The sequence below is a fragment of the Squalius cephalus genome (assembly GCF_949319135.1).
Source record: "Squalius cephalus genome assembly, chromosome: 12".
NCBI lineage: Eukaryota > Metazoa > Chordata > Actinopteri > Cypriniformes > Leuciscidae > Squalius > Squalius cephalus.
Window position 1 is genome coordinate 14,779,468 of NC_137133.1, and position 144,179 is coordinate 14,923,646.

General features: G+C 37.9%; 6 protein-coding genes across 8 annotated transcripts; 1 reads left to right on the forward strand and 5 right to left on the reverse strand.

The window, feature by feature from the left end:
* Positions 1–3,177: 3,177 nt before the first annotated feature.
* LOC307168188 (flavin-containing monooxygenase 5) lies at positions 3,178–26,445 on the reverse strand. 2 transcript variants are annotated; one of them, XM_079887865.1, is made up of 9 exons: positions 26,427–26,445; positions 13,035–13,178; positions 12,675–12,863; positions 12,389–12,554; positions 9,040–9,182; positions 7,668–7,867; positions 7,183–7,538; positions 4,098–4,170; positions 3,178–3,981 (listed from the first exon to the last, which is right to left on the reverse strand). In XM_079887865.1, exons 2-9 carry the CDS (start codon positions 13,164–13,166, stop codon positions 3,552–3,554), a joined length of 1,689 nt encoding a protein of 562 aa, XP_079743991.1. In that variant the 5' UTR covers positions 13,167–13,178; positions 26,427–26,445; the 3' UTR covers positions 3,178–3,551. The 2 variants fall into 2 exon arrangements, with proteins under 2 accessions (XP_079743991.1, XP_079743990.1); XM_079887864.1 differs by lacking the exon at positions 26,427–26,445 and adding an exon at positions 14,952–15,010 and having other exon boundaries at positions 13,035–13,186.
* Positions 18,793–28,040, reverse strand: LOC307168187 (flavin-containing monooxygenase 5-like). Its single transcript, XM_079887863.1, has 11 exons — positions 27,997–28,040; positions 27,479–27,650; positions 25,685–25,837; positions 25,334–25,522; positions 25,092–25,257; positions 24,592–24,734; positions 24,281–24,480; positions 23,822–24,177; positions 23,367–23,439; positions 20,865–23,265; positions 18,793–19,304 (listed from the first exon to the last, which is right to left on the reverse strand). Exons 3-10 carry the CDS (start codon positions 25,814–25,816, stop codon positions 22,836–22,838), a joined length of 1,689 nt encoding a protein of 562 aa, XP_079743989.1. The 5' UTR covers positions 25,817–25,837; positions 27,479–27,650; positions 27,997–28,040; the 3' UTR covers positions 18,793–19,304; positions 20,865–22,835.
* Positions 27,299–42,594, reverse strand: LOC307168622 (flavin-containing monooxygenase 5-like; the record flags this gene model as incomplete). Its single annotated transcript, XM_079888750.1, has 10 exons — positions 27,299–27,650; positions 29,386–29,587; positions 30,741–31,228; positions 31,320–31,392; positions 32,521–32,876; positions 32,961–33,160; positions 40,473–40,615; positions 41,877–42,042; positions 42,156–42,344; positions 42,463–42,594. The coding sequence occupies 10 exons, from the start codon at positions 42,592–42,594 to the stop codon at positions 27,299–27,301; spliced, it is 2,301 nt and encodes a 766-aa protein (XP_079744876.1).
* A 4,437-nt stretch (positions 42,595–47,031) lies between these two features.
* Positions 47,032–66,205, reverse strand: LOC307168189 (flavin-containing monooxygenase 5). Of its 2 annotated transcripts, none has more exons than XM_079887867.1 (9): positions 66,127–66,205; positions 63,657–63,797; positions 62,331–62,519; positions 61,950–62,115; positions 61,331–61,473; positions 59,381–59,580; positions 58,914–59,269; positions 47,679–47,751; positions 47,032–47,584 (listed from the first exon to the last, which is right to left on the reverse strand). In XM_079887867.1, exons 2-9 carry the CDS (start codon positions 63,786–63,788, stop codon positions 47,203–47,205), a joined length of 1,641 nt encoding a protein of 546 aa, XP_079743993.1. In that variant the 5' UTR covers positions 63,789–63,797; positions 66,127–66,205; the 3' UTR covers positions 47,032–47,202. The 2 variants fall into 2 exon arrangements, with proteins under 2 accessions (XP_079743993.1, XP_079743992.1); XM_079887866.1 differs by lacking the exon at positions 66,127–66,205 and adding an exon at positions 64,057–64,187.
* Positions 66,206–69,568: 3,363 nt separating this feature from the next.
* On the reverse strand, positions 69,569–77,762 carry plpp6 (phospholipid phosphatase 6). Its single transcript, XM_079889274.1, has 2 exons — positions 77,077–77,762; positions 69,569–73,348 (listed from the first exon to the last, which is right to left on the reverse strand). Exons 1-2 carry the CDS (start codon positions 77,561–77,563, stop codon positions 72,981–72,983), a joined length of 855 nt encoding a protein of 284 aa, XP_079745400.1. The 5' UTR covers positions 77,564–77,762; the 3' UTR covers positions 69,569–72,980.
* Positions 77,763–79,070: 1,308 nt separating this feature from the next.
* prdx6 (peroxiredoxin 6) lies at positions 79,071–86,548 on the forward strand. The gene is made up of 5 exons (XM_079888143.1): positions 79,071–79,558; positions 81,674–81,830; positions 83,353–83,499; positions 85,687–85,833; positions 86,018–86,548. Exons 1-5 carry the CDS (start codon positions 79,467–79,469, stop codon positions 86,141–86,143), a joined length of 669 nt encoding a protein of 222 aa, XP_079744269.1. The 5' UTR covers positions 79,071–79,466; the 3' UTR covers positions 86,144–86,548.
* Positions 86,549–144,179: the final 57,631 nt, after the last annotated feature.

A 144,179-nucleotide genomic window follows, 5' to 3' on the forward strand; every position in this document is an offset into this window, starting at 1 on the left:
CAAGAATGAAGTTTCCATTAAGATAGCTGCTGATGGCAAGTTTAAAGTTTAACCCTTAAAGCCTGACATATGAAACAGTCAGAACATTTAGATAAAATATAAAAAATAGTGGAAAGGTGTCGGGACTTCCCTATTCTCAGAATTAGAATAACTTAAAACTTTATAGTTATTGTCACTGGTGTGAACAGGCCTTTAGTAAGATCATATCAAAATGATTAGTCTTATGATAAAAGCCTGTAGTTTTATTGTGGAGGCAAGGCATGTAATGCAATGAAATACAAATGATGATAGAGAAATGTAGAAATAAATGTTCCTATAAAAAAAACACTCATATTTTATACTACATTACAACAACATGGTTTTTCTATAAATATGGATAATAAAGCAACCCTAAGCTGCTTCAGTCCAGTAAATGCTCATCTTTGAAATATTACTAACATAGGTTGTTTACTTCATTCAATATTTCACAGCAAAAAGACATGCACATGACCTGAAGGTAGATTTTTTTTTTACAATTATACTAAAAGGCCTTTTTACTTGCTAAAAACGTATGAATTATCAATCAGAAGGAGAAAGCATCTAGAATGTTTTTGAGCAAAGTATTGCTGATAATTTTGCAGCTTTCATGCATCAAATATAACAGATTGTAAAGGGTTAAATCACAAGCATATGCTTGAGAAGTCAATATGGTGGGGAATAAGCATGCAGTACTACTGTGTGCATCTCGCATTTGGTAAAGTGGAAGTTGTGGCCGCTCGTTTGCATGCACAGATTTTAATGTTTTGTTTGATGTATCTGTAATAGTCATGTGAGCCATCACCTTTGGCTAACCTACCTCTGCACAACCAAGAATAGGACACTGGATAACTAGTGTCTTCCTCATGACTGCGAACTTGCCTTTCAGCTTTAAAATGCAACAATATAACTACCAAGTTGAGGTCGTGTGGATGCAACAAACATTATTTAACAAATCAACCCATTTCCCAAATTCAACCAATTTTGCCGACAAAATTAGTCATTTATTGAAATGGGCTGGTCAAGTGGGCCCTGTGAGGTGGCCTCCAAACCCCCATTCTTCCCCCAAATTCTGCCTCCGGCAATCATCTTTCCGCAACGTCTACACTAAACCTGCCCATATTAATGCTGACCTGTGTGAGAGAACAAGAAAACGGGTTTTGTTTGCGTGATTTGTCGTTGCTCATGGCAGTGCTAACATTAGCTAGACTATTCTTTTCTCTTCATACACTAACGTACAGCAGGAGCACATTGATTAACCGTTAACATACCTGTCTCCGCCGGTCCCGTCACTCTCTTCAGGAATATCGTTTATTCCGTCCAGAGGGTCTGAGTCCTGGTCCTTTGTATTGTGTTGGAGCGTGTGTGTGTGTATGTGTGTGAGAGAGGCCGGCTGTGGATTACAAAAGCTCGTGCTATGCTAGTCCCAGCTAGCCGAGCGGTTAGCGACCCACAAAACCTCCTCCACAAAAGAGAGAGAAGCCCTTTTCTCCCTCTCTCTGTCGTTTTCGTTCCGTTTATCTCTGTCTGGTCGCGCGGCCGGTGTGAGGTGAGCAGTAACGGGCGGTTGGCGGTGTCTCGTGCGCTCGAGAGAGGGCCCCGCTCGCGCCGCGGCCTGTCGCACAATCAAAGATGGCAGAGCGCCAATCCACGAGAGCCTGACGTCACCGCGTACAGGCGCTGCGCAGCGTCAGCGACCACACACGCGCCTTTAACATGTAAGACACAGCAGATGGCGCCCTTTATACTGTTCTTTCCTATTTTTTAGTCTATGGTTCTATCTATTAAAAAAACGATCAAACTATTTTATCTTTCCTGTAATAATACAAATACCAGATTAATTTTTCAATCCAATCATAAAATCTCTCCTAGAGTGAATTCTTTTTGGAATACACTGATATTAATTGGAAAGAAAGAGGCATGGTTAAATCCACATGCATTTTGTATGCTGAATAAAGTTAAGGTACACTTTTAAAATACTTCACAATATCTACCCATGTAAAGCGTCCTTATCAAAATTCATGGAAATTGACAACAAAGGCTCTTTTTGTACTGTACACGATAAGACTTTTTATTTACAACTGTGATTATTTTAACATTGTGGTCTGATGTTTGTTCTTTTCTTTTTGCCCCAAGAAATGTTAATCATGAATTATCTCTAAAAGATGTTATATGTTCTTTCACACACAGAAGCAAAATGCTTGAATATGTGGTGAACATCTAGCCTACATTTTGCGTGGTAAATATTACATCCATAAACAAAAATGTGTGTAAACAAAAAATGCTTACCTACATGTAATTTATTCTTAATAGAGATGGAGTCGTTGGAGAAGTCTTTAAAGTTGATTAATAACAAAAATAATGATTCCCCCCCCCCCCCCCCCACTTTATAGAGAAATTCTTTATAATGTAATGTCCACACTATGCTTCACCAAATTCAGTGAATCCTGAATGCGTCCCTAGGGAAAAGGAAGAAATGTTGCTTTTATTTTTTTAGCATTCAGATTGTTTACTATGTGATATCTGTCCCTTGAAGCATTCTTTCTGTATGTTGAAACCAGCTATATGACTCATTTTGTTGAAATATAATACTAAAATACTATTCTATCTGTTCAAAATTTCTACACAAAAATGTCAGTGTACATAACCACTCATTAATCAAAAACTCATGTTGTTGTTTTTTTTGGACAATGTTCTCCAAATAGGTGCTGTAGTCCTGGGTCTCCTGGAAGAAATTAATGAAATTTGGCTTGGATCCTGACCATTTCTTTAGTGTATGTGGATTTTATAAATATCAAACATTTTATAAATATAATAAATAAAATTAACTGTTGAGAAATAAAAATATTATTATTATATTCATTGGAACTTTACATAGCCTACTATATCACAATTATTAAACTTGAATATGTCTTTTTTCCTGTTAATATGATTTTTAACATCCACCTCCCAAAAAATGCATTTGGAGACAATAAGCTTTTATGAGTAGCTGTTTCACCTATTATAATCTATCTCTGGTTATTTGAATAGTATGTCGTTCAAGGAATAGCTCTCCCAAATAATTCTGTCAAGTCCATGTGATTTCTTTTTTACTGTGGAACACAAAATATGTTTGGCAGAATGATGGCACTGCTCTTTTCCATATAACCAGGACATTTCACAAAGATTCACTGTTAATTGTATTGTTTTATTTTTCTTATCAATACAACAAATGATAGGGAAATTTGTTCATAATAATACAGTAACATTTTGATATTAATTTGCTAAAACTGAGTATGCTCAAAGGTTAAAATAGCTTGTGTAGTGCTGAAAAATTATATTCATACCTTTCTTTTAATGATCAAAAAGTTTTGATTTATTACATTTATGTTTGTTACATTTTTAATTCGCAAATGCAATGATAGCTGGAAGTTATTCAGCTATAATTTACAGAATGTAAGAATCTCACATACTTTTTCTTACACTTTACCCTAATTGAAGTACACTTGTTATAATGTTAGATTTCATAGAAAGCATTACGTTTCTCATTTATATTATCACTTTGTGGTCACTGGCAATGGTACAAAAGCCCTGATCTTGTTGAGGAGCGATGAAGGGTCTGCTATGAGTGAGTGCAGACTGGCCCTGCTGTAATACAGAGCAGAGAGCAGCGCTGCAACAGACACTGAGAATAAGAGTGAATACGAGGAGCGTTGTGACTGCGGCTCCGGTGCACAGCGTGTTTTCAGGGGCTCTGTGACTCGATCCCACTGAGTCAGGATGGCCTGCCGTGCTCCTTCCCATCGGCCCGGTCCATGCAAGCGAAACTGGTATGGGGTGCAGGGCCCAAAGATGATGTTCAGAGCCAGTCTAGGGTCTGTCAGGAGCAGCTTCAGGATAGATGGACGGACACCCACTTGTTTAGCCAATTCATCCATGTAGGGGATGTAGTCCACCTGGATGGTGTGTCTCTGGGCGGCCACATACCTGCATGACAGTATGATTAAGAGTCATCAAGATACACTTAAATGACATTTCTACATAACTGTAGAAATTGTGTAAATGCTGTGTTATATAGTCATGTGAGGTGAAGTGTGGAGAACCTTTGAGTTATTTCGTTCTCTTTTGCTTTAATGTCCTTCATCATTGCACTCATTGGAGGCAGTTTGCACAATCCTATCGAGCATATCACAGTTTGTTACGTACAAAAACTTTTTATGGGTGATTTCATACTGTAATTTCAGAACTCAAAACTGTCAATCCAAAAAGAAAATTAATTGAAAATACAATACATCTTAAGATCTAGTAGCAAAATTAGTTAGTTTAATTCTACAGGTAAAAACAGAGAAAGGGGGAAAAATGGTCATTAAAATTAGATTACAATGTTTTAAGGTGCAAGAAACCTTTAGTAATATTGTAAGAAGATTTATTATTATCATCATCTTTAAAGCAACTGTATGTAGTTTTGCTTAAATATAGCTAATGTTTTCATTTAATTTCACACATACACATTCAATCCCTTAGCACACAATGTATTTGTGAAATTAAATGTTGGCGACACGATATAGGCCACACAGCACACAATATACAATGGAGAGCATAGACTATTATAGATAGGTTTGCAAGGTTGCAAACTTTCAAAAGCTTACCTGCTATGAGATGCATTTATTTGCATGGAAACATTGCTGTCTTTCATAATTAACACTTGCAGGGAGGTCCACTCTGCTGTTGGATGTACTTTTTTTTACGTTAGCCGTAAGACTACAACTAACATCAAGCCAGTATAAAAATATCATGAAATTTAGTGATATGATAGTAGCATACTAACGTAACCTGAGCCAAAAACAATCGCAACTTATATCAAAATTTAATTGGGAATTGGGAACTTATGATCGAAAAACGTCCTTGGTTACTAACGTAACCTCAGTTCCCTGAGATACTGGGAACGAGTATTGATTTGCTAGACGAGATGGGAAAAACTTTTTCTCGGAATACTGAAGCCTTATAAAATCACGCAGTGAAACTGCACAAGCCTATGGCTGTAAAATCTGGTGAAGGTGGACAGCGAGGACCAGCCGGCCGCCGCACAGATGTCACCAATGGATACTCCACTGGACCACGCCCAGGAAGAGGCCATGCCTCTGATGGAGTGAGCTCTTACACCGATGGGGCACTGAAGGCCCATAGATGTGTAAGCTAGCGCAATGGCATCCACTGTCCAGCGGGATAATCTTTGCTTCGTGACCGGATGCCCTTTGGTGCAGCCTCCAAAGCACACAAAGAGCTGCTCTGAATGTCTGAACTGGTCAGAGCGCTCGATATACTGTATACTCTTAAGGCCCAGAAAGGGCAGAGTAAGTGTAAATTTCGCTCATCTTCCGAAACGGGAAGAACAGCCAGAGTAATGACCTGTGCTCTGAACGAAGTAGAGAGCATTTTAGGCACATAGCCGTGTTTTGGTTTGAGGACGACTTAACAATCGTAAAGGCTCAAACTCAAGGCATGAGCATGCCCCTTATCCAACAGCTCCTAAAGGGAAGACAGTACCTGTGAAATCTCACAGGACGTCAGGTCTTCACTCCAGACTGCGCACCAGTCGGAGAAGACGGATCATTTAAGGGCATAGAGGCGTCTAGTGGACAGGGCTCTAGCCTCAGAAATAGTGTTTAGGACTCTCGAGGGGAGGTTCATAGGCTCCCGTCGAGGGGCCAGAGATGAAGAACCCACAACTCTAGATTGCCAGCGCGTCCCTGTCCTTTGAGAAATATATTGGGCGGTGAGAATTGTCTTCTGAGTCGAAGAAGTCAACCTCTGCCATTCCAAAGACCCTCCAGATCATGTGAACCGTCTGGGGATGGAGTGTCCACTCTTCTGAGGACACCCCTCGGTTCAGTCTGCCCAGCATGTGCGATGCTCTCAGTGAGTGCAGATTGTGTTGTGGCGTCTAACTCACCTCGATCTGAGTCCACCTTGATGGTTTATGTAGGACGCCACTGCAATGTTGTCCGAGCGGACTAAGATGTGATGTCCTTTCAGGTCTGGTGGGAAGGTTCTGAGGGCTCGACCAGGAGCCGGAAGTCGGCCTGCCCTCGCCCAGAGCTCCCCATTCGTCTCATGCTTGAGAGAAAGAGAACGGTGGAGAATGAGGGGAGGAGCCGCAGTGAGAGCGTCAGTCTTTGATGAACGTGGCTTGGCGTGGGCATGGCCCCGGCAAGTGACGTGCTCAGAGGAGCGGCGTTTTAAAACAAACACTGCAAAAAGACGCTCTTTTAGATAGAAATATGCTCTATGAGTCTCACCTGATAGTCACAGTGGAGAAACGTCATTCTCAGTTGTCGAGCTGTCAGCACTGTACTCAGCTGCAGTGCTCTCAGCGCTGCAGGGAGAGTGAGATACGCAGGATAGGACCAGCGTGAGCTCACTTAGTCCCGTTCACTTAGCCATGCGACTCCATTGTTTCTGCTTCTCATGTTTTGAGAGAAAGAGAACGGTGGAGAATGAGGGGAGGACCGTGGAGGAGGGGACCGTGAGCACAGCAAGTTGAGACTCATGCTCTCGCAGTGAGAGCGTCCGTCTTTGATGAACACGGCTTTTGGGGGCAGGCCCGGCAAGCGGCATGCTCAGAGAAGTGCTGCATTTTGAAACAGACGCTAGAGAAAATATGCTCTTTTAGAGAATATGCTCTCTAAGACTCACCTGATAGTTGCAGGAGAGGAGAGTCATTCTCAACCGCTTTTATGAGTAGCTTTATCAAGCCGCTGAGTCAGCTTGATCCACTGCAAGCTCGGCGTCTCGCAGCATATAATTTTACGAAGCTCTCGCCACAAGTATATGGCAAAAATGTCTCTTTGGTCTCTAAAGGCCAATTCACAGCGGACCAACATGGACAATTGCCAAAGGTCCTTTGTCAGACATTCCACAACCCAAAAAACACAGATTGAACATGTTCAATCGGCAAAAACAAGCAAGACCCTTCCACCCTTTTCATGGAAATTAGTGACGTTTTTTGGGGAGCTTTGCAAAGAAAATGCCATTCGCCTTATAAGAAGTCAGTGAACCATCAATGATTTTGAAACTGATATTTCAAGGTTAAAAACTTACATACAGTTGCTTTAATGTATGAATAATGCACATGATTGAGTAAGATCACCCTGTATATGTAGGAGGTCAGGAGGTCATGTTTGATACCTTTAAAAACACGTGTGGCCCAACGCGCTTGCAACTCAGAGATGGGCATAATGGCTCCCAGAGGCTGGATCAGACCAATCACGGCTAAAGTTGGGCGCTCTAATGCTGGGGGATACACATATTTGTACAGGGATACCTTGTTCTTTGAGACAGGAATTATATGTGAAGACAGAAAGGGGAATGAAAAAGTGTATCCTGTAGCAAACACCACCAGATCAATGTCATCCTCAACTGTGCCATTCTCAAAAACCACACTTGATCCACGAAACTCTTGCACATTCGGCTTGACCGAGACGGTACCGGAGAGGATCCGGTTTGGTAAATCATCGTTGACCATGGGATGTTGGCTGAAAACTCTGTCAGGTGAAAAAAATACACATACACAAAACAAAACTATAGAACAAAATATAATATTGAAAAGAGTATGCCGTATTTAACACTGACCAACATCATCAGAGTCTTGTTTCCTCAAGTGTTCACAGTACCTGTGCACAGGCTGCAGCCCATAGAGCTTGTGGTTGAACCGTTTATTGAGTTGATTCTCTCCCAATTTGTTAGAATATCCAACAGGCAACAATCCAAGAAACCACATTAGTGCTCTGTTATTAAACATCATATCGAAAGGAACACCTTTGTCTCCTACACGATTCAATATCCAAGATCCCTTTCGGGTGCTCAGATAAACCTGAAATTAAAGAGACAGTTTACCTAAAACTCTAAAATTCTGTCATGATTCACTACTTACAACTAAGAAGAACAATAGAAGCAATCAAACCAACAATAGGTCAACAATGTGTAAGCGCTGTGACTAGTCCCAGTTAGTCTAGCACAGTAAATGTAGCAAGGTTTTTTTATTGTTTATTTTGCTAACACTTTATTTTAGGGTCCAATTCTCACTATTACTAGTTGCTTATTAGCTTGCATATTACTAGTATATTGGCTGTGTATTAGTACTTATAAAGCACATATTAATACCTTATTCTGCATGATCATATTCTACATCCCTTAATCCTCAATACCTAAACTTAAACACTACAAAAACTACCTTACTAACTATTAATAAGCAGTAAATTAGGAATTTGAGGCAAAAGTCATAGTTAATAGTGAGTATGTGTTCCCGATACTAAAGTTTTACCTTTATTTTATTATAATAGATATATAGTAAGAGTTAGTGTTAATGGGTCAAGTGACGAAAAGATGCATCTTCAGCAGTTTCTTGAAAATGGCTAAAGACTCGGCAGCTCGGGTTGAGATCGGTGGGTGATTCCACCAGCTTGGAACAGTCAGGGTAAAGGTCTAAAAGTGATTTTGTGCCTCTTTGAGATGGCACTACAAACTGCTGTTCACTTACAGAATGCAAGCTTCTGGAGGGCACATAAGTCTAGTGTGTTTAAGTATAGGGGTGCAGAGCCAGTGGTTGTTCAGAAGGCAAACATCAGTGCCTTAAATTTGATGTGAGCAGCAATTGGCAACCAGTGCAAATTGATGAAGAGAGATGTGATGTATGCTCTCTTCGGCTCGGCAAAGACCACTGTTGCTGCAGCATTCTGGATCAGTTGCAGAGTTTTTACAGAGCGCTTTATTGCAGTGCATGTAAAACCACCTTCAAAATTTGCTTTTTGTGTTTTGTCGAAAAGAATTGTTAGGAACATCATAAAGGTGTCAAGGATTTTCATTTTTGGACAAGGTATTCTTTTAAAGTAAAATAAATGTATTGTTTATTATAAATTATAATTTATCAAACAATGTGATTGGTGGGTATTTTACAAAGAAAAATGGAAAAATATATGAAGGCTTTAATAAGAGTATAATAATTCATACACTATAATTATTTATACTGTATTTGTGGCATATCACCTGTTTGGCCATTCTGCTCAGCTCTACAGCAATATCTCCTCCAGAGTTCCCAATGCCAATCACAACTACCCTCTTCCCTCGCCAATCTTCAGGGTTTTTGTAGTCACGACTGTGGAAGAATTTCCCCTTAAACGTGTCTATCCCTAAAGAGAAGATTTGAATAAGCAGCCACTATAATATGGAAAAGATATATGGGTCATTGACGAATAAGGTTTTTAAAAGTGTAAAAAAATTGAATGGAGATATAACTATATTTGAAACCATTTTTTTAGTTTACCTAGGTGTTAACAATAAGATTTTGTGGTTTGTACAATCAACTAACACTGTTTTTTGTCATTTTTTACAAGATGGAAAAAATGTCACCAAAAAAGTCATTTGGTTTAACCACTGATTTGAAAATTAAAAACTGATTTGACATTGATGTTGAGATAGTATATAGTGTGTACCACAGAAGAAATATAAAAAAAAATGATCACTGATCTCATAAATGTAATCATTTACTGGACTACTCTAAACACTCCAACATATTCAAGTAAAACATTGCACAGGGAAAGGAGAAAAGGGGAAATGTAAAAAAAAAAAAAGAGCCTTATCTGCTTTATATTTGTATTATTGTAGTTCCTTTAGTTATTAAAAACAATATTATTCCATTTAAATATTTACTATATCGGTTTTACCGAATGACCTTTTGACACTTCAAAATCTTTAAAATACCTTTATATGTAGTAAAATATAATTAAAACCTTTTGGATTCAGTAAAAGAGATCAAGTTGTACTACCTTACATACTTTTGATGTTATATATTTGTTTTTTTATTATTATTAAGGCCTTTGGACAAAAAAAAATGACCCGTCATGTCATTGACCCATATACATATATGACTAGTTCATCATCCATGAGACTGTGGAAGGCACAGGCTGATACAGGTACATGCAATCTGCTAGCAATCACAACATTTATGACAAAAGCTGCGTATCTGTGTATGCATTAGCAGTAGCACGTCTCTGTCTGTCTGTCTGTCTGTCTGTCTGTCTGTCTGTCTATCTATCTATCTATCTATCTATCTATCTATCTATCTATCTATCTATCTATCTATCTATCTGTCTGTCTGTCTGTCTGTCTGTTGAATTATGGCAGTTCTGAAGGCAAAAATGGGTCCAACCTACTAGCAAGGTGTACCAAATAAACTGGCTGTGTATATATATATGTATTATTATTATTTTTTCATTTCATTTTTCAGTTAATTTATGTAAGTGAGGATAGCAAAATAAAGTAAACTGTGACATATTAGACACTTTGACCGGACCATGTTTTGCTTAAATTTTTTTTCTTTAATTGCTAATGCGACCTTTTAACACCACAGACTGAACAAAATTAAGCATTGCTTGGTAATTGGTTGACCTAAATTGGTATTATCTAATTGTATACTTACATTTCACAGCTGACAACTGACAGCTATTCAACCTAATTCATTTATGAGACAGTCTAAAACTGATTTGATAACTCTGAGTTCTTGTCATATTTTATTACCATTTTCGAAACTATAGCGAATAAACTGTGATAATGTGAGAAATGTTGAAGGTGTCTGAATAAATTTTGGTTTGACTGTATATACTGTATATATATATATATATACAGTATATACAGTCAAACCAAAATTTATTCAGACACCTTCAACATTTCTCACATTATCACAGTTTATTCGCTATAGTTTCGAAAATGGTAATAAAATATGACAAGAACTCAGAGTTATCAAATCAGTTTTAGACTGTCTCATAAATGAATTAGGTTGAATAGCTGTCAGTTGTCAGCTATATATATATATATACTCACCTAAAGGATTATTAGGAACACCTGTTCAATTTCTCATTAATGCAATTATCTAATCAACCAATCACATGGCAGTTGCTTCAATGCATTTAGGGGTGTGGTCCTGGTCAAGACAATCTTCTGAACTCCAAACTGAATGTCAGAATGGGAAAGAAAGGTGATTTAAGCAATTTTGAGCGTGGCATGGTTGTTGGTGCCAGACGGGCCGGTCTGAGTATTTCACAATCTGCTCAGTTACTGGGATTTTCACGCACAACCATTTCTAGGATTTACAAAGAATGGTGTGAAAAGGGAAAAACATCCAGTATGCGGCAGTACTGTGGGCGAAAATGCCTTGTTGATGCTAGAGGTCAGAGGAGAATGGGCCGACTGATTCAAGCTGATAGAAGAGCAACTTTGACTGAAATAACCACTTGTTACAACCGAGGTATGCAGCAAAGCATTTGTGAAGCCACAACACACACAACCTTGAGGTGGATGGGCTACAACAGCAGAAGGCCCCACCGGGTACCACTCATCTCCACTACAAATAGGAAAAAGAGGCTACAATTTGCACGAGCTCACCAAAATTGGACAGTTGAAGACTGGAAAAAATGTTGCCTGGTCTGATGAGTCTCGATTTCTGTTGAGACATTCAGATGGTAGAGTCAGAATTTGGCGTAAACAGAATGAGAACATGGATACATCATGCCTTGTTACCACTGTGCAGGCTGGTGGTGGTGGTGTAATGGTGTGGGGGATGTTTTCTTGGCACACTTTAGGCCCCTTAGTGCCAATTGGGCATCGTTTAAATGCCACGCCCTACCTGAGCATTGTTTCTGACCATGTCCATCCCTTTATGACCACCATGTACCCATCCTCTGATGGCTACTTCCAGCAGGATAATGCACCATGTCACAAAGCTCGAATCATTTCAAATTGGTTTCTTGAACATGACAATGAGTTCACTGTACTAAAATGGCCCCCAGTCACCAGATCTCAACCCAATAGAGCATCTTTGGGATGTGGTGGAACAGGAGCTTCGTGCCCTGGATGTGCATCCCACAAATCTCCATCAACTGCAAGATGCTATCCTATCAATATGGGCCAACATTTCTAAAGAATGCTTTCAGCACCTTGTTGAATCAATGCCACGTAGAATTAAGGCAGTTCTGAAGGCGAAAGGGGGTCAAACACAGTATTAGTATGCTGTTCCTAATAATCCTTTAGGTGAGTGTATATATACATACATATATATATATATATATATATATATATATATATATATATATATATATAAACACAAATTGCATATTCTATATTTTGATGCTGAATCATTCTTTGCAAGCTCTGTAAACTTATTATTATTATTTTTTAAAGTGTGTGAGAGATGTTCCTCTTAATTTTACAACAGAGTTGTGAGGCCTAATAACTCTTGTACAACTAAAGTTCACTATGAGTGTCCCAGTTTGGCTTTTATTGACTTGTTGTTGCACTTTGCACATAGACTGTGTTTGCTTAGTCATCACATGTACTGCACCTGGAAAGTCCTTTAGAGGAAGGTGAGGGTGACAGTGGTGACCGGTGCAGACCATCACAGCATCAAACACCTGCTTCTCTCTCCGACCATCCTTGGACTCCGTCTCTACATCCCACTGACCAGAGTGAGGGAAGTCTGGCCTTGGGGTAACATGAAGGACTTTTGTCTAAGAAACAAACAAAAAAAGAAATTAATTTGTTAACATTTGAAACCCCAAAAACCTAAGATATATATGAGATACAGTATATTTCTAACTTCACATTTCACATAAGCTTTCAGGCCAGACCTGGAAACGGATGTGCCGTTTGAGCTGGAAGTGCTCAGCATACAATCGAAAGTAGTCCATGATGAGGGAGTTGTGCATGTAGTTTGGGAAGTGGGCAGGGATAGGGAAATCACTGTAGCACATCATCTCCTTTGAAGTGTTGATAATCAAGGAGTAGTAAATACTAGCACGATCTGGATCTGGATTTTCCTAAGATGGAAAGACATGAAGCAAATTACATCAGTTTCTCACAACATATTGTTTGTTGATGGTCTGCAATGAACTGTGCCTCAGGGTTTCGGTGCTAGGCCCACTTATTTTCTTGAACTTCAAGGAATTCACAACTCCACTGGGTCATATAGACATATAGACATTTCTCACCTTAAACCTCCAAAGACCTCCAATATCATCACTGGTCTCAAAACACACTGGCTCCAGGCCTTCATCCAGACAGCATTTGATGCAGGTCAGCCCAGAGGTTCCTCCTCCAATCACAGCAACACGTTTAGCCATGATGATCCACAACTGTCAGACTTCATGCAGATGGTAGAAAAAAAGAATGAGATTTGAGATTTAAACTGGTTTCTATATGTCAGACTTAGACATCTCAATTGTGTTGAGAAGACGCTGCAATGATTTTAGCTCCTAGAGTTCATTACTATATAAACTATTAAACTATTCAACCAGGTCTCTGAAAACGTAAATATGGACTTCAAACATTGATAACAGCGTCATTTCACGTGAATTTGGAACGTGACATTATTGGAACCCTTATTGGAACGCCCACCTGGAGGGCAAAACAAGGCTTTCCTCCATTGCTCGCCAGTAAAGTCAAGTCACCCTTATTTAGTGCTTTATACAATACAGATTGTTTCAAAGCAGCTTTACAGTGATAACAATGGTTCAATGATGCAGTTCGGCTGTACAGAAGATCTATATTTTTAAAGCAAAGCTCAGCCAGTAATTTTTGGATTGTACTAAGTGTACTAATGAAGACAGTGTATTAAAAGACCAAATTCAATATACACCTTATTTATGATGCATACTATGTACAGGCACGCAGAATGCAAAGAATAAAAACCCAGACTATAAATGCAACATGCAATTTCTCATTAAGCGGTTTTCCACAGAAATCCATTAGAAAGAAAACGCTTATAACCATTTAATACATTCATTTTAGCACATTTAGTTCATATTCTGGGCTCATCTGCTTGCCTAAATATGCATCATCAATAAGGTGTAATTCACTGTAATATCACTGTTTTAGAACATTAATGCGCTTTAAGTATGTTTCACGTTAAGCGTTTTAAAATCCTGCTGTTTTAGAGATTGAAATACAGAAAGTGCTGTATAGGTAGGCTACAATGGATCACAAGTGGCCAAAACTTGTATTTTTGTTTTTCTTCTTTTGAGAGGTGAACTAAATATTCGTGGCTTGAGACAGATGGAAAATTGGCAGGCCTGTGTTCTATGGGTGTTTTGCCCTCCAGGTCTCTACATCAGTCACGTGACTGAAAACTATGAATTGCTGTGATCTCATGTGAGTGACAGGTTGTCCTGTCCTCGCGCCAGGGCGTCATCAGAGAAGAGAAGAGATTTCGCTGCAAGTGTCGCTCTAATGATCAGTTATTTTGATTAAATGATACGATAACCGATATATATATATATTCAATACTTTCCGTGTTTACTTTGTCAACACATCAAAATAAGTGTCCTTCTTTAAAGCGTGACAAACGATTATTAAACATTAATAAAATAGTAAAATAATAAAATAAAATAATTTAAATGCACTTTTAAGTAAAACGTTTCATTTGAAATTATTAAAAAGTGTCTCTCTTTAAGTACTCATCATTTTATTTCAGGTACCAGCACCACATACTTTTAAGATTTGAAGTAGGCCTACACTACAAGTGCACATTCAATAGCTATACTTCTTTTTGGCAAGGGAACCTATACGTATGCAACGTGGTGGTCCATTATTGTTCTTATGTAATAATTTTTCTAGCGTACAAATGTGGCACTGGTATGGCTCTGTTATCACACACAGTCCATATATAATAACTTGTTGCGTCATCACACGTGTAATATATGTGGGAATGTGTTGTGAAATCGACTTGCAAAAGCACTGACAGCAACTTCCGCATCTAACGCGTCTACAATAGGCTACAGCATCTGCAATCCATTCAGATAAATTAAGGTATTATTTTAAGCAAACAACACTGAAGTCACGTAACATAAACTGGTCCGTAACAGCCGAAAATATAGTTACATTAGTGTCAATATAAAATTGTATCTTACCAAGTGTCAAGAAGAGAGTGAAGAAATTAATGAATGATGGTTGGTCACTTCAGAGAAATATGAACACTTCACCACTCCCCCTAGGGTTGCAAAAGGGGCAGGGATTCATTTTCTGGTCAATGATCATTTAGATAATGCTGACATTTAGGCTGCATCCAGGGTTTATGACTGAGACATATCAGTAATAATATTAAATTACTTTTAGATATGATTGATTATAATTGTCACACACCGAATTATTTTTTTATTCTATTCATAGATAAGTCTTGAGTTTATGTTTAAATATTTAACATTTCGGTTTTGGTGATTACTTCCAAAAAGCTTTTAGAACTATTTACAATGGATGTAATAGTTCAGTCAAATTACTAATGGGTACAAGTGGTAGATTTGAGATTAATCGTGGTATAGCAGGGTAGCTCTTTGTCTCCATTTTTTATTTATTTACACAAATTATGGCCCTACATAAAAAAATAAAAATAAAAAAAGTTCAAAGGTATGAGTATTTGAAAGAGTATTTAAATTGTGTCAATTGATATTTTTCTTAAAAATTAATCTGAAATAATGAAAGCGGTTAATTGTAATAAAGAGTTTTACTCAGTATCAGGTCTTAAAATGATTATAAATAAATTGGTGTTGTTTCCGCTTAATGTATTTTAACAGAATTACATGATATTCCAATTACAGTTTTTTACAATCGCTATGACAATTTTTTCAATACATTTAACAAGTTTCCTAAACTCTTAACGCACCAACACACCTAAAACACACAATTGGCAAAACGGTTAATTTCATGCTCAAAATCACACATTGTAAATTAAACTCCAAAACTAATTTTCAAAATACAATAATACACTAACACAATACACTATGTCTACCAAAACACTGCAAACATGTTTCAAAATCAAATAATTATTCAAAACACATGTTGTCTTTCAACAGGAACATTTAGTCAATCATAACACAATGACAAAAAAAACACTAACATCAGATGGAATTACAGAAACTGCATTATTTTATATGTGTCAGGTCTGCCCTTATACAATATACAGTATATTGTATTGATCATAGATTGTGTTTTGCATTTTTTTTAAGTCTCTCTACATTTTTGTTTTGTTTGTAATGTAAATGCATGCATTTTTTTTTTTTTTTTTTTGCAGCAGCAGCAGAAATTCAATACAACAAAATAAATGACCCCCCTTAGAGTAGCTTTATAGAATGTATGGTTTATGAAAAAAAGAAGACAGAGACAGAATTGCTGCAGTAACGGCTTTATTTGCAACAGGACATTTCTGCAAGATAACAAAAATATGCAATATAGCTGCCATTTACAGTATTACTGTATGTGAAAATACAAAATATACAAACAGAAAAGGCCATCTTCTAATCTGCCCGGTCTTCTGCATTTGTCCACGTTCTCATCCACATCACACCTGATATCTTCCCTGGCAAGGCATCTTGGGAAGAATCTTTTGGCTTGCCTTACTGTATCCTGGTAGTGTTCAGCTGTGATGTCTTGGTATGCAGCATCTTTTGCATACAGGAGGGACATTTGGTCCTGTGGACTATGGTCAAAAATCTTTCATCTCCAGGCTGAGAAAACTCCTCAATGGGGTTGAGGAAAGGGAAGTAAGGGGCAAGGAAAATGGACATCATCCTCTGATGGGCGTCAAACCTGGCTGTGACTAGACGGGAATGGTGGAATGCCACATTGTCCCATATTTGCATAACTTCAATCAGCTGTTTCTTACTAGCAATGAAATGATGTGAAAATACAAAATATATGAACAGAAAAAGCATCAGAAGAATAAAAAATAAAAAATAAAAAAAGATCTTCTAATTATTTGCATAATTCAATCAGCTGTTTCTCAGTAAGAATAGAATAAAATACAGGGGATATATTTGTGTTTCAATTCACAATATAAGCAGCTGTTTACCTTGACTTTATCCTGTAAGGTTAGGTTTAGAACATGGTGTTATCTGTTCTGACATACAGTGTTAAAGCATTGGTAAATTTGGCAGTAAAAATCCATTGTTTTGTTCTTGTTTGAGCTTGTGTGTAAAAGAAGTTCAAGCATTTTAAATTTGTGTTAATTGTATGCATTTTGTGTTAAAGCAACAAGAAATGTGTTAATAGTATAGCTTACACAGACGGATGTAGTGCTAACTGTGTTAAGAGTTTTGGAAAATTGTTAAATGTATTGAAAAATCTGTCATAGCAATCGTAAAAAACTGTAAACATACATATTTAGGAGTTAATATACATAAATATGAGAATGAACACAGTGTTCTCAATTTTAAGCCTATAATTAACAAAACTAAAACAAGATTTAATATCTGGCTTCAAAGAGATTTATCCCTGAATGGGTCTTACTATCCAAAGCAGAAGGGATATCAAGATCTGTGTGTGTCTTTAGCTTTAGATATGCTATCTAATGTGTACAAAGAATTAGACAAAACGTTATTTAATTTTTTATGGAGGAATAGACACCATTATTTGAGAAAGGACATTTTATGTAAACAAAACAGTGGATTATCTGTGCTTAGTTTTGAAACTTTAAACAATACATGCAAGGTTACATCTACAGCTATAAAAGTTAATTGTGGATCAGTGTTTAGAAATATAAACTGGAATAAAGCTCGGTGTATTTGTGAAGCATGTTTAATTAATAAAGCAAAGTTTTACATGGTATATCCAGCTAAAAGTGTGTAAGAGAGGTTTAATTTAGATATTGATTATTCATGTGATTTTTGTTCAATATAAAATAATCTACTATCCATCTGTTTTGTACTTGTATACATAACGTTTTTTTGGGTGGATGTGGAAAATTTCATAAAACAAATGTTATAGTTAAATTAAATAATTTTGATATCTATTATTCCAATGAAAGTAATAATAATAATAATAATGTAACTTTTATTGTACAGCTTTTTATTATTTGGGGAAAATTTCATATACACAAGAAGAAACAGCCAGGATCCAAGCCAAATTTGATTCATTTTCTTCAGGAGACTAAGGATTAATACACCAGTCTGTAGAACATTGTCAATAAGAAAGCAAGAAAGACTTGTCTATAATGAATATACAGTTTTTTTGATTAATTGATCAATTTGTACACTCTGGCAGGTGTTTTTGTTTTTGTTTTGTTTTTTGATGCAAATTCTGTATACTAGTTCTACTACTGAAGTTTGTTGGATAATAATTTTTATTTTTATTTTTAGATATTTAGTTTTAAGCTACATCTCATCAACACACAGTCCTGTTTATCAAATGCAAACAACACACACCATCCACAGAACCAGGATGCATTATGACACAAAAGTATGAAATAATGGTGAACACAAGTTTTATGAGTGAATGTAAATTTCTCAGGGCCGCAAAAGTTTTGAGAACCAATGTAAATTATTACAAAGTTCACTTTTCTATACATAAGTGTGTTAAGAAACAGTTGTGAAAGTGCACTCTGTTTAAGTAGACTTTAGATTTGCACAAGTGTTTAACCTCTCTTACATGTATGGTCTGTCTCCCTTGTTTCATAGTGTTTTTGGTTTAGTCCTGTGACCCAGTTTTCCCCAGTCTGTCTAATTAGTCATCTCCTTCATTTGTGTCCAGTTAATTATCTAATTTAGCTCATTTTGTTTGCTCGTGTATTTAGACCCTGTGTTCTTCTTCAGTCTTTGTCTGTTCTCGTTAATGTTAAGTGTGGTATTCTCCTGGTTCCTGAGTTTTGTTATAAAAACTATTATCATCCGTCTTGCAACAACCTCATTCATCCACTGATTAAAGTTGGGTTCAGATTTAAACCATCTGCACTTATGAATGAAAAACTTTACAAGGTTGTTTAAGTAGACTTCAGAGGCATTTTATTTCATAAATTCATTAATTTAATCAGCCATTACTATTCTGCATTTTTAGTGAATTAACATGCTAAACAGACATGCTAACAACTGCAGCAGTTGGCAGTGATACATCATTAAGATAATACTTGGAATTTTAACACAACAAAATAGTTTAGTTTATAACTGATGTTGAAACCAAAGTGCTGTACAAGATATATAAAACAGAATTAAAACAGATAAAAAAAAGACAAATTAAAGATTTACACCCTCATTTAAAATATAAAGAATACAAAGAGAACTTCAAAGAGGATTTAAACATGGAAATGGTGGACGAAGATCTAATGTGGAGGGGAAGACCATTCCAAAACCTCAGAGCAGCCACAGAGAAAGCCTGGTCACCTTTAGTCTTAAAATGTTAACGAGGAACTGAGAGTAATATCTGTCAGGATGATCGAAGGGATCTAGAAGCATACGGGGTGAGATCAAAAATATACAGAGGAGAAAGTCCATGCAAAGCTTTACAGTTTTTTACGATTGCTATGACAGATTTTTCAATACATTTAACAATTTTCCAAAACTCTTAACACAGTTAGCACTACATCCGTCTGTGTAAGCTATACTATTAACACATTTCTTGTTGCTTTAACACAAAATGCATACAATTAACACAAATTTAAAATGCTTGAACTTCTTTTACACACAAGCTCAAACAAGAACAAAACAATGGATTTTTACTGCCAAATTTACCAATGCTTTAACACTGTATGTCAGAACAGATAACACCATGTTCTAAACCTAACCTTACAGGATAAAGTCAAGGTAAACAGCTGCTTATATTGTGAATTGAAACACAAATATATCCCCTGTATTTTATTCTATTCTTAATGAGAAACAGCTGATTGAATTATGCAAATAATTAGAAGATCTTTTTTTATTTTTTATTTTTTATTCTTCTGATGCTTTTTCTGTTCATATATTTTGTATTTTCACATCATTTCATTGCTAGTAAGAAACAGCTGATTGAAGTTATGCAAATATGGGACAATGTGGCATTCCACCATTCCCGTCTAGTCACAGCCAGGTTTGACGCCCATCAGAGGATGATGTCCATTTTCCTTGCCCCTTACTTCCCTTTCCTCAACCCCATTGAGGAGTTTTCTCAGCCTGGAGATGAAAGATTTTTGACCATAGTCCACAGGACCAAATGTCCCTCCTGTATGCAAAAGATGCTGCATACCAAGACATCACAGCTGAACACTACCAGGATACAGTAAGGCAAGCCAAAAGATTCTTCCCAAGATGCCTTGCCAGGGAAGATATCAGGTGTGATGTGGATGAGAACGTGGACAAATGCAGAAGACCGGGCAGATTAGAAGATGGCCTTTTCTGTTTGTATATTTTGTATTTTCACATACAGTAATACTGTAAATGGCAGCTATATTGCATATTTTTGTTATCTTGCAGAAATGTCCTGTTGCAAATAAAGCCGTTACTGCAGCAATTCTGTCTCTGTCTTCTTTTTTTCATAAACCATACATTCTATAAAGCTACTCTAAGGGGGGTCATTTATTTTGTTGTATTGAATTTCTGCTGCTGCAAAAAAAAAAAAAAAAAAAAAATGCATGCATTTACATTACAAACAAAACAAAAATGTAGAGAGACTTAAAAAAAATGCAAAACACAATCTATGATCAATACAATATACTGTATATTGTATAAGGGCAGACCTGACACATATAAAATAATGCAGTTTCTGTAATTCCATCTGATGTTAGTGTTTTTTTTGTCATTGTGTTATGATTGACTAAATGTTCCTGTTGAAAGACAACATGTGTTAGTGTTTTGAATAATTATTTGATTTTGAAACATGTTTGCAGTGTTTTGGTAGACATAGTGTATTGTGTTAGTGTATTATTGTATTTTGAAAATTAGTTTTGGAGTTTAATTTACAATGTGTGATTTTGAGCATGAAATTAACCGTTTTGCCAATTGTGTGTTTTAGGTGTGTTGGTGCGTTAAGAGTTTAGGAAACTTGTTAAATGTATTGAAAAAATTGTCATAGCGATTGTAAAAAACTGTAAATACAAAAAGCAAAATTTTAAAATCAAAACTTAACCAGTAACCAGTGAAGAGAAGAAAGCACAGGTGTAATGTGTTCACGTTTTTTAGTGCCAGTCAGTAATCTGGCTGCCGCATTTTGTACCAATTGCAAACGACACGGCTGTTTTAGGCAAACCCATAGAGCGAATTACAATGGTCCAACCTAGATGTTATAAAAGTATGAATAACAGTTTCAAGATCATTCTTAGAGAGCCTCATCCTAATTCTAGCAATAGTTCTTAACTGAAAGAAACTGCTTTTCACAACAGCACTAATCTGCTTATCAAAAGACAGTGTGGAATCGAAAACGACACCAAGGTTTTTGACACTGTCACGCACATTAGAAGAGAGGGGAACAAGCTGACTGACAATGTCAGAGGACAGAGTAGATGGGCCAAATACTATTATTTCAGTTTTATCATTGTTTAACTGTAAAAAGTTTTTCCAACCAGCATTTTGTCATACATACAGTCAAGGAAACTAGACACAGGAACATAAAGCTGAGTGTCATCGGCATAGAAATGATATGATAAGTTGTGTCTCTTAATGATATGACCTAGAGGAAGCATGTATAAAGAAAAGAGAAGAGGACCCAAAATGGAACCCTGGGGAACACCATTGCAGATTTGAGCACAGGATGAGTAACACTTCCCTACATTAACAGAAAAAGTTTTCTCCTTGAGGTAAGAGGCAAACCACTCCAGCACAGGCCCCTGAAACCTAGCTACATGGTTGAGTCATTGCAAAAGGGTGTTGTAAGACTGGAAAAACTGGAAGAGATAGCTACTCTCTGAGAGAATAAAGGAAATTAACATTTGAACTAACCCTTGTGCTCTATCGAGACGAAAGTCTCACCTCCGAATCATCCTAATCTACATTTCTTCCCCTCATCCCCCACCCGTTCTCTATCATGCTGAGATCACCAAAAACTCACCCAATAATCTAAATGATTAAATGTAAATAATTATCACAGAGTATTATACATGTTTGGTATCATTTGAAATGTCTCAGTGCGACTGGTACAAATGTCTCATTTCCAAATAAGTAAAACAAAAGGTAATAAGGTTTTTAAGAGTTTAGAGATAACTGGCACACAAAGGAAGGTCTAGGCAAATGGTCTCATACACCCAAAAGGTGTCAACTCTGAATGTAAATTCCCATTGTTAGCAGATGTTTCCATGTGAAAGAGGTTCTGTCTATATAATGAAATGCAGCAAAGGGCGGGTGTTCTGTTACTCGCATCTCTTCACCCTTCTGTTCGCATCTCTTCTCTTTATTCCAGAGCATTTGATGTTTTGTATCGATTATCTTTGAATTGATTATGAAATTGGCATGATACATTTACCTGACATAATAAATTATTTCATTTGATTATTCTAACCATCTTTGACATTTTCATTAAGAGTTAAAAAGAATAGTCAAACATTCGCTCACATTTAATGATGCACAGATATCATTAAAACCTTTTAATTTATGGAGTCAGATGAAATAACGAGAAAATACATATTCAAATGTATTGCATTTAATCAAAAAATACTTTGCCTCGAGAAAAGACAGTAACACGTAGAGACCTTCCGCGCTGGTCGGATGCCGGCTTTGGGCCGATCGAGCGCAAACTTACAGTGTCAAGATCTACTGTGTCAAATGCTGCACTAAAATCAAGCAAGATTAAAATACAGCAAGATACCGAGTCAAGAGTGGTAAGATATAATTTGTAACTAAGAGTTTGATAGTTCAACATAATTACATACAAAACTGCACATAAAATCAGTTATTTTACACAGAAACTGTCTTTGAAATGTTAAGGCACTCAGTATCAAGCATTTTATATAAGTAATGCGTCAATTATACCATTTTCATGATGTTGACTACAATTTACCCTAATCGAAGTACACTGATATAAGATTTCAAATAAAGTATGTTAAGTTTCTGATACACATTACATGATCACTTTGTGGTCACTGGCAATGGTACAAAAGCCCTGATCTTGTCGAGGAGCGATGAAGGGTCTGCTATGAGTGAGTGCAGACTGGCCCTGCTGTAATACAGAGCAGAGAGCAGCGCTGCAACAGACACTGAGAATAAGAGTGAATACGAGGAGCGCTGTGACTGCGGCTCCGGTGCACAGCGTGTTTTCAGGGGCTCTGTGACTCGATCCCACTGAGTCAGGATGGCCTGCCTGGCACCTTCCCATCTGCCCGGTCCGTGCAAGCGAAACTGGTACGGGGTGCAGGGCCCAAAGATGATGTTCAGAGCCAGCCTAGGGTCTGTCAGGAGCAGCTTCAGGATAGATGGACGGACACCCACTTGTTTAGCCAATTCATCCATGTAGGGGATGTAGTCCACCTGGATGGTGTGTCTCTGGGCGGCCACATACCTGCATGACAGTATGATTAAGAGTCACTTAAATGACATTTCAACTGTAGAAATTGTATAAATGCTGTGTTATATAGTCATGTGAGGTGAAGTGTGGAAAACCTTTGAGTCATTTCGTTCTCTTTTGCTTTAATGTCCTTCATCATTGCACTCATTGGAGGCAGTTTGCACTGTCCTAGAGAGCATATCACAGTTTGTTACATACAAAAACAGTGTACTTTATGTTATGACATGTTTGTATATTACTTTAAAGTAAAACTGAAAGAATAATCATATCCTGCTAAATATTTTTAAGTACTATGTCATCATACTGTAACTTTCAGAACTTAAAACCAGTCCAAAAGGACGAAGACGACTAAAAACAAGAAAAAGTCTAATTGTCAAAAGTCTTTGCTTAATTAAGAGAAAATGCTCATGAAAAACTACATTTTTGGAGATAGAAATCTTGAATAATAGTATAAGTAGACATTTGTTATTCTGAATTGTATTAATATAAACATATATTTTAAGAACAGCCCTTAGTTTTCTGTGTAGAAGATCAGCATCATGTTTGATACCTTTAAAAACACGTGTGGCCCAGCGCGCTTGCATCTCAGAGATGGGCATAATGGCTCCCAGAGGCTGGATCAGACCAATCACGGCTAAAGTTGGGCGCTCTAATGCTGGGGGATACACATATTTGTACAGGGATACCTTGTTCTTTGAGACAGGAATTACATGTGAAGACAGGAAGGGGAATGAGAAAGTGTATCCTGTAGCAAACACCACCAGATCAATGTCATCCTCAACTGTGCCATCCTCAAAAACCACACTTGATCCTCGAAACTCTTGCACATTCGGCTTGACAGAGACGGTACCGGAGAGGATCCGGTTTGGTAAATCATCATTGACCATGGGATGTTGGCTGAAAACTCTGGGAAATAAACAAAAGACATTATATAGTACACTATGAAAAGGGTTAACACTTTCATGGACCAAAGTCAGCAGAGTCTTGTTTCCTCCAGTGTTCACAGTACCTGTGCGCAGGCTGCAGCCCATAGAGCTTGTGGTTGAACCGTTTATTGAGTCGTTTCTCACCCATATTGTTCATAAATCCAACAGGCAACATTTGAAAAAGCCAACCAAACATTCTATTATTAAACATCATATCTGATGGAACACCATTGTCTCCTACACGATTTAGAATCCAAGATCCCTTTCGGGTGCTCAGATAAACCTAGAATTAAGGGAAAGTAAGTAAGGGAAACAATGTGGAATGCAGAGGCTTTAATAAGAGTATAATAATTCATACACTATATTTATTTATACTGTATTTGTGGCATATCACCTGTTTGGCCATTCTGCTCAGCTCTACAGCAATATCTCCTCCAGAGTTCCCAATGCCAATCACAACTACCCTCTTCCCTCGCCATTCTTCAGGGTTTTTGTAGTCACGACTGTGGAAGAATTTCCCCTTAAACGTGTCTATTCCTGTAATGCAATATATAGCTTATCTATATAATTCCTTAAGTCTGCCATTGCATATACATTTTGTATATATTGTAAACATTAAAATTAAGAAATTAGTAAAATCATTAACTTATTGAATAATTTTAAAAGCTTGTTGAATCATTCTTTGCAAAACCTTGTAAACTTAAAAATTATAAACAATATTTCTGGCTGAGATTCTGCTTAGTGCTACAACAGTTGTACAAGAGCTTTGATAAGGCCTAATGACTCTTATACAACTAAAGTTCACTATGAGTGTCCCAGTTTGGCTTTTATTGACTTTATGTTGTTGCACTTTGCACATAGACTGTGTTTGCTTAGTCATCACATGTACTGCACCTGGAAAGTCCTTTAGAGGGAGGTGAGGGTGACAGTGGTGACCGGTGCAGACCATCACAGCATCAAACACCTGCTTCTCTCTCCGACCATCCTTGGACTCTGTCTCTACATCCCACTGACCAGAGTGAGGGAAGTCTGGCCTTGGGATAACATGAAGGACTTTTGTCTAAGAAACATATGAGATAAATATGAGATACAGTATATTCCTAACTTCACAGTTCACATAAGCTTTCAGACCTGACCTGGAAACGGATGTGCCGTTTGAGCTGGAAGTGCTCAGCGTACATTCGGAAGTAGTCCATGATAAGGGAGTTGTGCATGTAGTTTGGGAAGTGGGCAGGGATAGGGAAATCACTGTAGCACATCATCTCCTTTGAAGTGTTGATAATCAAGGAGTAGTAAATACTAGCACGATCTGGATCTGGATTTTCCTAAGATAGAAAGACAAGAAGCAAACTGCATCAGTTTCTCGCAGCACATAGTTTATTGATGGTCTGCAGTGAACTTTGCCTCAGGGTTCAGTGCTTGCTTGGACCCCTTCTTTTCTTCATATGTACAATTTCAGTGGGCCCAATCATATCGACATATCTTACCTTAAACTTCCAAAGACCTCCAATATCATCACTGGTCTCAAAACACACTGGCTCCAGGCCTTCATCCAGGCAGCATTTGATGCAGGTCAGCCCAGAGGTTCCTCCTCCAATCACAGCAACACGTTTGGCCATGATGATCCACAACAGTCTGACCTTAAGCAGATGCAGATGATAGAAATGAGTTCTTAAAAAAAAATTGTCATGCGAAATTGAATTTCATTTATGTAGGCCAGCCTATTCGTAATACATTTTTGCATAATTTTACAGTTAGGCACTCGGGGAAGGGTTAACTGATCAAACCTGTAACGTTACTGCGAAATATCACAAATCTAGCAGGTCAAGTCGCGAACGCCGATTTCGGACTGGACAACCGCAGTAACATAACGTCTTGTCACTTTTGATTAATTGAATGCGTCCCTGCTGAATAAAAGTAACTTAGGCTATTAGGCTACATCCCGCAGCGTAACCTGAATTCATCATAAAGAATGGCATAGGCTATAATTCACAAGCCAGCGCACTTCGGTTTTTATAAACATAGGAAATCTGAATTTCAAACCACAAACTATCTTTTACTGCGGTGTGTATTTGTGAAATCTAAAGCTCTAACAACAAGAACATACGGACAAATAAATCGAGTCAGATTCGGACAAACAAACAAACAAACAGCTCGTTACGTAAACACAGCTGTCCTGTAAAAACGACAATGGAGTGATATAGTGTCAATAAAAAGTTTGCGGAGAACCCACCGAGCGTGAAGCAGTGACCGCAGAAGTTTATCGATGTTGTTCACTCCACACAAACACTTCTCACCACACCCCTGCATGTAAAAGAGGCGGGGATTCATGGCCGTCACTCTGGTCAATAACGTTGAATTAGTTAAATAATGTTAACAAATATTAAGTGATGGATCGTAGTCGTACATCGTAGACTTCTACAATAAAAAAAAATGCATTGTAGACTTCTACAAAGTAGGCTACTGTTTTTTGCGTAGACCTGCATATATGCATGAAAATACTCCATGCTTATTGTATGGAAATTATTAGGGTTTTCTAGCACTTTCATGTCCCAAGGAATACATTTTATGTTATACGAAGGTCACATTAAAACTGTTGGAAACGTGGTTACCTTTCTTTTATTTAAATATTAAATTAAAATGATGAGTAGACATTGATAATGACTAGGCCTACAACATCTATAATACTTTATTAATAGCTATACTATAGGCTACAAGAGTCTTCATCTTTTTGAGCTGTTCGTCATCACAAAATGACACTATGGCTTCTCCAGCGATTGTTTCTTTAAAAGTATATATTAAAAGAATAATACAAATTCTGCTACTTTACTTATGTGATGATTGTCAAAAGATAAGGACACTATTTTATATACTATATTATAACAAAAAAGATGATTATTTTGGGAATTTGGCAGAGCTTGTTATGACAGATATAAGAAGATGTTAGACCAAGGTAATGTTTAATTTTAATTTCCTTCAAAGATTAAAATATTTTAAATATAACATATTATAAATTATAATGAATTCCAAGAATTAGATAAAGGAATAATAAGGTTAAAGTGCAAATTAAGAACAGAGCTACCAAAAAATTGAATATGGGTTTACGAGAATGGGTCTTCTTTTGCATTGCCATAATGGCAAAAATCATTGCAGCCCCTCCTGACAGGCCCAGCCAAAAGAACAAACTGAAGAATGAAGGTTCTGGAATGGGCCGTGTCTTCATGGGTTTGGCCACACGTTCCCATTGGGTAAGAATAGCCTGACGGGCACCTCTCCAATACCTTGGTCCACTTAGCTGAAACTGGTAGGGAGTACAGGGGCCGAAGAAAGCCCTCAGTCCCACAGCAGGGTCCCTCAGGAGCAGCCAGGCAATGTTGGGACAGACGCCCACTTCCTTTGCTATTGTAAGGGATATAGTCCACTTGAAGGGCAGCCAGCTTAGGACAGGGGTGACTGTAGAGAGATAGCAGAGAGTTCAAAACGAGCATACATTAATTGTCAAACCAAAATCTATTTGGAATTACCATCGAGGTAAATAAATAATATCTCTTTAAATTTGCTTTTATGTCCTTCTCAATTATTTCATCTATTTTATCGGCTGGAGAAAGATGATTTAGTCCTTGAAGAACAGGAGAATTAATACATGAAAATAGTGAAAAATACATGAGAATAATCATATATAAACTGTGCTGGGGGCAATGCATTACAAGTAACAGAAGTTAGTAACTAGTAAAGTAACGCATTACTTTTAAATGTACAACAAAATATCTGAATCACTTTTTCAAATAATGCAAGTTACCTTGTTTTCCCATTTATTGAATGACACCTCTCCTGTCCCCATGTTGAGTGAAATCAGGAGTAAGAATGGCAGCACAGCTGAAAGGTTTGTTTGAGCTGCGTGCGACCTCTGCAGGAACATGCATTTCCTTCATCTTGAGGTTTATTCATTTCACTTTTGGTGTAAAAGTGCTTTTACATTTGCCAAAAATAGAAATCTTTGTTTTTTGTTATTACAGTTTTTTTTTTTTTTTTCAATTGCTAAGAAGCATCGGTCATACTGAAGCCACTTTTTCATGCATCTTGGCCAAACTGTAATCTTAATCTCATCTTCAAACCCAGACCAACAAAACATTTCATATACGTCTCAAACTAAACTCGTTCCACCACAACACTGGCAACAATTCTCATTCAGAAAACACACTCTGACCTAAAAGCTCTAACAACAGGAAGCTTTTATCTTTAAAGTTTGAATGATTTTTCACATAAATCAGTTTTTCATTAAGATCTTTTCATTTTACTGACTGTATGCACAAAGAATGAATGAAAAATGCAGTAATTCAAAATCTTCAGGGTTCTTCAGAACACAACTCAAGTGAAAAATGTATTCATGTGATTTGAAAGATGTAATCATTGAATGCATTTTTTTTTACCAAAGCAATGATAGATGATCCACAGTTTAGCCCAGAACAAGCCAATGCAATATTGAATGAGATTTGCATAGCAAGCCCTGATCCCTCTGCACCTGTTGGGGCGGAAGAAGGGCAGGGCTGTGCACAGAGAATGTCAATCACTGATGTTTCATTTAACCCTGTACAGTGAGACTAATGGATAACACTGGGAAAGCATGCCCATTCCACCGGAAAGGAACGGTACGGAATACACATCCCTACCCATAGGGAGGTAATATGTGAAGTTACACACATGGACTGACTATCAGGGCAGTAATACATATGGAAGATCTCTGAGGTAGGTCCTGCCTTGTGCAAGGGTCAATACTGTTTAGAGACGGCAGAGGAGACTCTGCCGAGGGAAAGACACAGGCTTGCCAACAGGGAAGAATACACATATGGGAAGAATGGGATCACCTACAAGGGGAATCACAACATATGGACATCTAGTCTAGTACAGGGGCTGACCAATACACACAAGTTCAACAGGGTTCAACAGAACAGAATAAGCATTCGTATCCCGTCCTCAGAGTGCAGCAAGCGAGACCCACAGCCATCCTTCCTGCATATTATTTGTTTGTACATTACACAGGAGAAGACGCCGGTTCCACTCAGAGATTGTAGAATCTCGCAAATGTGTTATGTGTCGCTCAGCCCGCAGCTCTGCATATATCTGCCAGAGAGGTGCTGTGTGCCAATGCCCAGAAGAAAGCAACACTCAGAGTCGAGCGAGCTCTCACTCCGAGGGGTTTGTCTTTGGACTGGTTCTGAAGCTCTGCGTGTGGTCAATGTACAACTGCAAGGCGCTAACAGGACACAGCAATGCAAGGGCTGGGTCTGCCTCCTCCGGGGAGAGCGCTGGCAAGTTCACCATCTGGTCCCTGAAAGGAGTGGTGGGAACTTTGGGCAGGTATCGGGGTCTCAAGATGACGTGAGAGTCAGCTGGCCCGAATTACAGGCACGCTTATATGACCGAAAATGCCTGCAGGTCCCCCACCTGGACGTGAGCGAGGTCAGGAGCAGTCTTGAGAGATAGGAGCTTAGTCTCTGTTGACTGCAAGGAATTAAAGGGTGCTCTCTGTAGGGCCGTCAAGACCAGAGAGAGATCCCGAGAGGGGATGAGGCGTGGCCGAGGAGGATTCAACCTCCTGGTACCTCTCAGGAACCTGATGACCAAGTCGTGTTTCCCCAGAGAGACTTACCGTCTTCTGCATCGCGGTGTTCTGCAACAGCGGCAATATACTTTTTCAAGGTGGAGGAGACAGCCTTCGCTCCAACCCGTCTTGCAGAAAAGAAAGCATGGGGCTGGAGACGTGTGAGAAGGCGCAAGTTGCGTCCTCGAACCGCAGACCATATTTGCGTCGCTCACTGTCAACCCACACCCCTTGTAACCCAGAGATTGAGGAAACTGCTCTTTTGCTGAGATTTTAGGTACCGCTGGCTATGAAACCAGCGGCAGGACATAAATAAACTCTTTGTGGAAAAAAACTAGATTCTCCGCCCGGCCCTCCATCGGGGGAAGGAGCGGTGAGTTCACTGTCTCATGAAGAGCAGCTCACTCCATCTCTGGGTTGCTCGTCTCAGGGATGCAAAAGTTTTGAGAACTACTTTAAATTATTAGAAAGTGCACTTTTCTAAAAGTCACTTAAGTGTGTCAAGAAACAGGAAAGTGCACTCTGATTAAGTAGACTTAAGCTGCATTTTATTTCATTAATATTATATTATAATTACATTTAAAAAAAAAAAAATTTTAAGATTTGATTTGCAAAACAAATTAATTGGCCATTACTATTCTAAATATCAGCATATTTGAGCAAATTACCATGCTAAACAGACATGCTAATAGCTGCAGCAGTGATATATCATTAAGATAATACTTGGAACTTTAACACAACAAAAGAGTTTGATAGTGCAACTTAATCACATACAAAACTGCAAACACAATCAGTTACAATGAAATTAAATGTTGATTATACACAAACTGAGTTACATATGTTTAGGCACTCTGTGATTCAGTATCAAGCATTTTATGTAAATGATATGTCAATTACAACATTTTCATGATGTTGACTACAAGTTACCCTAATTGAAGTACACTTGTTATAATGTTGGATTTCATAGAAATGATTAAGTTTCTGATATATATATATATGATCATTTGTGGTCACTGGCAATGGTACAAAAGCCCTGATCTTGTCGAGGAGTGATGAAGGGTCTGCTATGAGTGAGTGCAGACTGGCCCTGCTGTAATACAGAGCAGAGAGCAGCGCTGCAACAGACACTGAGAATAAGAGTGAATACGAGGAGTGCTGTGACTGCGGCTCCGGTGCACAGCGTGTTTTCAGGGGCTCTGTGACTCGATCCCACTGAGTCAGGATGGCCTGCCTGGCACCTTCCCATCTGCCCGGTCCGTGCAAGCGAAACTGGTACGGGGTGCAGGGCCCAAAGATGATGTTAAGAGCCAGTCTAGGGTCTGTCAGGAGCAGCTTCAGGATAGATGGACGGACACCCACTTGTTTAGCCAATTCATCCATGTAGGGGATGTAGTCCACCTGGATGGTGTGTCTCTGGGCGGCCACATACCTGCATGACAGTATGATTAAGAGTCATCAAGATACACTTAAATGACATTTTAACTGTAGAAATCGTGTAAATGCTGTGCTATATAGTCAACCTTTGGGCCATTGCTTCCTCTTTTGCTTTGATGTCCTTAATCATTGCACTCATTGGAGGCAGTTTGCAAAGTCCTATTGAGCAAAGCACAGTTAGTTAAGTACAAAAACACTGTGTACTTAATGTTCTGACATGTTCATATATTACTTTAAAGCAAAACTGAAAGAATAATCAAACCCTGCAATCATACACCTATTTTTAAGTACTATGTCATCCTACTGTAACTTTTAGAACTTTAAACCAGTCCAAAAAACTAATACAAAGACCAAAACCAAGAAAAAGTCATTGTCTAATTGTCAAAAGTCTTTGCTTAAATAAATGTCAGAGAGAAAATGCTCATGAAAACTACATTACAACATTTTTTGGTAATAGAAATCTTGAATAATAGTCAGGGATATATGAAATAGTGATATGCAGAATTAGTTACATTGATTTATTAACAAACAACAGACAAGACACAATGAGGCAAGGGAAGAGGTGAACACAGCCCAAACAATGGGCAGGGAATGAACAATAACAAGCTGGGAGCCCAAGATTACGATAGGCTGGTGAGTAGAAATGGCAAGGCAGTGCGAGACTCGAGGATAGTAGCGATGGCCAAGCAAGAACTCAATGCACCACTTGCTGCTGGGCAGGGAGAGTGAGCGGCCAGGGAAGCTCAGCTTACAGGACAGGACTGTAACAAACAAGAGACACAGCAAACACAAGAAGAGACAAGACAAGACAGATGGCGGAAACTAATGCATTGCAATAACTAGAAAGGAACTACAACAAAAGAAGGGAGCTAATAGAGGAGAACTAATGCTAGGAATAAAGAACGAATATAAATAAAGGTTAAAGGTAGACTAGGCTAACTAGGAAAAAAATAAATGCTAAAGTAACTGAGAACTAAGCAGAGAACACATTATAAAGGGAACTGAGAACATGAGGAACAGGTGAGCGTGGTAATTGGAAACAAGGAGGAAGGACAAGATGAGCACATGGCCAAAACAGACAAAGACAGAGCCATGTGTTTAAACAAAGAGACATTGAACAACAACATGACAAACAGAACTGTCAGAAGAGAACCCTGACAATATATTAATATATTAACAGTATTAGTAAAGTAGACCTTTTGTTGTTCTGAATTGTATGAATGTGAACATATATATAAAGAACAGCCCTTAGTTTTCTGTGTAGAAGATCAGCATCATGTTTGATACCTTTAAAAACACATGTGGCCCAGCGCGCTTGCATCTCAGAGATGGGCATAATGGCTCCCAGAGGCTGGATCAGACCAATCACGGCTAAAGTTGGGCGCTCTAATGCTGGGGGATACACATATTTGTACAGGGATACCTTGTTCTTTGAGACAGGAATTATATGTGAAGACAGGAAGGGGAATGAGAAAGTGTATCCTGTGGCAAACACCACCAGATCAATGTCATCCTCAACTGTGCCATTCTCAAAAACCACACTTGATCCACGAAACTCTTGCACATTCGGCTTGACAGAGACAGTACCGGAGAGGATCCGGTTTGGTAAATCATCATTGACCATGGGATGTTGGCTGAAAAATCTGGGAAATAAACAAAAAACATTATATAGACACTTTCATGAACCAAAGTCAGCAGAGTCTTGTTTCCTCCAGTGTTCACAGTACCTGTGCACAGGCTGCAGCCCATAGAGCTTGTGGTTGAACCGTTTATTGAGTTGATTCTCAATCAGATTGTTGATAAATCCAACAGGCAATATTTTAATAAGCCAAACACGCACTCTGTGCCTAAATATCATATCTGATGGAACACCATTGTCTCCAACACGATTTAGTATCCAAGATCCCTTTCGGGTGCTCAGATAAACCTAGAAGTAAGGGAAAGTAAGTAAGGGACACAATGTGGAATGCAGAGGCTTTATAATTCATATACTATAATTATTAGGGGTTCAAGCACGAAGTGCTGAAACCCTATTGTAATTGTGCTGATTTTTATTATTTTTCTTCTGCCGTAAAACGCATCGTGCAGCCCAAACCGTAAGACCTGGAACCTTGAAACTTTGCCAAATGGTAGTATAAAAATCGAGGAGAGGTTATCAAATTATGACCTCGATTGGCCCATAGGTGGCGCTATAGCGACCAAAAGCGCGAAACTGCTCATAACTCCTAGACCATATGTCGTAGACTCAAGTGTCTTATATCATTGGAAAGCTGGAACCCTGAAGAACAAAACGTATATCTCCGATTTCATTTCCGGTATGCAAATTTTTCCGCCATTTTGAATTTTGTCAAAAACCTACTTTTGCGAACTAGTCCTAGGTTTTTCGTCCGATCGGAACCAAACCAGTGCAGAAATGTTCTCTGGAGTCTGACTATCAATAATTATCGAAAAAAAGTTGAAATTTCGATTCACGGTCGCTAGGGGGCGCAAAAATATTGTTGTGGGAGGAGCCTATTTTACTAAAAGGGCTATAACTCAAGATGTAAATGAGGTATCTTCACCAAACTCGGTCCACATGTGTAGGAGTTCAATCTTGGGTCACAGTAAAAAAATCGCGACGATTGAACACTAGGTGGCGCTATAACATGAAAAAAACATGAAAAGGGCTATGACGACCTGACCGTTAGTCCGATTGACTTGAAAATTGGTATGCAGTGTCTTGGTCCAAGGTGCCATGTATGTCTTTGAGGACATTGGCATATCTCAAAAAACATGGCCGCCATCGGCCAATGAAATTTGAGCACCTATTAGACAAGGTTAACGGAGGCTGATCGGAACAAAACTCGGTAGGCATGTTCGACTCATGGTCCTAGAGGTCTGTAAGAATTTTGAAAGAAATCGGCCACTAGTTGGCGCTAACGAGTTTTACAGCTCCGTAATCACGTGGTGTTACAAATATCCACACAATATGCATATCATTTGATAGACCTTCTCATGGAGAACAACTTTGCCTCAAGAACCATTGCTGTCAATCAAACCGTTCATTAAATATTCGTAATTATGTTAAAAACCTACTTTTGCGAACTAGTCCTAGGTTTTTCACCCGATCGGAACCAAACGAGTCTAAGACAATTCTATGGACTCTCTAGATAAATAATTATCAAAAAAAAGTTGAACTTTTGCATTTTTCGCATGGGTATATAGGGTTATAAAGAAAATGGGCGTGGCAAAATGCACTCAAAAGCCTATAAATCCTAAACGAAAACACAGAACTTCACAAAAATTGATGCACATATTTGTCATAACATGCTAAAGGAGCCTGGAAATTTGTATAAAGATCGGACCAAAGGTAGCGCTATAACTGTTAAAACGCTTTAAAACCATATATTTCCTATGGTAAATTGCCTGTATTGGCTGTGAATGGTCTTTTCCTATGAAAAATTCCATAGGAAATAATTTGATCAAAATGAAATAATTTTCATATAATAATGTTCATGACTCTTAATAAGCATGAAACATTTCAGACAGATCAGACAAAATTTGCCTCTATAACAGTCAAAAAGGTAAAAATGATATAACATGTCATTAAGCCAATAAGTGGTATTTTACTGCCCCCTGCTGCCATTTCATCATACTGCTCCCTAATATTGTCATATAATTCATATTTAGACTTTATAAAATCATTATTTTAACATTTTCAATCATATTTTGTCAAAACTCATCTATTGGAGTATTACTTGACAATTGTGTCACACTGAGATATGGAAATGGACGAAAGTAAATGAATGAAATGAAACGAAAGTAAAACGGCATTAGTGGTGGAAATTTTGATTCTTTCCAGAGACTCGTTCATTTTCAGTTCGTTCACCAAAATGATTCGTTCAGACTCGTTCACTGATTCGTTCAGTGACAATTTCTTCATAAATACTGCAGCAGGTGGCGAAAAAGAGTGTATTTTATGATATGTTTTAACGAACGTATTTACTTGTTAAAAAAAACTGATTTGGCTTTGTTAAAATTTGTGCCTTATTTACTAAATTAATAAAATAAGTCTAAATAAGAGGTTCAGATGACCAAAACAAGGTTTTCTTGCATAATTAACATTTTAATTGTTTGGTCAGACATACACATTCATAAATCTGGGATTATATTAAACGTTGAGTTATGTTATGTATGTTAAATATGATAAACAATTATACGCACACCTATAACTGCGCTTTGAATGAGATTGAATCACATGCTAAATGACCGATCTACCCAGTATTCTCATTCACGAACGAAAGTACCAGTTTGATCAATTCGTTCACGAACGAGATCTCTCTCTCGTTCAGACTCGAAACAGAGCGATCTCAAAGTGACGGGCGTATTCGTTCATTAGATCCAACCAATTACATGCCCCTTCACAGCCCTAACTGAAATGTTATTTGCTAACGTTACGCAAATGAGACCTAACCAATACTGTCATATTTTTGGTTTGTTTTAGTTTTTAGAGAAGTGCATATGACATGAATAAAACGTAATTAATTCATTTTTGATCATACAAAATGAACACAAGTAGTAAAGTACATTTTTCAAAGTGCAAAATACCACAAAACTAAGTCTAAAACACACAGACAAAAGAAAAGAAAAGCAGGTAAAGAGAAGTGTAAATTTAAATCAAGTAAACCGTCAAGTACAAAATGACAATGTTAATTTGTCTTTGTTATATTTAACCATGCTTGCGTTATTAAACTGTTTTCATTACAATGGTAAAGTGTTAATTTCCTTCTTTGATGCAAATATGCTGACTACACAAACCCAGCTCTATCGGTTCGCCACCATTATCGTTCAAACAACTGGTTCTTTTCGTTCACGAACGACATGTACCAGTTCGTTCACGAGAAGATCTCTCTCTCGTTCAGACTCAAAACAAAAGCAACTCGGTCAGTCAGTGAAGGGCGTATTCGTTCACTACATCCAACAAATCACATGCTCCGTCACATCTCATACTCGAACGCTATTGGCTTGAGGTTTAGTCATTCTTGACAGGTTGAAAACACAGAGCTATCCAGTTCACTGAGCTGCGCATGCGCTGCAATAGCGCCGCGCGGCGGTGGAGGGAGGAATTTCAGTGAACGAGAAATATGAGTCAATGGATTACGTGAACGAGAACGATTCGTTCACCTAAAAGATTCGTTCAAAAAGAACGATTCGTTCACGAACGTAACATCACTAAACGGCATTTAAGCCACGCCCCCGAATACAAATTCACTAATAACTCGAAAACGGAAAGTTGTTGCACGTTCAAATTTTGATGGTAAGGTCCTCTCCAGGCTCTTGATCGAAACGTGTCGTCGCGGGCCTCCGTCGAGGGCTACTCGAGCACTATCTATGCTCTGAGTTTCAGAATTTTTCGCGTTCTGGTTAGCGAGATATAACTGAAAAACCAAATTCCCATTCATTCACTCATTCATTCAAACACTTCAATTGCTATAATACCACTTTTGTCCACTTGAGGGAGCAGCAGAATTGCACATTACCTTTTCATTAGCTTTCAGTATTGGGAAACAAACAAATGCTTTAAAAAGCAATCTTTTTATTATGATAGGGCTGTAGCTTTCGATTATTTTAGTAATCGAGTATTCTATTCAAGTAATCGGATAAAAAAAAATTGTGGTAAAAAATAGATTCAAGTTAACAACAGCCTTTAAAATGACTTAAAATACAAATATATAATAACAAGCAACAATAATTGGTTCAAGTAAAGTATCAAAGTAAGTAATTATATTGGTTTTATTGAAGAACACTGTTAAAATATACCCATGTAAAATGAATTATATAAACTAATATAAACATAACTTATGTACATAAATAACAAATGCCTGCAGAGGGTGCCAGCGGCCTGGTTGTTGTTACACTAAGCCTGGCATTATCAAATCCTTGTTTAATATTGTCCAAACAATTAATTCAAATGTCAACTTAACCTTCAATATTTGGCCACTTCTGTACGATAGAAATGCTACAGTCACTGTAATTTCTTGAACGAGAACATGTGCACATCAAAACATGCAAACTCAGAGCAAGATAACTTATATTTTGAAATCGCAATGTTTAAACTTTTATTTTGAAATCGCGATGAACAGCAGTTTGAGAAACCCAGATGTGCTCCACAAATGATAACAGTGCAACTATGAAACACAAACTGCGTCCGACTTGCGTTCCCATATTTGCACGTTATTGGAAACCTAAACAAACAGCACTGCAGAGACTGAGTTTGCTTGGAGCAGCGTTTACTGTGGACGGAGCTGAGGTAATTTTAACATGTAACGTTAGGCTAATCTGCACTCATGTAATTGAAGCATCTTCTCTGTGAAAAAAACAAACAAACAAAAAACAGAGGATATATTTATTTAACTGAATCACAGCCTTTGTGATTTCACAATGGCACTATGCTATATTATGACTGTAAATGGTTTTAAATATCGCGTTGTCCTAGAAAACTGTAATTCTGCGGTTGTTGGATTCTCGTCTGTGGAATGCACCACTTTCGGTATTTTGCCAATTACTCGAGGGGTAAATTGCAATCAAGGATTTTTTTAAATCGAGTACTTTACTATAATCGAGGAATCGTTACAGCCCTATACTGGTAACATAGTTTTATATTATTAGATCACAAAGAAATGCCTATAGACAAATAAATATATTTTCTCAATAACATATCCAAAAAACATATTTGTGTGTGTGTGTGTGTGTGTGTGTGTGTGTAAGCATGCATTATTGAGTTAACATGGAAAAACTGGTTTGATTTAGTGCAGAAAACTGGTGCAAATCATTAAGTTTAAAGTGAAAGTGAGCCAATAAGTGGTCTTCTACTGGCTTCTGCTGGCCATTCTACTTATTAACTCTTCGGAGTCTTGGGCTATTTTGGCCGTTTTTGAGTACTTTTTACACAGCACAACATCACCTATATGAACAGACAATTAGTTTTTCACTTTGATGTACTTTATCAACATACTGGACCCAAAATCACACAAAAAACACAAAATCCGAATAGAAAAATTATAGTTTTTTACTACAAAAAACACAAACATGCTCAATGAAGCATTTTAAAAGGTTTAAAATGTTAACACAAGTTGTAAATGTCAACATATACAGGTACAATTCAGATATAATCAAGCTATATACAAAAAAAATATGATTTACAAAAAAAAGCAGGTGTAGCCATGGGCTTTTTTCTTTTTCTTTTTAGCTTTGCCACTTTTTAAAACAGTTCATGCACACAATTATACAGAGAGCTATATTTAAGGCCTTGCATTCCCAGAGTATGAGGGTTCCCAAATAGTGCAAATACAACATAAAAAAGGTAAAATTGAGATAAAATCAAACTATATACAGCAAAAAGCAGGTGTGGCAATAGGGTTTTTTTCTTTTCTTTTTTGCTTAGAAACTCTACAAAACACAATGTACAATTACACAGACAGCTACATTACAGGGCTTTCATGAGCTTGAGTAAGAGGTGTTCCTAAAAAGTGCAAATATACCATACAAAAGGTAAAATGAATACAAAATCAATATCAGGATCACTCTCGGTTTTCCAGGGCTCAGAGCTGTGGTGTGGCTGTCCTGACTTTGCTGGAGATCTTGATCTGGTTTGACTCTTCCTTCCACCCCATCTCTTTGTAGGCCTCTGTCTGCTTGTTGTCGAAGTGGTAGATGACCCAGGCTGCTCATCATCTCTGTACATGTCAAGACACACGCAAAAAGATTAAAGATTGTACATCAAAGTTCAAGATGCTCATTGGCACATATGTACAACAATTACAGTGAAGCAATCATTGGCAATGAAATTCTTGTTCACACAACCACACACACACACACACACACACACACACACACAGACAGACAGACACACACAGAAACACACACGCACAGACAGACAGACAGACAGACAGACAGACACACACACACACACACACACAGACAGACATACAGACAGACAGAGACACACACACACACACACACACACAGATAATATAATATACAATAAGCTAAAAGTTTGTCTCACCCCTCGTTGTGAACCACAAAAGCCGAGTCGTCAATCTCATCATAGCCACTTTCTGATTCCGTCCATGAACTGTAAACAACATCGTCCAGTTGGTAGAACAAGTCGAGGGCTTGTTCAACCAAAAATTTTCCTTCCACAAAAAATACCTAAACTATCTACACTACTCCTAAACTACTCTCAAAATCTACTCAAACTCTTCCAAAAACTAGCAATAACATCTCTGTCTTTCTGTCTATTCCGTCAATATCCCGTCGGCGCCTTTCAATTTCGCTTCTTTGCACAGTTGGCTCCTCCTCCACTCCGTAAAATGTGCAGCATGAAGAGCAGAGTCAGCAGATTCACACATTTTTCTCCGTTTTGTTTTATGACAAAAACCGACGAAGTTATTGGAATAAATGCGACGCCTGTCGCATCCCATCGTGCGTTCTTTTACGAATGCGTCAATATTTTCAATATTTTTTTTATATAAAGTTTAAATGATCATATCTCCGTTTTACTTGGTCTAGCAACACAAAACAAAAAGCAGAATAGAGTTTCAAGCCAGCACTTTCGACAGAAGTGGACGGCAGCGCTCGACGTGACTTTGTTTTTATAATTCAACGTCTTAAACCTGTCATGTGATTTGATCACGCCGGTGTGATCGGCGACTCGGAAGAGTTAATGAAGTCTTTTCACATGTGCTTTTGGATTCACTTGTATAACAATAACTATTATAACACAATCATATTTTGTCAGTGTTTATCACTTCATTTGCACTGACACTTCACATAATTGCTAGTAATGTGGTAAATCATGGTAAATCACGCTAGAAACATGGTAAGTCATAGTAAATAATAGTAGAATGTGGTGTATCAAGGTAGATCATGTAAGAATCCTGGTAAATAATTCTAGAACGTGGTATATCATGCTAGAACATGGTAAATCATGGTAAACTATGCTAGAACAGGGTAAATCATGGTAAACCATGATAAATCATGATGAACTATGTCAAATCATTTTAGAATGTGGTATATCATGATAAATCATGCTAGAACATGATCTTTTCCATCTATGATGTCAGTGGTTACATGCTTGCTAAATAAAACTTAATAACTTTTGATGCTTTTGTGCTTTAAGGCCTTAAAGGCCTTAATTGCTTGAACCCCGATAAATGCTGCTTGCAGCTTTAATTTATACTGTATTTGTGGCATATCACCTGTTTGGCCATTCTGCTCAGCTCTACAGCAATATCTCCTCCAGAGTTCCCAATGCCAATCACAACTACCTTCTTCCCTCGCCATTCTTCAGGGTTTTTGTAGTCACGGCTGTGGAAGAATTTCCCCTTAAACGTGTCTATTCCTAAAGAGCAATTTAAACAATTAGCCACAACAATATAAGAAAGGAAATCGCTGTTTAGGTTATATGTAGTGCAATATATCTTATCTATATAAATCCTTAAAGTCCCCCTGTAGTCAACAATTTTATCCCTTAAAACTCATCTTTGATCACCAAAATTACATTTTTAAGCGGGTTTTTCCTTGAATTTTTTTCTTCTTCATGCCTTAAAATTGATTGACTGTAACTCTACACCCTTGCCTCATTTAGTATGAGGCTTCTATAAATATGCAAATTAGCCCCGTTTCCACTCAATCACACCAGCTCAGAGATCCACTCTTTGATGATCCCACATTGACTTGATTGGTTACAAGGCAGTTTGGTTACAAGGTAGTTTTTCAAATTTTTTATTTTATTTTTTAATTAGTAATTTAGTAAAATCATTGATTTGTAATTTAATTATTTTTTAAAGCTTGTTGAATAATTATTTGCAAAACCTTTTAAACTTACTAATCATAAACAACATTTCTGTTCAACTGCCTGAGAATCTGCTTAATGCTATACAAGAGCTTTCCAACCCTAAGGGCACGCTGAAGTTTGAGTCGCCATTGGCTAGTACATTTTTTATTTTACTCGCCAGACTTTTTACATGGAATGCAAGAACAATGCAAATGAAAAAATTCTACATAAATATAATGTAAATATAAAATATAAATTTCAAACACTATTAAAGTTAAGTAAACAGTCTGTAATAAATTCTCTCCTGATTGTTTACATTCACTTAGGAACTAAGGAACTATAATAGGAACTATAGGAACTATGGCTACGCACTATACTCTCATTCCTGCGTAATAATCAAGAAACTTTGCTGCCGTACCATGGGTCCAGCAGGTGTAATGATATGACGCAGCGCCTGAAAATAGTCCCCAGCTCGGTAGACTATAGGGTCGACTATTTTCAGGCGATGCTCTCAGCCAAGCAACGATGTGTAAAGCTCAGCAGGCAATGAAATGATATCTGCTCTAAACTTATTTTTTGCCTCTGTGACTGTAATTGTACAATTTACTAGCCATTGGCTAATTAAAGACATATTTTAGTCACCTCTCGTGAAATTTGGTCGTATATGTGAGTGATTTATTCACATTGTAGGTTGGCTGTGATAAGGCCTAAATGACTCTTGTACAACTAAAGTTTGCTATGAGTGTCCCAGTTTGACTTTTATTGAATTTATGTTGTTGCTCTTCACACGATGACTGTGTTTGCTTAGTCATCACATGTACTGCACCTGGAAAGTCCTTTAGAGGAAGGTGAGGGTGACAGTGGTGACCGGTGCAGACCATTACAGCATCAAACACCTGCTTCTCTCTCAGACCATCCTTGGACTCCGTCTCTACATCCCACTGACCAGAGTGAGGGAAGTCTGGCCTTGGGATAACATGAAGGACTTTTGTCTAAGAAACACAAAACATGAATTTGAGAACCTTTGAAACACCCAAAATCTAAGATAAATATGAGATACAGTATATTCCTAACTTCACAGTTCACATAAGCTTTCAGGCCAGACCTGGAAACGGATGTGCTGTTTGAGCTGGAAGTGCTCAGAATACATTCGGAAGTAGTCCATGATAAGGGAGTTGTGCATGTAGTTTGGGAAGTGGGCAGGGATAGGGAAATCACTGTAGCACATCATCTCCTTTGAAGTGTTGATAATCAATGAGTGGTAAATACTAGCACGATCTGGATCTGGATTTTCCTAAGATAGAAAGACAAGAAGCAAACTGCATCAGTTTCTCGCAGCATCGTGCCTCAGGGTTCAGTGCTTGGACACCTTCTTTTCTTCATATGTACAATTTCAGTGGGCCATATCTCACCTTAAACCTCCAAAGACCTCCAATATCATCACTGGTCTCAAAACACACTGGCTCCAGGCCTTCATCCAGACAGCATTTGATGCAGGTCAGCCCATAGGTTCCTCCGCCAATCACAGCAACACGTTTAGCCATGATGATCCACAACTGTCAGACTTTAGGCAGATGATAGAAAAATTTTATTTAAAGGAATAATTCACCAAAAAGAAAGAAATGTCATAAATTATAAACTCACTTGTTGTTTGAAACCCATATGATTTCATAATCTTTTAGAGATTTTTGTCATTTTTCCAAGGCATGACGCTATCCACCAGTTATTTCCATCACATCTCTATGCATTTTTTTTTTGTGTGTCATACAAACTTCCATTTCATAAAAAAGCATTTTATGGAGGCCTATTCGATTACACCATTTTTTTTATTTTACACCTATATATATATATATATATATTGGTTTTTTTTGTGCATAATTTTCACCCAGAACCACAAATGAACCACCAAAACCAGGCTCCTCAGGGGACCACTGCAGTTTATTGACAGGACAGACAATCAACACACAACCTTCATGTTCACACTCTTTCAGCTGACAGTCTCACACTCTCTCCAGTCACAGGCTGTTCTCAGAGATTATATATATATATATATATATATATATATATATATATATATATATACATATATATATATATATATATATATATATATATATATATATACATATATATATATATATACATATATATATTATATACTAATAATAATAATAAAAATCTTAATTTCAAACTGCAAACTATCTTAACTGCGGTGTGTAATATGTGGAATCGGAGATTCATACCACTATTGTCAGAGCAGTTAAATAAGGCTGACTAGTCAATAACGTTGAATCAGTTAACCCTTTCATAGAGGTCACTACAGTGGACAGCTATTTAAAAAGCATTTTCTTGCATTTGCATGGGTTTTGATAGAGTAGTTAAATCAGACCACTGAAGAGGCTGATGTAATGTGTAACTAATTCAACGTTATTCAGTCAGCCTTATTTAACTGCTCTGACAATAGTGGTATGAATCTCTGCCTATTTTACATTTATGCAGGGGTGAAGTTTTTGTGTGGAGTGACCTCACTGTCTGCTTCACACTAGGTAAGATGGTTCGCCATAAACTTTTTATTGACACTAATATCCCTCCACTATCGTTTGGGACAGGTACGTGTGTTTATACGAGCTGTTGTTTGTCCGAATACTAGTTTATGTCAATTTTCCCTTATTAGCTGATAATTCTGATTATGTTCAAGATGGACACATTTCTAAATCTCTCCTCTGAGAAAACCTAGCGATCAGGTGTTTTCAATCTTATCTGAAATTAGCAGTGTTTGGGGTAACGCATTACAAGTAACATGCATAATGTAATCATATTACCTTTTTTGATGTTATGAGTAATGCGTTACACGTAACGTGCATTACGTAATCAGTTTTTTTGTTACGAGTAATGTATTACAAGTAACATGCATTACGTAATCAGATTACTTTTTGATCTAACGAGTAAAGTAAAGTAATGCATTACAAGCAACATGCATTATGTAATCAGATTACTTTTTGATGTTACGAGTAAAGTAATGCATTAAAAGTAATGTGCATTACATATTCAGATTACTTTATTGATGTAATGAATAAAGCACTGCATTACAAGTCACATAAATTATGTAATCACATTACTTTTTTTTACATTAATGCAAATTACATTCTAATAACACAAATAGATGTATTTACAGTAAGCGCAAAAGGAAAAACAACGACTTGCCACTTGGTGGCAATGTATTGGATGATGCACCAGCTGGTAACGCATTACTTTACTCGTAACATCAAAAAAGGTCATATGATTACATTATGCATGTTACTTGTAATGCGTTACCCCAAACACTGCTAATTTCAGATAAGATTGAAAACACTTGATCGCTAGGTTTTCTCAGAGGAGAGATTTAGAAATGTGTCCATCTTAAACATAATCAGAATTATCAGCTAATAAGGGTAAATTGACATACTCTGATACACTGGAGGGAGCATCTGAGTTGGGTTTCCACGGTTGTACCTTGACAGGCTGTAGATGATGGAATAACGTCCTCATGTTCTGATTCAACTTGTATGAAGTTCAATTGCCTTTGCAATATTTCGCATTTATATTTTCACATGATTTTATATAATTTTATTGATTGGTTTGCACAATATTGATGTGTTAATTACTGTATTATGTTTAATACAGTATCTCTTCAGTTTAAACCATAAACACATGCTGTCCACTCAAGTGGACATCTGAAAATCTCTTTGAAAAATATTTGTAAAAACAACAACATTTCAAATCTTGTTTTTCATGCCTTAAGAGCAATAAAAACACATAGGAAAAAAAGATCTGCTGGTTACAAATATTCTTACAAATATTTTCTTTTGTGTTCAGCAGAACAAAGACATTTATACAGGTTTGGAACAATTTGAGAGTGAGTGACATAAAATTTGAGAGTGAATTAATTTTTGGGTGAACTATCCCTTTAAGTGTTGCATCGCACCTCTACAAAGTACGCTACTGTTTTTTTTTTTTCTGTAGACCTGCATAGATGCATGTTAATACTCCATGCTTATTGTATGGAAATTATATTTGGGTTCCCTTTGTAATGAAACAGACACTCCAAACAAGAGGGTTGAGAAGAGTACACAGTTTATTGATGATAAGTGAAAAGCTGCGATGGGAACTGTAGCGGATGAATGATAATGGAGGATACGGAACCGGAGATACTGACTGTCTTAGATGATGATGGATGAAGCCGTGGAAGATGAAGCACACACCAGTGTTGGGAGAGTGGTGAGTATACACAGGCACGACGAGGGAGACGAAGAAGATGACTTATCTTCTGACGAACAAAATTAAAATCATCCCTTATCCGCTCTATGCTACTGTTCGCGTTCGAGGGGGTGGCGTACCAATATACTGTCCTACAATTCGGATTGTCCCTAGCTAACAAATATGATACAAGCATAATTCTGTTTAAGAATTAATTGACATGACATAATTGTAATAATAAAAATATATATATTATGCCTTATTGCTTAGTAACAATTAACAATGTTGCAAAACATACCTAAAAATGCAATTTCTTTCACGTAAACTATATAAATAATCAGGATAAAAATAAAAGATTATTACATGAATTAAAGTTCACGAGAACAGCTTTAGATCAGCCATACTACTGGGGTCCTAAGCTGGGACTCATCACTTCGCTGGGACTCATCTCTTCACCACAACGGCATTCAAACTGGGGAGAAACCTCCCCTTGAAAACCTTTCAGAAGTTACTGAAGCTTATGGCAGCAGCCTCCTTAGTAGTCCTTTTAGACCATTTGCACATGTGGCCAAAACAACAATGGTTGAAGGCCCGCGTCCCACCTTGAGTGTGGCACGAGGGGCGCATCATTCTCAGGGTGTCCCATGGCTGTTTCAGAGCCCTGGCCCCCTGGAAATCACCCCATCTATATCAGACAGGAGTGGAACAGGGCTCGGTTTCCAGAAGGAAAGTGGTTGTGACAGGCAACTCCAAAATGGGTTGGGGCGCACTGTGCGACGTCAGGCCTTGCTTCTTTGAGATAATGGGAATGAGCATTGCGTTGCTCGTATAGTTTAATTTTTTTCCTCATTAAAGGGATAGTTCACCCAAAAAATTGTGTCATCATTTACTCACCCTCATATTCTTCCAAAACTGTATAAATTTCTTTCTTCTGTTGAACACATAAGTAGATATTTTGAAGAATTTTGGTAACCAGACAGGTGCCTAATGCCTTCTATAGTATTTTTTTTTTCCTACTATGGAAGTCAGTGGCTACCGTCAACTGTCTGGTTACCAACGTTCTTGCAAACATTCTACCAAAATATCTTATTTTGTGTTCAAAAGAAGAAAGAAACTCATCCAGGTTTGGAATGAAATGTGGGTAAGTAAATGACAAAATTTTCATTATTTGGTGAACTATCCCTTTAAAATCAAAGATGCTCATCAATGATTGTATATCAAGAGCAGGGAGACGTTTGTTAGCAATTTGTTTTGTGATGTCACTGTAAAGAATACCGCGCAAGAGTCAAAAGAGAAAATTCTGCCACTGATAACATTGAAAATAAACATTCCAGCGCCATATCGCCTCTTATTTTACACAAATGAACGTCAAATAAATATGTTTCATTTGCATTAGGTGTATCCATGCAGCGAGATGTTTAAAAAAAGTGGTGGGGACAATATCGACCCTGGCAAAAAGTGGTGGGGACACGTCCCTCGTCCCACCCGCAAATTGCGCCTATGTTGTGAGGATGAAAATACTTTTTTAAAGCTGTTTCAGACAACTGTGTCTGGGTCAGCGGCAGCATCACACAAATCTGAATGTTCTGGTCACGGTGTACTTTTACCAATGATTAATAGACACTGGAGTATCATTGTTTTTTAGAAATAAGACATGTGGGTGTTTGAATTGAGATTGGTAATCTTTTACCAATAAATTGCCCAGCTCTATGACACAGATATAAGGGGAAAAAAAATACTTATTAGACCACAATAGTAATGTTTAATTTTATTCCTTTCACAGATTAAAGGATTTAAAATATAACGGGTATTATATATGATAATGAATTCCAAGAATTAGGTAAAGAAATAATAAGGCTAAAGTGCAAATTCAAAACAGAGCTACCCAAAAATCGAATATGGGTTTTCTATGGGATTCAAGAAACAGATGGGTGTCTCAGGAAGAGTGGGGTCTTCTTTTGCATTGCCATAATGGCAAAAATCACTGCAGCCCCTCCTGACAGGCCCAGCCAAAAGAACAAACTGAAGGATGCAGGTTCTGGAATGGGCCGTGTCTTCATGGGTTTGGCCACACGTTCCCATTGGGTAAGAATAGCCTGACGGGCACCTCTCCAATAGCCTGGTCCGCTTAGTCGAAACTGGTAGGGAGTACAGGGGCCGAAGAAAGCACTCAGTCCCACAGCAGGGTCCCTCAGGAGCAGCCAGGCAATGTTGGGACGGACGCCCACTTCCTTTGCTATTGTGTCTAGGTAAGGGATATAGTCCACTTGAAGGGCAGCCAGCTTAGGACAGGGGTAACTGTAGAGAGATAGCAGAGAGTTCAAAACAAGCATAGATTAATTGTCAAACCAAAACCTATTTGGAATTACAATCAAGGTAAATACATAATTACCTCTTTAAATGAGCTTTTATGTCCTTCTCAATTATTTTATCCATTTTATCGGCTGGAGGAAGATGATTTAGTCCTTGAAGAACAGAAGGAGAATTCATACATGAAAAAGGACTCATCGTTGTGGGATATCAATCCCATCACAACTGTGTCATCAGCAAACTTCACAATATGATAGCCCAGATATTTAGCCGAGCAGTCATATGTTAATAGTGTGTACAGCAGGGGGCTCAGGACACATCCCTGGGGGAAGCCGGTATGAAGGATGATAGGTCAAGATGAAATGCCATGGACTTTAACAGTCTGTGGCCTGTTCGTTAAAAAGTCCAGGACCCAGTAACAAAGTGATGGTTTCAATCAAAGCAGCAGTAGTTTAATGACTAGAGTCTGCGGGACAATTGCAGAGTGGGTGACCGATTAAACTTCATCCGATGCAGACCAGTTCTTCCTGTAAGGGAGTCCACATTAATGTCAAAGGTATCCTTTATGTGGGCCATAACTATCTATCTATCTATAGCCCACCTAAGGCTGATGCGAGGTTCTTTTCTGAACTTGCAGAATTATTGACTCTGCTAAGTCCTATTTGTCCAGACATGCTGCTAATAGGGGACCTGAATATTCATGTCGACAATCCAAACTGTTCCTCTGCAGCTGCCTTCCTGCATGTGTTAGAGTGTTTTAACTTCATTCAACATGTTGACTTTTCAACTCATAAATCTGGACATACATTGGACCTGTTATGTTCTGTGGGTATTGGTATAGATCAGCTTTCAAAGGATGAAGTTCATTTTAGTGATCATAAATTACTGACAAGTGGATTTACCATCTCTGCCTCCCTGCAGTCTTCTAAACAGCGTGTCATATCCTTTAGAAATATTAGGAATATTGACCCTGAAAGGATTTCTAACCTTGTTGCGGAGCTTCCTGTGCTTGGCTCTATTGACTGTTACAACTCTGCACTTTCCTCAATTCTTAATGTTGTTGCACCAGTGAAAGAACGAGTTGTATCTTATTCCAAGTCGTCTCCCTGGTACACAAATGATCTGCGTGCACTTAAAGTTGAAGGAAGGAAGATTGAGCGGTTGTATAAAAAAATCAGGCCTCACCGTTCACAAATTAATGTTTGAACAACACCAGCTGCAGTATCATCTTGCTTTGAAGACTAGCAGAGAGGCATATTACTCTCATGTTATCAATAAAGGTGCTGCTAATCCTATTACGTTATTTAATAATGCCTGGTTCAGATTACACGATTTTAGCCCGATTTTGGCACGATCATTCTTTCACACGTTCATTCTTTTTCAATCAAGATGGCGCCGCGGATGGCTGCCTCGGTGTGGAGCTCTCCAGTTATTGTGTTGTTTTTGTTGGTTTTGTTGGTTTGTTCTGTGTTTAGTCATTCTTTTCCTATCAGTTTCACCAAAGACGAACTACTGGACATTAGGAAACACACACCAGACAACTTTTTTACAGATTTTGATTACTCAGACGTTTTACTGGACATTCTCGTCGGAGGGGCAGCGGTGTTGTTCAAACGCGCGGTCAGACGCAAACGCGGGAAGCGCGCCGGCGCGCTGGTTAAACTCCGCGAGCGTGGCCTCCGCACTGCACTCCCCAGTATTCATCTTGCGAATCTCCGATCTCTTCCTAACAAAATGGACGAACTTATTCTCCTCACCCGCACTAACAAGGATTTTTTAAACTCCGCTGCTCTGTGCTTCACTGAAACCTGGCTGAGTGAAGCCATACCGGACAACGCACTACATCTGCCGGGCTTCCAGCTGTTCCGAGCGGATCGCATCGCGGAACTAACGGGGAAAACGAGAGGTGGTGGATTGTGTTTCTACATTAACGAAAGTTGGTGTTCAGATGTAACAACACTGAAGAAGATGTGCTCTCCTAATTTAGAGGTGCATGTCATAAACTGTAGGGGAGAGTGGGGTGAGTTGTGCCAGTTTTTACTCAAAGTGACTTTAAAGTGAGGCCATGACAGTAATGCCTTCAACTTAAGGATGTACATGTATTTCAGGATGTTGTGCATCCCTGAGAATAATAACTTTGGATCTGAAATAAATAGTTTCAGAAATATAGCTTTTGGGAAAAAAGTGGTCTCATGGCACAACTTGCCCCTGGTGCGGGGTAAGTTGTGCCTTTTGGGGAAATATGTTGGGGTAAATTGTGCCAGTGCTTTCTGAAGTAAAACAGAACATTTTACTGTTATGAACCGTATGCTATATGAAAGCAAGACAAATTCAATACAAAATGACTAATTTAAGTTTATTTAGATATTGTCACCCTGGAATACCATAGCATGCGTTTTTCCTACTATGGTCAATTGCATAGGGATTTTGTATTGAACACAACTCTGGATCACAGTGTCATAGAGACAAGGGGGCGGGCTCATTTTACTCAGACGACCAATCAGTCTCTCAGGATCATTGTGAAGCTATCAAGCTACGCCCTAGCAACCATTTAGAGCACCATAGCAACACAATATATGATATTTGTGAATCATTTCAGGCAAAAAGGCTTTGGCAATAGATGCCTGTTGACAGAACGCTGTCTGTCAATTATGTAACATAAGAATAAAGTTACTAGGCTAATTTCTAAACATCCTATTGTGACTTAGGCCACTTAAAAACTGAATAAAACTTCTCTTTATTAACATAGTGCAAACTCAAAACTGAAATCAGTGTTAGCTAAATTAAACAAATAGCAGGCAGGCCTGAGTCAAACAATGATGAGGCATGCCCATCTCCTCACTTCTCAAGATTATCCCCTGTGAGTATGTAGGTCTCTAGGTGGTCTGGATCTGGCACAACTTACCCCATGCCCTTTGGCACAAATCACCCCGGACCCACAAGTTTGAATAATTAGCATGATCCAGCCCTTAAGAGCTAACATCATGCTAACTATATAGACTCATTGTGTAGCCTACTAAAGCACTAAAACATGTGTGAAATGTTTTCAAACGTGTCTATAATTGTTCAGACACTACAATCAAAAAACCTTAATCATAGAAAATTTACTTTGAAAGGGAAAAAACAGTTTTTTGCACTAAAATGTGCTTAACTCTCATGCCATGTATCTCTCTTCTTTGGAGGATGAGTAAAAGTGATTGCTTTTCAAAATTATGTGGTCACATGACCAAATTATTCTATGGTTTTCCAGAACAAGGGGTGGAACTACTTCCCCCCTGGCACAAATCACCCCACTCTCCCCTAAACCTTTCTACTCGCCGCGGGAGTTTTCCTCATTCTCGCGAATGTTTACATTCCTCCAGACGCGTGTGTGAGCGCGGCGCTACAACAGCTGGCTGAACATATAGCTGAAATGGAACAAAGGTACCCAGACTCTCTTTTAATCATTCTTGGGGATTTTAACAAAGCAAATCTCTCCCGTGAACTGCCAAAATACAGACAGCATGTTACATGTCCTACCAGAGACAGTAATATATTGGACCACTGTTACACCACGATAAAGAATGCGTATCACTCCGTCCCACGGGCAGCTTTGGGGCTCTCTGATCACTGTTTGGTTCATCTTATACCGACCTACAGGCAGAAACTGAAATCAGCTAAACCTGTAATAAGGACTGTAAAAAGATGGACCAACGAAGCAGAGCAGGATCTACAGGCCTGCTTCGATTGCACTGATTGGACTGTTTTTGAAGCTGCAGCCACCGATCTGGATGAGCTCACAGATACTGTAACATCATATATCAGTTTCTGTGAGGATACATGCATTCCTACCAGGACATTCTTATCATTCACTAATGATAAACCATGGTTTACTGGGAAACTCAAACAGCTTCGTCATGCCAAAGAAGATGCTTACAGAAGTGGGGATAAAATCTTGTATAACCAGGCCAGAAACAGACTGACAAAGGAGATCAGAGTTGCTAAAAAAAGCTACTCTGAAAAGCTGAAAAACCAGTTTTCAGCCAACGACCCGGCATCAGTCTGGAGAGGCCTGAGGAACATCACCAACTACAAATCACCATCCCCCCCATCTGTGGAGAATCAACAACTGGCTGACACTCTCAATGCAATGCAGGTTTGAGAAGCCCAGACTCACACCCGCTCTGATGTGCACTTCACACATCCACCATCACCTCCTGCAACCCCTCTCCTCCCCCCTTCTGCCATCCAACCTGAGCTTAAGGTCTGCATGGAGGACGTGAGCCGAGTCTTCAAAAAACAGAAGACTAGGAAAGCTTCAGGCCCAGACGGCATCTCATCTGCTTGTCTAAAAGCTTGCGCTGACCAACTGGCCCCAGTCTTCACACAGATCTTCAACAGATCATTGGAGCAGTGTGAAGTTCCCTGCTGCTTCAAACGCTCCACTATCATTCCGGTTCCCAAAAAAACAAAAATCACTGGACTTAATGACTATAGACCTGTCGCTCTCACATCTGTGGTCATGAAGTCGTTTGAAAGACTGGTGTTGGCCTATCTGAAGGACATCACTGGACCCCTGCTGGATCCCTTTCAGTTTGCTTACAGAGCAAACAGGTCTGTGGATGATGCAGTCAACATGGGACTGCACTATATCCTGCAACATCTTGACAGACCTGGGACTTATGCACGGATCTTATTCGTGGACTTCAGTTCGGCCTTCAATACCATCATCCCTGATCTTCTCACAGCCAAACTGACTCAGCTCTCCATGCCATCCTCCATCTGTCAGTGGATCTCCAGCTTCCTGACGGACCGGCAGCAGCTAGTGAGACTGGGGAAACTCACATCCAGGACCCTCACCATCAGCACTGGCGCCCCCCAAGGGTGCGTTCTCTCCCCTCTGCTCTTCTCCCTGTACACTAATGACTGCACTTCTAAAGACCCTTCTGTCAAGCTCCTGAAATTTGCAGACGACACCACTGTCATCGGTCTCATCCAAAATGGTGACGAGTCTGCTTACAGACTGGGGGTTGAACAGTTGGCTGTCTGGTGCAGCTATAACAACCTTGAGCTGAACACGCTCAAAACAGTGGAGATGATCGTGGACTTCAGGAGAAAATCCCCAGCACTCGCCCCTCTCACCATCATGAACAGCACTGTGGAAGCAGTGGAGTCATTCAGGTTCCTGGGCTCTACCATCTCTCAGGACCTGAAGTGGGCAAATCACATTGACTCCATTGTGAAAAAGGCCCAGCAGAGACTGTACTTCCTTCGTCAGCTGAAGAAGTTCAATCTGCCACAGGAGCTGCTGATCCAGTTCTACTCAGCCATCATTGAGTCTGTTTTAAGCACTTCCATCACTGTCTGGTTTGGTTCAGCTTCCAAATCGGACATCAGGAGACTACAACGGACAGTCCGGACTGCAGAGAGGATTATTGGTGCCCCCCTGCCAACCCTCCAGGACCTGTACTCTTCCAGAGTGAGGAAGAGAGCAGGTAAAATCATCACAGACTCCACTCACCCTGGTCACCTCCTGTTTGAACTGTTACCGTCAGGACGGCGACACAGATCACTGGCCACAAGAACATCCAGGCACAGGAACAGTTTCTTTCCACAGGCCATTTCCCTCCTGAACACTTAACATGCCCCCCAAAGCATATGCCTGTAAGTGCAATACTCCCACTGTCTAGTGCAATAAACTCAGGTGATATTTATATCTATATTATTCATACTACAAAAATACTGTAAATATGTTCATAATCTGTAACATGCACTAGACTCCCACTGTCTAGTGTAATATTCTCTAATTCAGGTGATATTTATATTTATATTATTCATACTACTCAAATACTGTAAATATGTTCATAATATGTAAATGTTTATTCGGACTAAACCCAACTGTGACCCTACTTTTTACTATTTATACTATTTTTATTTTTATTCTTTTAAATATATTTTATTCTTAGAATTGTATTACTATGTTTCTTGTTGTATTTGTATTTGTATATGTGCACTGGAAGCTTCAGTACCAAGAAAAATTCCTTGTGGGTGCAAGCACACTTGGCAATAAAGCTCTTTCTGATTCTGATTCTGATTCTTCTGATCCGTTTGACGTAGGGTGTCGTGGGGATTCGCAAACGACAACGGGCGTCGGGACGCAAGATTCGATCGTTTCATCTCGTATAGTGTGTCATAGTGGGCGACAACCTACGTTGCGTCTGCGATGCTTCACGACATCACGACAGAAAGACTAGCATGTTTAATTTTTTAACGGTCCTCCACGACGACGGCGCGCGAGTGAGTGAGGGAGAGTGAGTGAGAGTCTGTGTTCGCGAGTGAGCGAGTGTGTGTGCGTGAGAGAGAGAGAGAGAGAGAGAGAGAGAGAGAGAGAGAGAGAGAGAGCGTGTATGTGAGTGAGTGTGTATGTGCGAGTGTGTGTGTGTGTGTGTGTGTGCGAGTGAGTGAGTGTGTATGTGCGCGAGTGAGTGAGTGTGTATTTGCGAGTGAGTGGGCGTGTGTGTGTGTGAGTGAGTGCGTGTATATGCGCGAGTGAATGACTGTGTGAGACGGCTCGCGATGACTGGTCGGAAAACAACGTGTAGTCTGACATGTTTCTTGTCCACGACATGCCAAGATTTTTATGAGTCAAAATCGTGTAGTCTGACACAGTGACTATCGTAACAGACAAAAAAATCGTGTAATCTGAACCAGGCATAAGACAATTGATAGCCTTCTCAAATCTCAAAAGAAAACTGTCTGTCCTTCTGATGAGATGTGTAATAATTTGAACAAATATTTTACAGAGAAAGTTCAGAGTATTTATACCTCCATCTCCTTTGACTCTCCTTTGCTGACTAGTGAGTCTTACTCAAAAAACTCACCTTCTACTGCCCTTTCGAACTTTACTACTGTCAATGTAGACAATGTTTTTAAATTGATCATGACTATGAGTTCCACATGCTTTCTTGACCCCTTGCCTACTGAGGTTCTAAAAAAGTGTTTATCACATGTCTGCCCTTCCATCACTGTAATTATTAACAACTCCCTAGCCACTGGCCAGGTTCCTCCGGCCCTTAAGGTGGCCGCTATCACACCTGTTCTAAAAAAAACTGGCTGTGATGTTCAAAATTTAGCTAACTACAGGCCTATTGCGAACCTGCCCTTTGTGGTAAAGGTTCTCGAACGAGTTGTTGTTGGTCAGTTACAGCAGTTACAGCAATATCTGTCCAATAACAACTTATTGGAACCGTTTCAGTCTGGTTTCAGATCTGGACACAGCACTGAGACTGCACTTGTAAGGGTCACCAACGACCTACTTGTTTCCGCTGACACTGGTGCTTGCAGTATTCTAGTCCTGCTAGACATTAGCGCAGCTTTTGACACTATATGTCATATTATCCTTCTTAACAGGTTGCGTGTGTTGTTAGGCATCTCTGGTGTTGTGTTCAAATGGTTTGAGTCCTATTTAGCAGATTGTTTTCAGTATGTTTGCATGGGGAAACATAAATCTGAGGCCACATTAGTTCAGCAGGGTGTCCCGCAGGGGTCAGTGCTAGGGCCGACTTTGTTCTGCATTTATATGCTCCCACTTGGTGACATTATCAGAAAATACGGTCTGGGGTTTCATTGTTACGCTGATGACACGCAGATCTATGTTAACACACTCCCGGATCCTAATCTTGCAATCACAGCTCTGAGCGCATGTATGGAAGAAATTAAGTTATGGATGCATGCCAATTATATTAAACTTAATGAATCAAAAACAGAATTTCTGCATGTTTTCTATGTATGACGTTCTCAATATAATTCATAATCCCACGTTTATAATGAGCAACGCATTATGGTTATTGTGTTATTATTAAAGTCCAACTGAAATCAAATTGACCCTATTTACTTTGTTAGCGCATATCACTAGTCTTGTGGTGAAAAATTAATCTGTGCAAGTTAATACACAGAAAAAAATTGTTTGCCGTCGTAATCTTTAATCAAAGTCTGAAAAGTTACTTCCGGTCTGGAATGGCTGATGATGTAGGTTTGACGGCTTGGGTTGGGAAACGCTTAACCACTCCCCTCAAACCGTTAGTCTGCTATGAGTGAGAGATGGAGAGGAGGAGCGCTAGAGTAAAACCCTGCCCTCTGTTCAATATTCCTTTTCACTGGGAAATACGTCACAACATTGGAGAAAAGTCGTTTGCAACTTCCGGTTCACGCGGACTTTAAAAACGGTGTACGCACAGAACAGAGGGGCGGGGTGAGCAAAGCTCATTATCATTTAAAGACACGTGCACTTAAACGGCGTGCTGAAGCTGTTTTTGACCAGGTAAAATAAGTGTTTTCTTACAATACTAATAAGAATTTTTAATTAAAGTATATTACAAACTTTTAATTTAGACCCTAAAGAATCATATTAGCTTGTACAAAAATGGCATTATATGACCCCTTTAAGTAGCTTTTTGCGTATCTGTTTTACTGAAGTATTTCAATTTGGGGAGACTTTTACTTTAACTCCACTACATTTCAAAGTCAAATATCTTCCTTTTTACTCTACTACATTTTCAAAACCAGTCGTTCCTTTTTATTTATGAGTGGATAAAAACGTAACTGGTCAAACGAGCCACCAATCACAGTACAGCGCGTGTTTTGTTTTGAACTTGTTTTGTTTGCCCCTGTTAGCACCTTGGCGGTATCTACTTAGCGCGAACATAAGGTTCAACGTGACATCACATCAGTGCAACAGCATAACATTTTGAGTGCCAATGTCTTAATAAATGATGGAAGAAACTGCTGACTCTTAGCCTGGGAAAACCCAGACAACTTCCAGCAAATTCAGATTGGCAAAGTAGCCTAGAAATCTAGACGCACCCTAGCGGCAGCAAAATGTATTGATGTAAGTCAGTAAAAACATCTTGATGTAAGTCTGGCTCGCCAGGCTACTGGCAAAGAGCTCATTCAAGCCAATTTCCATGGCCTAGAAATCGCGGCACCAATCAGAAACGTTGAGGCGCGCTTTACACAATGACGATCGCTCTGATTGGTTTTAGGTCTATCCAATTGCGCCCAGAGGCATTTGAGCGACGTCCTTTCAACTTTTAAATGCATTATTATATTCAAATTGCAAACACATGAGGACAGTCTCCATGAAAGACCCACTGGCAGATGAACGTGCTACTACATTTCTCTCCGAAACGGTAGGAAATTAAATTAGACTTAATAGAGGATTTTAACTGTGACACGATGATTGACAGGGCAGTTTAAGTGACAGGATGCACGCGACACATCCGTCCGATAAAATGACGAAGTAGTATGTCCCAAAGCTTGCCTACTTTTTTGCTACACATTCAAAAGTAAATACCTTTTCTTCACAAAAAGAGTACATACTTTTATGGCGTAGTGTAACTTAGGCGAATTGGGACGCAGCATATGGTTTTACACGATGACGATCGCTCTGACTGGTTTTAGGTCTATCCAACTGCGCCCAGAGGCATTTGAGCGACGTCCGTTGGTGACGCCCCTTTGGAAATGATTTGTCTATGGAACTTTGCCAGACCATAACTCAGTTACTACTGAGAATGGTCTGGTTTTAACCAGGCTAGCTGACTCTACTTTCCACAACTCCCATGGCCTTTTACGTGATTTTTTTTTTTTTGAAGTAGTTGAAAAGAAGAACGAGTCCTTCATTTTTGAAGTGCCTTCCCTGCCTGCCTCTGTCCTGTACAATTTCTTCTTACTATAATTCTCCTTCCAATCTAAGGAAACACGTAGAGGTAAGCCATTTTCATTTCACTAATTTTTTCATAGTTCATAGTATTTGTATTTGATTTTTTTTAAAGCTGAGTGCTCTGTTAATATCGTGAGATGGCAATCAATCGATGTTAACATTTTATGTTGGAATATAAATTCTATTTTGACTTGTTTTACATGCAGCGTATTCAATTCACATTTATTTGTATTAGCGTTTTTCACAATACATATAGTTTCAAAGCAGCTTTACAGAACAAAGTATGTGTCTACATTACAATTTAGAGGGATCTGTTATCAGAGACTGTGTCCAACTGCTACTGGTTCTAAGATCATATCATGCTGTTATTAGCTAACATCATGTATTAATTTAAAGAAGAAAACAATGAGCGAATTAAAGTAGCCTAATTATTACAAGTTGGGAACATAATGATTACATTATAAGAAAATTTTGCATTGGTGCAAGTATGATGCTAAAACAGTTGACTGGTGGAGTGGAGTGCTCCTTATTAACAGAGATTGTTATTTTCAAAAGTTCAGCTTCCAAAGACTGTGATATAACTCCCCCTATGCTGAAAATAATGTAATTTAAATTAATAGATTGGTGTGCCAAAAGTGACATTAGAGTCTTCACGTAGACTGAGTTAAGCAAAAGTCTTGTGACAAAAATGATAATAGGACATTATAGCCATAAAAAAAATCATAGTACTTGGATACTTGAGTACATTTGAAGGCAAATACTTGTGTACTTTTACTCAAGTGAATGTTTAAAGGCAGCACTTCTACTTTTACTTGAGTAATATTTTACCTTGGGTATCTCTACTTTAACTCAAGTACATGGTACTTCGTCCACCTCTGCTTGATGCCCTTTCACATGCTAAAACATATTTATATAATCTGATATAAACTCTGTTGGGGGTAATGCATTACAAGATACACGAGTTTTACTTGTAACTTGTAACTTTTTTCAAGTAACTAGTAAAGTAACGCATTCATTTTGAATTTACAACAAAATATCTGAGTTATGCAAGTTACATTGTTTCCTCATTTATTGAATAATAATAATAATTCGTTACATTTATATAGCGCTTTTCTAGGTACTCAAAGCGCTTTACATGAAAGGGGGAATCTCCTCAACCACCACCAATGTGCAGCATCCACCTGGATGATGCAACGGCAGCCATTAGTGACACCTCTCCTGTCCCCATGTTGAGAGAAATCAGGATGGCAGCACAGCTGAAAGGTTTGTTTGAGCTGCGCCCTCTGCAGGAACATGCATTTCCTTCAGCTTGAGGTTTATAAAATGCAATTAAAAAATATAAATTGTTATTAAAAAATTGTTATTAAAAAATAAACAAGCAAGCCCAGACCAGGTGAGATAAAGTAACGCAAATGTTATGTAATGCATTACTTAGTAACTAAGTAACGCAATTAGTTACTTTTTAAAGGGAGTAAAGCACTACTGTAATGCATTACTTTTAAAGAGAAACTTTCCCCCAACACTGTAAATAAATATGATTAATGATTATGAATTTAACATTTGCTTCTCCTATAACTGTCAAAATAATTTTTCATGACTTGTCATGTTTGCTCAGTATACCTGCGATGACCCTGGTGGCCCAGCGAGCCTGCAGTTCTACAGCTGGCATGATCGGCCCTTTGGTCTGCAGCAGGCCCAGGATGGCCAGTGTTGGACGCTCTAGAGATGGAGGAAAGATTCTTCTGTAGAGTTTCAGATCTCCATCAGCACCAGAGTTTAAGGAGGCGGGGAGGAAGGGAAATTTAAAATCATAGCCTGTGCATAAGATCACTGCATCAATCTTCTCTTCAACAGTCCCATCATCAAAGAAAAGCGTCGAGCCTTGGAACTTCTGCACATTTGGTTTCATCACCAGGTCTCCTACCAGAATGCGACCTGGGAGGTCATCGTTGATAGTAGTACGCTTGTCAAGGATTCTAGAATCACAAAATATGGGCAAAGGTCACGGTGAATGATGATGTAATTTTTAAACAAACTTTCAGGGCTTTCCTTTATTCATCAACGATAACAAAATGTTGTCCCTTCACCTGTGCTCAGGCTGTAGTCCATACAGCTTGTGGTCGAATTTCTGATTGAGGCTTCTCTCGCCAATCCAGTTGAGCAGAGATCTAGGCAGGAGGCAGTAAATCAGATCTCGAACTCGTCTAACCATCATCATGTCTAGAGGAAGCCCTTTACTGACCATGCGACCTATGACCCACGCCCCTTTACGGGTACTCAGGAACGTCTAAGTGAGGAATAGGGAGACCGAAGTAGGGTGAGAAAGGAAAACTAAATTAGTGGATTGATCAGAGTGCATTTGAACTTATCGAAATAACAGATTATTAACTAGAACCAAGAGAGTATTTAGAATTGGGAGGGTTAAATGTAAAGACCGTATAGCCCTTTTCACAGAGTTTAAAGATTGATTCAGCAGGGGTGGATATCTAGAAAGTTTAATGTTCATTACTTACAAATACACTACCATTCAAAAGATTTTTTAAAGAAGCTCACCATGGTGATACATTTGTTTCAGGATTCTTTGATGAATAGAAAGTATAACAGCATTTATTTAAAATAGAATTTTTTTTTTGTAACAACATAAAAGTCTTTATTCTCATTATCTTGTTAAGCTTTTTCATGCCATGTCGAAGTTCCCTTAATTAAACATTTCAACTTGTGAAAAGCGTTCAAGTCCTCATAGAGCTCATAATTACTTGTAAGCTGGGAATTTTCTGAGAGCTCCTTCTTGTACAATGTGACCTCTGTACCACCTGATTGCTGCAGATTCATTTAGGCATTAACAGTGTTACCATAAAAAATGCATAATTCCTAGTCTGAGGATTTGAACAGCTTCGAGTAGTGTGTCACATTTTGTCATCTCGAAATTACGGCATGGCCTGAACACACCAAATAGCCCTTGTGTTTCTCTTGGTGCTTTGTCAGTTGTTGATTGTAATGGTTTCCTGTTTGCACGTGTTCATTCCTTGGTTTCACTGTGTTCCAGGTTATTAAAAAAATATATATTTTAATAAAACCCCCTCAAGTTAGATCCTGGCCTCTGCCTGCCTTCTCTTGCTCCCACACATTAAAATAGTGAATTGGCTAAATGAATTAGTCAGTAGGCCTAGTCTTATTTTAATATTAATATATACGGTATGTTAGTGTTTTTTTTTTTTTTTTTTTTTTTCAATCGCTAGAAGGTATTTCTCAGTACTTAGGTCACTTTTTCAAAACTCTACACACAGCTGTCATAACCAACTTTCAACTACAGCAGTTAATTTCACACTCAAAACGCACAATAACTATCAAAACACTTCATACATGTTATGAAATATCAGTTGTGTTGGTTCTTTCATTTTCACGGACTTTTAGTTTGTATTCATCAGTCACATGTGCTCCTTTGTTTGAGTTTCCCCGCCACTGATCAGTTTCAATGGACACTAATCTTCATCACAGCTGTTCGTCATTTAGTTAATCACCATGTGTATTTAAGTTACTCACCTTCACTCTGTGTTTGTCCTGTCTCGTTTAAGTTAGCGAATGTGTTGCTACAACCTTCTGTTTTTTTTTGCCTGTTGGATTATTATTAAACCCTGCATTTGAAATTTATCTTGATCTTCATCTGTCTGTCTGTCTGCAACCTTAATAAGAACACGTCTCAAATCAACTCATTCTTACATAACACTATCAGGGGTTGTCACCCAACAAACTCACTTTTTCACTCATAAAACAATGACATAAAAACACTAACATTATGCAATGTTTGCTTTTGTAAAGCTTAAAAAAAAAAAAAAAATTCTCCTTTTGCTGTCAGAACATTGCCCTAATATTATTTAATGTGAAATACAGTCAGTTAGGTCATAAAAAGAACACATATTACTCAGTCACTAATTTGTCTATTGGTGGGATGCGCCTCCTCCACATTTATATGCTGATTTTGACCCTTCTGAGAATCTAAAACTAGAGAAATTATCTGTAAAAAATATATTAGACACCTTCTCACACACTCGGCTAAGCTCCACGGCAATGTCTCCACCAGAATTCCCAATCCCAACGATCACAACTCTCTTTCCAAAGTAAGGATCAGGCTCCTTATATTCCCAACTGTGAATTACTGTCCCAGGGAATGTATCAATACCTGTAGTAGACAAAATTACAGTAAATGTTATACTGTTACAATTTATTTCGATGAAGTAACTTTGCAACTACATGTCAACTAACTCTCGTTAGAGTATTAGTAGACTGTTAGTTTAGGGTTAGGTGTTAGGATTCGGGTTAGTAAGTTGACATGTAGTTGCAAAGTTACTTATAGTTAGTAGAATGTCTGTTGGGGGACCATCAAAATATTAGCAGATAAGTACCTAACATAAGTATCAGCAGATATTAAGTAGACAGTGTACTAATACTCTAATGACTGGTAGTTGACATGTAGGTGCAATTGCAAAGTTACTTATAGTTAGTTAGTAGAATGTCTAAAGTGGACCATTGAAATAAAGTGTTACCCAATATACTGATGCTTCTATATACATATTAGAGCCATACCAGGAATTACATAGTTCTGAATGCTGCATAGTAAAGCCAATTTAACAATCTGTTATCTTATGGTCAGATCACCTGGGAAGTGTGTGAGGGGTTTGATGGGTTGTGTGTAGTGTCCTGCACACACAAGCACCCCGTCAAACACATGTTTCTCCTCTTGTCCATCTTTGTCTGCAGTCACTACCTCCCACTGACCTGAGTCAGAAAAATCAGGCCTCTGCCTCACACTGCGAACTGTGGTCTGAAATACACCAAACCACGTAGAGTTTAAACGCTACATTTCATCTTTATAAAAGAAATAATTCTTATAAACAAACTCATACACACACTTGTAATAATGTGAGAAGTAAGATGTGTCAAACAAACACTCCTATATGTCTTATATGACCAATATGGATGGAAAAATATATTTCTTGGATAAAATCTCACTGGATGTGATGTCATTGTGTTAAATACCTGGAAGTGAATGTGCTTGAGCAGATTGAAGTGCTCAGCATAGAGTTTGAAGTACTGCACGATCAGAGAGTTGTGCATGTAGTTTGGGTAATGATCCGGCACAGGGAAATCACTATAGCACATCATCTCTTTCGAGGTGTTCACTGTGAGAGAACGATAAATGCTGCAACGTTCTGCCTCAGGTTTTTCCTGTGAATGAACAGAGGGACACGGTCAATGACTTTTTTAACAGATTGATTAGAACAGATTTTTTTTTATAAAAAAAACAACAAAAACAAAACACTAGCAGCTTTGAAATGTTTGATTAAAGGTGAAGTGTGTAATATAGTTTAATGTAAAAATACTGCCTCCTATCCCATCTTATCCTATAACTTTTTTGCCCCCAAAAGTGTAAACAAAACTGACTCATCCAATATTGTGAGTTTGGGGCGGGGCTATCTGTTTGTTGACCAATGGCAGTGTTTGGGAAATCTGTTAAAAACATACTATTAATAATAATAATAATAATAATAATATTAAATGAATAAAATGCAAGTCAAACAGGTCGGAGCATAACAATATTTAGAAAAACATAAAAAAATCTAAAACTTCAACAAAAATGACAATGAAAAAGAATTAAAATGGTGCAACAATAACAATGAATATATAAATTATTGAATAGGCACTTCCGTTCCAAAGTTTGGGTTAAGTCAGACTTTTTTTAAAATAAATTATTACCTTTCTTCATCAAGGATGCATTAAATTGATTAAAGTAACAGTGATAATTGTCACTTTGCAGCAAGTAATTGATTATAATTGAGTAAAGTCAATTATAATGTCACAAAAATTATACTTCAAATATATAATTTTCTTTTGAACTTTCTGTTCATCAAAGAATCCTGAAACAATGCATCACAGTTTCGACAAAAATATTAAGCAGTACAACAACAAAGGAATACAATTTTAAAATATATTCAAATAGAAAACAATTGTAAAAAATTTTTCCAAAAACAATTTTTTACTGTATTTTTGATCAAATAAATGCAGCCTTGGTGAGCATGAGAGACTTATTTCAAAAACTTTACTGAATGACCCCAAACTTTTGAATGGTAGTGTACTAAACAATATTGTTTTAATTATTAAGGCATGAGCTAATGGCAGAGGCACCTGATCTTGTATTATTTAGATTATAGTGTGCTAAAAATCATTATTGTCAATTATCATTACATCAAGTCATTGTTTTTCCATGTGGTACCGCAGATGGCACAGAAAGGACACACTTCACCTTTATTGTTAAGCTATTTAAATTTCAGACATTAAATGTTTCAAATAGAGTTTTATTTCAACCTTAAACCTCCAGAGTCCTCCAATGTCATCACTGCTCTCAAAACACACTGGCTCCAGCCCTTCATCCAGACAGCATTTGATGGAGGTCAGCCCAGAGCTGCCTGCTCCAATCACAGCAACACGCTTAGCCATGCTGTCAGTCTGCATGGAAAGATGAATGATTACTGATGAGTTATTAAAAATGACACGCGATTACACTATAGTGTCTATACGTCATTTGTGATATGCATATTTAATAAGGTATTCCAGAAATTATTACAAATGTTTGGCATGGATGTGCTGCATTCAATGGTTAATCATTAAGAAAAATGTCACATGCCAGCAGATGATGACACAAAGACAGACACCAGTCTAAACATTTGCTGTAAGCTTGACAATTATCACACAAAATAAATCTTACCTTTTAACTGAAGATGGTCTCAAGCCCTTAGAGTAAAAAAAAGCCACAACAGTGTTTTTCTGTTCCTGTTAGAGCAGCTTTGCCTGCAACCGTCTCATTGAAATCAGCCTGTTATGTAACCAATTGAGCGTATCTCAAGTCTCAAATAGGAGGCTGGTCTCAGCTGGCACTAGTTTAAGGTGGATCAAACTGGAATGAATAATTAAGGGGGAAAAAAACCTCAACAACAACGTATGTGTTGAGGACTATCAAGAATGTTCAGTCATTCACTCATTTCTCATTATCACAGACGTGCAAGTCCTTATCTTTTGGGTGTTGTCATAAATCTTATCATAAAACAAAAGATGAGTTCAATGGTTTTCGCAATAGTCTAAAGCTTAATAAAACTAATGTAAGGCTGAAAGCTTTACATTAGTAAAATGTAATTATACATAAATATATGTATAATTCATATATTTATCTGACTCCAATATAATTAATCTGACTCCATTACAGTTGTTGTTATTCTTTAACCTCTTATTCTTTAAAGGTAAAGGTCTTTCTAGGAAAAACATAAAAACGTAGGATTTAACCTGAACGTTTAGATAACGAAAGTTATAATCACTTTAGCTTTCAACATCATCAGTGATAAAAGATTCTCAAAGCCTTTAAAGCAGCCAAAGTTATTTATTAAGTTACATGTTTAAATATACAGACAGTAGAATGGAACAACATACTGTATAGAAAACTTAGTTGTAACAAATACTGCACTGTTGTGCAAACGAGGCCGTAAAAGCATTTCTCATAGTATGAGGTTACGCACCGGTGTACGGGAGTGGCGGGGTTAAAGACCTTCTCCTAGATCAACAGTTACCTTTCCTTCTTGTACCCTGAGCAAAGCATTGTTAATCATGAGTGGAATACCAACACCGAAACCCAACCAACTGGAAACCAAAAGATGAGGCAAATGGGTTGAGATCAAGAGGGGAGAAGAACATTAACATATTCTCCTCAATGCATGTTTAACCAATAGTACCTAGATTGTACATTAGGATACTTTAATATCTCTATTAATTTCACCACCATTCATTTCAGTTTATAGGCTGTCAGATGAGACCAAACATGACATAGTTACATATTAGAACACGCAACACACTAGTAAATAAACAGTATGTAGTTGAAAGCATATGCAAAAAATCTAGCATTTGCACAGTGTTCAGCTCTCAAAAGAGAGTTGGATGCACTTATAGTGACGCATTCACAGAGGCTCTGTTATTGCTTGATTCTCTCTAGAGAGATACGAATCTAGAGTTTGCACGAAGCGCATTTGGCTCTTGAGGTAGCTGAATGCATTCATTGTGATCTATTTGCTGTGGGAAGCTCCACCCATGCTTCACTCTCTCGAGGGATGAGAGTCGAGCATCTGCACCTCTCGGTTCAGGTCCCCAAATCACTCTAGGGCCATTAAAATGGAGAAGAAGCTCCCCTGTGGTATACTGCTCCCTAAGAGCCTTGTCAAATACTGCTGACATAGCTGAGGCATATTTTCCCCTTAGAGCTCTGCTTTCGGGACCATATAGGGCTGAGGCCTGTTCTGCATGGGAGGGAGGAAGGTGTAACAGCCGTGACTTCCCTCGCTGTAGTAGACCATAGAAGCTTGAGGATCTTTCCTAGTATTGGGAGTATTGGCTTAGGGAGAAGCGCCACTATGAGTCACATGGGATGCGCCCATGGGGTTGACAAGCTTCTGAATCAGGCTGGGTAATACATATGAGTCAATTTGTGCTATGCCCACTATGTTTGTGCATATTCACAGCCTAGTGAGGCAGGCATTCCCTCAGCATGGAGTAGTGGGTATTGGTTCCCTACCCCATAGTGTCAATAAAAAGACGCAGTGTTGAAGTTCCACTTCGAAGGGAACTTCTCAAGTTAAGACTGACTGTAACCCTGGTTCCCTGAGAAGGGGAACGAGACGCTGCTTCAGACAAAAGAGTTGATGACGTGTAACTCAAGTGCCCTTTTATACTCATGGGCGCTCTGAATGTTATACAATGGACTGCTGTATGCCAATGATTATTAGCTTTTGTTTACCTATGTCTCAGACACCGATCAAGCTGATGGCCTTCCCCATAGCATCAATACCAAGATGCAGTGTCTCGTTCCCCTTCTCAGAGAACCAAGGCTACAGTCGTAACCCGAGATGTTTCCTCTCTGAGTCTCTGTGTGGTAAGAAAAATAAACAAATTAATTTCAGAAAATGTCTAGAAATAAAATCAAAATAATACTATTTTTTTGGCAGAGTACTGTCAAAAATAAAAACTTTCATTGTGGTAAGTTCAGACATTTCGTTTGCACCTTCTTTGTGGTTGCAAAAACCTCACGTGCAGGATTATTTATAACACCAGCCTATCATGCTTTATATTTTGTTTAAAACTTTTAAGACAAATTTATGTGGAATTTTGAAGGGGTTCACCCTCCAAAAATGAAAATTCATCATTTACTTACCCACATGTCAAACCTGTATTTTTTTTCTCTATTTCACATAATTGAAGATATTTTGAGAAATGTCTCTGTGTTGTTATTGTGTGTGTGCAATAAATCGAAGTCAGTGGTCACCAAAACTGTTTGATTATTCTTATGATTATTCATTCTTTTGTGAAGAAGCAAGTCATTCAGGAACGACTATGATGACATAATTTTCATTTTTGGGTGAACTAACACTTTAATGTATTCAACAAATAACAAACGAAATACATTTTGTTGCTTATTTTGCACTTTAAACTGGAAAACGATAAAACAATTTGACTAAAATTGGTAATCCTTACAAATTTGTGTAATCCTTATATTTTACCAGCAGAGGTCACCACAGCATTACATATTTTTCTTTTTGGTGCCATTTTTACCAGGTGTACATTTTCAGAACCACAGCAATGAAGAATTATAGTTATAGAGAAGACTGTAGGACATCTAGTGGTGAACATACGAAGCTACATGTGGAAAAAGTCACATTCTACTACAATTTCACCTTGAACAGACAGATGGATAGATATTTTTGTATTTTCTTGAGGCTCAATCTTTTTCTTTTCTTGTCATTTGGTCTCTTTCTTCCACCACCTGTATATTTTCTTGATGCTCAAATGCTGATAAGGAGACCATTCTCTATATGCCTTATTGAACCTGTTGTGTTTGTCAATCCATGCAAGCTTTGCCATTGCTAGTTGTGGAGTTGCACGTTGGATTTTTTTTCTGCGTTTTGTTTCTTGTTTCTCTCTTCTTTTCATCCAGCTTGAAATTTTCTGGACGAATGACTTGCATTTTGCACGTCTTTCTTGCATTCTTTGTCCTTCTACTCCCTCACCTTTCAGGTAGATGCTCTTGCAGGTGTGGTTGGAGGAACTGTGGTGGAGGAGCATGGCAATTCTTTTCAGGTAGAGTTGGCTGTTCAGGTTCCTTGAATTGGACCATCAGTAGTTCTGCCCCAGTGGAGAAAAATGGCTACCTCATCAAGATATTTCCACCTCATCAGGTAGAGGGTGTTGGGGTGCCACCTGAATCAACAATGGTTGTGCCTCTTCGTTTCACTCCAGCAGGGTGCTCCTCCACCTGAATCATCAGTGGTATTCAATTGGTAAAACAATTATGCAATAAAATGATCAATTATCCAATGATCAAATATGAACTAGCAAATATCAACACTCTGATACTACTTGCTGATCACTCAATCAGTCTTTTCCTCCTGTACTCAAATGCAGCACTCATGCTGATCGTTCCCATTTAAAGCGTGGACCGATACCAGCAGGGGTTATGTCAAAGAATCATTCTTTGTAATCTGATTTTTCATTGAATCAGGGACGGCTCTCAAGTCAAGGACTAATTCACTCATTGAACCAAGAATCATCTTTTGAGCTCATGAGCTAATAAGATGTGATGACAATTTCACTGAGAATCAACTTTGCAGTATTGATTAGCAAGCCATGTGCATTTAATAAAGGCCCCGACATTCGACAAAGTTATTTTTCGTTCTTCGCTTACGGGTAAAAAGACGTTTGAAATACTTAACCAACGATATACTATTAGCAAACATCCCGACGCCATCCACGCTACTGAGAGCGGCGTTTATGTGAATATGTGCTGCACGCTTTCCTCTTGATAACAAAATAAACACACAACAAAAATGACAGCAGTAAGAAAACAACAGTTAAGAAAGCATCTGATCATGGCGATGTGGATATGTTTGCACCAGCTCTGCAATTCGGCACACTAGTCAAGTCAAATCACATTTATTTATATAGCACTTTATACAATAGAATATACTTGGCACACTAGTCAAGTCAAATCACGTTTATTTATATAGCACTTTATACAATAGAATATACAATATACTTTACAGTTTTAAACATGAAAAAACAGTGTTAGTGTCACTTTCAATAAGAATTATTACTATAAAGTGTTACTATACTAATATAAATACCTACTATAAAGCAGTTCTCCATTATGTTTTTACTTGCGTCTGACCTAAATGGACTGAACAGAATACATTAACCGGAGAAGATTTCCATGTCAAAGGCGGCGGAGCCTCAAACCCCCCCCCTATATTACGTAATCGCCATGGACCAATGGTAGTTGTTTAGAGCAAATTTTCCAGAAAGTTTGCTTTGACAAGCTGTTTCGAACAAAAAACAAATACCATTTTGATGTCGCACCAGTTCATTCTTCGATTGAGCGGAAAGTATATCAGGGCCTTTATTGTGCAAGAAAATTTCACTTACTCTTTTGCACACGTACAAAGACGTGCAATTTAAACGGAGTGAAAAAGAAACTTCGTTTCACAAAAAAAAAAAAAAAAAACATAACTTGTTTTGTTGCATAAAAAACTATGTTTGCTGCTCAAAAGTGCAATGGAAGAGCAGTGAAAAACTGGACTGAAGTGCACTTCTAATGTCTACACTTAAAAATAAAGATTCCAAAAGGGGGTTTTCACAGCAATGCCATAGAACCACCATTTTGGGTTCCCCAAAAAACTTTAAGTGTACAGTTCTTAAAAGAACATTTTTTTCTTAGTATGCATCTTCACAGAACTATCGATGCAAATAATGAACCTTGAATTTTAAGAGTGTAGTCTATCAAGCATTTACATTGCTGTTTCCCATGAACACATTGTGATACATGATATGGGACCTGTCAAAAAATGATATGGGACCTGTCACCAAAATACATGGGCAGAAAACAAATATTGGAATTTGTTGGAACAAAGTCTCAGAGGAGTTTATACTGAAACATGACCATGACAATACTTTCTTAAAATTTTCCATTATGTATGCTAAATGTCTCGGATCCTGTTCACACTACATCACAGAACCAGATTGTTTTGCTATTTGTTCTATAACATTTAATCTTCTTTTAATATAGATTTAACTGTCCCACATCTTCATATGGAGGCATCTATAGCATTAAAACTCCAAGAGCTGCAAGACATTACTTAGCTTCTCATTTTTCACGAGACTAGATATTTGGAGAAAACACAATTCCAAGGCAAAGCCATGACATCTTCATATTTATTTAGAAAATACAATCACATTATGATCAATGTAGAGTATATTTAACATCACAAATATAATGAACAGTCAAAGCAGGTACCACATTAAGCTAATGAATCCCTTGTAGTTTTCACTTTGGTGAATGTACATTGCCACTTTTCACTGAAGACTAAACAACAATCAAATGTCAGTTGAAATAGCTGATGAAGCCAATTAAAATGACTCCAAACACCTGAAATATCAAATAAAAATGTCTTCCATATTCGCTCTCCATATCCAAAAAAACAAACAAAAAACAATACACAAGTTCCCATAGCAAACAAACACATCACTAAAACAGCACAAAGTTTTTGCAATTTAAAAATGTTACATTTATTGGTTGCCATCTGTCACTTGTATTGTGATATTGCACAAATGATCAAACGATTTTCAAGAAAGAACAAGAAAAAGTGCATAAGACTCTCCTGAAACAGTCAAAACGCACACAACCTTCACCAGACACGTATTACAGTGAATCATTTTGAGGGAATGCGCTGCCAGAGTAGACATATTTTAAAGAACAAATAAAAAAATAAAAAATCTAGATTTTGGGGGTGGATTTATAATCTTTGATGCGACTGTACTTGAAAGAGGAAGAACTATGACTACTTAAAGCTGACAGTGAAACGGCTTGACAGTGTTTCAACTATTCCAGTAAGGCTGTGTGTGTGTGTGTGTGTTACTTCTCTTTGAATGGGTTGAATGGAGTGTGTGTCAATCATCAGGATACTGAGAAGAAAGTGTGGACTAATGTGTGGAATTAAACTGAAATTAAAAATAATAATTACACAATAATTACCACAATAGTAATTAAAGTAACATGTAATATGGGAGAAGAGACACTAAAATAAAGTTACCAATCACTATATCGCCAACTAATAAGATCCTTCCTGTGCATTCGTTTTGGATAACCAGTTAACAAGTGGAATGTAACAAGATATACATGGCTGAAATATTTAGAATCCCCCTTTTAATTAATGGGTTTGGCTATTCTAGGAATTTATGTGAGGACAAATTTCCTCTAAACTGGAAGCAAAGATTTCTCTATAAAGTCATTGTATGTGTTATATTAAGATTAGTCTTCACTGGAATCACTGGAACAGCCAAATCTGGTTACAAGAGGATGACTCATTAAAAGAATGGTAGAGTAGAATAAGACCAAATCATTTTCAATTATCAACAACTCGAGTCGCAAGAGAAAAGTCTATGAGAAATAAAAAAAGCAATGAGAAAGTCCAACAAACAAAAACCCTCATTCACATTTTACTTTAATAATTGGGGAAATAAATGTTGGAAAATTATTGCATGGAAAATTATAAAATGTTGCATTATTGCCATTGGCACTGGTAATACCATGGCTTTTAAACATGTATCATGGTAACACCATTGTATTCCGACATATGCATAAGCACCATGTAAAAACCATGGTACATACCTGTAAATATGCAATCACTCAGTAAAATGTCAAAGTGCAGTACCACAGCACCACCCCACTACTTATTTTGCACAGGTGGTCCTTTAGTAAATATTAATGTCATCATGGTGCAATTTACACCTGCTTAATGCTACCAAATGGCATATAGCTGCGTTTCCACTGTCAGGCCAAAAGCTAGCATGCTAGTGTGTGCCAGAGCCAGTCACGTTAACATCAGCATTAAAAACTTTTAATAACATTTTAGCTCAAAACTCACTTTCAGACAGCAGCAAGTGTTTGAAATAACTTCGGTTTTTGATCCGGTGTGGATTCTGATCACCATATAAGGCAGAAATATGTATATGCGATGCAAAAGACTATGCACGCTACCCATTACCATAGTAAACATGGTAAATATGAACGCTTGAAATCAGACAAATCATACAGGCTATCAAAGAATTTATTTTATCTGTCAGTACGCCTCGTCTCTTTACACCAGACTGTCTGATATCCATATTTAGCTCCGCATGCGTCATAAAATAAAGCAACTCTGTTTCTCTGACTGAAAATATAACTGCATTGGGACTGCCACTGGAGAGAGTGCTAAAGCTCCTCAGGTCATATTTTTTGGTGGAAATTTTGTAGAAATGAACACACTGTCCTGTGACTACAAATAAACAGAAACAGATGCAACTGAACAAGTACGTGTGTCTTCTTTCTTTTGTGAAATAACGGTAAATTCCACTTTACTTCTGTGTGACTAATGTGCAATCTTGACACTCATGATCAATGTATCACTTATTATTGTAAAACTATGGTAAAACATCAATGCTTGGGTTTTAAATCTTTAAGTAAACTACAAAAATGCCAACAAACGTCCGCTTTTATCATGTTCGTTTTACAAACTCGCTATTTTCCAGTGATTTCTTTCTGATTAGTTTTCTGATAAAACTTCCATTTGTTGGTGAAATGATGGATTTGTGTGACGTTGTTCCAGAGAGGTGTGTTATGGGCGTGTTTTAGTGAGGCGCTGTGGAGCTTCTGGCCCGACGGTGGAAACGCAGTGTGGTTTTGGGCTTGGTGCTACAGGTCCGAGGCTTTTAGCCCAGCCCGGCCCATTGGAAGCCCTGGCTTTCACTGGCCTGACAGTTGGTGATTTATGGCTCTATAATCACAGTTGAGGCTTTAACCCAATTAAAATCCAGCAAATGTATTAAGACCATAGCAAAATATAACGAATACTCCTACTTCATAGACCAATAAGATCCAATAACCCTTCAGAGATAACAACTACTTCTCTGTGAATATCTATTGAGGACGCCACATACCCTAAAGGTATCAGAGCTGCGCTGAAATTCACCCTGATGTTTCAAATCCTCTCCCTCGCCTAATTAAACATTCATTAATGAATTGCTTTTCATGTTAATTAGAGTTCTGTCTGGTTTTTGATTAAAACGGAGGCAAAATCTTCAAGATGACGCCTATTGTTTAAGGTGCTATAAATATGTAGTATCACAAAGATGAGGTTTTATTCTGTAAACAAGAACATTGAAGTCAAAAGCCAGAGGTCGCCACCAATCATCCTTTTTTGATAAGCACCAACCCTCAAAAAGCAGAGCACAATGGCAAATGATTAAAAAAAAAACTGGCATAATCTATCTAATATCACAGTAATGACACAAAAGAAGTAGAGAAAGAGAGTGTGAGGCAAAAAATCTTTAAGGGGCGGGAAATAAGACGTGTTTTCACTGCTCCCTAACACTCCAACTTCAACTCATTTATCTGTTCAGTAGAATCTAATTTAAACCTGGATATTACAGGCAGATGATCTGAGAGATTAAGTTTTACATTCAAATTAGCAGACGCACAAAACTAACATAAAGCAACTTAACAGATACTAAGGAATTATAGTCTAGATCCTCCAAATAATGCTCCCTTTCCTCAGTCTTAACTTCTCAGTGAAGCTGTCCCATCGTGCTTTGCAACATGACTGGAGACAACCAGAGAATCTCAACCAAATTATATTGCCAGTAGCCCATGAAGAAACCGAACACCACATCCGTCACATTATGGCGTCCAAGGAGAACTCTAGAAAAACCAACTAAAGTGGCCCAGAGCAGGACAAGAACGCGGAGCGGGGCCGCCAACACCAGGTGGGCCAACAGAAAGCGGGCGCACATTGCAGCACGTGTGGCATGGCCTGATGGGAAGGAATAGCGGTCCACAGAGAACGTGGCAAACATGTCCATACGGTTATGGGATGGACGTCGGCGCCGCACTACAGCCTTCACCACGCCGACCAGGACCAGGTCCAGTACCAAGGCTGAAAAAGAAATGACAAAACGTAAGAAAAACTGGACAACCGGGTTATTGTTGGATTAGACTGAAGTCTTGTAAACCCGTATCCAACCTAAAATTGACAGGCTTCCTTAAAGCTGATCAGCCAACTAACTATAAACAGCTTATAAGACTCGGTTCACAGCAAGTAAATGCTGCTTCTCACAAACTCCATCTCTGTGATTTAACATGCATTTAGGAACGCAGTGTACAGTAGGTTCACTTCATTTGCATTAATGTGCACACATCATTTTTGATGACAGAAATTGACATTACATTTCAAAATAAAAGCTTGAGGATCTGACATATTAAAAGCTCAAGGGTTTGAAATGTTTGAAAGTAAAGATTTAAGACATAATTTGTGTGTTAGTCAGCTCTTGTAAAGAGTGAATCCAAGTGTGAATACCCTCAAAATATAATTATATATAAAATGTTAAAATAAAAAAACATCAAAATAAAACACTTACAAAAAATGGATTAGATATTTTATGTCTACTTGCATATCCTGACCATTAGCCAACATCAGAAAATTGTGAACATGTTAAATTATAGAAATATTAATATTTTAATTATTAGATGGATACCTTATGGCCAAAACCTTGGGGCTGGGTATCAAAACAGATTTCCTGATTCAATTCACAAGCGCTAGATGCAATTCAATTCAATGATGATTAATTTTGGTATATTTCAGTTATAATGTTTATTGTGCTTGCTTACATACAATATGGAAAGATTTCCCTTTATGTTTATGATATAAATAATTTTTCACACATACAACAGTTTTATTGAATCACATTTAATACAGACTGCAAATTTAAATGCTATACTAAATGCTATGCTAACGATAACTGCTTTTGCCCTAGTTTCCATAAAAGCACCAGTAATGCCAGAAAATCATTGGATATCCTGGTATTTCTGCATGTCGGTTTGTTCAGAATACATGAACAAGAAAAAATAAAGTGATAATCCCACGCAGCAATGACAATATCAGCAGCAAGCACTTAATATGATTTATCTGCCAATAACACGTACATCTTTACAGCCTTTCTCTAAATAACACCGCACACTCGCCTGCTCAGTTCAGTGCCAAAAGCATTCAGTCAATGGCTGTTTCCATCCAATGCTACGAATTTAACATGCACACAAAATTAGAATATTGTATAAAACATCTACGAATAAAGTAGAGTTTCCATCCCATGTGGAATTTGGCACAAAATATCAGTCATAAAAAATGGAAGTTTCTGCAATTGTGGCTATTTTTTTCTTTCATTATAAATGACTTGCGCCTCAGCGTGAGCCATGTTATTCTGCATTAGGACGCCTGGTGTTTGGGAACGCAATCATGCAAGACACTTCCGGAAGGTCATTAAACCCAACCATTCTGATGACAGACTTTGGCTCAGGCATTTCTGAATGACCAAACCAACATTTGAGATGCTGTGCAATGAAATTGGTCCGCTGAATTGAACAGTTATCCACTCGCATCCACTATTGAGGCAAAGCTATATGTTTTTTTTTTTTTTTTTCGTAGCCCAATGAGGGATTTATTTGGTAAATGTGTTTTAATTGAGCACAAAAATTTTTATGTGCATTTTTCAAAATTGATGTGATTCTTGGCGTTTCTATCCAGCGTTTTTTTTTGTGTGTGTGGCATCCGAAAATTATATAACTTAAATATGACTAATGAAAGGGAACGTATTGTAATGACACCCCCACTTTGCACTTTCTGAGCAAACTTATTGTTTGTGTTTTATAGCTCTACAGCTGCTCAATCATGTTTGACTGAATTGATATATTTTAAGGTATTCTTTCTTGTAACAACAGAGAATATGATATATGATACTGTAGTAGACCCATAGGTCCTGTTCATGGAAACCATTAAACCATCATGGCCAACTACACTGGATTATATGAAAGACATTATTTTTCCACAACGACAAGTGTAAAGATCTTTTCAAAATACATTGATTACAGCTGCCTCTGAACACAAGGCTTATGATAACCAGGATTAATTAAATGTTTCATAAAAGATGTTAAATTAGGCAAAATCTCTGGAAAGAGATCAAGCATGGCTGCAGGACCTGTGCATATCTCTGTGTTTCAGAAACAAGCTGAGTAGGCCACTCAGCTCAGTTGTAGTTTTAAAACCTGTCGACGTTAGTGAATGGGATGTCAAAGCAACAAGGGCGTGAGTGGAATGACATAATCGCCGTAGCGGGATCGGTAAGTGAGTGATTATCACTCCATTTTCCCTCTGGAAATACTGCTGAGAATCATGATTAATAAATCTGGATCTCTTGGCAGCAACAACCAAGAAGCCTTTCGCAATTTAAATGGGTTGCCAATAAGCCCCATCAATAAAGGAAAGCCAGAATAAATGGAAAACTGCCTCACCTGCAGATCCCCCTGGTACTGAAAACACTTGAAGGAAAGAGAGGTCCAAAAGAAAAGATCAGGGATGTTTCATTGGGAAAGCGGGAGCAGAGGAAGTGGGTTATGATTTGCTTCATACATCAAAGAAAATGAGCCTGAAAAAGGACCAGAAAGAGTGGGGAATGCAGAAGTGTATAAGAAACCAAAAGTGAAGCCAGCCTATTAGATGGATATTAGCTGTGACTAAACAAAAGAGCAGATACAGATGTATGGATGATCATGTAATGACTTTACAAAAAAAAAAAAAAAGAGGTATACCTCAAATGTGAATTCTGAAGCTGGTCTTTTTAAATGAGAAAATCCTAAAAGATTAGTGGCTAAATCATTTTGACTCTTTCCTCAATTCACATGCATTGTAACTGCATTACTGTCACAGTCTATGAGGCAAGGCACTGACCCAGAATAGATGTTAAAATACAGAAATTCCAAAGTATAGCCACAAGACTAGAGATTATACACCACACAAAACTACTGCGAAAGAATTGCTCACCAACATTGGCTGTGCAAAATAAAATTATATCTGTTTTTAACTTCTATCATTAACATGTAAACACGTTAACTTTTGCATGATATACACAAGGATCCGAGGAAAAGGATTCACTGAAAAATCCACTTACTTACATCAGATCATCCAAAAAGCTATTTAGTCTTTACAGCACAAAAAAACACACATTTTGTGCAGAAGAATAAAAAAAAATAAATAAAAAAAAAAGGCTACATCTTTCTAATTTTAAACACTCTGAACAAGACCTTCCCTCATTGACTTCCACTGTAAGAGCGTCACTACACTTCTAAATAACGTTTGATTTACAAACTGAGTGGAGAGTCTATAGCAAGGGTTTTCAAACTGGGTGTCAAATATGAATAAATAATAATAGAAAAATTAAATTAGCTAACTAAATAAATTTAATTAAAATAATACATTAAAATAAAAACAGTTTGATTTAAATAAATAAACCAAAACATTTAAATAACATCTTGTATATACATATACATATATAATTTTATTTTATTTTATTTAAATAGCCTAACACATTTTACAGCACAGTAGCGTACTACATAGAATTTATATAATGTCGTAATCGACATGTATAGTGCTAATTTTTCCACAGTATTATTTGAGTGTTTATGTTTGAAAATATATAACTGCCTTTTAAATTTTAGGATGGGGGTCCCTCACATGTGGTCCGTGGCATCTACAAAATTGAAAACCCCTGGTCTAGGCTATAGTATAATTTTTGAGTACGAGCATTTCTTTGTAAGATAATAAGAGCGCATTACCCATGAGCAGGTTCAGCATGACCTCCTGACCGGCGACACTGTCGCTTTTATACAGGCAGTACGCGGCACCGGCCAGCCACGGGATCCCGTGCCCAGAGATCTCGATGAGCTTCATGAGCGGCCGCACGCTGCCCCAGGACGAGTCCTCGCAGGCGCACACCCCGAGCCGCTTCGACAGCCACAGGTCGATGGCCAGCAAGGAGCTGAACGCTATCCCGAAGAAAGACGGGTTCAACTTCATGCAGTCCTCCTCCGGTAACTGCTGCCCGCCGCCGGTGGAGGAGGTGGACGAGCCCGATCCGCGGCGTCGGCTGGGGCTCTCGGAGGCTCTGAGGCGTGCCGCGGTGGGGTCTGAGCCCTGCCTCTGCAGCAGCTGCGGCGGGGGGGGAGTTCGGCTCAGAGAAATGAACTCATAACGCCCGTTTCCACCGGCGCACGGGACGCTGCCGCTGCGCCCCGAGCCGCTCCGCGCTTTAGGAGAAGGCATTTTACCTCACTTATGCCAAGACAGACTTGAATGTCTTCTGTTTTATTAAATAGCTTTTGGATGCGTCTTTTTTTTTAGGTCATCGTTTTACAGGTGATGACAGAGAACGCAGAGAACTCGTTTGCCTGGACTTCCCTGCAGCGCCATCTTTGAACTGCAGCTCAGTCTGCGCAGTGCACACTGGGAAAACATGTTTGATTCAACCATGTGACTAAATTACAAAATAAATTAACATTATTATTATTAGATATTATTTATTCATTATTATATAATAATCATTATATATAATGTTTATTATATATATATATATATATATATAATGTTAACATAAATTAACATTATTATTATTATTAGATATTATTTATTAATTATTATATAATAATAATCATTATATATATATATATATATATATATATATAATCATTACATTAAATAATTACTTAACACCAAATATGATCATACGAGGGACCCCCATCTTAAAATTAAATTTAAAAGGCAGTTATATACTGTGGAAAAAATATATATATTATAAATTACATTACATTTAATTTTATATCATATAATTTTATATTTTATAATGTATTTTAATATTTTTTTTTATTTATTTAATTCAAAATGCATTTATTTAGTTTAATCAATTCATTGTTTTAATCAAATTTAATTAATTTAAACGTTATTTATTATAATTATTATTCTGCTTTTCTCTAAACCTTTCCCCCCTAGCACCCCTGGATCCCAATTTGAAAACCGCTGTCCTAGAGTACAAAAGTGGACTAAAAACAGCAGCAAAATTAAAACTCAGATTTTAACTTAGCAGGTTTTACATGGGTTTCTTTAAATTAAATTTTGAAATATGTCACTCATGTAGGCTAACATACCCCGTGTAAGCAGTTTTAAGACAGATCACTGCATATTTTGTTTAACCTTTGTGTTCTATGATGTGATGAGTCTCTTGTGTTTTACTTAACATACGATATTAGATTAAATAAGTTATACGTAGTTATTAAAAAAATACAAACAACTAATTTATGCAATGGTGTTGCACTGGTCTATAATGTAAAAACCACACAATAGGTATAATAAACACCAACATGAAGAAAACATCTACATGAAGAAAGCAGCTCACTGATATTTTAACTAAATTGTATATCTTTAATTAAGATTGTTGAATAAACTGACAGATAGAAGCCGAGAGAGCGTGGTATAGAAACTACATACACTGCTCCAGATGCGTCAGCGCGCCCGCCATGTTGGAACGGCCGGCGTGTCATCATTCACAGTAGAATCAATGATGGTGGTGCCATAACATTGTGTAGCTTCTGGTTGTGAAACCTCTGAGATTTAAATTCCTGAGGAAATTGGATAACTTTTCACATGTGATAATTTGCTTGTTTGTGTTTTTACATGTATTAACTCAATATTACAGGTTTTTATACTATTGTAACTTTTTAACGTCGTATTAGCTGACGCTTTCGTATTGTATTGTGTTAGTCTAGCAAAATCATCTGCTGAAGTCTATTGTAAATATAGGTTGCAGATGCACCGATAACTTGCTCTCGAGTAGTTCACGGACCGGTGTTTTGACCGTTCAAATATGGCGGACGGCTTACTAATGATGCCTCTATGTATGGACTAAACTATGATACCTCTAGATGGACTAAACTATGGTAGTTTAGTCTATGCAATGATAAAATAATGATTTGGGTAGAAAAGACATGATTGCATTTTTACATAAGCTACAAGACTTTTGAATTGCAAACGCTGAAAATTAATTTAAAATCGAATTTAATTTGTTTCGTCCAATCAGAACCGCCCACTCCCCTCTCTTCCTGCTACATTAACCTCCATTCCATGGTTACATGTGCCGACTACAGAGAGACCAAACTAGCTGAAAACAACGGTCATGCCTGGAATTCTGTTGGGAGACGTGTTACCTAACTTTGAAGCAGAGACTACAATCGGCAAGATCAAATTTCATGAATTCTTGGGAAATTCGTAAGTAGCTCAGTTGTATGTTTGTTTCAGCTGGCCTACTCGGTTAACGTCTGTAATTCACGTTTAATGTGCTTTTAATTAATTCAGTCATGATCATCAGGTGGCTGAAACATGACCTGATCGATACATTACTAATATATGGCATTTGGAGACTGAAACACGCTTTTATATGTCAGACTCCAGCGTTGTACTTCAACATCATATTTCTACTCAAATAATCTGCCAGTTGTTTTATTTTATTTTTAATATTAGCAGTTACGTTAAGTTTAAGACACAAGTAATCTCCTGTCAGGAAGCTTTTCTTTATGACTCCATGATAGTGCGAACCCGGTTTTTAATTGCACAGGTATTCTGCGTATAATAACACAAAGCAAACTATTGTGTTATTAATAACGAGTATTTTATATCAATCCAACTTTTAAAAAAGGGGGATTTTTATATGCCTTTTATATGCCATCAGTGTTTCATTGCAATTAATCAAATAGCACATTTCTCAAAGTAATGTCAGATATTACTGCAGACTTAATTTTCCTTTAAACCATTAGCTTTAATTGTATGTAGTAAATGTTTTGAAGGGGAGTGTAAATGTGCCTTGTCACTGTGGCTGTAAGAGTTGGCATTACAATGGCTGGTATTGTGAGATTTTGGCAATGGTGTGAACTGTGAAGTGTTTGGAAGTCCCCCATATGCTGCCAAAACTTTATTAATTAAAAGTGTTAAAAGTTTAGATTTAAAATAACTTAAGTCAAGTCAAGCTTATTTGTAATTAGTTTAAAAGAAAAGCATGATGTTTGTTTATAATATCTTAATATCACCATGAAGTCAAAATGGATGATTCTAAGAGGGTGTTTAGCAACCCTTTGTTCTGCATTTCCCAATTTAGAGTTTTGTAAGCATGTATAAGTCCGTCAAAATCTTCCTGTTTTTGACCATTTGACCAGTCACCTTTAAGACTTGTCTTCCAAACTGTACGATGTGAAGCTAGATGGTTGTGACAAGATTTTGCATGCGTTTGAACTTACTTTCATCGTGATGATCACATAATGTGACATGACCTCCAGAGTTTGGTGCTGTTTCTTTAACAGCAGTCAAAACAACTGTTGGCTTTGAATAAGAAGTGCTGCCCTGTGCTTTTCTACAAAACAATACTATAAATCTTTCGGGCTGAATGGAGATAAGGCCTACATTTATCTAGCTAATTGGAGATTTAGCTAATTTAGCTAATAATTGGAGAAAGAGAATGTTCTCAGACATACTCAAATTCATGTCTGCAGGCCAGGGAGTGAATCCTTATAACTTGGAAAAACATGTGACGTGATTACACAATCCCAGTATAGTGAATTGTCCAAACACCCACCCACATGATTCCCAGCCATGGCTGTTTTGTAATGGTTCAACCTGCCATTCGTTACTTTTTACCAAGTACAAAAACAAGTATGAATTTGTAATCAATGACCATTTAAGTGAATCTCCCATTATCTATTGGTCTTTCTTGTTAGAGGAGTAAATCACCAATGACAAGATGGGCTTTTAACTCTCGGAAGTTTTCGTCAATCGATGTTTTCACTGTTATACGGTAGGGGGTGATATTACCCATCTTCTGAAAGAGTGCAGAATCCCCGGATCAAAACGCAGGTGAAGCAGAAACGAGCAATAAAAACACTGCTTTAAAAACGCTTTGATCAAACATCAAATGGCATACAAATCAACACCTAAAGTTACCGAAAGACAAGAGATGTCGACCCAGGACGAGCTGCAAGACTGTGAAGCTTTGGGGGTGTTGATGGACTCCATTTGTTTTGATCATCGTTCTGAAACCAATCTGGATATAGATATTCTCAGCTTTTTGTTTACTTCAACACCCATAATGCACTGGGCTTGATCTGACTGTCCATGAGCAGGGATACAAAAAAAAAAAATCAGTACAATCTTTTGCCAAAAAATAAATTAGATTTCTGTGCAGCTAACACTGATAAAGATGAAACATGTTCATGTACATTCTACTAACACTGTTAACAAGTCAAAGGCAAAGCTGGTTGAAAATTAGCACAGTTACCATTTAAATGTATCTTTTAAAGGAATGTAATTCTTAGCTTCCATCTTGTTTCTCTTTAGATGGGGTATCTTGTTCTCACACCCACGCGACTTCACTCCAGTGTGTACGACTGAACTAGCCCGTGCTGCGAAGCTTCACGATGAGTTTAAGAAGCGCGACGTGAAGATGATCGCACTGTCCATTGACAGTGTGGAGGACCACCACAAATGGAGTGAGGTGTGCAGATATGACGCATGACATAACAGAAAGAAATATAAAATTCTAATTTATTTTGCACACACACATGTATATCTCACTTAAATATATATTTAAGTTCAGTAATTTCACTTAAATAGCAATGAAAATGACCTATTAATTGTCATTTAAGTGAAACTACTGAACTTAAATATACGAGCTTGATAAAAATGATCATTCTAGAAGAAAATTTCAGATGGAATGGCTATTGCATCTGAACTCTTCATATATATATATATATATATATATATATAGCCATTGAAAAATTTGGGATCGGTAATATTTTTTTGTTTTCAAAATGAGTCTCTTCTGCTTACAAAGGATTCATTTAATTTAATTTAAAACATATATATATATATATATATATATATATATATATATATATATATATATATATATATATATATATATATATATAAAAAAACAGCAATATTGTGGAATATTATAACAATTTAAAATTGGGTGTTTTCTGTTTGAATATATTTTAAAATATGATTTATGCCTGTGATGGCAAATCTGAATTTTCAGCATCCTAACCTTAGTCTTCAGTGTCACATAAAATGGTTATTTTAAATTGTAATAAATTACTGTTTTTACTTTATTTTTGACTAAAATTAATCTAATTTTGACCAAATAAGCAGCCTTGGTGAGCATAAGAGACTTCTTTCAAAAACCTAAATCTTACCGACCCCAAAGTTTTTGAACGGTAGTGTAAACTCATGAAAGATTGAATGTTACTCCTAAACAGACGTTTCAGATGTCACATGGCTTGGCGTTCAATGATGCTGCATTGTTTTGAGACTCCTCTAGCTTGAGCATCCAATCATTGGCCTGTAGCTCTAGGATAAGCACACAGAGGACTTCTCTGATTGGTTCAGACAAAATCACCTTACTGTAATCCCAAAAGGAAAGAATTTCTGCAGCTGACTTTCTCTGAAATCCTCACTGAACAGAGCTAGTATCTTGTTACAAGACATCTGGCTTCCCAAGGGTTTGAACTTTTCAAGGGTCAAAAGATTCATAACATAATTGGAAAAGCATTAAAACTGCTTTGTAAAAAGTTAAGGCACATACTCTATTCGCCAAGATTTTGCTGCTGTTGTTATTCTACGGTCTGTCTGTTTTAACGCTCTTTAACTCCTTTGCCGGACATGCAGACATACTCTCACACCCACATGTGCCTTTGGCTGAACTCTTTCTGAATTCATGTGAATGCCACAGACAGACGGTTCCCACAAGACAGTGTTTTGTTTGAAATCAGTCACTGTGCACTGACTGTTTTACCACAGCACTCTTCACTCATTATATGCAAATATCCAGATGTGTACAAGTAACGCTCTTATTGGTAAACCATTTATTAACCAATATTTTCCATTTATTTATGGTGTTGTTTTTGTAAAGGGAGTTTTATATAATCCAAACAAGTTCATTTACAATTTCCTTTTAATAAGGCTTCACATGTAAGGATGACTGACTGACATCCGTGTCTTTGCTCTCTCTCTAGGACATCATGTCATTTAACCAAGACAAAGCCTGCTGTCCCATGCCGTTCCCCATCATAGCGGATGACAAGAGGGAGTTATCTGTCTTGCTGGGGATGCTGGACCCTGATGAGAGGGATAAAGACGGGTTGCCCCTCACTGCCCGCTGTGTGAGTTTCCATCGCAACCATGCTTTAGGGCTCTCGTTAAACAAAAAAAAAAAGTGGTTCTCAACTAGGGTGCCCAAATCGATCTTAAATTAAATGTAGTTATACATAATAATATTTAAAATGATAAAAAAATGTGTTTATATATTACACATTATTTGTTTTTTATATGTGGTACATAGTTTAGAAAAGAGGGCCTTTGAAAATTGTCTCGGATGAAGGAGGCCTTGGGCTGCATTTAAAATTGCATACTTGCCTACTATGTAGTAGGTGAAAAACAGTATGTGACAAAAGAAGTATGTCCATTTCCCAGTACTCATAAAAGAGTAGGCGATGACCTACTACTAGAGTCATGGCCAGAATTATTGGCTCCCCTGGTAAATATGATCAAAGTCTGTAAAAATAAATCTGCATTGTTTATCCTTTTGATCTTTCTTTCAAAACTTTTCATTGAAGTAAAAGAATTGAAAGTGGGGGGAAAATCACATTATGAAATGTTTTTCTCCAAAACGTGTTGGCCACAATTATTGGCACCCCTAGAATTTTTTTACGAGTAATATATCTCTGAAGTATATTCCCATTAATATTTAAATTTAGCACACTAGGAACATGAAGTTGTCTCACTATGACTATAAATATGAGGAAGCACAAAGGTCAACTTCCCTATATCATCCTTCACAATGAGTAAACCCAAAGAATATAGTTCTAATGTGCAACAAAAGATTGAGCATCACACAATAGAAAGTGGCTGTAAGAAAATAGCTAAAGAATTGAAAATCCCCATTTTGACCATCAGGGCAATAATTAAGAAGTTACGAATCTGCCAGGAAGAGGGCGTGTCTATATTGTCTTGAAAGTTTGAGTGGCCAAAGACTCTCCAATGATCACAGATGGAGAATTGCAGAGATTAGTTGAGTCTTGGGGTCAGAAAGCCCAAAATCTTTTTATCAACTAAACTACATCACCACATGTTGTTTGGGAGGGTTTCAAGAAAAATCCTCCTCCCTCCTCCAAAAATACACTGCAGCATATTCATTTGTCAGACACGACTGGAACTTCAAAAGGGACTGGATTCTGTGGTCAGATGAAACTATAAAAAGAGCTTTTTTGCATCAAACCCACTTGCCATGGCCATCCCAGTCCCATGACCTGAACCCTATAGAAACTGAGTGGGCTGAACTGAAGAGAAGCGCCAACATGGATCTGGAGAGATTCTGTATGGAGGAATGGTCTCTGTTCTCTTGTCAGGTGTTCTCCAAACTCATCAGGCATTATAGGAGAACAATCAGAGCTGTTATCTTGGCAAAGGAGGTTGACAAAAAAAATAAAAAAATAATGAAAGGGTGCCAATAATTATTGCCAATGTGTTTTGGAGAAAAACATTTATTTCATAAAGAGATTGTCCCCTCATTTTCAATTATTTTACTTCAATGAAAGATTAGATTTGTGTTTTTTTTTTTTTTTTTTTTTTAATGAAAGATCAAAAGGATAAACAATGCAGATTTATTTTTAGACATCTTTGATCATATTTACCAGGGGTGCCAATATTTCTGGTCATGACTATCGGTGAGATTCTGAAGTGTGCATAAAGTTGACACTTTACTATCCCATGAGGCCATGGGAGAGGATTTATGAATGGCAGAGAAGCGATACAACTGACGCTGGTAGGTCACATGATAATGACAAGATGGCGAATGTAGTACGCCAGATTATATTTATACTACACACACTCATATTACATAGAACATACTTTTTTTAGTAGTCACAAAGTAATTACTTCTTCAAAATGAGTACTTACCTGAGAGAGTGTGATTTTTAGATGCAGCCATGGAGTCAAAAAGGTTGAGTACCACTGCATTAGAATCAGAACTTTATTGATTGTCTTGATCATGTCCAGAGCCTGAAAATGTGAAACTGATCTGGCTGACTAAACTTATGTTGATGTTCTGCTGCATGCAACATTTCCATTGCCTTTTGTACCCACATAAAGTATTAGACTTTTGCAGAACTGGAATGCTGCTAAAGCAAGAAAACGCTGAGGAACCGGCCAAGAGAAGACATGTCAATACATAGAAAAATGTGATGTTTATATGGTCTCTGAATAAGATTAGTGTGGTGTTCATTATGCCACTAGTTATGAAGGTGAAATGGTATTTGTATAAGGGCCTTAACACATTTATTATATTTCAGGTGTTTGTGGTTGGCCCTGATAAGAGGCTGAAGCTGTCTATTCTCTATCCAGCCACCACGGGGCGCAATTTCGATGAGATTCTCCGCGCTATAGACTCTCTGCAGTTAACAGCAACAAAGAAGGTGGCCACACCTGTGGACTGGAAGGTAGAAACCCTTTTTTTCTTTTTTTCTCTCATATTGCAGAGCAGTTGTGTTTGTGTTTTTATGTAGTCAAGATTGTGAATGTGAACTACATTTTTGCAGACCTAAACTTCACTGTTCAACATGATCATCAATGTTTGTTTGAAATCCTTGAATATTTATTTTTCTTTTTTCTTTTTTGTCTAAGCCTGGTCAAGAAGTCATGGTCATCCCTTCTCTCTCAGATGAAGATGCCAACAAGCATTTCCCAGCTGGTTTTACCCTCAAAGAGGTGCCTTCTGGGAAAAAATACATTCGCTACACTAAACCATAACCTATAAATGAAGGTAATTCTGTAGAAATGGCACTTAACTGACATCATATTGTAGCCCACTTGATGTGGCGCGTTCTCTCGCATGACTTCTCCCATCACCTGCTACTAACCAGAGGAATCAACAGAAGTTAGTTCATAAAGTGACCCATCATAAGGTCATTACATACAATATAATTGTATTGTGCCTTGATTTCAATAAAACAGTTCCTTTTGTAATTTAAAAATGTTGAGTTCATTTGGGCTGAATGTTTTTATTTATTTTTTTTGTTTTTTTTTATTTGCAATAAATTTAATTTTGAATACTTGCTATTTAAGGTTCACCTGCAGTATGCATTAGTTGTGTAAGATCAATAGGATTTCACCGTCTATGGGCTACCCAGTGACCAATAAAATGTTTAGTCGTGACTGGTTCGAATGCGGTGTGAAATGGATGCATTGCAAATGTCTTTTAACCGTAGATCAGGTTTCATTTATAAAGTAAGGTGTAACGTGAGAGTTCAGTATTATGCTTGAGAAAAATTCACAAAGATGGGGAAACTAAAAATGAACTTTGACACCACTGAGAGACGGAATGAGGAAAAAACTTTACCAGAATGAACTTTGATCTACATTAAATCTACAGTATATTGACCTGACTGTATGTTCATGGTGGTATTGTGTATGACTTCTCACTTATAGCTATTAGATGAAATGGAAAGTTTAAATTATTAAACTTATTAATGTTATTTTAAAAAGTTTATTTTTATTGTAATAGATTTTTTACATTCATTTATTTAATATACATTTCCATTTTGTCCTTACCCTATCCCTACCCCTAAACCTAACCCTACCCATAACCTTTCCATTTCCAGTTTGGGGTCTATAAGATTATTTTAAATGTTTTTGAAGGAAGTCTGTAATGCTCACCAAGGCTGCATTTATTTGATCAATTACAGTACAAAAAATAATATTGTGAAATTATTCAAATGTAACTTTTCTTAATGTTTTAAGATAGCTGTCAAATCAATTAATCTCATCTAACTTAAAAGTTTAAAACACACACACACACACATATATATATATATATATATATATATATATATAGTGGGTGGAATTATTATTTTCAGATATCAGAAGGGTGAATTTTCTATAAATTTGTCCATTCAGGCTGACCGTGATTATGTCTAATTAATCAACGTGAAAATGCTATTTTAAAAGCTAATGGCAGGTAGAATTGTGACACTGTTCTTTCCCAAGTTTCATGGGGGGTGATTAATTAGACAGAGTTGATTGTGGTCCCGGCCAACCCAAAACTACACCACAACTTCTCCATTCAGCTAGGTTCGTCATCTATAACTCCAAGTTCAGCCAGGAACCTTGGAGTTGTGATTGATGATCAATTTAACTTTACAGACCACATTGCCCAAAATTTTGTCCTTACCCTATCCCTACCCCGTAACCTAACCCTACCCATAACCTTTCGCTAAAATCAGAGGGAAATGATAGGTGAAAAACACTGATGTTGAAGGCACCTCACTCTGGTTCTAAGTCTAAACTTGTCATAAACTGTAAACTTGTCCCTCAAATCTGATTGGTTGATTGGAAAGTTGTTCCAGGATCAACAAAGATGTTGATCCAGGAACATGTGGTAGCCTACTTGGTGAAATCACGTTCACCATACATACATGCTTTTGGATAAAAGCGCCTGCTAAATGAATAAATGTAAATGTAATTAGTCTTATTTAAAATTAGCAGTTCTATCCATGTGTCCTAACATGGCCCTGAAAAATAGTAGGCCTACTGTATAAACTAATCCAAGAATGCCCTGCACCACATGTAATATCCAATAGGTGGCAGTATAAGATCTCTGGTTGAATCTATCAAACAACATTTCATACAAACTACAGCAAAGGGACAACGTTTTATTTGACAAGTTTACAAAGTCAAGCATTAAGATGACGAATTACATAACCGCCCTGTTGGTATGTTGTTGAACTTTCAAACCTTGTTGATTGACCCCAAAACAATCTTCAAGGAATTATCAAACTGTGACGCCAAACATCAACGCTGGGTGTCAATGAGGCATGAAAGGATACCTTGTTATCACAAGCATTCCATTTGTCCATTAAAAGCTGAAAAATGTTCCCACACAGGCACTTAGCTGAGTAAATCATTGACACGATCCTCATTCCTCGGCTGCCAGCAGGAAGCGCTCTCCTCGGCTTTGGCCCTGGGTTCTGAGAAGCAGGTGATGGCGCTAGTGATGAGCGCTCAGGGACTAGCATGGGCTTTGGGTTACCACAACTATTCAGACAATGTTACTGCAGCTCGTATAACGGGGTGAAGGTCATGGAAGCTATGCGGCTTGCGAGGGCCAGATGCTCTTTTGCTTCAGAGTAGAGGACAGATTTCCTCTCTCCCTCTCTCCCTCCCTCCCCAAGAATGTCATGAAAACAGACAGGGATTCCCCTCATTGTCCAGTAAAATACAGATGGCATGTATTTTGATGGTGGGACGCTACTGTGTCCGGGATGCGGGCCGGATGAGCCAATGGCAGTGTCCGTTACCCTCTCACCCCCCTCAACTCATCAAAGAGATGGCCTTTTCCACCAAAAGTTTCAAATGATGCTTTTAACAGAGAGCAAGCACCACTAGATGGCAGTAGCACTTCACTGCATTGAAGGTTTTCTTCGCTACATTCAACAGCCACTACTCTGATCTTAGAATCAATCTAGTTTCTTTAACTCTGTTTAGCATGGTGATACTCAAGGATGGATTACGAATCAGGTCAGGGCCATCAATATCAGGGGCCTCCAGCTGAGGGGCCCGAAACCTGGAAATAAGTCACTGCAGATGTAAGATTGATGTAGATATATGAACATTTGCTTGAATATATGCTAGTGACACAGCACTAGTGCCTTCTGGACATCTTGTTTTAGTGCCCGGCCGTATTTGCTGTGAAAAATCATTATTTGGCCCTTATGTAAAAAGAATCACGGTAGTTTGGTTTTAAGGATCTGCTGTTGGTTGCAATTAAAAGTTTTTTTAGCTGAATGGGTATGTTGCAACAAGACTAGTAAGTAAAGTGTTAATTCGAACATCACAGTGGGTGGTTCTTTGTGATATTGAGCAGGACTTTTAATAGTAGTCCAATGGCTGTTTATTAAGAGTATTTAAAGTCACTTTGCATAAAAGTGTTTGGATAAATGACAAACTTAGGTATAAAATAAAAATGATTAAGTCGATCTTCCTGGATAAGCTATGATTGAAGGACAGAGTGATCCACTACGGAATGCTCTATGTAAGTTTTAAGAGATCTATTAAGCTGCGGTCACACCAGACTTCACGCTTCATTTACTTCTATTCATATGCAGGTGAACGTGGGAGACCAGAAATACACATGTGAAGATGTTTTATCTTTCGTTGCGTATATGTGGTAAACTTTGACCCGTACATTTGCTAATGAAAATACATTTGACCAACAGAGCGCATCTAAATGTCACAGATTAAACTTTTTTGGCTGAATTCAACACACATTTGAAAGCTATGTGGTTTGCAAGTAATATCGGATGCTGATATCTAATGTGACCGCATCATTAGGGTTGCTTCTGAATATGGATATATCTTTGTAAATAATATTGTAATGTTACCTGTAAAAAGAATTAAATGGTGTGTGACCAGGTTCAATACAAGATAAACTCAGTTGTCAGCATTTGTGATATGGTACATTGATACAAAAATTAAATAATTTGGACTCCTTTGGAGTCCTTTTTAATAATAATAATAATAATAATGATAATAAATAAATAAAAATAGTTTAAAAATTATACTTACAATGGAAGTAAATGGGGCCATTTTTTGGGGGTTTAAAAGCAAAGTTGGAAGTTTATCCTTTATTTAACTATACTTTATAATTCTTCTGTTAATATTTTTTTGAGCTGTAAAATCATATATTTTGTGGCAGGTTTTTGCAACATTGAAGCATGAAAACCTGTTCGACCTCGAAAACAAAATCAAGACTTTGAAAAAGGGCTTAATAGTCAAAAATAGTTTTTGTGCAATTGATTGAGATTAACTTTTGAACCTGCAATATTCCTTTAAATAGCATTTAGTGTGTGTTCATGTGATACTGAAATATGCTGTCTCGTGTTTGATTTGTGAAATAGGAGACCTTCGAGAATAAGCAGCTCCGGCGTTAAAGTGACACATGAGAAATGGGGGCTGTGAGGGGTTAAAGAGGGGATTCTCACAGTCACATGCTCACACACTTCATACGTGCATATCAAATATGAAGAAGAGTTGAAGAGTCACTTCTACGGATCAAACTCATTTCTCACATACCAGACCACAATGACAAGTGACAGACGTTACCTCTTCCCCGTCACTGAACTATACACAAACGCACACACATGCACACAGAAGAGAGTCAGACCGACGGTCTCCATAGTGTAACTCCTAAGGGGGTACTACATGCTCCACTCTCCCAGAATAACCACTGTCTAGCCAGTAGTGCGTGAGGGACGAGGCTGTGTGTGTGTCTGTGTGTGTGTGTATGTGTGTGTGTATGTGTCAGTGGTGCCAGTAGGCCATAGACTGGGTCTGGTGGGACCTGTACTTATGAGAGAGCATAGAGGTGAGCTGGGAGTAGTAACGCTCTTAAAGTGTGTGTGTGTTTCAGTGCTGTGGGGACGCCAAACTGACAGGGTGCCAGATGTCAGCTGGTATCACATATCAGTCAACAACAGAGAGCCCGCTCCCTAAAGACCTCTCCACGCTTCCCACCTACTGTTTATCTGCCCCGGAGTTGACGAACAAAGAACAGGGAAGCAGGATTTGATTATTCTACTATAGATAATATATATATATATAATTTTTTTTTAATATCATTTTGTCATGATATAATAGAAAGGACTCCTGCAGATGACTGTGTGTCAAAGTCAATAAGTCTACTAAAATATCAGATAATTTGACCTTTTTATGGTTAGTTCAGGTTGTAAAATGTCACATGGTGCAACTCCTAAAAAACACAATGATATTAATTAATTAATACGTCATAACATTTGGGAAAACATTTTTTTAACCTATTTAATTTTTGGTTCCATTTCGTATTAGGTGTCTTTAACTACTAAATATGCTTTTAAGGACATTGTCCTTTTATTTTTTAAAGTACCTGCATGTAATTACAGAAATTAATTACAGCTGTAATTGCATGCAGGTTACATACTGAATCTAGTTATTACCCAGTTATTGTAATATAAATACAAATGTGAACAGGACTGTAAAATAAAGTGCTGCCAAAACAATGCTTAAGATGTGTACACTCGCATGTATTCAAGGTGTTACTCTTTACTTTGGTTACACCACAACTGTTTAGAGTGATCAAACTGAAACTGTCCTTGAACATGGAGTAAAAGTTTTTTTTTTTTGTTTGTTTTGTTTTTTTAACAACATGAAAACTACATTAATGACATGGAAGTGTTTTATAAGCTATAGATTTTTAAAATATTCGTTTTTTTTGGTCATGGACCCTTATAAGGCCCTTATGCACTTGATTTAGAGGTTTAATGTGAGTTATAGTCCACTTGTGTAGCCATATGCAGGTTTGGAGAGATAGAAAAAAATACCCCTTGTAATAAAAATGACAAAAGTGCACAATAGGATTACTAAAACTTAAACTAAAATTAAAAGCTAAATATCTATAAATGCTCTAGTATATAAATAATATTAAAATAACACTGCTTCTGAGGTACAGTGCAATGCATACGTTAATACACCCATGCTAAAGTTGACTAAAAAGAGGAATAAAAAATCATATTTTGGAAATTGAACTTAATGCCTTAATTTAAAAAATTAGGAAAAATCCAACCTTTAAGGACACCAATTTTCTTTGTGAATGAATAATGTATCGTAAATAAATAAATGTTCTTCCTTAAAATACATGGTGCATAAGTGAGTACACCCCTATGTTAAATTCCCATAGAGGCAGGCAGATTTTTATTTTTAAGTATTTTTAAAAAAACAAATTTTAGGATACTATGCATCCTGATAAAGTTCCCTTGGCCTTTGGAATTAAAATAGACATCATCATCACATAGCCTTCACCATACCTAGAGATTGGCATGGGGTACTTTCCATAAGATCATCTCTCAATGCAAATCAAACTAGCTTTTAGGCTAACTGAAATAAAACCATGCCAATCTCTAGGTATGGTGAAGGCTATGTGATGATGATGTCTATTTTAATTCCAAAGGCCAAGGGAACTTTATCAGGATGCATAGTATCCTAAAAAAAATATTTAAAAAAATCTGCCTGCCTCTATGGGAATTTAACATAGGGGTGTACTCACTTATGCACCATGTATTTTAAGGAAGAACATTTATTTATTTACGATACATTATTCATTCACAAAGAAAATTGGTGTCCTTAAAGGTTGGATTTTTCCTAATTTTTTAAATTAAGGCATTAAGTTCAATTTCCAAAATATGATTTTGTATTCCTCTTTTTAGTCAACTTTAGCATGGGTGTATTCACTTATGCATAGCACTGTATATATACACTAGTATCTAAAACTACTTTGGGATCAGACAAAATCTTCAGGTTCAGAAAGATCAGAGGAGGAGAAACACGAATGCTTGCACTGTTATTAGACAGTCACTTTAGCAGAGCACTTATATGTCTTTGATTTGATTCGCTCACGTCACTTCTGTAAAAACAGTGAGGGTCAGATATCGCTCTTGCAATTTAAACCATGCATTATGTTGCACTTCCTAACAACATTACCAGCCAAATGGCCAGTAATTTATACCACGAAAGATGCTTTTAACCAGTAATCACAATTGTGGGAAATGATGTACAGTATCAAGCGCTCGAAAAGGTGATTGTTGTTTTAGTGCACAGTCAACACAAAAACAAAATTACACTGATCATCATGGCAATGCTAACGCATAGCAAGAAGGGTCAGTAGATTCAGTAGAGTGAGATATTAGCCATAACAATATTAATAATTAAAAATCATTCATTTTGTTTGTCATATTCACATACTCAAACAATGCCCCATGGGACCTTCAAAATCCATCCATGACCTCAAGTTTGGTAGTTTCCAGATCAGTCCAGTGAAAAAGGCCACAGGCTGTCATCTTTGTGCTAATGTGATTATGCTTGGTGGCCTTGATCATTTTCTTTCGCTCCTATCTGGTAAATCACTTGCGGCTCTTATGAGTTTGACCTGGGTATATAACAGGCCATGGCTTGGGTTTGAAGAATTACTGGGACAGAGTGGCTGTTATTTGGGTAAATTGTGATGATCGTTTTGCGACGTATATGTTCTCTCCCACATGTCATATTTCTTTATGCTTATGAATTTCAATACCACCAAAATTACTGTAACAAATCACTCCATCTGCTTGTCAAGAGGAATTTCATTTCATTTGCCATATGGTTTTTTCATTCGGCTTTTGTGGTTTTTTTATAGCCTTTTCTTTCTGGGGAAGCTCTGGTGCATTTTTCTGCAGTTTATAGCTCTATACTGTACTAAAGTCTGCAGTTGAGCTCTGACCTACAGTAATGCTGGTCATGATGCTGAGAGGTTTGCACATTAGGTTGGTTTTTGATGGTTCACGGTTTCAAATCTATCTGATGAGCGTCATAGAATGAAAACAAGAGAGGACACTAAAAATGTGATGTTTATGTAGTATTAATGGGCGTTTTGTAACTACATTTGTTGACCAATTTGATATTAAACAGTTCACCCAAAAATGAAAATTCTGTCATGTCGTTACAAACATAAATGTATGAACTTTCTTTTTTCAGTAGATCATATAAGGAGAAACCGTGAAGAATGTTCTTACTGCTCTTTCCCATTCACTGAAAGCATATGGTGACCAGTGGCTGTCTAGCTCCAAAAGGAGCACAAAAGCACCATATAAGTAGTCAGTTTGAGTCGTGAATATTGAAGAAATAAAATGATACCGTACTTGTGAGTTAAAGTCGGCATGAAATCAAAATTGACCCTGTTTACTTTGTTAGAGCACATTACTAGTATTGTGGTAAAAGATTCAACTGTGCAAGTTAATCCACAAATACATTTTTTGGTCTTTGTATTCTTTAATCCAAATCTGCAAATGTAGTTCCCCTCTAGAATGTCCTTCCTTTTCTGATGACGTCAGTTTGACGGCTTGGTAGAACATCCACACACTGTCAATCTTCTGCGAATGCCAAACTTGCGACTTTTCCAAATCCAATCAATTCCCAGCGGGAAAAAACAAGCCATGCACGGCCTCTATTTTTTCTCATTCAATATCCTGTTTTACTCGGAAAACACGTCAGAATACTGAAGATGGTTGCAACTTCCGGTTAACATGGACTTAAATGACAGAATTTTAATTTTTGAGCCTTTAAATGTGACTTATAACCTGTGTTATGTGTGGCTGGGTAAAACTTTAACTAGGGCTTATGGCAAAAATATCATGAAATGTAAAACATGGATGGAAAAATTATCCCAAATGGGAAATATCTAATCTAGACTATATACCATCATTCAAAAGTTTGGGGTCAGTAAGATTTAATTGAAAGAAATCCTTTTTTTCAGGATTCTTTAATGGCTGCTGAAAATTCAGTTATACCATCACAGGAATAAATTCCATTAAATAAAAAATATATAATCCTGTTCAATTTATGGTGCAGGTATGTGGTCTGTGCACCTGTAGATGAATTAAAATCCATGAATTTGAGGTTTTTTTTTTTTTTTTTTTTTATCCCTCAGCCTTTGCCAGGTGTCTCCAGATCTTCAAAACAAAGAGCTCTTTACAGCAAACCCTCAACCCCCCTCCTTTTCTTCCATTACTCTCTCTACCTTTACAACACCCCACATGTCTCATTACTCTCCCTCTCATGTTATTTCACTCTTTCATGTGCCGTGTGACCTTTTGGATACACATACACCCTATCTGGACTATTATCTGTCATAGTATTCTCATATCATTTTGCAGCTTTTTGTCTTGGATCCCCATTAACTTATTGAATGGAACAAATAGGCCAGAACATTCTTCAATATTTCTGATTTTGTTTTGTTTTCCACAGAAGTCATTCATGCAGGTTTGGGACGACACGAGTGTGAGTAAATGATCACAGAATTGTCATTTTTGGCTAGAGCTTCACCCATAATTGAAGTGTTCTGGAAAATTCTACGCAAAGTTTCATGCAAAAACATGAAAATGATCAGACCTACAGTGAGAGAGACTGATCGCTGTGAATAATATGGTTGATCATGTGAGATGTTTTACTTTTCCAGGTACAGGAGAGAGCTGTGGAGCTGTAGAGAAACTATAAATCATGATAGAGTTTGGTGTGTAACTGTGTGTCTGTGTTGACGACACACACACACACACACACACACACACACACACACACACACACACACACACACACACACACGCACACACACGCACACACACGCACACACACGCACACACACACGCACACACTAAGGCTCTTTGGCTGTTACTGTCTCAAGCTTATTACTTTTCCAAAATAAATCAGCCACCCATTGCACATAACCTGAGTAATGAAAGTAGTCATGACAAATTAAAAAAATCTTTCTTACCCAGACCGCACACACACATATACGTCACACACCACCACAACCCATTTCTCAGGCTGAACGCAAATGGCACACATCTATAATCATGACAAAGAGACCCCTGCCATTAAATACAGACTTCAAACGGGAACATTAGCGTCCTGCTCCAGAGAGAGATGAGAGTGCCTGGAGAGGATCTTCATTATGCGCCCCTCATTATATATCACAGCTAGATTTTCTGAACAGAGAAAATCTGGCGGATATTTAATGAAAAACACCACTGGTTCTGCACAAAGAGTGATTGGAGGCAATTTAGGGTTGATTCAATACAATAAGTGAAGTGAATTAATAAACTGGCAAGCGCAGCAGTACATAATCTGATATAAAAAGGCAAACATATAAATCACAGCCAAACAGACAATACAACCACACCACGTTTTAAATGTGGAAAGTTTTAGGCCCAAAACATAATCCACGCAACTACATTAACATAAAGGTCCAGAGTTCTCATTTTAAAGAGAATAAGTTAGTTACACAGCTGGTCATGTGACATCAACATGGTGGCAGACAAAAAATAAAGCATATTTTTTCTAGAAAACTGATGTCTCCTTGTCTCATGTGAGTGAACATTTTAAATAATATTTCTTAATTTACACTTTTAAGTATGTACAACAAGACAGTGTGCTTAAAGTGTATCAACCAAGCATTTATGTCTGCTTCTGCAATTGCCATTGTTATTTTAGTATTATTAAAATAATACTAGCAACTAAAGAAACATTCTATTGGTTATTTTCAAGCAGATGTGAATTCTGAGTCTGAAACACTTGCATTAGACCATTCATAGCAACAGTATCACTGAACTCAAGTAATGAGGGACAAATCATGTATTTTCAGGGTTCTAATCAGTGCAATTGGTTTTTCATATGAAAATGATGTAAGAGTGAGTTTGTGGGTACTCAGGCACCCAAAAACTAGTTCGTCATTGTGGCCGTTTGCCCGACAATACGTTTTTAAGGTCAGAGAAAATATATGAAGTCACTTCAATGAGTGAGTCCTCGTGCTGTGTAGTAGTAGTAGTGTGTGTGTGTGTGTATGTGTGTGTGTGTACAGGGGGCATGCAAAAAGAATTCCCACAAAAATGGGTTGCTATGGTTTCTGTTTGGGGCTTGGATCAGGTTCCTGACCACAGCAGAGCGCTTTGGGCAATAAAACACACAGGGTACTAATGAAAACAGCATGGTCCTCCTGGCACTGTGTGTGTGTGTGTGTGTGTGCGCTTAAGGAAGAGAGATGGCTGGAAAAAGCTTGAGAATGAGGAGGTTAAGAAAGAACATTTGGTCCTCACAAGTGTTTTTATTTGCACACATCTGCAGTGTTTGTGTGTTGCAGGCATGCGCACGTGTGCGTGTTTGTGTCGTTCCCTGGCTGGTGTCCATCGAGTCACATGACATGGCAGTGTTTGGTGTGGTTTTAGCAGGAGGAGAGGCAAGCACATGTTTTACTTTATTAGCTGTTTATGTCCTCCGAGTGATTTTTGGGCAGACTCACAGGGAGCAATCAATTATATTCAAGATCATAAAGCAAACAGTGATAAAAGAAGCTCGCAAATTTCACAAAGAGAGAGAATGAGAGAGGGTGTGGTGTTTCCAGTGCAGTTGTGAGGAATTCGTTTTCAAGATTATTCAGGAAAACACAGAGGAAAGTGTTTAACAGCTGAACATTTTTATTTTATTTTAATATGAGACTGAGCTGTGGAAACATGATCTAGAAATGATAGTACATATTACAAACTTAATTATTCATTGTTTTTAATACAACCAGTGTTTGTAAAGCACTTTGAAACAGTAGCTTGTCAAGCTAAAATCTACACATGATCTAAAGTATTAAACCATAATTATGCTTTTCTTCTTTTTTAGCTACACTGCAAAACTAAGAAAAAAGTATTAATTACATTAACGCTAAATATACATGAATAAACATGCAGTATATAAAGCAGATGAAAAATCTGATTTAATTTACATTTTTAGTAATTGTTATTATTACTATATACTTAGTTTCTTGATTCCCTCCAGTTAACATTAACTTAATCACTCACCTATTTTAGCTACTAGCATAACCAGTGTTATAAATCATTAAATCATAGAAAATGGCATAAAAAATGTCTTAGCAGGGATCACCTATAGCATGTGTTTAAGTTCAACATATGCTTTAATTGCTACAGATTTTTTATATTTGAATGCATTTAAGTGTATATTTTTATAGGAAGGTCAGAGCAATTATAGCAGAGCAACCTGTGTATATGTAATATACATTCGCTCTTTACCTTGAATGAGGTCCCATGGGCAACATCTGCTTGAAAGCAATATGTAGACCATTGAAATTCAGGGAGTTGACCATGAAACCCACTTTAGTGTTTATTTAGATTGAACTGCATATTTGTACAACTTCTAGTCATTCTTTTAGGCAAACAAAGCATCTTTCCCCGTCCAATTCTCTTTTCCCATCGGAAACACATGACTCACAGTGTCTGGGGAAGGTTTTATCTGAGGAGGAATGTCTCACTCCATCACGACACAAACCATCGCATCATATTTTTGCTCACAACCAGTCTCACACTTAAAGTTGAAGGTCAAGGGTTCAGGTGATTTAGGGCTCACACATTACGCACACACACACACACACACACACGCACACGCACACGCACACGCACACGCACACGCACACGCACACGCACACATGCAAGGCAATTTTGCAACCAGCCAAAAAAAGATAAAACAAGAAAAACTTTGCACTAAGCTAAATGTCAATCCTGGTTGTTGGCAAATTCTATTTTTTAAAATCTTTGTTTGATTTGATATTGTTATATGTGGAGGCCAAGAATGAGTGTGCTGAATTGTGTTGATCAGGATGGGATTGGATGAATGTTATGCCAAAAACATTTCCCACCGACCATTCCTGAAGAGTTCCCAACAATGTCAGCATTTCAGGAGGAAGAATGGAAGAACTAAAGTTTAAGACCACAAATGAGTATACTTCTATTTCACATTTAAAAAAATAAAAATAAAATACAATAAAATTCTTTAAAGAATAATTATGGATTAGCTTATTTACTACATAACTTTTAATAAACCTAGTTCCATATATTCCAAAAAACACAAAATTTGGTGTCAATGAGATTAAAAAAAAAGAAAGTTTTTAAAATAATTCTCTTATGCGCATCAAGGCTGCATTTATTTGACTAAAAATACTGTAAAAACAGTAATATAGTCAAAGATTATTGCAAATTAGTATATATTAAAATGTAATTTATTCCAGTGATGTCAAAGCTGAATAATTAGCATAATTACTCCAGTCATCAGTGTCACATGATCCTTCAGAAATCATACCGATATGATGATTTGATGCTCAAGAAACATTTGTTATTATAAGCAATGTTGAAAACAGTTGTGTTGCTTAACAATTTTGTAAAAACTTTTTCTGAATTCTTTACTGTCCCTTTTGATGAATTTAATGTATCCTTAATGAATAATAAGTGTGAATCTTTTGAATGGAAGTATCTTTACATCAACGGGTTATTTCACCCCAAAATGTATAATGTCTTTACAACCTTTAATTACATAGCTGTCTATGGAGAGACAGAAACTCTCAGATTTCATTATAAAGATCTTCATTTGTGCTACGAAGATGAACGAAAGTCTTATGGGTTTGGAATGACATGAGGGCGAGTATGACATAATTTTCATTTGTGGGTGCACTAACCCTTTAAATGTGTTCAAATCATAAAACTTAATTTAAAATTAGACTTTGATTCCAAGATTCAAAGAATCCCAGATTGTCAATATGCTCTCAGACTTTTTGGACCCCACTGTTTTTCAAATAGACGTTAGGATCATGAACCCCTACGACGGGCCAAAAGGGTGGAAAAGCTTTGAGGAACAACAACACAAAAGAATGCTAATCACAAACATACTGTAGGTTGAGAAAAGAACACGAGGAACTATGTGTTTTTCTAAAGTAGTTCCATAAAATACGTTATTATGCTTTTATTTAGTGCTATTAATAAATGGGTACATTAGAAGATACAGCTCAGTTCTCAGAATACACAATAAATACGTGTACATGTACAAACACACACACTTGGAAGGCAAAGCTGTAATGACTTGTAATGGAAGGCTATAATTGCAATGATTGCTGAATAACTGATGGGGCTCATTAATGCTTACAAGCCTCAGCTTGGGATCTCCACGTGTGTGTGTGTGTGTGTGTGTGTGTGTGTGTGTGTGTGTGTGTGTGTGTGTGTGTGTGTGCGTGTGTGTGCACGCGCATTTATAGCATTCCGAGGCTACTGTAATAAAACAGACTTTGGTAACTCTATATTTTCGATGGCCCTCTTTAGACATACAAGTAACTTTGCAACTACATGTCAACTACCAGTCATTAGAGTATTAAAGTCTGCTTAATATCTGCTAACACTTTATTTTATTTCTCTCCAACAGACATTCTACTGACTATAAGTAACTTTGCAATTACATGTCGACTTATTCTACTAACACAAACCCTAACACCTAACCCTAACCAAACAGTCTGCAACAATTTTGCTTCAAGTGGCGGCTCATCAGGGGAGGCTATAGGAGGCACTGCAGCATACCCAACATTTTGAGATGGAAAATGGGAGAAGGATGATTTCATGTTAATAACATTCCCACACTGTAAAAAAGTATTTTTTTCAAATCAACATAGATCATTTATGTGGTTCAGATAACATACTATTTGGAGTTTCTGTTGATTAAACCAATCTCCAATATCTCTATATTAACTTCAATTTCTGATTTCAATGAACTCAAAATTTTAAGGCTACCAGGTAACTTTACTTTTTTCTTACTATTTCACTTTCAGCGGTTGGAGTGTTGAGAAAAATACATTGCAGAGGAGGCCAGCCTTCCTTGGTATGTCAACCAATCATCATAGAGACGTAAATTATGTGATGATAATATAGCAACTATCTTAATAATGTAGAGTAGACATATTGAATATTCGATTGGCAACACATTTACCAAGCTACCATTCGAAGAGACTCCAGCTATGAAGGAAGAACCCATGCCTAATTTGGATATGCTACAGCAATCAGCTTCACTAAACGAACACGGATATTTAAAAGGACAGAAGGAGGGATTTAGGCTAGGTGAATGAAAATAATATTTATAAATTTATTTTTCCTTTCTGTACATGTGTTTTTTTTTTGGGGGGGGGGGGGGGGGTCACTTTTTTTTATATCTAAAAGTGACCAAAAAAGGCCATTTTAAAGAAGTTATTGATAATAAAAATCCTCGGATGAGGATCCCTAGACCGCTACAATGTGTGCCACGAGCCGCCACTGAAAATCAGAAGAGATAAAGCTATGTAAAAAATTACAATCATATATTTACTTTTTTCACTATAATTTATATGGCAAGTAATAGGTTTACACTTGGAAAAACTTAAAATTTTACAGTATTTTACATTAAAATGACATAGTCTATGTTTTTTTTTTTCCATGTATGGTAAGGTAACTTACAGTTAATCAATTAACAGTTTTTTTTTCTTTTTCTGTAAAAATTACAAACATTTTTATGGTAAATATTCTGCTTTTGGTGCTGTCTTCACAGTAAAGATGGCACAAATGACAACATATCAAAGACTTCTATTGTTATATATTAAAATAAATATAATTCCGGATAACCCAAACTTTTTTAAGGAAACTTAAAACTGCTTTTTAAGAATAAAATAAATCACTATTTAGTTTATGGGTCATGTTTACTTTTGAGAACATCCACACATTTCCCCAAAGGCAGGTTTTGTCTGATGAGTAAAGCCCAACAAACATCAACACTGGCTCGTTTTACTTTGTGGGGGTGCACTACATTAATCGTGCTCAATAATAGACATGGAAATCCTCTTAACGTGCCATTCCATACCAGATTTACAACACAAACTCTGAATCTGGAGTCTACTGTATGGCGTGCAAGGACGTAAATCAACGTCACAAATTCACAGCACAATAATGATGTGATGTTGTTATTTTTAGGTTGTTTTTGACAATGCTGGGGCATTTTAGACCACATACCATTTGGATCTGACACTTAGCAACTGTCACGTTAGCACTCAGGTAAAATCTTTTGTGGTTAAGGTGTGTATGCCAATGACAGTCATCTTGGATTTGTTGGAAAGGTTGAGGAACACATGATGGGATTTCCCCCGTGTCTGTCAGTCTGTGTCCCGCATCTAAATTTAGGAGTTTGATCCTGTGAGGAACCTGTGAGGGTGATTCCCAGCATACCAGAGACCTAATTCCTATCCCATGCACCTAATGTGTAAATCATCTGTCCCCCTCCCCTACTGAACTTCAGTCTGTCCTGCTGTCATATATGTTTAGAGCTAGGTTTGGGATGCAATTCCTTGCTTGCAGCTCATTGTTGCTGTCATGCCCCGATGACATCATCGCCATGTGTTACCCCCGCTAAGCTGGTTTTGGGGGTATTTTGGATTGGCTTTTTTTCAAAGCCGGTGGCACATGCGGCACATGCCATAATCCCATCAACAAACCTTCACATTTACAGCGTCTGGATTAGAATCAGGGAAAATTTGTGTAGCCTGGCTTTTCATCCAATGACAATAATATAACTTGGCTTCGTTTTTTCATCAAATAGCTTTAAAGAGTTATAATAAGAACTTTTGCATTAGAACACAGATTATCCCAAGAATATACATATGTGACCTTTGCCATCATTTTGACCCAGAAACACGCTAAATGAACCAGGAAAATCACTTTCTAGAAAGGTTACAACTTTCTAATGATACACTACTGGTCAAAAGTCTGGAATCATTAAATGTTTTTACGTTTTTGAAATAAATATCATATTTTCACCAAGGCTGCATTAAAAAAGAAAAAAAAATACAGTAAAAACAGTAATATTGTGAAATATTATTTTAATCTAAAATACGTGTTTTCTTTTTTAAAACATTTTAATTCTTATGGTCAAAGCTGGATTTTTAACCTTCAGTGTCTTCAGAAATCACTCTAATATGCTGATTTGCTTATGAAACATTTCTTATTATTATCAACGTCGATAATCATCCATCCATCCATCCATCCATCCATCTTCCAAACCGCTGGTCCAATGTGGGTACAGCTTAATACAGGTATAAATTCATTTTTTTTGATTATTAAATTGTTTAATAGACCCTCTTCACAGACTGAGATGACGCGTTGTAAGTTTTTTTATATTTTCATTTTTTCCATTTTTTTTATTGAATTACATTTATATCACTATACCTGTATTATATTACTTTTGCATTAAATTACACAAAAGTAGTTAACTGCTGTGAGGGTGTTTTCTAATATAGTGTCTATGGGAGTGACGGTCAAACTGATATCTTCCGTTTTCAATCTCTTGCTATTTTTTCCTCTTTTTGAAAGTTGTGTAAACACTATTGTGGAGTTTATACAAGCTAGTTTCCATGACAGATCTCAAGATACATCTTTTCATTACTACTGGAGCTGCCAGTTTGCTAAATTTCAAAGGATTATTTAACAGCACAAGCGATGCAAAAGCGACAGCCCTACTATATTAGTGGACTAATGTGACTAATTGGAGCAATTTTGGACACAGCGGAGGACATAATCAATAACCAAGGAAACTAAAACTAAACAGAGTAGGCAAGCAGGAACTAAAGGAAACAAAATAGAATATCAAAATAAGAGTCGATAGAACGGAATATAAACTGGACAATTGACATATTGTGACTTCCAGCTCACAATGATAGATCGCATCATTTCATACACCCAGCGTGATGCAACGCCAGGCAAGTGTCTTTTGCTAGTTTCAATACGACTTAAAACGACTTGGTCTTAAAACGAGGTGTGTTCTGGCGCATTGATTGCGTGTTGCTATTTTGAGGGAACAGAAATAGACTGCACCATTGACCAACTGAAACCTGGTCTAAAGTCAATGGCGCAATATTTAGGGCCCGAGCACCGATGGTGTGAGGACCCTCTTGGAATTGCTCTGTTTATTAGGGCCCGAGCACCGATGGTGAGAGGACCCTATTGTTTTTGCTCCGTTTATTATTATTATTCTTCTCCAAAGTGAATCGCTTTTTAGAGGGCCTAAACATGCTCGAAAACTCATGAAACTTTGCACACGCTTCAGAAGTGGTGAAAATTTACGTGTGATATGGTTTTCAAAATTGGGTGGGGCAAATTCGGTAAATTATTGCCCCCACATTTTGCCCCGGCTCCTGGTTTCACTTACAGGTATGAAATTTGGTACATACATGTAATGACCCAATACCTACAAAAAAGTCTCTTGGAGCATAGCCCTAAACACAACAGGAAGTGAGCTATTTTGAACTTCCTCCTAGATTTTGGGCATTTTTCGTAATTTCCTGATGTTGTACTTTAACGAACTCCTCCTACAGTTTTGATCTGATCCTCTTCAAATTTGGTCAGTGTAATCTGAAGGCCTTTGCGACATTAAATTGCGAAGATCTTGAGTTTTCGTCGAAGGGTGTGCCCTCGGCGGCCTGACAAACGTTCACCCAATTTCGGCCTTTTGGTGATATATGCATGATCAGATAAGTTCAATAATAATGTTGCTTGCAGTTCCGATGTTGCTAGGCAACCACAGACAGCCTGCAGTAACTCAGCCATACATTTTTCAATCTGCCCCAAACTTCACATGTTTGATAAGAGTCCTGTCCTGAACACATGACCATGCTCATTATGGTTATAGCAATAGCGCCACCTGCTGGTAGCAGGAAGTGTGGCAAATACAAAACGTGCTCGAAAAATCATGAAACTTTGCACATGCTTCAGAAGTGATGAAAATTTACGTGTGATGTGATTTTCAAAATTGGGTGGGGCAAAATGGCTTAATTATTGCCCCTACATTTTGCCCGGCTCCTGGTTTCACGTACAGGTATGAAATTTGGTACATACATGTAAAGACCCAATACCTACAAAAAAGTCTCTTGGCGCGTAGCCCTAAACACAACAGGAAGTTAGCTATTTTGAACTTCCTCTCAGATTTTGGGCAGTTTTTGCCATTTCCTGATGTTGTACTTTAACAAACTCCTCCTACAGTTTTGATCTGATCCTCTTCAAATTTGGTGAGTGTAATCTTAAGGCATTTCCTAAAGGCGCCGGGTGGCGGTGGCAGGGGTGCGAGGGCCCTTTTCATCGCTGCTTGCAGCTTTAATTAGGGCCCGAGCACCGATGGTGAGAGGACCCTATTGTTTTTGCTCCGTTTATTATTATTCTTCTTCTCCAAAGTGAATCGCTTTTTAGAGGGCCTAAACATGCTCGAAAACTCATGAAACTTTGCACACGCTTCAGAAGTGGTGAAAATTTACGTGTGATATGGTTTTCAGAATTGGGGGGGGCAAATTCGGTAAATTATTGCCCCCACATTTTGCCCCGGCTCCTGGTTTCACGTACAGGTATGAAATTTGGTACATACATGTAATGACCCAATACCTACAGAAAAGTCTCTTGGAGCATAGCCCTAAACACAACAGGAAGTGAGCTATTTTGAACTTCCTCCTGGATTTTGGGCATTTTTCGTAATTTCCTGATGTTGTACTTTAACGAACTCCTCCTACAGATTTGATCTGATACTCTTCAAATTTGGTGAGTGTAATCTTAAGGCCTTTGTGACGTTAAATTGCGAAGATCTAGAGTTTTCGTCGAAGGGTGTGCCCTCGGCGGCCTGACAAACATCTATCTATAAATTACAGGAACGTCTGTCTGTCTGTCTGTCTGTGTGTGTGTGTGTCTGTTCCTCGCATATCTCTCGAACCGTTAGTCCGATTGATTTCAAACTCGACAGGTGTCTTGCCACGGGCACGAGTAAGTGCAGTGCCAAGTTTGACATTGTTTGGATGAGAAATGCAAAAGATATCGTTAAATATATCATTTTTAGAAGGTTGTGGTTTAAAAATAAACATTCTGACATTAGAGAGTTGTATCGGTCAAAGAAGCCCCAAGAAGGCTGTGGTTTAAAAATAAACATTCTGACATAAACACTCAGTCAGCTACACTGTTTACTTCTGAATATTATAGTTTGGTTCCCGAACGTGATAAATCCATCTATCTATAAATTACAGAAACGTCCGTCTGTCTGTCTGTGTGTTATTCGCATATCTCTCGAATGTGAGATAACCACTAAATGTGTGAAAACCACTATTTTCTGTTTCAAACTTTCACATAGCATCTTTAGGTTATAACAACATTGAAAATCAAAATCTGGATTTGAATTTTTTAAGATTTATTATAAAAACGGATTATTTTTTCCCAAAAATGCAATAAATTCATGACTTTTTTTTTTTTTTTTTAAATGCTATTAATCCATTGAATCAATATAAAGTTATTTTTGATCATATTGCCATCGCAAGAAATATCTCCTGAACTTTTTTGACGGCGATCAGCTCACAAAAACTGATTTTGCACGGGCACTTTGCACTGCTCCCTGAATCGAGGTGCTTATTCATTTGTGGATGTAAACTGAATCTGTAAGTCAGCTATGCTGTTAGTGTTTACTTCTGAATATTATATTTCATTCTGGTGCGCTTAACGTTGTCGCTACTGTGTAATAGTAGCCTATGCTATTCACCAACTAAACATATCCTATTCAATGCGTTCACAGTCTCTTTCACGGGCATCATTTGTAGTTGCCTATTCACAAACTGTTTGCTCAAGCATAGCGTTTTCTCGGAGTTCACTGTGTGCTTTTTACCATGCACAAATAAAAATGTCACTGAACTTTTGCTGTGTAATTGTAACAATGAGCACACACCAAACCAACAATTACTAAAAACACACACAAAAACTGATTTTGCACGGGCATTTTTTGCACTAGTTCACCCAATTTCGGCCTTTTGGTGATATATGCATGATCAGATAAGTTCAATATTAATGTTGCTTGCAGTTCTGATGTTGCTAGGCAACCACAGACAGCCTGCAGTAACTCAGGCATACAATTTTCAATCTGCCACAAACTTCACATGTTTGATAAGAGTCCTGTCCTGAACACATGCCAATGCTCATTATGATTATAGCAATAGCACCACCTGCTGGTAGCAGGAAGTGTGGCAAATACAAAACGTGCTCGAAAAATCATGAAACTTTGCACACGCTTCAGAAGTGGTGACAATTTACGTGTGATGTGGTTTTAAAAATTGGGTGGGGCAAAATGGCTTACTTATTGCCCCTACATTTTGCCCCGGCTCGACGTTTCACGTACAGGTATGAAATTTGGTACACACATGTAAAGACCCAATACCTACAAAAAAGTCTCTTGGAGCATAGCCCTAAACACAACAGGAAGTCAGTTATTTTGAACTTCCTGTCAGATTTTGGGCAGTTTTTGCCATTTCCTGATGTTGTACTTTAACAAACTCCTACAGTTTTGATCTGATCCTCTTCAAATTTGGTGAGTGTAATCTTAAGGCCTTTCCTAAAGGTGCCGGGTGGCGGTGGCAGGGGTGCGAGGGCCCTTTTCATCGCTGCTTGCAGCTTTAATTATTAGGGCCCGAGCACCGATGGTGAGAGGACCCTATTGTTTTTGCTCCGTTTATTATTATTCTTCTTCTCCAAAGTGAATCGCTTTTTAGAGGGCCTAAACATGCTCGAAAACTCATGAAACTTTGCACACGCTTCAGAAGTGGTGAAAATTTACGTGTGATATGGTTTTCAGAATTGGGGGGGGCAAATTCGGTAAATTATTGCCCCCACATTTTGCCCCGGCTCCTGGTTTCACGTACAGGTATGAAATTTGGTACATACATGTAATGACCCAATACCTACAGAAAAGTCTCTTGGAGCATAGCCCTAAACACAACAGGAAGTGAGCTATTTTGAACTTCCTCCTGGATTTTGGGCATTTTTCGTAATTTCCTGATGTTGTACTTTAACGAACTCCTCCTACAGATTTGATCCGATACTCTTCAAATTTGGTGAGTGTAATCTTAAGGCCTTTGTGACGTTAAATTGCGAAGATCTAGAGTTTTCGTCGAAGGGTGTGCCCTCGGCGGCCTGACAAACATCTATCTATAAATTACAGGAACGTCTGTCTGTCTGTCTGTCTGTGTGTGTGTGTGTCTGTTCCTCGCATATCTCTCGAACCGTTAGTCCGATTGATTTCAAACTCGACAGGTGTCTCGCCACGGGCACGAGTAAGTGCAGTGCCAAGTTTGACATTGTTTGGATGAGAAATGCAAAAGATATCGTTAAATATATCATTTTTAGAAGGTTGTGGTTTAAAAATAAACATTCTGACATTAGAGAGTTGTATCGGTCAAAGAAGCCCCAAGAAGGCTGTGGTTTAAAAATAAACATTCTGACATAAACACTCAGTCAGCTACACTGTTTACTTCTGAATATTATAGTTTGGTTCCCGAACGTGATAAATCCATCTATCTATAAATTACAGAAACGTCCGTCTGTCTGTCTGTGTGTTATTCGCATATCTCTCGAATGTGAGATAACCACTAAATGTGTGAAAACCACTATTTTCTGTTTCAAACTTTCACATAGAATCTTTAGGTTATAACAACATTGAAAATCAAAATCTGGATTTGAATTTTTTAAGATTTATTATAAAAACGGATTATTTTTTCCCAAAAATGCAATAAATTCATGACTTTTTTTTTTTTTTTCAAAATGCTATTAATCCATTGAATCAATATAAAGTTATTTTTGATCATATTGCCATCGCAAGAAATATCTCCTGAACTTTTTTGACGGCGATCAGCTCACAAAAACTGATTTTGCACGGGCACTTTGCACTGCTCCCTGAATCGAGGTGCTTATTCATTTGTGGATGTAAACTGAATCTGTATGTCAGCTATGCTGTTAGTGTTTACTTCTGAATATTATATTTCATTCTGGTGCGCTTAACGTTGTCGCTACTGTGTAATAATAGCCTATGCTATTCACCAACTAAACATATCCTATTCAATGCGTTCACAGTCTCTTTCACGGGCATCATTTGTAGTTGCCTATTCACAAACTGTTTGCTCAAGCATAGCGTTTTCTCGGAGTTCACTGTGTGCTTTTTACCATGCACAAATAAAAATGTCACTGAACTTTTGCTGTGTAATTGTAACAATGAGCACACACCAAACCAACAATTACTAAAAACACACACAAAAACTGATTTTGCACGGGCATTTTTTGCACTAGTTCACCCAATTTCGGCCTTTTGGTGATATATGCATGATCAGATAAGTTCAATATTAATGTTGCTTGCAGTTCTGATGTTGCTAGGCAACCACAGACAGCCTGCAGTAACTCAGGCATACAATTTTCAATCTGCCACAAACTTCACATGTTTGATAAGACTCCTGTCCTGAACACATGCCAATGCTCATTATGATTATAGCAATAGCACCACCTGCTGGTAGCAGGAAGTGTGGCAAATACAAAACGTGCTCGAAAAATCATGAAACTTTGCACACGCTTCAGAAGTGGTGACAATTTACGTGTGATGTGGTTTTAAAAATTGGGTGGGGCAAAATGGCTTACTTATTGCCCCTACATTTTGCCCCGGCTCGACGTTTCACGTACAGGTATGAAATTTGGTACACACATGTAAAGACCCAATACCTACAAAAAAGTCTCTTGGAGCATAGCCCTAAACACAACAGGAAGTCAGTTATTTTGAACTTCCTGTCAGATTTTGGGCAGTTTTTGCCATTTCCTGATGTTGTACTTTAACAAACTCCTCCTACAGTTTTGATCTGATCCTCTTCAAATTTGGTGAGTGTAATCTTAAGGCCTTTCCTAAAGGTGCCGGGTGGCGGTGGCAGGGGTGCGAGGGCCCTTTTCATCGCTGCTTGCAGCTTTAATTAGGGCCCGAGCACCGATGGTGAGAGGACCCTATTGTTTTTGCTCCGTTTATTATTATTCTTCTTCTCCAAAGTGAATCGCTTTTTAGAGGGCCTAAACATGCTCGAAAACTCATGAAACTTTGCACACGCTTCAGAAGTGGTGAAAATTTACGTGTGATATGGTTTTCAGAATTGGGGGGGGCAAATTCGGTAAATTATTGCCCCCACATTTTGCCCCGGCTCCTGGTTTCACGTACAGGTATGAAATTTGGTACATACATGTAATGACCCAATACCTACAGAAAAGTCTCTTGGAGCATAGCCCTAAACACAACAGGAAGTGAGCTATTTTGAACTTCCTCCTGGATTTTGGGCATTTTTCGTAATTTCCTGATGTTGTACTTTAACGAACTCCTCCTACAGATTTGATCTGATACTCTTCAAATTTGGTGAGTGTAATCTTAAGGCCTTTGTGACGTTAAATTGCGAAGATCTAGAGTTTTCGTCGAAGGGTGTGCCCTCGGCGGCCTGACAAACATCTATCTATAAATTACAGGAACGTCTGTCTGTCTGTCTGTCTGTGTGTGTGTGTGTCTGTTCCTCGCATATCTCTCGAACCGTTAGTCCGATTGATTTCAAACTCGACAGGTGTCTTGCCACGGGCACGAGTAAGTGCAGTGCCAAGTTTGACATTGTTTGGATGAGAAATGCAAAAGATATCGTTAAATATATCATTTTTAGAAGGTTGTGGTTTAAAAATAAACATTCTGACATTAGAGAGTTGTATCGGTCAAAGAAGCCCCAAGAAGGCTGTGGTTTAAAAATAAACATTCTGACATAAACACTCAGTCAGCTACACTGTTTACTTCTGAATATTATAGTTTGGTTCCCGAACGTGATAAATCCATCTATCTATAAATTACAGAAACGTCCGTCTGTCTGTCTGTGTGTTATTCGCATATCTCTCGAATGTGAGATAACCACTAAATGTGTGAAAACCACTATTTTCTGTTTCAAACTTTCACATAGCATCTTTAGGTTATAACAACATTGAAAATCAAAATCTGGATTTGAATTTTTTAAGATTTATTATAAAAACGGATTATTTTTTCCCAAAAATGCAATAAATTCATGACTTTTTTTTTTTTTTTTTAAATGCTATTAATCCATTGAATCAATATAAAGTTATTTTTGATCATATTGCCATCGCAAGAAATATCTCCTGAACTTTTTTGACGGCGATCAGCTCACAAAAACTGATTTTGCACGGGCACTTTGCACTGCTCCCTGAATCGAGGTGCTTATTCATTTGTGGATGTAAACTGAATCTGTAAGTCAGCTATGCTGTTAGTGTTTACTTCTGAATATTATATTTCATTCTGGTGCGCTTAACGTTGTCGCTACTGTGTAATAGTAGCCTATGCTATTCACCAACTAAACATATCCTATTCAATGCGTTCACAGTCTCTTTCACGGGCATCATTTGTAGTTGCCTATTCACAAACTGTTTGCTCAAGCATAGCGTTTTCTCGGAGTTCACTGTGTGCTTTTTACCATGCACAAATAAAAATGTCACTGAACTTTTGCTGTGTAATTGTAACAATGAGCACACACCAAACCAACAATTACTAAAAACACACACAAAAACTGATTTTGCACGGGCATTTTTTGCACTAGTTCACCCAATTTCGGCCTTTTGGTGATATATGCATGATCAGATAAGTTCAATATTAATGTTGCTTGCAGTTCTGATGTTGCTAGGCAACCACAGACAGCCTGCAGTAACTCAGGCATACAATTTTCAATCTGCCACAAACTTCACATGTTTGATAAGAGTCCTGTCCTGAACACATGCCAATGCTCATTATGATTATAGCAATAGCACCACCTGCTGGTAGCAGGAAGTGTGGCAAATACAAAACGTGCTCGAAAAATCATGAAACTTTGCACACGCTTCAGAAGTGGTGACAATTTACGTGTGATGTGGTTTTAAAAATTGGGTGGGGCAAAATGGCTTACTTATTGCCCCTACATTTTGCCCCGGCTCGACGTTTCACGTACAGGTATGAAATTTGGTACACACATGTAAAGACCCAATACCTACAAAAAAGTCTCTTGGAGCATAGCCCTAAACACAACAGGAAGTCAGTTATTTTGAACTTCCTGTCAGATTTTGGGCAGTTTTTGCCATTTCCTGATGTTGTACTTTAACAAACTCCTACAGTTTTGATCTGATCCTCTTCAAATTTGGTGAGTGTAATCTTAAGGCCTTTCCTAAAGGTGCCGGGTGGCGGTGGCAGGGGTGCGAGGGCCCTTTTCATCGCTGCTTGCAGCTTTAATTATTATTATTATTCTTCTCCGCATTGAATTGCATTTTTGAGGGCCTAAACATGCACGAAAACTCACGAAACTTTGCACACGCGTCAGAACTGGCGAAAATTTACATCTGATATAGGTTTCAGAATTGGACGGGGCAAAACGGCTCGATAGCGCCACCTATAAAAGTTCAACGGAGTGCGCCTCCCGCAACGTTCCACGTACGTGCACGAAATTCGGTACATACATGTAATGACCTAATACCTACAAAAAAGTCTCTTGGAGCATAGCCCTAAACCCAACAGGAAGTCAGCCATTTTGAACTTCCTCCCAGATTTTTGTGCAGTTTTTGACATTTTCAGGCCTCATACTTTAACAAACTCCTCCTACAGTTTTAATCTGATCATCTTCAAATTTGGTGAGTGTAATCTTAAGGCCTTTGCGACGTTAAATTGCGAAGATCTTGAGTTTTCGTCGAAGGGCGGGTCCTCGGCGGCCTGACAAATTTTGATGTTTCGCCATGAAACAGGAAGTTGCTGTAACTCAGGCATGGAATGTCCAATCTGCCCCAAACTTCATACGTTTGATAAGAGTTCTGTCCTGAACACATGACCATGCTCATATTCAGTTATAGTCATAGCGCCACCTGCTGGCAACAGGAAGTGACATGTTTAACACTGTTATGGACTCCTAATAACATATAAAAAAGTGCCAGCAAGTGCTAAACATGCTAACAACATACTAGAAGCATGCTAAAACATGCTAGCAAACTCTTAGCTAAGTGCTAAAGCATGCTATTATTGCAATTAAATAGGAATTTGCTGTAACTCAGGCATGGAATGTCCAATCTGCCCCAAACTTCACACTTTTGATAAGCGTTCTGTCCTGAACATATCTACATGAGAATATTCAGTTATAGTAATAGCGCCACCTACTGGTAACAGGAAGTGTCATGTTTAACACGTTGATGCCATTCTAGCAACATGTTAAAAATGCCATTGACTTCTAAACATGCTAGAAACATGTTAAAACATACTAGCAATACTTAGCTAAGTGCTAAAGCATGCTAATTCAATGAAACAGGATGTTGTTGTTACTCAAGAAGGCAATGTCCAATCTGCGCCAAACTTCACACTTTTAATAAACGTTCTGTCCTGAACACATGACCATGCTCATATTCAGTTATAGTCATAGCGCCACCTGCTGGCAACAGGAAGTGACATGTTTAACACTGTTATGGACTCCTAATAACATATAAAAAAGTGCCAGCAAGTGCTAAACATGCTAACAACATACTAGAAGCATGCTAAAACATGCTAGCAAACTCTTAGCTAAGTGCTAAAGCATGCTATTATTGCAATTAAATAGGAATTTGCTGTAACTCAGGCATGGAATGTCCAATCTGCCCCAAACTTCACACTTTTGATAAGCGTTCTGTCCTGAACATATCTACATGAGAATATTCAGTTATAGTAATAGCGCCACCTACTGGTAACAGGAAGTGTCATGTTTAACACGTTGATGCCATTCTAGCAACATGTTAAAAATGCCATTGACTTCTAAACATGCTAGAAACATGTTAAAACATACTAGCAATACTTAGCTAAGTGCTAAAGCATGCTAATTCAATGAAACAGGACTTTGTTGTTACTCAAGAAGGCAATGTACAATCTACCCCAAACGTCACACGTTTGATAAGAGTTATCTCTTGAACACATGTCCATGCTCATATTTAGTTATAGTCATAGCGCCACCTGCTGGCAACAGGAAGTGACGTTTAACACTGTTCTTGACTCCTAATAACATATAAAAAAATGCCAGTAGGTGCTAAACATCCTACCAACATACTATAGACATGCTAAAACATACTAGCAAACACTTAGCTAAGTGCTAAAGAATGATATTACTGCAATTAAATATGAATTTGCTGTAACTCAGGCATGGAATGTCCAATCTGCCCCAAACTTCACACTTTTGATAAGCGTTCTGTCCGGAACACATGACCATGCTTATATTCAGTTACAGTCATAGCGCCACCTGCTGGCAACAGGAAGTGACATGTTTAACACTGTTATGGACTCCTAATAACATATAAAAAAGTGCCAGCAAGTGTTAAACATGCTAACAACATACTAGAAACATGCTAAAACATGCTAGCAAACTCTTAGCCAAGTGCTAAAGCATGCTATTATTGCAATTAAATAGGAATTTGCTGTAACTCAGGCATGGAATGTCCAATCTGCCCCAAACTTCACACTTTTGATAAGAGTCATGGCCTGAACACATCTACATGAGAATGTTCAATTATAGTAATAGCGCCACCAACTGGCAACAGGAAGTGACATGTTTAACACGTTGATGCCGTTCTAGCAATATGTTAAAAATGCCATTGAGTTCTAAACATGCTAGAAACATGTTAAAACATGCTAACAATGCTTAGCTAAGTGCTAAAGCATGCTAATTCAATGAAACATGACTTTGTTGTTACTCAAGAAGGCAATGTCCAATTTGCACCAAACTTCACACGTTTGATAAGAGTTCTGTCCTGAACACACATCCAAGCTCATATTCAGTTATAGTCATAACGCCACCTACTGGCAACAGAAACTGACATGGTTAACACAGTAATGCAGTACTAACCACATAATTATTGTGTACTAAGCATGCTAGCAACACTTAGCTGAGTCATGAAGCATGCCATTATCACCATTATACAAAACATTTTGTAACTGACTTTGACATACTCTTACTATATATACCTCCTTAAATGTACATTTCCCAACCATGCTCTGTCTTCCTAAAGCCACCGAGTGTTGATGGCACGGGTGCGAGGGCCCTTTCATCGCTGCTTGCAGCTTTAATTTTTGTTTGTTATTTAAAGAGTGCATTAGTAATTTGAGCCTATAGGCGGGTCCACAACGTGCGTACACTTTGTACTGTAGAAGATCTGTGTGCGTGCTTTAACCTCGCGCAAGAGCAGATCAGTTTCCTCGCTAGAGAAGTGTTCAGTTTTTTCCGCTTGCAAATTCCGTCATGCAAATAGCAAATCCGCAATGGCACGAGCACAGCTGGCTTTTAAAGGGACTGGGAGATGAGAATCTGATTGGTTTATTGCACGTTCCGCCCAAAACACCCCCATTACTCATTAAGAGAATAGGGACAACCCTTTTAGACCATGCGCCGAGCGCGCTGACCATTTTTCCCATCGCTAAACTAGCAAAAGTGTAATGGACACGCCCTAAGTGAACCTATTTTAACTTTAGATTGTTAAAATAGGGCCCTTCATGTCTACATCAAACACACAAAATTAGCTTCAAAATTTCTCATTACATCCAAAAGAAAAGAAACCCTGTTAGCAAATGTCCGCAAACTACAGTATACATATATGCATTTGTGCATTTTTCTTTCAGTAAAGCACTGCAAGGACATATTTATAGCCATATGCCATGTTAAATATTTTGGGATTCAGCAGAATGCTGCCTGCGCTAATAATAATTTATATTCTTTTGTTCTCTCTCTCTCTCTTTCTCTCTCTCTCTCTCTCTCTCTCTCTCTCTCTCTCTCTCTCTCTCTCTCTCACACACACACTCATCTGGCACAAGGCATATGCTGGTCCTTCAGCGTTGCCTATATTTAAAAGGCCATTGGGACTCTCTAGTTCCCTATTAATGTGGCCTATTGAGATTAGAGCGACGGTTGCCATTAATATCTGCATGTTTAGAGCTGCCAGTAACAGCAGGTCCCTCTCATTATCCAGACGCACTCATTAGAGTCACTGCACTCACGCTACAGAGCGTCCTTTGTGGTGAAGGTATGGGTGCTGCTGAAAGAATGTGTGTATAATAACTCCTCACCTGAGGCCTGCAACGGCAGTATATTCTGTGATGAAGAAAAAAAAAAAAACATATAGAGACAATAAATTTAAACCATTTCATTTTAGGTTTTAAAAGAATCTTGTCATGAGGAATCAAACATTACTTGACTGAAACTAGTCACGAAAAACTAACTTTTCACTGTTTTTGGTGCAAGAAACCATTGTAGACCTGAGGAAGAACTGGCAAAACTTTACAAAAAGGTTCCATTAGTTATTGAATTAATTAACATTAACTAACAATGAGCTTTACTTCTCTTTCACAAGGGATGGCCACTTTAAATATCATTTAACAGCAACATTTTGGAAAAGTTAATGGTCTTTAGTAACTTTACAAGCATTATGTTTCAGTATGAGTTTATGAATGCAGTTTGCTAAACAGGAAACCAAACCTTGTAGATAACGAGTCAATCACAGCAAAATGTCCAAGGCGTGTACGTGAAACACAGTGATACCTTTGTGCTAAAATAACATCTAGATAACATCTTCCCCTCATGTTGGAGCCCTGAGAGATCAGATAGCAGGCAGATTTTATCTACAGTGAAGCTTTAACTATGAATCAGTGAATGGGAACAGAGAGGAAAGTGTGTTCGTTTGGGTTTGGACAAAACAAAAGTACATGTACAGTACATGTTCAGAGATCGTGAGTGTGTGTGTGTACATGTGTATCTGCGAGATTGTGTTTGCAAGTTTGTACCTACGATGACCTGAACTTAAGCATCTAACTCTCTCTGGGTATATATTCATAACAGCATACTAACATACTGTTATCTCCGCAAACTGTACAAAGTAAAGCATTTTCTGTATAGCAGCATATGTGTGTATATATATATATATATATATATATATATATATATATATATATATATATATACTTACATTAAAAAATACAATACTTTTTTTTTTTAAAGAAATTGATACTTTAATTTAGCAAGGATCCATTAAATTGCTCAGTGACATTAATAATCTAGCAAAATATTTCTATTTCAAATGGTCTTCACAGAAATATTCAGCAGCATAACTGTTTTCAACACAACATCTTTTATGGAGCATCAAATCATCATATTAGAATGATTTCTGAAGGATCATGTGACACTAAAGACTGGAGTAATGATGCTGAAAATTCAGCTATAGAGCAGGAATAAATTACATTTCAAAATATTAAAATTATTTTAAATTGTAATAATATTTCAAAATGTACAGTGTTTACTGTATTTTTGATCAAATAAATGCAGCATTGATGTGCATAAGAAGCATACACTTCTTTCAAAAACAAACAAACAAAAAACTCACCAACTCCAAACCTTTGAATTCTGTTTATTCTGTTTCTAAGACTTTTATGCCTGCTGAAACAGCCTTTTCTGCTCTTTTTCTCTTTGGATGAACAGCATGCAGAAAACTGGTTAGGTAAATTGCTGCTTATTTGCAGTTAATCAACTGTCTAAAGCAAGGCCTATCTATCTATCTATCTTTATTCGCCCTTCTCTCCCAACTCACTTGTTCCCTCCTTCCGCATCTTCTTTACACAATCTTTCCTCTTCCAGGCTCCAGATGGTGAGATAAGAGGAGACAACAGAGGTTTGCTTTGAGTTTTCCATAAATGTGTGTGTGTATGAGAGAGAGAAAGAGAGAGAGAGAGAGATAGAGAGAGAGAGAGAACAAAAGGGATAGAAAGGACAAGACAACGTGGGGATTTTACAGAGTTCATTTATCTTTATGGGCTTGGGGCAGGAAATTTCCTTTAATGACATATGTCTAGGCCTGGTCTCTCATTTGCTTCTAGAAAAGTGATATCTCAGGGTCACTGTCCTGTGCTCAGACGGTGCACAACAACAGGACACACGTGCTCTTTACCTCACTTAAAACTGTAAGTGTATGTTAATGACAGGCTGTGATCCACACGATGAATAGCAGTCAGCATGAGTCAGATGGAAGAGGGTTTTTTTGTCCAAAACAGGTAGTCAGGAGCTCAGAGAGGCTGTGTGCCATTTGCACCGCTGCCAGGTTCTATTAGAAAGGTTGAGCAGCATCTTGACTTTGCAGTGGCTGAGCCACTATTCTGCTATATTCGTATTATAAAAAATGTATGTGGTGGCCAAGAATAGGTCTAAAGTTGGAAAAAGATAATCCACCCCTTATGAAAAAGAACACATTAGCATTAGGGTAATTATTACGGATATAATATACTTAAAAGAACATACTTAAAGGGATAGTTCACCCAAAAATGAAAATTAGCCCAAGATTTAAGGTCCTTGCACACTGAGTCCGAAATTTTCGTATGCGTTTTTTTGTATTTGTGATTTGGTGGCTCTGAACTGTCAAAACACCATTCAAAATGCTTGCTACGGATGCGAAAAACACAGAAAATCGAACCTGATCCGAATTTTTTTATGACGGACGAAAGTTTCGGAGGCAGTGTGCAAGTGTGATTGACATAACGTGAAGTTGTATTTATTTTTTAATGAGCGAAAATTTCGGATGCGGATTTCGGACTCAGTGTGCAAGGGCCTTTACGCACCCTGAAGCCATCCTAGGTGTATATGATATTCAGACGAATACAATCGGAGGCCTGGCACTTTAATCATGAATAGATGCGCTTTGATGGACTTCCAAAGACATACAGCCATTCATTCCCATTATAAAGCCTGGAAGAGCCAGGACATTATAATGGGAGTGAATGGCTGTATGTCTTTGGAAGTCCATCAAAGCGCATTTATTCATGATTAAAGTGCTCCACACGGCTCATGGGGGTTAATAAAGGTCTTCTGAAGTGAAGCGATGTGTTCGTGTAAGAAAATTATCCATATTTAAAACTTTATCGACTAAAATAACTAGCTTCCAGCAAACGGCCGTACGCATCGATTTACGCCAAAAGAGTAACCCCTAAACTTGAGGCACTACGTAATGACGTAAAGCCATTCACTCCCATTATCAAGCTTGGAAGAGCCACGCACATTTTTTAATATAACTCCGATTGTATTTGTCTGAAAGAAGAATGTCATATACACCTAGGATGGCTTTAGCGTGAGTAAATCATGGGCTAATTTTCATTTTTGGGTGAATTATCCCTTTAAGTACTAACTGAATGTGATGTTTTTGGACACATGCATGTTATTTACTAAATTAAATATATTATAGTTAAAATGTATATTGAATGCAATTAGCTGAAATTTTGAGTGCTTTTTGACCCACCTAAGTAAGAAAATCTTTGTATAATTTCATATTTACTTCTATTGTCTTTGAAATGTGGTTAAAGTGTGCTGCCGAATATACTGCCAAGCATTTATGGTAAACTAAAATATACATTTCTATTGAAACTTGTAGGCCTATGTATGTCATGTATTTAAATAGGAAGTTGCAATTTGGTACATTTAAAATATATGACATGTAATATGAAATACCGTAAAACTTCAAATAATAGCCGAGTCCCAAATAGACGCCTGTCTCTTTTACACGCCTGGTGTGGCTACAGGTTTGGATAAATAAAGACCGGTCTCAAATAGAGGCCTGGTCTGTTTTTCAGTTTCGGGTTGTATTTAATCTTCTAAAACCCGTCAGATCGTCTGTTTAAGCCAGTTCTATGGAGAAGATTGCACACGCAAGAGAGCCCTGCGCATCTGGGCGGGAGCTGTTAGCACAAGCAAGGCAGGCAGAGTTAGCAGAGGCCGGAGAGGGAGAAGTGGAGGAGAGCGATGAGGAGGAGGAATTCGCCAATGAACTTGTAGTTGAGGATCGCGGTGATGATGATAATGATGAATATAGGGTCCTTTTGTATCACATGATTGCAGTTGTTTTAAAGGGTAGACTTCATTCTTTCTTGTTGATGTGTTTCTGGCAACTAGTTCATAGGCTCGGTGGATTTTACCGGTAACTTGTATTGTTCAGCCCATGGCTGTCACATCGTTTCGTTTTTTTATGCTGCCAATAATCTAAAGGGGGTCGCACACCGTACGAGAAGCGCAGTGCCGCGTCGCGTCTATGACAACTCGAGGTATCGCACACCGGACGCGCACTTTGTCAGTTTATGGCCAGCAGCAATATCGTTATGTTTAAGGATATTATGGAATTAAGATCATGTCTGTTCTATGTTATGATTGTACTGTACAATTAAATACAATCGTTGCTTAGTCAGTCTGAATTCACTTTACCTCAGAGCGTCCGTTAACTGAATGAATTGAGAATATCACCTGAAAATCCGATTACATCAGCAATTTTCATTCAAGCAGCTGATTTCTGTAAAAGAATGTAAAACTGAATGTATATTGCAGCACAGGGTGAAGTCAGTAACGACGATTTGAGACAATGTAACTTTACACTCATAGAGAATAATGTGTTCGAATTTTAAAGTGGCGCTACGCTTCTCGTCTGGTGTGTGACCCCCTTTAGACATACAGAAATATAGTAGGCTAATTCTTACATTAATTGATTTGTTAAACACAAACACAGATTTGGTAACCTCCTACTGTCATGCTTTCCGTCTATCAGCCTATGCTATTTGGATCGTTATCTCTAGGCCTACACTCAATGAACAACATCTCTACACTAAATTAAATGCCCGTCTCATATAGACGCCTGTCTCAAATACAAGCCGGTCCAGTTCGGCGATTTGGGAAAATAAAAGCACAGGCTATTATTTGAAGTTTTACGGTAACACACTACAGTTAAAATTAAAATCAAGTTATTTACATGTGATTTAGTATGTTGGTCAACACCTCAAATTAATAAAACAAAATTATTTAAAACGATTTGAAGTGTGCACATTAAATGCATATTCAGACTGATTTTATCCGTTTTTTCAGTATTGAATGAAATGTATTTATAAAATCTGTTTTTCTCAGAGCTTGTTGCACTGAATTCTGGGATATAGTAGCTTTGGATATAGTAGTTTTGGACACTTGTTTGGACACTAACTAACCAGAATTGCCAAACAGAACTGTGATTGTTTATTGTTTTCAAACTGGTTTCCTGAACGCTCCCCCTGTCTTTCATTGGTCAGACAAACATATAATCCCGCCCCCAACTCGTGCTATTGGTTGAGCCAATGTTGCTGTGTCGGCTAGTAGGGATGCTCACACTATACATGTGAAACAAGGCTTCACTCATATCCAATTACTCTTATTGTGTACAAGTTATTTGTAAAATGGTTCTCAAAATGTTCAATGTATTAAAAAAAATAGGTGCATACACAATTTCTTACAAAAATGTTCAGACATGCAGAGCAATAATTTGATGCCAGAGTTAAAATGTTAATTTTTTTCAGATAAATCAACTTGCAAATGACTTACCAGACACTTTTGGGGCCAATTGTGAAATAAGGTATTGGAGAGTTAACTGGAGAAAGAACAAGCTGGAAGAAAGAAAACAAAGTGATCAGAGCGTTTTGTGAAAGAGCAGAGACAGAGAGTGCTATGCTAATATCTAAGCATGCAATAAGGAGAATAACATGTACTACATTATCTAAACGTCATAAAAGAGGTTTGGGTTCAAAGGTCAAAAGGTTTAAGGGTAAGGCTGGAATGTTCTCTTCACAACCCTATTCATTGTTGTATTGTCATTATCATACCTCTCTCTCTTTTCCTTTTAGTCTCTGCCAAACCACAAAAGAGGACTGACCCTGAAATTGACTCAGTGCTGATATAACACTGCGTTTGATGTGTGTGTACTCTGTTTTAACTGGTATGGTATAACACAAGCCCTGAGATCAAAGGCGCTGACGCTCCGTTCCTGTCCTCTCATTACTGCCACCTGGGTCGGGACAGACTGGTCTTCTGTGCCCATAAAGTCAATGCCAGGCATGCCAGGTTTGGACGTCTTGAAAGCAGCTGTTTTCTTTTGTGTGTATGAAATGACACGACTTTTGATTGATTGTTCATACTGAAAAGTACTCAGATCGTTTATTTTCTTGATCTACATCCAGTGTGTCTCTACAATCCTCATATTTGGATGCTTTGGTATTTCATAGACACGGAGGTAGTGTTACAAAAACACAAGCTATCAGCTTTCCATAGTCTTTACTCTAAAGCATCAGCACGGGTGACCTGGATACGTCTCATCCTTACAAACGCCTTTGATCACAACTCATAGTCATAAGAAGACACTATAATGTATAAAACACGCCTGTAATAAGAGATAACAGGCCACTGTCAGTTCTTGGATCAGGCTTTTGGGATCATCCAACAGTCAACGCACCACTCATATCCAATAACTCAGTATGAAAATATAGTGGGTCTCATGCACTAATAATAAAGTTATTTCCGAAACAGTTCTCAAAATGTACAATGAATATAAAAAGAAGTGCACACACAATTAAATTAGGGTAAATAATTTAAGGGTATTCTTAAATGCAATACCCTAGTTTAGACTAAAAAAATAATAATATGGCAATATGAAAATATGGCCATTTAAATGGTAATATGGCCATTTAAAAGTTAGAAATCCTGTTTACAAAATTTTATAGTTCATAGCTACTACTCATGAAGTGTAATCAAGTACTTCACATTTATTTTAATGACATATCCTCTATTTAATATTATTTATTATATTTAATATTAAAGTTATAATATACTAAGAGTTCAACCTAATGAGGACAATGGTCTCTGTTTCTTGAAAAATCATTAATGCTGGGTTCAGACTACACAATATCTTTTGTCTGTTATGATAGTCACTGTGTCAGATTATGTGATTTTAACCGCTGAATTGTTTTTGTGTCCTGAAAGAGAAACACGTCAGACTACTTGTTGCTTCTCGACCAATCATCTTTAACATCTTTTAACAATTTTTAATCTATATCATCGAGAGAAGGAACTAGTGATTGACTTCTGGAAACAAGAGCGTAAACAAACAATGGCTACTGAAATGACGTGTTAGCTTAATGCTAATTCCAGTACTCACTGGGTTGCTGAAGCACCTCCACCATCGTTCGCCAGCATTTATCTTTTTTTCACGCTGTTGTGGTAGTCCCTCGAGGAAACATCATAATGGCAGTAGTATTGTTGTTATAGCTCTAAGAACTTTTCCTCCATTGCATAACTGCTTCTTCCACCTAGCAGCACCAATACCATCATTTCTCTTACATTTCGCCATGTTTAAAAACTGTGTATGGAAGAGCTTCTGTGCTCCTTTTTGTCAATGTCACAGATGTGGCAGAACTCGTTGTGGAAGACCGGAAAAAAATTGTCAAGTATCACAGATGCAGTTTCGGTTGTTGTACACTATGGCACACTATACGAGATAAAACGATCGGCCATTGTCATTCACAAATCAACACAACAACCTACGTCAAATGGATAGAGCCAAAATTGGGCTGATATTGTGTGGTCTGAACCTGGCCACAATACTTAAACGAGACCATTAGTCTTGTTTGAGATGCTGTTATTGTTTGTTATTTATGATTGCGTGGGATCATTTGTGTTGGTGTGTCTCTTAATGCAACTCTTCATTAAATCTACCTCGTCATTACATCTCTTTCAGATCCTGTATTTGAAATTCACCCATTACAGACTCTCAAGCAGACCACTTTATGCTGAGACAGGATTCACATGAGTGACTTTCAGGTGTGGTTAGTATTTGCGTACCACATATGCTCGTCAGTGGGCATGAGGGGATGCCAGTTTCAGAGAAATGTGCAGATGTGTATGGTGTGGGTGTGTTAACCTTAAAAAACACACTTGGAAAACCACATCCCTGCAAGCTCTGTTCCAAAACCTAGTGAGCTGACTTGTTGTTTACTGCCAACCCTGCTAGCACTTCTCTTTGTGAGATTTAAACTCCTTCACCTAATAGATTCTCCTTTATTTGTCTTTCAATAGTTTGTTTTAATGAATCACCCACGTACAGTGTATCCCATAACGCAAAGCTGTTAATGTCCATAAGCTAAGCTAATCTGCCTGCCTAACCCTACCTGTTAAGGAAACACCGTAACTGATTTACAACCTGTAGACGACTCAATCAAAATGGTGTTTTTTAAACTCAAATAGCTCAAATTCATCACATGAAGAGCACAGGAGTTTGACATTAGCATGTTGCTATGCTAACAATAACTATGTTTCAATGCACCTATTTTCATTTCGGGAATTTTGGGATGGAAACGCAAAGATGTGTATAAATTAAAAATTGCATAAAAACATGCGCTCAAATGAGGCAGAAATTTTTATCTGATTAGGAGATATGCGCATAAACTACGATGGGAACACTAAATCCCTCAAAAAAAAAAAAAAAAACTCACATGACTTTGCCTTCACAGATCATGTGATTGGATAACTGCAGCGGACCAATTTCATTGCACAGCATCTCAAATGCTGGTTTGATCATTCTGAAATGCCTGAGCCAAAGTCTGTCATCAGAATGGTTGGGTTTAATGACCTCCCAGAAGCGTCTCACATGATTGTGTTCCCAAACACCAGGCATCCGAACACAAGATAACATGACAGCATTTATTGCATTTCGTCTGTGCTCTCTGAGTCGCAAGTCATTTATGATGTTGGAAGAAAGAGCCACAGTGGCTTCCCCAATTGAAGCAACTTACAGATATTTTGTGCCAATTTCCCAAGAAGTGTGGATTTTGTTCTCTCGAACACATGGAATGGAAACAGTGCTTTATTCACAAATGTTTTACGTAAGTTTGGCACATGAGTTAAATTGGCAACTTTGGATGAAACAGCTTTGATACTCAAATAAGCATAAACATACATAAAGTGCATCTGAAATGACATACTGTCTGAGTAGTAGGACGAAAAACAGTATGTGAAAAGAGTAGGATGTCCAAATTCACAATTTTCATAACAGTTTGCAAAAAGTACCTGGATGACCAACGACTTCTGCAGAGATTCTGAAGTGTGCATCTGATGGACACTTTACTGTCCCATGAGGCCACAGGAGAAGATTTGTGAATTTATGCTAGTAGGCCATATGGCAAAGTCAACATGACAAACAAAGTATGTTGAATTTCATTCATACTACACACACATTCATACTATATAGAACATACTTTTTTAATGGTCCCAAAGTTCATTCTTCATCAAATGTAATACATACTTAGACAGTATTCGATTTCGGATGCATCTATTGTATATAGTTAATTCATTCGCCATGTTAGCTTGCTGCGTTCTGTTATTACCTTCTCTGTGAATGATACATTGATTTTGTCCAAATGCAGATATCTACAGTAAGAAGGCAGTGTAAATGTGGCTGGCTACTTTTTGGAACAACCGCTGCAGATGCCTATCATGCCTTACTGTCCCACTGTTACACCCTCCCACACCTCCACCCAAAAACCGCCCATCAATCATTGGTGTTGGTGTTTTGTCCACAGCACTCAGGCTGATTTTGTTCTCATCACTTCTCTTTGATCTAAAATCCTGTGAGGTTTAAACTCCTTCACCTAATAGATTCTCCCTTATTTGTCTTTCGCTCGTTCGTTTTCATTCAGAGCTTAATCACCCACGTATTGAGTATCCCATAATGCAAAGCCGTTATTGTCCATAAGCTAAGCTAATCTGCCTGGCGTCTGAGTTGTTTTGTGGGGGTGTGGGAGTACAGGCTCTCAGGGTGTGGAGATGTAGCAGGAGGTGTGTTTTAGGGTGTGACTTCAGCAGACTGTTCCTGCAGGGAACAGATCGTTCAACGCAAGCTCATTGGAAAAACGTACCTACATTTTTGGAAAACTTCAAAAACATACGTATTCCTACAATGCACTGCTGTTTTCAGCAGAATGACCACTGGTGGTAGTAAAACACCATCAAACCATCATTACTGTTCACAAATTATGATTACAGGGGCAGAATATCAATCAATAAAAACTTATTTTCACATAGTTCCTTGCACTACTATGATATGACCTTAAAACACTTTTACCATAGTGCATGGTTTGTAAACTAATATATTTAGACATTTGCATCACATAAGCTGCGTCATATGTATGGCTTTTCTGCAACAGACCTTTATTTTGACGGTGCTGAGAACACCAGAGCTTGATCACACAGTGCTCGCATTCTCCGTCTTCATTAGTTTACAATCTGTCTAAAAGTCCTGTCTAATACGTTATTAGATAAAAATGTTATACATAGAAAGTAGAAATATATGAAAAGGTATTAGCGTTTCCTGTGTGGTTGATGTCCAGTGTTGCTAGTTGGCAGAAAAACATAATCATGTTTGGCTTGCTCGGTCCCCTCAAAGATGCGTTGGATTTTCTCCTCAGCGTAAAGGTTAAGAGGGCCATCTATCACTGTTTTCCGTGTTCGTAGAGTTAGTTTCTGGAGTAAATATATAGGCTATAATCTGTGTGTTTACACAGCTTTTTTCAAAATGGCGGGTTCTGGTGTTCCACGTGCGTTCGGCTAATCAGCGAACACTAAGGTCACGGGTGGTTCATAGACCTTATGCGCCAGAGAAACATGCGCACAGCCATCTTTAGAATATTGTCTTTGAACTTCTTTTTTAGCGGTAGCTCTGTATATTTCTATGGCATCGCTGTGGAAGAGTAATTACAATAATCATGCTGTCTAATCAGCATCTTGATATGCCACACCTGTGAGGTGGATGGATTATCCTGGCAAAATAAAAGTGCTCACAAACACAGATTTAGACAGATTTGTGAACAATATTTGAGAGAAATAGTCCTTTTGTGTACATAGAAAAAGTCTCAGATCTTTGAGTTGAAAAAATGGGGGCAAAAACAAAAGTGTTGTGTTTATAATTTTGTTCAGTGTAGTTGGTGAAGTGGATTTACTAATTGTAGAGTTAACGAAAGTTATCACGAGCATTGTAATTTTTAAAGCAGATGTCTTAACATATGTCAGAAGATTTTAAAACGGGCAGTTCATTCATAAATTCTTAAGATCGCTGTGGAAATACAAACCGAAAGACAAAAGACAACAAGTGCAGCGCTGAAAAGGGGCAGGGCTACATAAGGGTTTAGTGTGTACATTATTTTTAAGCATTAACCTTTTAGCGGATATTTAATTTACGAACTGCCTTGATACGTACAGTACAACAACCAGCATAATATAACTTTGCCAGATTCATGTACATTTGTTTTGGATAAAACTAAAATCCCTTTTAGTGCCACTCACTGGACATTTCACTTTGAAAGTGTCGCGAAATCTGCAAGAAGCAATGTAATATCATTTCGCAGAAATGTCTCCGCAGGCACGTTTTTCCAATGAGCCAGAGTTGAGATCCTGATGGAGCCTAAAGGCTGCTGCTATCAGCCGCTAATGGAGCCTGAGACAACTCTGGCTAATGCTCACAGTATCTTAAGGTAGACAGGGTCAAGGACGCACATTTTTCATCACAACCAATTACACCCCCTTCTCATTCTCCCTGTGTCCCGACCCGCTTCACATTCAAGTGGTTGGGAATTCCTTTTACAAGAAACAGAGCAGCATTTGATCTGCATGGCCTCAACAGACACTCTCATTGTGTCTTTAAATAGAGAAAAAATTGAGAAAAAGGCCTTAAAAATCCCCACCAATGTGAACTCGGCCTCATCTGGATCTGAAGTGAGGGGTGGCTATTCATTGGACGGCTTGGCAACCGAAACAGAGTGACAATCTTGACCTTCTTGTTTTTCTGGAATTCCAAACATTCAACTGCCGTCTCTTTCTGTCTCTATTTTTCTCAATCTGCTTTTTGTTTCTATTTCTCCTTCCATCTCTTTTCTCTAAGAGTCATGTGCGGGCATTTCAGGGGAGCCTTCAATTAGCCTTCGACCCAGGACCTTTGGCCTGTAATTATAAAAACAGTGAGAAGAGCTACGGTGCTCGGCTGGAGGTTTGCATGAACATGCAGATGTGTGGACAGAAAGGGGACCAGTGAAGGGGATTGTATTTCAGCCAGATGACTCAGCTAAGTGTGAAAACCACAGCACAACACGGGCCTAAAAACATATCTGCCATTTCTTTCATTGCTCTCACTCCCTCATTTGACCAGACTGGGTAAGGGTCCAGATGGTTTTGCTGACAGAATCAAACCTACTTATTCAAAACTGTCAGAGAATGTCAACTTTAGCACAAATACAGAAATAGTATATTTATTTATTTTTATTTATTTACTTCTTTATGAAATCGGATAGTGCAGAGTAGTTTACTTTTGAAGCAATTTCACGTGCAGGTCTAACATGTTAAAATGAAAGAAACTAAACTACTGTTTCTTAAATGGACAGTTTATGGAAAAATTACAATTCTGTTATCATTTACTGACCTTAATGCAACTCCTAAACTAAACTAAAAAAAAAAAAAAAAAAAAATCAAAAATACAAAAAAATATAATACAAAAATACAAAAACAATATATCAAATATATCTTTTGTTCCACAAAAGAAAGTCATACAGGTTTATAACGCCATGAGGATGAGTAAATGATGACAGAACTTTCATTTTTGAGAGAACTTGAACATACCAGGAGTATTTAATTATTATCATGTTAAAGTTCCTATAGGCTACCTGTTACAGTTACCTGTTACCTGTTGTTGCAGGCAAACATATGAAGATGAATAATAAAGTTCCAATACAAAGTTTGATGAGAATAATACAACTAGCAGCCAGACAGGCAGGGCAACACACACTAAATGCAACAGTGACCAGGCATATACATACAGTACACTTAATGAACAAGAGGAACTTCATGCAGTCCGCGGTTTTTCCTCTTTGTTGCCATCTCTGTTCGAAATCTGCAATTGCAGTTATTTGCGGAATTAGCAACTTTACGTGCGTTGTGCCTCGGCATGGCACAGCGCGGATGAATCCAATGTTTTGAGGAGAATGTGCGGCTGTCAATCACCGCGCCGGTGTGAATACTGTCATTCGCAATCACAGATTCTACTTTTTGGAAGTATGACCAACATAAGAATTTTCACCGGAAAATGTCGTCTGAACATGTAAGTAACATCCACTTTTGTTCTGACCAACTAATGTTAAGGGGAAAAAAGCATTGCAGTAAATCGCGCTGATTAAATCTAACGATCGCTTATCATATCACGTCAAACTGTGCAAATTATACTTTGTTCTCAAATTGTTAATGTTAACAACATCAGCATTGCGTGACTACATTTAATGCCCTTCCGATATTTGTCCTTGTTTTCGCATGGGCCCGGTTGCAGTCTCTTTTTTTCTCCTAAGTCCGAAGTCTTTCGCGTTTTACAATGGGTGAATCTCCAGTTGTCACTGGTGATTGTCGTTTGAACCTTTCTGGATCCGCCATCAAATTGATAAGTTTAATTATATCAAGTGCTGTGAGAAAAGGCTATAAATCTCCTCCACCAACATCCTCACACACAATATAGCCTATTACCCGAGACACCTTCTTTATGTGTACAGATGTGACGTAATGACGCAAAGACATGCTCAAATTTCCCGCGGAAATCCACCAGTATCACTGGAATTAAAAACATTATTACAAGCTTACCGTTTTGAATCGAGCTAAGGTAAGGAGATAGTTTTGAACACTGGCTGGTTATGTACTTGCTCAAACATTTATTTGGGATATTTTTTACCCAAAAAAGCTACGGACTACAAATTATAAATCCGCCACTTAAAGCAGGAAAAATAAAAGTGTCATTTGCATTTGAACTCACCTGCTTGGCCATTGCTGTCATGCAGCACAGAGCAGCCATTTCCTGTAATGATGGTTGTATAAAAACTGTGGTGTAGAGTGACAGGACTGTCCAGATAGATAGAGAGGAATGTGATGAGGAAATGACGTATAGGCTAGAATTCAAACCTGGGTCCCTGCAAGAACAGTTGTTCATCTTTTTCCATGTTTTTCCATGCATTCATCAACCACAGCTGTCTGTAATATGTTTCCATTTATATTTGTTTATTCTGTGAGGTGAAGTGTGCTAATCTTGTGTCCCTTTCATTGTGACCCCCCTCTACGGCACCAACGTGATGAATCGCCCTCACCCACAGATATAGCGAGTCACTGCTCAGGAAGCCCTTACTAATAGACCCCCTGGATCCCGTTGAGCCTGAAGACTAATGCCAGATGAGCAGTTTGGACCGCACTGTGTGGGTGTGGGCCACTCTATTGCAGCTGCGTGGGTTGAGGATGTCGGTGATGTGTCTATAAAATAAACAACTCTAAAACTCAACCCAGAAGACAGTAAAGGGCTTTCCATGAACCAAGAGAGCACAAACACCCAATGCGCATTCAAAACATGACAGTTCATGTCATGTTTTTTTTTTGTTTTTAATATATGTAAACGTTCTTCTATCGCAGCATAATATGCAGAGACAACTTTAAGTTAGACATTTGTTGGATGATTTTCCTGAGGATAATGTTCAATTTCAAAACACAGCAACATTTACTCAACTAATATTTGTGAGTTTGGGGCAGGTATAGGCATTGATTAAAGGGGTCATATAATGGTACATGCTCTTTTACAAGTTGATTGTACTGAAATGTGTGTTGGCAGTGCCTGTACACAACCATCATAATGATAAAAATCCATCCAGTGTTTTTTTTAATCTCCTTATATGTTTTCCCCTGTCTCAGATCGAGCTGTCTGACCGTGTGGCGTCACATCAATCTGTCAATTAACTAACGTATACATCAGTAAACACATAGCGTTCGTATCTCTCTACTCTACCCTGCCAGTACATACAAAGATAGATCAAAGTGACATTACGTTAACCAACCATTCAGAAACATCCTGTTCGAGCCTTAATTGTCGAACTTCTTCGGGGCCGTCATCTTGTTCCGGGTCTGACTCCGGTTCAAATTGATCCGGTTGCACAGATGTGTCCTCAGAGACTCCCGCTGCCATTCTTTCTCCAAAATATACCCTCAACTGTTGTCAAGGCAACACTCCACATGTATTGAGTCAAAACGCCCCACAGAACAGAGGGGCGGGGTGAGCAAAGCTCATTATCATTTAAAGACACATGCACTTAAACGGCGTGCTGAAAACAGAGCTGTTTTTGACCAGTTAAAATTAGTGTTTTCTTACAATACTAATGAGAATTTTTAATTAAAGTATATTACAAACTTTTCATTTAGACCCTAAAAAATCATATTAACTTGTACAAAAATGGCATTATATGACCCTTTTAACGCCCGAGCGGGACCGCGATTTCAGCCGAGGGGGATGCCAACCTCCACAATCTCATCATAATCTCTTTGCTGATTAATGGCAGACAGGGGGTGTTTTCAGGAAACATGTCTGAAAACAGTCATTAATTTACAAATTTTGGCACAAAAATTACACCTTTATTATTATACACCTCAGTTTATTTATAATATTATTTCATAATATTTAAATACAACATTGGACCTTAATGAATTTCATTGCATGAACAAAACAAAACAATATTTTCTTTTATGTTCCACATAAGACAGAAAGTCATACAGGTTTGGAACAACATGAGGGTAAATAAATGATTGTTTTACTATATATATATATATATATATATACACGTTACAATATCAACAGCTAAGCATGTAAAAAATGACATTCATGTAGAACTATATATCTTCTCACTATGTTTCAGCACATTGCCATCTTCAGTGCTTCAGTGAGCACTGAAGATAGCAATGTGCTGAAACGTTTGCTTGTGTCTACTCTGTTTTTAACTCACATGTACTTTGCACTTTTTTGCACGATGCAATTGATAAAATAAAAAATATTAGACTTTTAGTCTTGAGTGGATCAGTGTGCGGCCAACCACCTTTTTTGTTCAGAATTGAATTGAAAAATAAATAAATTTGGCTTTAAAAAAAGTTCACGAACAAGGTACTTTACCCCAGACATGGTTACAGGCATTATAGCTTTTAAGTATCCATTCTGTACCATGTTATTTATTTTTGATCGTCCCCTTTTGAACATTCTACTGACTTTAAGTAACTTTGCAGTCTAACAGTCTACTAATACTCTACTAACACTCTAATGAGCGTGTTAGACGCACTGCAGGTGCAATGTTACTTATAGTCAACAGAATGTGTTAAAGGGACCATCAAAATAAAGTGAAACCACCATCTCTTTATTGTGGCCAGTATTTTTGTAAGGGTCTGCTCTTCACAGCCTTATACTCTTCCTGTAAAGCGAAGCTTGTTTCCCACAGCTCTGGAACATGCTGAAAATCTGCAGTCTTTTATACCATGTTCACCCCTAAAACATTTGCACTGCTGAGAGCTGCTACCTGATTATAATGTTGTTCCCAAATAAACTCATCCACCACTTCACAAGGGAACACAAACCCTGAACACTGGTGTGCTTATGCACACTTAATTTGAGTTAATTATTGTTTGATTTCACTGAGCCAGTCAGTGCGTCTGTAAGTAGAAACAAATGTAGTTCACCCTCTGGTAGCGCAAGAAAACAAACAGCCGTGAGCTGATCAAATAAGCAGCACGAACAGATTCATTACAGGCAGTGGATGACTATCATCAGGGCAGAACGAAACCAAACACACTTCCTTCAGTTCACATGGCTGAAAAATGCTTGTATGAAACACATTTGACTACGGCAGACGTTCAGCACAGACTGGAACATATACGCAAATGCAAATTTTTCTGCCAGTACTTAATGGCTCGAGAATTCAGAATAATAGATTCAATTGTTTTTTTTTCCCCACGTTGCCAACTAGATAATAATAATAATAATAATATCATTATAATCATTGTGGCTAAATTACATATTATAGTGATTATGATTACAATATTTACACAATATGTAAAAATACTGCATTGTAAGAAGAGAAAAAAAATCTATAGAACAATGGAAAAGGTACTGGTAATTTTCTGACATGGACATTATCCATTAAATTTACAGACATTTCCATTAACCATAAAACACAACACAATGCAATGCATAATTCAAAATATGGGTAAAACACCTGTGAAAAATCAATAAGGACTGTCACAATCTCAGTCACTAGACCAGTCACCTCAGCGCACTACACTTCCCATAATCCTCTGACCATCACCTGGGGCACGTTCAAGTTCAAAACGGTGCGCAACGTTTTGCTACGGTTTCCGGGTTGAACGTCATGTTTCCTGGAAACGGCGTGCACCGGTGTGCAACGGGGTTTGAGATACGTTTTCTCTTGTTTGGTGGGTGTGTCAGAACTGCAGTCCAATCAGCAGCAACATGTATATAAAGCACGCGGTATTAAAGTGAAATCGCACAATGGGTTCAAGGAAAGTAATTTACAAATGTGTTCGATGCAGCTCGGTATACGCAACAACTGAGGATATTAGAAGACATTTTTGTCGTAAGTTTTATTGTAAAAATATAGGATATCAACATAGTGATGTAGTTGTTTATATTTTTAGCTTCATTGCAAGTGTATGACATTTGGTATAGAAATAAACAATGGTAATTAAGTGCTTTTCCTAAAAATGAGAAAGAAAATACAGGGTATTAAAACAGTATGAACTACAAATAAAGTCAGTATGTGAGGCTAAATAGATGTGTTTCAGTCTGAATTAGGTAAGATGTGTGCTTCCATTTCAGTTTCAGCAATCCCTTCACTCGATTGGGATGTTCTCTTTTGTTCTGGGCGGCAAGTGCAGTAACTGTAACATTGTGCATATTTTGTAGTATTAAACACATATTTATACCGACTTCATCAGGCTCCGAAAATTCTTCACAAAGAACACAAAGAAAGGCCTTCTCAGCTGCCATAGTTGCAACTCTTGCGTCATCAGAACAGTGTGTTCAACACATCACCGTTTCTGTTTAAAAAACGCTGTGCAACATTTTGTCGGGGCTGAACGCAGCCCTGCACTCTATCTTAATCATCAATCATCCTCCTAAATCATCCTTAATCATCATCATTCACCTTCATCAGCTCCATATTCAAGCCTGCTTCACACACTCATCGGCGTCTGGTCTCGTCATTCTACATTTTTTAGTTTTTGGACCTTTTTTTTGCACCAAATTGTGTCATTGGTGAGACAAACAGATAGTCTCACGCCCTTGATTGAGCTAATATTGTGTTGGGCTGTTTGGTTGCTCAAACAAAGCAATGTTTTGATAGTTCCACAATTGGTTGCGCAAATAAAGCAAGGAACTTAATAAGTATATTAAATACACACTTCTTATTTAAGACAATTTAAATTTGTGTTTGGGGCCAGAGCTAATAACAATATTTTTCTTCTCTTATGTTTTGGTGTACATAGACAATATTTAAAGTGATTATATGAAATGACATATTTGCATTTGTCGATAAAGGCCTGAGAACCTAAAAGCTTCAGTTATCAACACCTCTCACCCACAGCAACCACAGAAAATGTCTTCTCTTCTTTCCCATGACATACTTTCCTCTTTCTCTTAATAGCCCATCACTATACTTCTATTACTGTTCTTCTAAAAAAAGAGCTTATTGTTTGTTGCAAAGCCCTTCATGTTTTACTTTGCAGATCTTCTGCCAACTTCTGATTCGTCCACTGGATTTCTGTCTCTCTTTAAGGATTAATATGACACAAAAGCCTCACCCTCTCACACACTCGCATCTCTTTTAATGGGTCTACCTCTTCACCCTCTTTTGTTTCTTTCCCTTCTTCTTGTTTTGTAGATGAAACTACTTTGACTAGTGGCTAAATTAGTTAAATCACAGTTCCCTTTTAAAAAACTAGTTAGTGGTGGGCTTCAACCCCTGGTTGTTTTTAGAAAAGCCCAACTTATCTTGTCAATGTTTTCTTATGTGGTAACTTTTGTCAGTAATAAAAACTATATAAAAATTAAATAATAAAAATATATATATAAATATGGTGCTTTTTATAATTTATTTTGAAACAAGGTGAAAGCCCATACATATTGCAGAGCCTTCGTTCTGCTTACAACCCAAAAATAATCTTTTGGGCAGATTAATCCAGATGAAATATTCCAGTGAATATTTTACAGACGTAAGTCTGATAACAGCGGAATGAGCAGTTGTGCTTGAAGACTTTGCAGATTTTAATGCATAAGCCCTTTTTGCGCCAAACAAATGTTTTTACGCTTTGATTTACTCTTCCATTTGTCCTCTTGTCGGCAGAATCAAGTGCGTGGAGTGTTTCAGAAACTGAACACACATCTGTATACTGTATCCAATGTAGCAGCATCAGTGATTATAATGGATTCTACAACCCCAAATCAGAAAAAGTTGGGACACTGTACAAATTGTGAGTAAAAAAGGAATGGAATAATTTCCAAATCTCATAAACTTATATTTTATTCACAATAGAATATAGATAACATATCAAATGTTGAAAGTGAGACATTTTGAAATATCATGCCAAATATTGGCTCATTTTGGATTTCATGAGAGCTACACATTCCAAAAAAGTTGGGACAGGTAGCAATAAGAGGATGGAAAAGTTAAATGTACATATAAGGAACAGCTGGAGGACCAATTTGCAACTTATTAGGTCACTTGGCAACATGATTGGGTATAAAAAGAGCCTCTCAGAGTGGCACTGTCTCTCAGAAGTCAAGATGGGCAGAGGATCACCAATTCCCCCAATGCTGCGGCGAAAAATAGTGGAGCAATATCAGAAAGGAGTTTCTCAGAGAAAAATTGCAAAGAGTTTGAAGTTATCATCATCTACAGTGCATAATATCATCCAAAGATTCAGAGAATCTGGAAAATCTCTGTGCGTAAGGGTCAAGGCCGGAAAACCATACTGGATGCCTGTGATCTTCGGGCCCTTAGATGGCACTGCATCACATACAGGAATGCTACTGTAATGGAAATCACAACATGGGCTCAGGAATACTTCCAGTAAACATTGTCGGTGAACACAATCCACCGTGCCATTCGTCGTTGCCAGCTAAAACTCTATAGGTAAAAAAAGAAGCCATATCTAAACAGGATCTAGAAGTGCAGGTGTTTTCTCTGGGCCAAGGCTCATTAAAACTGTGGCAAAGTGGAAAACTGTTCTGTGGTCAGACGAATCAAAATTTGAAGTTCTTTTTGGAAAACTGCGACGCCATGCCATCCAGACTAAAGAGGACAAGGACAACCCAAGTTGTTATCAGCGCTCAGTTCAGAAGCCTGCATCTCTGATGGTATGGGGTTGCATGAGTGCGTGTGGCATGGGCAGCTTACACATCTGGAAAGGCACCATCAATGCTGAAAGGTATATCCAAGTTCTAGAACAACATATGTTCCCATCCAGACGTCGTCTCTTTCAGGGAAGACCTTGCATTTTCCAACATGACAATGCCAGACCATATACTGCATCAATTACAATATCATGGCTGCGTAGAAGAAGGATCCGGGTACTGAAATGGCCAGCCTGCAGTCCAGATCTTTCACCCATAGAAAACATTTGGTGCATCATAAAGAGGAAGATGCAACAAAGAAGATCTAAGACAGTTGAGCAACTAGAAGCCTGTATTAGACAAGAATGGGACAACATTCCTATTCCTAAACTTGAGCAACTTGTCTCCTCAGTCCCCAGACGTTTGCAGACTGTTATAAAAAGAAGAGGGGATGCCACACAGTGGTAAACATGGCCTTGTCCCAACTTTTTTGAGATGTGTTGATGCCATGAAATTTAATATCAACTTATTTTTCCCTTAAAATGATACATTTTCTCAGTTTAAACATTTGATATGTCATCTATGTTGTAATTTGAATAAAATATTGAAATTTGAAACTTCCACATCATTGCATTCTGTTTTTACTCACAATTTGTACAGTGTCCCAACCTTTTCTGATTTGGGGTTGTATTTGCTTTTCACGCAATGTGACACTTGCATCCAGTGCAGGCAAATGTCAGCCGCTAAGCAACTGAATGCCAGTGGGCAGGGCCTAAGGTGTGATGATGTATAACTACAGTATTCGTCGATGTCTTGCTCTGGAGGCAGTCATATGAAAACATATTTTCCCGTATTTATATACAGTATATATATATATATATATATATATATATATATATATATATATATATATATATATATATATATATATATATATAAAATCATAGTAATATAATACAATTTTTACCAGCTGTAATACAAGTAGCTTTTCATGCTACACTGTTATTTAAGTTAGCAATGTTGTTAATCCAACTAGCTACTTTAGTGTCTTCCTGTCTGTTTTGTTGTAGTAATTACTGCTTTGAGCTCAGTCAGGCCGGTTTATGGAGAAAATGAAGGGTTTACAGCTCAGATAGTTTGAATGGAATGTCTGTGACAGTTTTTGCCCTTGAGCACTTCCAAAATATCCCAAATACAATGAGGTTAATTCGCACTTGCTGAATGCCTCCACAGTGAGAAAAAGTCACGACCGTAACAAAATATCGTTCCATCTCCTGTAAGAGCTTTACCCCCACTCGGTTTCCCCCTACAAAATGTACTTACAGCTAGTTATCTCTTCCATCTAAATCATCACGTTTTAACGCAAAGGCTAATTCTGATTGCCAAAATGTCCTAACCCAAGCTTTGTTGAAATTTATCACCAATTATTGAAATGTCAGGGAGTAGGAAGTGTTCAAAGGTGACCACAACTTGCCGCTTTAAATTACGGTTGTAGGCAGATTAAGGTTTGACTGTGGAATAGTGAAATGTCAGGGTTGTGCATAACTTCTCCCACATCTACAGCCCCCATGTACATGACTCATACCACCTTATCAAACACAGAACTCCAGAAGTTTGCGGTGAGGTGGAATGTTTAGTTCTGAGATAGCAACCAAGTCTTTTCCAGGAACCCATTTTAATAAAGATGCATAAGCAGAAAGAGGTGGCAAATGAAACAAATGTATATATTGCGCTAACTTGCACATTGCAAGCTTAGTGTCCCCACCCAGACTCAAGGTCAAACAATACCCAGTGCAGCATTTTCTCTCTCGTGGCAGGGCGTTCACACCCTCGGAGTGTGTAAAGACACAGAAAGTAACAGAGATATTTCAAATATTTATAAATAGGGGGGTGGAGATGTAAAGAACAACTAAATTGATGTTAAGCACAAGATGTACAATTGCATAATAAAATATGCTCTTGAAAGAACAAAACCAGACCCGCCAGTCTCAGAGAGAGAGGCGTGTTCTGTCACGAGGCAGTTATCTGTTATTTGGCACCGTTGCAGATCATTAAAGTCTATTTGTTAAAGAGTAATACAGATCCTCCCACAACTATTGCTATAGTTTTATGAGAACTGAGCGTGTTTTAGCACTACATTATATCATTCCAGGTTCAAGCTGTTTTGGCCTTGTTGGAACAAAAATATGAACCTTCTGCTTGTTTATAAGTATTTTGGCATGTTTAGATTCTGATGGGCTAAAAACTGATTGCCAGAACATTCCAACGGTTATTAGTCTTTTTGAAGACCACTATTGACAGGTGTACGTTTACAACTTTTTTTACAAGTTTGGCCTTGCGCAAAGTTAAAGGGATAGTACACCATAAAAAATAAAAATGTTTTCATCCTCACCACTCAATCAGTTCAGCCAAAAAATGAAAATTCGGTCATCATTTACTCACCCTCATGTTGTTCCAAACCTGTATGACTTTATTTCTTCTGTTGAACACAAAAGCAGATATATAAATATATAAAAAAACGTTTCAACTGTTTTTATTCAGACAGTGTTAGTCAATGGGGTACAAAACAAAATGGGGTCTTAATTGACTTTTATTTTACACTCAAAACGCAACGTATTCTACAGAGGAAAGAAAGTAATTCACAATTCTGTTTGGAACCCCATGAGAGTGTGTAAATGACCCAATTTGAATTTCTGAGTGAACTATCCCTTTAAGACCTATGAAAGGTTTCATCGTGTATTTTCGAACACTTTGCATTAGATGCTGTGAGATGCAGGAGGTTGCTGGGAGGAGGGTGCACAGATGCTTGTTGGAACAGCGCTGATGTTTGTTAGGAAGAATATAACCAGCCTTTGTGAGTGTGTATGAATGTAGCATATTGTTTCTTTAGGAATCCCCATCATAGCATTGCACACAAACAGAGACAAACAGAGGCTTTCTGATGGGAGGGACGGCATATCCTAATCAAATACACTGGCGGGGTCACGTTTCTCTGCCACTCGGTGCGTGAGTAGGAATATTGTCATATCAATATCTCCCTCAGAGAGTGTGTTTAGGTGCTAAGGAGGTGAGAAGCTGACCTTAGACAATGATATGTCTGCTGCTAATGAGGTGTTTCAGTGTAGATGACCAAACCGAGATGGTGTGAACTGAAGTACTCTCACTTAAATACGAAACATAAACAAATACATATAAAAGTGTAATCTGGCATTTTCTCTAAAAAAAAATCCAGTTGTCACCAACGCGCAATGAATCTTGGGATAGGCTGTGAAGGATCCACTTATTCTATTCTTTGTGGCCTGGGAAACGAAGGATGCATTTGTAGGCAACATTCGAATTGGGACAGCCTTCGTTGCATCGCTGTGACACATTCGGCCTTCGAATGTAGCCTTTGAAGGATGCAGCCTCTGAATTGGGACACAGTAATCAACCTTAGTCAGGGTAGTGACATATTTAGTTTTTGACAGGAATGAAAACAAGCCTGTGAGGGATAGAAGTACAATGGATTCTAATGTTGACGAACAAACATATGAATTGTAGATGATGAAACGTCTTTCCAAAAGTCTTTCAGTAGTTAGGGTAGTAAAAAACAAAACTCCATAATGAGTTTTCTGAGATGAGTTTTGAAAATTGCATTTTATCTAGACACAACTGTCATGTCCCCCACTTGTTATGTTATGCTAGTTTTACAAAGACTTTAAAAAATATATTCTGAAGCAGGTCAATTGTTCAGCGTGATTTTAGCGCAGGTGTGTGACATTAGCTAAGGGTATAATTTGGCCAAGCTGTTATTATTGGAGAGCTTTTATGGTAGATCTGACCCAGATACCTGCGTCTCCATTTCCAGTCCTTATCACCATTCTGAGATGTCTGTGAGAATAATGAACTAATCCGCCCCATATCCCAACCCATAAGCACAGATGCACATGTGGTTGCATTTTATAGATTAAACATGGCACTTGAATCTGTGATTTATCAGGAGTACTGCCTTACCAGAGACAGCGAAACAGAGCTATACCTCTTTAAAGTAGCAAATAAGGCCTGAGAAAGTCAGCAAAGTGCACTGTTATATAAGCCAGTAATAAATGATAAATAGAGGGTTCGTTTTGTGCATCAGACGCATGTGGTTTATGCTTGCTGAGTGGACACATTGTTCAATTTTATAGCCGTATACAGGTCGAAAAGACCCAACCGTACCATGGGATAACTGCCAAACTAGAGTTAAAATCTGCTGATCTAACTTGTTTTCTATATTATCAAGCACTGGTGATTGTAGGTACTAGTGGATATTGTGGTGAGCGGTTTGAACCCATGTCAGATCAAAAATCCAGACCGTGTCTCTATGTTTTGACTGGCCGTCACTGATCAAATATTTTCACTGGAGATTACAGCTGTCCATCAAAACACCCAGACCCTTCCCCCGCAGGAACGCCAGGAGAAAATGTAAAATCCCATCTGTAATGTGTTTCTCTGAGATCTAATATCCAGATGGGGTGCGTTTGTGGCATAACAGCACTGTGGGTATAAAATCACAAGTGTCAGCTATTTAATCTGAACGGTATGCTGACAGATGCAAGATTTAGAGTGCACTAGTTCAAATGCATGAGTACCAAAGTGAATGTGAGCTTTGATCTAAGGGGACAAAATTACTCAACAAAAATGTGTGGTGTAGACAATAGCTCTGGTCTAAAAACCTGCCTTGCTGTTTATATAGGCAGCCTCGTGCACACAGAACGTCTTCAGACATTCCACATTTTTAAACCCAACGTTTCGTTTTGTCCATATTCGACCCAAACATGGGTTGAAACAACACAGCATTTTATAAAGTGTATGTACACATGCATTAGATGGACATCTTTGGCCACTGCGTCATGTCTCTCTGTTTTTTCAGTATCTTTCATCAAGTGTCAAGTTTAAATGTCGTTCAACTTTAAAAAAACTTCTGCATTCTGTTCCATTTTTTACATTTTGCAACATAACCATGGCCACGGGACTATAGAGAGTGCTGCCACACCCACTGCCGACAGCTGTTTCACTTCATTGGAATTTAATATGTAATTTTCCACCTTTAAAACTATAAAATTACGAATTATTTCGTTTTTATATGTTGTCGAATTAGGGCTTTGAGAAATTAATATAGGCAATTTCAGATGGAGTGATTTGGCTATAGCCTACGCTGGTTGAGGACCAGCATGTCTCAGAACTCATTTGACACTTATGCATGTTCACGCAAACATCAGTGAAAAACTGAATATAGAGGTCTTGATTAAAGCATTTATCGGCGTTAGGGGCCGTTTACAAAGAACGCGTTTTTCCATTCCACTGTGCTACTTATCCATTGTTTTTTCAGCCCAGGCTCATTATCTGGGGCAACATTTTTGTAAAATGCTAAATACGTTGCGTCTTGCACATTTTGTGACAGTTTCAAAGTGATATGTCCAGTGAGTGGCGCTAAAAGCGTGTTTAGTTTTTTCCGGAACAGATTAACGTGAACATGGCAACGTTTTATTACGTTGGAGTTGTACGTTTCACCGCAGTTCTATATTGAAATGTCCGGTGAGTGGCGCTAAAATCTTAATGCTTCATTTTAAAATAACGTACACCTAAACCCTAAACCTACCCAATAGTGTTAACAAAAGCAACTGTGACATAAAAACGCAATCGTAAACCATATTAGCATTTTAGCTTGTTTTTATCATGACTTGTCTTTCACAGGATTCGTACCCGAACTCTCTGCATCACAAGTACAATTCTGTACCAGCTGAGCTACCGAGTACTTAGTACGTCAGTAAAACCGAACATATAAACCCAGCAAGCAATAGCCGTCATTTCACCAACTTGGTTAACTATAGACCCGATAAAGTCCGGCTATGAGTAACCCGCTTCTTGCCATTTGGTTACATGTCATTTTTGCCAAAATAACTTGCGAGATGTATGATATTCCATCATGTAAGCAAAGTCTACAGTGATTACACAGTGTTTGGTTTCATTTCTTTGACATGTTCTATGCATATCCTGTGCGTCTATTCTTGGTCTGTGGTTAGACGTCTATAAAATTTTCACTGACAGCCCAAATTTTGCCTTGTTTTAACCTAGACATCAGGGTTGTGTTTGGACGGCTATTAGACATCTTTTAAATGCAAAAATGCTTGATGGGGAGCTGGTTAAGTGATGCAAACTCCAAAAGATATTTGTTTACAAATCATGCACTATGGTAAAAAGGGTTTTGAAGTCATAACATAATTGTGCAAGGAGTCACTTGAAAACAAGTCTTTATAAATCCAGAATCTGCCCCTGTAATCATACTTGTGTATGAAAGTACGATTAAAAGTGCTTGCTGTTTTACTGCCTCTAGTGTTCATTTCTGTTAAAACTGAGCTTGTTGCAAAGCATTGCTGCTTAAAAAACATAAAGGCAGTACTTGCCTTTAGCTGCCTTAGTACCTAAGAAAGCAGAATAATGTTGCTGGCATCCTTTTGGAACTGAAACAAGAGGATTAACAAGAAATGCCTTGATTTAGAAATACAGTATAGAACACAATTAGATCCAGCTGAGATACTCTGCCTGCTTTCAACTGCACAGCACATGTCCAGTTCTGCAGCCGTTACTGTCAGATCACATTCAGACTGGACTATAGAGAATAAAGTGGATTTCATTTTCTGTTTCCACTCGCCCCCCTCCCTTTCATTCATCTATTTCCTCTTTCATTCAGACTTTCTCCTCGCCGAGCCACATGGTCCAGGATCGGTTTCACGGGACTAAATCCAATCAGGAAAATCAACAGATTTTCCATCACATGGCTTTAATGGGAAAATAGGTGGATTTCCAAGGTGCCTGATGGGTTTGTTTTGTTAAGAAAGGAGGGGTTGTTCTGAGAGGAGAGTGGGATTAACTCCTCAGAACCAGAGGAAGTGAGAGAGCGGGCCGCTGATAGTCCTTCCCACATTCGAAACAAATGTGAAAAGCTGGGAGTTGTGCAGAATGGAGAGGTGTTTTGGGTAAAGGTTACATCCTCCTGCTAATGGGATTTCACATACACACACAAACGCATGCAAACACATTTCCACTCACACATGTACTATATGAAGCAGATTTTGACCTCTCTGCAGAGCACATGTGGAAAGTGTATTGTGAGCTTAAGTGAGATTTGACACTGTCGTCCTCTCTGTCCCAGAGCAATCTGGGAGGACATGCACATACAAAGACTATATGAACACATACTGCAATGACTGTCCAGTAAGAATGCATTTCTTGAAATGATCTTCATGTTCTCTTGTCTGTGTGAAACTGGTATGTGCCGCTGAGTGTGTATCACCTTCCCTCTTGTGTGAACGAGCAGACCCCTTTTGTGCATCAACCGCAGAACAATGAGTGCTAGAGAAAGACCAAAAACGAAAGAGAAAAGCCATTGAATATGTAAATGTCATATATGAAAGAGCATAGTGTGGGTTAGTGGTATGGGGGAGCGTGTCTTTCCCGATGCACCGTACACCCAAAAACACATCCATCTGCATTGTGCTTTGTGGTCTCGCATGCATCACCTTTTTTTTCTACTGTTCTGAAGATGCCAGAGTGTTTAAGTCACAGACTGATTTTTCTCTTATTCGCATATTTATGTGCACATCCGTTCTGCACTATAAAATTAGGTTTTATATAATTCTTCCATGTTATTAGAATTGTATTAGTATTAGTCGTAAGATATTTTGAGAAAATGTGACTATAATCCTTTTGAGAATCAAATTGCTACCATTTGGTAGACTTGCCAAAAAGTCAAGACTTGTCGTTTGGTTTGCTAAATATTAATTGCATTTAGCAAGCCAGTCTTAGATCCAGTCGGCTTGTGCCGAAGTAACAAAACAATTATAGTGACTGGCATAGAGTCTTTCTGATTTTAGCAGTGAATGCTTAGACACAGCTCAGAAATCTGAACTTGGCAAGTGTTGTTTTGTCGATCAATAATGCAAGTTCCCGTTAGGCAGAAAGAAAAGGTCACTGAAAAACCAGCCCCTCCAGGACTCCATCTCTAAACCTTGTCTGGGTTAGCAGCCACAAAGCCACACGTGGGGATAAAGAACAACAGGCCATTTCTCAAGAGAAAGAAAGAGATAGTAAGAGAAATAGAGAGAAAAACACAGCGTAGTACTGGGGGGAAAAAACGCTGAAGGTGAACTTACAGAAAGAGAAGCAACAGCGGCGTCGAACGTAGGAAGATAAAGCCACAACAGAGAAGAGATCGACCACCCAGTGGTGAGGGGACAAATGAGCATGACAGGTGTGAGCAGCGACATCTCACTGGGAATCCCTCACGACCTCCTACATAACAACCGCTACTGCCGCAAGAGTGGGGCAAACCTGCCGAAGCGCTCGATCTGGAACTCAGGGCGTTAAAGATTAGAGGTCAACCCTAAATGGCAGTGCTATGTGTACATCCAGTAAGCTTTAAGAAAAGAGAAGTTAAGAAATCT

What these genes read in the sequence shown, in the direction of transcription:
- LOC307168188 (XM_079887865.1), bottom strand. Translation starts at nt 13,166, where the DNA reads ATGGCTAAACGTGTTGCTGTGATTGGAGGAGGAACCTCTGGGCTGACC. An exon ending in GGCCACACGTGTTTTTAAAG is followed by an intron (nt 4,171 to 7,182) that starts GTATCAAACATG and finishes TATGCTCGATAG; the next exon opens with GATTGTGCAAACTGCCTCCA. An exon ending in GAGAACGAAATAACTCAAAG is followed by an intron (nt 3,982 to 4,097) that starts GTTCTCCACACT and finishes ACTGTCATGCAG; the next exon opens with GTATGTGGCCGCCCAGAGAC.
- LOC307168187 (XM_079887863.1), bottom strand. Translation starts at nt 25,816, where the DNA reads ATGGCCAAACGTGTTGCTGTGATTGGAGGAGGAACCTCTGGGCTGACC. An exon ending in GAGGTCTTTGGAAGTTTAAG is followed by an intron (nt 25,523 to 25,684) that starts GTAAGATATGTC and finishes TTTCTATCTTAG; the next exon opens with GAAAATCCAGATCCAGATCG. An exon ending in CCCTCTAAAGGACTTTCCAG is followed by an intron (nt 24,735 to 25,091) that starts GTGCAGTACATG and finishes ATTGCATTACAG; the next exon opens with GAATAGACACGTTTAAGGGG.
- LOC307168189 (XM_079887867.1), bottom strand. Translation starts at nt 63,788, where the DNA reads ATGGCTAAGCGTGTTGCTGTGATTGGAGCAGGCAGCTCTGGGCTGACC. An exon ending in ACCCCTCACACACTTCCCAG is followed by an intron (nt 61,474 to 61,949) that starts GTGATCTGACCA and finishes TGTCTACTACAG; the next exon opens with GTATTGATACATTCCCTGGG. An exon ending in ATAAAAGCTCATTTAAAGAG is followed by an intron (nt 47,585 to 47,678) that starts GTAATTATGTAT and finishes ATCTCTCTACAG; the next exon opens with TTACCCCTGTCCTAAGCTGG.
- plpp6 (XM_079889274.1), bottom strand. Translation starts at nt 77,563, where the DNA reads ATGCCTTCTCCTAAAGCGCGGAGCGGCTCGGGGCGCAGCGGCAGCGTC. An exon ending in CATGCTGAACCTGCTCATGG is followed by an intron (nt 73,349 to 77,076) that starts GTAATGCGCTCT and finishes TTTCTTTTTCAG; the next exon opens with CCTTGGTACTGGACCTGGTC.
- prdx6 (XM_079888143.1), top strand. Translation starts at nt 79,467, where the DNA reads ATGCCTGGAATTCTGTTGGGAGACGTGTTACCTAACTTTGAAGCAGAG. An exon ending in ACCACCACAAATGGAGTGAG is followed by an intron (nt 81,831 to 83,352) that starts GTGTGCAGATAT and finishes CTCTCTCTCTAG; the next exon opens with GACATCATGTCATTTAACCA. An exon ending in TGCCCCTCACTGCCCGCTGT is followed by an intron (nt 83,500 to 85,686) that starts GTGAGTTTCCAT and finishes ATTATATTTCAG; the next exon opens with GTGTTTGTGGTTGGCCCTGA.